General features: G+C 41.7%; 2 protein-coding genes across 4 annotated transcripts; one reads left to right on the top strand and one right to left on the bottom strand.

Annotated features, from left to right (window-relative positions):
• Positions 1-3,207: 3,207 nt before the first annotated feature.
• Positions 3,208-13,205, top strand: ARFGAP2 (ADP ribosylation factor GTPase activating protein 2). 2 transcript variants are annotated; one of them, XM_054066740.1, is made up of 17 exons: positions 3,208-3,364; positions 3,481-3,599; positions 4,603-4,675; positions 5,172-5,303; positions 5,395-5,475; positions 6,287-6,389; positions 7,016-7,072; positions 7,653-7,697; positions 8,818-8,870; positions 9,293-9,429; positions 10,080-10,211; positions 10,688-10,816; positions 10,898-11,026; positions 11,386-11,512; positions 11,626-11,716; positions 11,819-11,937; positions 12,359-13,205. In XM_054066740.1, the coding sequence occupies exons 1-17, from the start codon at positions 3,293-3,295 to the stop codon at positions 12,377-12,379; spliced, it is 1,620 nt and encodes a 539-aa protein (XP_053922715.1). In that variant the 5' UTR covers positions 3,208-3,292; the 3' UTR covers positions 12,380-13,205. The 2 variants fall into 2 exon arrangements, with proteins under 2 accessions (XP_053922715.1, XP_053922716.1); XM_054066741.1 differs by lacking the exon at positions 7,653-7,697 and having other exon boundaries at positions 12,359-13,174.
• A 378-nt stretch (positions 13,206-13,583) lies between these two features.
• On the bottom strand, positions 13,584-100,092 carry CSTPP1 (centriolar satellite-associated tubulin polyglutamylase complex regulator 1). Of its 2 annotated transcripts, XM_054066743.1 has the most exons (10): positions 99,960-100,008; positions 93,829-93,941; positions 88,064-88,166; positions 71,238-71,368; positions 30,061-30,145; positions 24,584-24,669; positions 22,092-22,287; positions 20,275-20,384; positions 15,754-15,817; positions 13,584-15,236 (listed from the first exon to the last, which is right to left on the bottom strand). In XM_054066743.1, the coding sequence occupies exons 3-10, from the start codon at positions 88,141-88,143 to the stop codon at positions 15,056-15,058; spliced, it is 933 nt and encodes a 310-aa protein (XP_053922718.1). In that variant the 5' UTR covers positions 88,144-88,166; positions 93,829-93,941; positions 99,960-100,008; the 3' UTR covers positions 13,584-15,055. The 2 variants fall into 2 exon arrangements, with proteins under 2 accessions (XP_053922718.1, XP_053922717.1); XM_054066742.1 differs by lacking the exon at positions 93,829-93,941 and having other exon boundaries at positions 99,960-100,092.
• Between the last annotated feature and the right edge of the window lie 12,631 nt (positions 100,093-112,723).

Raw genomic sequence — 112,723 nt, 5'->3', positions numbered from 1 at the left:
ATCCTCTACCCACAAACCCTGCTCATGGGTATGGGTGTGGGGGTGCGTGTGTTTTCATTTAAGCTCAGCCTGCATCTATTACTTCCTGTCTGAGCTAAACTGGAAGAGTGGTGGTCTCTAGCTATGCCTTGCTTATTGTGCCCTGTAGACTGGCTTACCAGCTGGGCCTCAGATGTGCCTTGCCTTGCCTTGCTTTGCCGCCATAGACGTGCCTGATGATCACTGGGCCCGATTGTGACCTGTAGATTGCTTTCCCAGCTTCACTTGCAGACTGCCTCCTCACCGTGTGCTTGCCTGGTTACCTCAGTTCTTGGCCAAACCTGGGCCTGCCCTGCTTGGATACTGTAGGGATGGACCACAGCTGATGAAGACCCAGGACTGCTGGCCTTGGGAATGCCTCTCCTGCAGCTCTCCTTCTCTGAGGGTGCAGCCAGCCCTTACCGCTCCTCGACACCAGCTCTTCTGGTATGACTGCCAGGACAGCTGCACTGTGAATGAGATCAGAGAACTCAACTGCTTTAAAAATAGCTGTGAGGAAAAAAAATATCAGTTACTTTTACCTGCGTGGATCCCCCCAACACTGTTGTGCCTATATGGTCATTCCTGGGATTACACAATTAAGGCAGCACCAAAAGAACAACAGACACTAGGAGCTACTTAAGACCAGACTACTGTCAATAATGAGCCCTGGCAGGCTGGATTAGGCTTCACAGTTCAGAAACTCGTCTTGGAGTAGCTCAAATCAGATGTGCCAGTTTGAAGCCTCTCATCTTACTGCAGGGCAACGTGCCACCCATATCAGGTCTCACCCTGACCATGTGGGCTGAGCTTTGCTGACTCCCAGAACACAAGATTTTATATCCCTGCTAAACCTTGCAGAGGTTTTCTACAGGCTTCCTCCCCCAACAACTAAATTGTTTTTAATTGAATCTCTATGTCTCAAGACTTTATGGATCTTACTAAGATCATGGGGTCCTAGGTTCTCATTGCAATGGATCCTACAATCTGCCTTGTGTAGCTGTGAAAAACAGAAATGAGTGAAAGAAAAGCCTTCATACTTAAAAAGGAAGTCATCTTGTCCAGACATTAGCACATTTAACAATTTCTTTTTATGACAAGCTGGTGCTACAGAGCGATCTCCTTCTAGAGGTAAGGAAATAGCAATCTATTCCATCCCAGTAATCCCACAGTACTGATTGGCTTTTGTTGTTGTTGCCCTTCTGAGATAGCTGTCGTTCTGCAGTCTTTTTTCCTTTTTCTTCTATAAAGCACAGAGCAGGTAACCTGCCACTGACTTTTAGTTCAAAGCACATCCACGTCTCTTCCTATTTTTCTTGAATTATAACTGAATGACTTTCTAGTCCATTCCCTCATGCCTCAAGACAGGTAATACAGCACTTTAAGGCCCTGACACCATCTTCCATCTGAACTTCTGACCTTGATGACTGCCTCATGCTGCATTGATTACTGCACAAGATTAGAGAGGTCTGCTTGGGAAGTCTCCAGCTAACTAAACAATTTCCAAGTCTGTTCGCTCCTGCTGGTGTACAAGGCCTGGTGTCCTGAGGTCCAGCTGCTGCAGCAGCCGGCACCTGTGAGCACTCACAGAATTGTAGAATCCTTACGGCTGGAAAAGACCTTTCAGATCATCCAGTCCCACAATCAGCCCAACACCACCGTGCCTGATAAACCATGTCCCGAAGTGCCACGTCTACATGTTTTTTGATTGAACGCCTCCGGGGAAGGAGACTCCACTGTTTCCCTGGGCAGCCTGTTCCAATGCTTCACCAATCCTTCAGTGAGAAATTTTTCCTGCTATCCAATCTAAACCTCCCCTGAGCTTTTCCTCAGGGAGCAGCTGACCAAGGACAGCTGCTGCCCATCGCTATTCCCCTGTTACAGCCATGTCTCTACCACGCAGCCCAGAGCAGGGCAGGGCCAGGAGGGCTCCCCAGGGGTGCTGCTGCCACAGGGCACGGCTGAGGGAGTGACGCCAAAAATGCCAGCAAATAAACTCTCTAAGACTCATTCTGGAGTTTTAGAAAATGAGCACACTTTATCTAGTCTGGGCAACACAAGACAGCGATCTCCATCCATCGTGTGCAGCCAGACAAGAGCTGGGACAGAACAGATTTCCCACTTAGATGCATGTGGATAAAATTTCCCAGAAATCTTATGTGTACGCTATTACTTTCCAAGGACTTATTTTAATGTTACGATGAACTTCAAGATAATCAAAATTCTTGCTAACTTGGAGCTGGCACCAGCTCTGCCTGACTTTGCATTTGAGAACAGGAGAGACGGCAAACAGAGGGGATTACAGGTGAAGACACGTCAGCTCAGCACAGACCACGCTGCACACAAGACGTTCTCATCTCCAAAGAGTGAACAGGCTCTGGAAAAACCGTGTCTGAAAGAAAACACGCTGGCAGAGGGACACTGACTCTCAAAAAACCCACAATTATTTAGATGAAACTTAACTCTACTTCAGCTCAAACCAAAGCTATTCCACTTTTTGTAACAGTAACCACTCCTTGTACCAAAAACGCGCGGAGCAGCCCGAGCTGGCTCGGGGACGACAACGTCCGCGTCTCGAATACCCAGCCCAGTTCGCAAGGCCCGGGAAGAAGCGATGGCGGCGAAGGGGGCACGACCTGGTGGCGTAGCGAGAAGGGGGAGTGGCGGGGCATGAGAGGAAGAAGGAGGAGCATAGATTGGGCGTGGTCTGATGATGGGGCAGGCATGGGCCGTAAAGAAGGGGCATGGCCTGACGGGAAAGTGGACGTGGTCGGTTTGGGGAATGGCCTAGAGATGGGGCTTGGCCTGGTGAGGGGGAGGACTGGGGCCGTGGCCTGATAGACGGGCATCGTCTGATAGGGCGTGGCGGGGGCTTGGCCTTATGAGAGGGCGTGGCCTAGGGAGGGCGTGTTTTGGTTGTGGGCGTGGCCTAGACACGGAGCTGCGTCCTGATTGGGAAGGCGTTATCGGATGGAGGAGTGGCCTGTCGAAGAGGCGTGGTCCGGCGAGGGAGGCGTGGCCTAGAGGAAGGGCGTGGCCTGATGAGGGGGAGAGGCCTGATAAGTGGGCGTGGCCTTGAGACGGAGCTGTGTCCTAATTGGGCGGGGATTGATGAGGGGGCGTGGTCTGGATGAAGGGCGTGGCCTGGAGACGGGGCTGTGTCCTGATTGGGCGGGGATTGTTGTTGAGGGCGTGTCCTGTTTCGGGGCGTGGCCCCGCGGCCCCGCGCCCACCCGGCACCCGTTGCCGCGGTGGCGCCTGGGAAGGAGAGAACATGGCGGCTGAGCCCAGCAAGGCGGAGATCCAGGCGCTCTTCAAGCGCCTCCGCGCGGCGCCGGCGAACAAGGTAGCGGGGCCGGGGGGGGCCGCGGGGAGGCGTCAGGGGCCGCTCCGGCCGCGGCAGTGGCGGAGGGGCCGTGGTGCCGCCGCCTGAGCCCGGCCGCGCCTCTGCCTCCGCTCCAGGCGTGCTTCGACTGCGGCGCTAAGAACCCGAGCTGGGCCAGCGTCACCTATGGAGTGTTCCTGTGCATCGACTGCTCCGGCGTCCACCGCTCCCTCGGAGTCCACCTCAGCTTCATCCGGTGCGCGGGGCCGCGGGGGAGGGATTTCGGTGCGATCGCCTCGGGGCCGGCGGCTCCCGGTCCTGCCCGGGCAGAGCCCTGGGAGCGCCGCCGTGGGGCGGGTCGATTTCGCTGACCTTGCAGAAACGCGATCTGTGCTCATGTGGAACCCGGGAGTGCCGCAGCAGCGACGTGGAAGGGTTCCTTGGGCGAGGAGGCCTCGCTGAGGAAGGCAAAAAGAGGAATCGTAGAAACAGAGAATAATTTGAGTTGGAAGGAACTTTAAAGATCTTCCAATTACAACCCCCGTGCCATGGGCAGGGGCACGTCCCACCAGATCAGGCTGCCCAAGGCCCCATCCAGCCTGGCCTTGAACACCTCTAGGGCAGGGGCTGTCACAGCTTCCCTGGGCAACCTGTGCCAGTGCCTCACCACTCTCATCGTGTAGAAAATTAATCTTTTCTTGTATCAGCCTGAGGGGGGGAAGATAAGTGTTGGATTTTCAGCCTATTTGTTCTTATTTTCAGTACTTGTAAAAGTTTGCATTTTAAGTGAGAGAACTGTGATCTTTATTTATTCAGAAATAAGCTGAGTAACTGGTATGAGGCATGTTGTGTCATGTTGCTTTATCCGCTTGTTTTCTCAGTTGCTTTGTCATGTGTTCTAGCTTAATCTGTGGGACAGGCCGAATAGGCGTCTCTCGTGTTGTGGTGAGATCACGTGTAGAATGAAAGTTGTTGGCTGTGCTTTCCTAGCTCAAGCTCTGTACTCTTACCAAGCAATACAACTGAGAGGTCCTCTAAACTTGGACTTTTATTTGGTGCAAAGCTCAAACTGTGTTGTTTTCCTCACTTTAAAAGTCCAAATTTATTTCGTAGGTGAGCAAAAAATTTACCAAGATGTTCTTTCCCCCTTTACCTCCTGTACTCTGGGACAGTAGTGGGATAACCGACCAGTCTAGTAGGACCTTATTTTTGCATTTGGCATGATTGTATGTTATTAATATTAATTGGTTCTCATGCAGGTCCACAGAGTTGGACTCTAACTGGAACTGGTTCCAGCTGAGGTGTATGCAAGTGGGCAGCAATGCCAATGCGGTGAGGAGCCTCTGTAGGCATTTTGCTTGCTTTCCTTCCTGCTAGTCTACATCCTGTTTCTTGTCTCTTTCCTCTGTGTGGCTTTCTGGGTACCAACCTCATCTGAAATGTTTAATGAGGGAAGGTGTTCATCAGGTGTGCCTGGAATTCAGACCGTGACCTTTGAATGCATTGCTTTCTGACGTGCAGATCTGTCATTTCCTTCTCATATAAATGAGAGGTATGGTCCTCTTAAACAAAAGGGGTTGGTAACACTGATCAGTTTGAAAGCTCATGTTTGGCATTGTGATGCAGAAGCATCCTCCTGTGGAGGACAGAGATGGTTTTCTTAGGCCTTTGGGACCTGGAGTGACACTTCTTGGAGAAAGCTGATCAATGAATGGCTGGTTCGTGCTGTGCGCCTAGTATATCATCCCCTGTCTTTGGGAAGCTGCCTTTTTTTGCTTGCTTGAGTATGATCTGGCAATCAGGAGACTAAATGTTCTTTTCTCTTCAGACTGCTTTCTTCCGCCAGCACGGCTGTACTACCACAGATGCCAATGCTAAGTATAATAGTCGAGCTGCCCAGATGTACAGGGAAAAGATCCGGCAGCTGGCAAGTGCTGCCATGGCCAAGTACGGCACTGATGTAAGTCTGAGCAGGTCTGTACTGTTAGATGTGTAGTGCTGGATGCTGGATCTTGTAGGATAACTCCTTTTTTCACCTCTTCTCTCTTCAGCTGCTTATAGATGGACTGAGTGGAGCCCCTGGGCACTCCCCTGACAAAAGTGATGCTGATTTCTTCATGGAGCACACACAGGTGAGAATTGGCTAAACCAGACAGCCTTAACAGCTCTCATGTAGCCAGCTGTTCAGCCCCACTTAGTCTGGAAGGACTCTCAAGTTGTATACGTATTCAGCAGTAACACGGAAGAACTAAGAATCAGGCATTAGCGTGGGACATTGTCATAGATCTGAACATTCCCTCATGGGGCCTGTAATATCCATGCCCTTTGTTTTTGAGACCATCTTTATCTTCAAGAAATAGTGAGAGCTACTCGCTACTCTCTGGAAAATGCTTTGTGTGCTGTGTTAGTGGATAGTCTCTTTATAGTTAAAGCAAGAACTGGCTGTTACTTTGAACTGCTGGATTGGTCAGCTTTTCAGCACATAGACCTTGGTGTGAAGTGGATTTGGGCAATTGTTTGCACAATGCTAGGTGGACTTTCTCAGGTGAATAGAGTAGTGTGAGAATTGGCTGTATGGCAATAAAAACAGTGGAAGCCAAGATTATTTTTTTTTCCAGGGGAAGCTCATTGACACTTGCAGATTTAAGCTCATCTCCTCAGCCTAAAAGGTCTTTCCAGTAGCCGACACTGATACTGCTGTTGAGTTATGCTGTCATTCCTCTTTGCCTTCCATTCACCTAGCTTCCCTTTTTTTCCTTTAATTTTTGCCCCTGCTAAGGCAATGCCAACTTGTCCAGATGTTCTCTTGCCTTCAATGAAGGCATAGTCTGGAGTTTGGAACACATTTCCTTTGGCCTAAAACTGAACATAGGTCACTAAACCTGAAGTAAATACAGGGTGGTTTGGTTCATTCATCTTCTGCCAATCACTATTTCCTTGCAGTCTTCCAGTGCCTGGGATGTAGCGGATGCCAGCCAGAATCCTGCACAGTCTTCCCTGGAGTTGGAAAAAGCAGCAAAATCATCAGAGGGCAATGAAGCATCAAGTGAGTTCCCTGCTGAATCATTTTCCCAAGAACCTGACTTCATTTCCAAGAGCTTGCACTTCTGTACCACAGTTGGAAGGGCTGAGCTTTTCCTTTGGTTCAAGCTTGAAGGAGCAGAAGCTCTGTGATATTTAGTTAAATGAGTGCAAAATTCTGTAAATGCTGCTGAGTTTGGAATGAGTTCTCTGCTGTTCCTGAAATGCACACAAAACTGCTAGGGGTTAGCTGCTCTGTTTCCCTGCTTCCAGACATAATTATCTGTTTAAATTTCTATCCCTCAAATTTAGTCGGTCTGGAAATGGTCTGCGTAAAGCAAAGAACTGTTTCTAGGATGAATGACAAGGAAAAACCAAGAATCTGGGAGCATAGCTGTAATTTGCAACAGCTTTGTGTATTCGCCTGCAGGGTGTGTGCTTTCAGTGTGTTAAGAATACTGCAGAGGGAATAACTTGCTCTGTGGAGACATAAAGTCATTGTGCTTGGGAATTGGGTGTTTCATACTGTAACTTAGCTTGTTTGGGGTGGAGGCAGAGGAGATTAAAGAGATGTAGTGGAACTGCAAGCACTCTGAAAAGGAGGTTGAGAATCTCTGTGCTGAATGTTCTCTTCTGGTTTTGGGCCCACAGATGCCAGCCAGGGTCCCTCTATTGACTTGTTGAGCACATCTCCTAAAGCTCCTCTAGGTAAGTAAGACTTTTCACTATCTCTCAAATCAGTCTTGCTCTTAAACCTACTGTATAAGTATATACTGTATAAGTTTAGCGGAGCTGGAAGTGATGAGCTAATTTCTGGAACATCTAAAGGACCTTATCTTCTTGTAGATCCATTACTGAGGATCTCCCTATACCCCAAAACCAAGCCACAGTTTACTGGATGTTTCTTCCTCCTTTGGATGATTGAGTTCAAAGCTGTTGAAAACAAGCTTTTGGGATGGCGTTTTTTGAGCTTAGGACAAAACTTAGCATTTGCATATCTAGAACTTGGCTGATCAAGGCCACGTGACTGTGTTTTTTTGGTTTGGCTTTTTTTTTTTTTTTCTTCCCCCAGAAGCTTTGGAGAGGCAAATTCAGTTTTAGTTTGAGTAATAAGGATTTGTGTCTGATTCTCTCCTACCACTTCTGTCCTGGCTGCTCAGAGAGCATCTACCTGGAACTTCTTTTGTTATTGGGAGTGTGCTCCTAGCCCACAGTGGGCTCATCCTGGGTGGAGAGTCTGTGTCCTCAAGCGTCTGTTGATTCCCCATGTTTTATGTCTTTTCCTCAGACATGTCCATGTATCTATCAACACAAGGGCCTGCTCCTGCCAGAGGTAACTGGCTAACAGCTGGCCTGTGCTGGCTGCTTTTGACAACTCTGCCTGCCACTTCTCTGATTCTGCCTTGAACTCTAGCTTTAGCTTCCTGTGCTTTGAGGGAGACAATGAGCCAAAGCTTACATGTACCATACTGGGATCTAAAACAGCTATTGCTTCTCTGGAAAGGGATCCTATAGTCATTTCTTATATTAATTCTGTCATTAATATTTCTGGACAGTAATATAAAATGCAAACAACCCCAAATGAAATTTAGGAATAGCTAGCTGAAAACAATCTTGGATAGTGTGAATGTTTTGAACCCCTCCATTTCAAAAACTTCAGGTAAGATTAGAAAAGATAAAAGAAAGGCTGTCAGGAATGATCTAAAGTATGGGTTGACAGAAGTTGTGTGGGTGTAGAAAATAAGGAGACACTTCTGTGGAAGAAAAGCCCAGCAAGGGTGATAAAAGACTTTGGATCTACATGTTGCAAGCTGGGGAAAATGTCCTGAGTAGTCCCTCTATTTGCTTTTTTCTTACACTTTTCCCCAGGCATCTGCTGCTTGGCTGTACCTTGGCTGGTTTTACGAGTGTGGCATGCTTCATGCCCTCAGTATGTCAGGTTCCTGGTGCAAGGTGTTGGGGAACCTGTTGCTTTTTGCAGCTCGCTGCAGTTCAGATCCATTTTGTCATGGGAAGGTTCATGTTAACTTGACTTTAGGGTTCTTGCTTCTTTGTCCCTAAGGCGTTGGTGAGGCACTGACCCTTCATATGACTCTAAAGCTACTTTTTCTTGGATTTATGTATGGAATAAATCTAGTCTATCTACCCTGATCCTTACTGGATAGGGTTACCAACTGCATGACATCTGGAGGAGCTATTTGAAGGTCTTAATTCACTTTAGTTTCCCCAGCGATGGACATGCTTCTCTAGGCCACCACCTTGCAATTGTGGAGTTTGTAAGTGCATCTTTCTTGGCTGGGTGAAGTGACCCAGGTTTCTGATGTGAAGCTGCATGGTGTGCCCTGGACTGCTCAGCAGCTGGACTGTGGTGGATGTTCATGTGGGTTGCCGACTAATTTTGGCTTCTTAAATTAATTAATTTCTGCTTATTTACTGCTTCCCTTCGTTTGCAGAACTGAAATCCTCCCTCATTGGAAAGAAGAAGCCAGGAGCTGCCAAGAAAGGGGTATGTCTGAGATCTTCTTTTATGGAGAGGAGGTAGATGTCTCATATTACTAATGTCCTTTCCCTGGCCCTTTCTGCCCTTAGCCAAGATGTGTACTGAGAGATCCATTTGGGAAAGGATAAGCTTTGATTATATCACTGCTTATTTTGAAAGATAGCTTGTATATTAATGGATAAAAACAATTAGGCTTTGGATCATTACTCATTATAGTCTGAAGTGTATGTGGCTGATCTCTTGGCATGGGCCACTGCTGCGTTAACACTTCAGCGAATGCTGCTGCAATCTGTAGTGGGTCTGTATCTTGTGACTGCACAGGGAGACTGAAGGCCTGAGCAGTGCAGCAAGGAGTAAGTTTCTGGTTTTCTTCTATAATGAACAATCTAGAGTGAAGAAACTGCAATTTTTTTGTTTCATTTTTCAAGTTGGGTGCAAAAAAAGGTCTTGGAGCCCAGAAAGTGAGCAGCCAGAGCTTCAGTGAGATTGAGCGGCAAGCCCAGGTGGCAGAGCAGCTGAGGGAGCAGCAGGCAGTGGAGTCCAGGAAACAAGCTGAGGAGTCCATGTAAGTGCCTGTTTGGGCTGAATACCTCACACATGTAAGGCAGAAGTAATGTGAGTTTAACGCTGTTCACCCTAGGACGACATAATGTGAGTATTGGAACATGCAGCGCAATAGGGTGAGCAGAAGCTATATGCCAATATAGTCTTTACAGCAGGGCACAAGTTACAGTGCCATATTTTATTCAAATTAGCACATTTGGAAGATGTTAAGGAGTAGATATGGAAGTATTTTGTGGTTTTGTTGACTTTTGGATAGGACTGAAAAAAGCAAAGGCTGAACTGGATTGGGCATTTAGTCTAGGGAGTGGTGGGGTAACACTGCTTACAGTCACGATTAGCAAGAGTTGAATCACCGTGGGAGTGAGGTGGGAAGATAAGCAATACCTTCTACACAGGGATTTTTCACAGAATCACACAATGACCTGAGTTGGAAGGGACCCACAAGGATAATTGAGTCCAACTCCTAACCCTGGATGGAACAGCCCCAGAATTTACACCACGTGTCTGACATGTCAACATGCTTTCGTAGAGCTGTTGTAGAAATAGGTGTTTTGATGGGTCGTCAAGGTTACTGTCCCACTTGTGCCTCCACAGTATGGACTGGGGGAGGAACAGTAATAAACTGGTACCCACCACAGATCTTTCCTTTAGAGTCACCTCAATGCGACTAGCTTACCAGGAACTGCAGCTTGATCGGAAGAAGGAAGAGAAGAAACTTCAGAACCTTGAAGGGAAGAAGCGTGAACAAGCAGAGAGGCTGGGCATGGGCTTGGTGTCCAGAAGGTACTTGGCTGTGAATGGCATAGGACAGACAGTTGCCTTGGAAGCACCCTGATCTGGAAAGGTTTCCTGAAGGCAGTAGCTTGCTGCTCTTGTCAGATAAGGAGCTGATTTAAACTGCTTATGCACTGGACTATGTCTGAAAATGCTTCAGGCCCCAGAAGGAACAAGTAGTCTGTTCAGAGGTTTTAGTTCTCATTTGAGCTTTTCCAAAGATGTGTGTAGCCTGTCAGTACCTAGCCCTAGAGCCCTGCTGCTTGACAGATACTCCCCTGCAGAATACTTCCCTTAAGAAGGTAGCTCAGGGTTTCTGAGGGAGCCAGAATAAGCTAGCGTAAAGGGGGGTGTCCTCCCACAGTTCTCTGTCAAGACTCGGGGCGCTTGCCCTGCATGTAAAGGCCAGATTCAGGTTTGAGGAAGACTGTAGGGGCTGGATACTGTCACACTCGTTGGCCCTGACTGCCTGTTTGTTTTGCTAGTTCTGTTTCACACTCAGTGATGTCTGAGATGCAAGTAATTGAGCAGGAGACACCAGTGGCTGCAAAATCTTCCAGATCCCAACTGGACTTGTTTGAAGATGCTGGAGGCTTCACGTCTGGACCTCCCAAGTAAGACTTGGCTTCAGTGTAGTCTTTGGCTTATTCCTGAATTAAGTATCTGGTCTAAATTACCTATTCTTTGGTACATAGGTACAAATATAGTCCCTTCTCGTTTGAAGATGCATTTGGCTCACGATGGGAAACGGACTCTTCATGGGGTATGGACAAAGAAGAGGAACCTGAGGTGACCATTTCCAGTATTCAGCCAGTTTCAGAGAGGTAAAGTGCCTGCCACTGCTACTGCACTTATCTTGTCTGTGGGACAAAGGGATAGGGCTAGAAGCTGTGGGGAAAGATGCTGCTGTATTATGATGGGAGCCTTGTGCTGCAGAAGATAACCTGCATGGACAAGCCCAGGAAAAAGAGCCTTCAGTGAAGGAGGATTGGGCACATCTTTGTCTGCTGTGTCCCTGTTTGGTACAGCCTTTATGGTCATCAAGTGGTGGCTGTCCTCAGTTGGGCAGCTAGCACTTGAGGATTTGTAGCTTTCCATGGATCAGATGGGGTCTGAGAGAGAAGTCTGCTCCTTTTCTGTGTTGGTGAGCTTAAGCTTAGAGGTCTCCTCTCTGTTTCCTCAGACCCACCAGTAGGCGGGAAACGGAGAACAGGACATCCGTTGTGGAATCTAATGAAGCTCGGCAGAAGTTTGCAGGGGCTAAAGCTATCTCATCAGATATGTTCTTCGGGCGGGAGGCAGATGCTGAGGTAGATGCATCCTGCAGTGCTTAAGCTGGTACAGCTCTGGCTTTATCTCCTCCTGTTTCTCAGGTCCTTTGTTCTCTTCCTTTATAACCATACTGTTTTGTTTTCTGCTGCAGTATGAAGCCAGATCCCGACTGCAGCAGCTCTCAGGCAGCAGCGCCATCAGTTCTGCAGACCTGTTTGGAGAGGCTGAGAATGCGCACTCAGGTTAGCACTCAGTGGGCTGGAGAAGAGGGTGAGACTGGAGAGGTGATTGGGGTGCTCTCTCGAGCTGGGAGACTCCAGCCTAACTCCTGCTGATTCTCATAGGTGGTGTGTCAATTGGAAATGTCCTGCCTGCCGCCGACATTGCACAGTTCAAGCAAGGAGTGAAATCAGTTGCTGGCAAGATGGCTGTCCTAGCCAATGGAGTGATGAACTCCCTCCAGGTGAGGTTACACTATGGAACTTTCAGACAGGCTATTGTTATGCTTAGGGATTTGCACCATAGCCTGTCTTCTACTGGAATTGTCTTCTCAAATTACATGGGAAGTCCCAGGCAGAGACCTGTCTTTTGTAGCCAATGACTACACTACAATAGCTCAGCAATTCCAGGTGGCCATTGAAAGCTACTTGGCCAGCCTTTTTCTCCTGCTAGACAAGGGACACCTCATTATGTCAGATATACCTTTTCCCACAAATCCCTGGCATAACTTAAGAAGTTATGGGCATTTTACTTCCTGCTTTTGCATGGTGTCCTGTCAAGGTAACCTCTGCATTCCAATCCCAAACACCCCAAGACCTTGTTACCTGTCTCTAGAGTTCGCATGAAGTGTTGCAGCGTGGTTTCTTGGTGTGTTTCCTCCCCAGGATCGTTATGGCTCATATTGATGACCCAGGGACTGCAATGCAAAGGGAAGCCAGCAGGAGGCACTGATGCCACCTTTTCCTGGAGTAAACTCTGCAGGATCGTCTTAGTTTGGGGTGGGTGGGGAGGGGAGAAGGTAAGCGAGGGTCAGGACATGGCTGAGCCCAGGATGCTTTCCAAATATTTCTGGATTCTACTCTATTAAAATTCAGTGTGCCCTCGTACCCACTGCTATCTACTAGCAAGTGGAGACAGGCCTTCTACAGGGTTAACCTCACTGCTGTAAAAGATATGACAGGAACTTTTGGGCTGCCCTCATCAGTGCTCCTGTCCTTCGCCCATACCTTAGCTCACGGAGTGACAGAGGAAAGGGGAATGCTGTTTTTCTGACCATCGTGTTACCTGGTTCCCACGGACATGACTGTTTTTTTGTTCTCCTCAGTGCTCCCAATCCATGGTGCTGTGGAGTCCACTGTATTTGCAGGGTTTGACTTTTACCATGGGATAATCCTTTTTACTGTATTGTAAACCAGCATATATGGATGCGAGAGGGAAAAAATCAAACAAAGCAAAGATTATTTTTTTAGCTTCTACTTATATCATCTGCAAAAAAGGCCCGGGTAAAGAAGTACTGTAAAGAGGTTTACTGGATCCCTGGTTATTTTGTTGCCTAGCTTTGGACTGAGGTCAAAGGTGTGAGCCTGACTTCACCATGGTATGAACTTCTGAAGTGCAGCAGTGAGTGAGGACTGTCATTTTAGTCTTGTTCAGCTTGGCTCTCGCGCCCAGATGGACAGCCCTCTTGGTTGTAACAAGATCATGTTTTTCTCTTCCTTGGACTATGCTCTTGAGGACTGGGTACTAACAAAAAGGAGGGAGGTGGGAGAAGAGCTGGTTACATGCAGAATACTAGCAAAAAGAGAAGCTGGGACTGTTTGCTCCAGAGTTTCTGCCAGCAGCCCCTGCAAATGGATTTGCCCTTCTGCTCAGCTGGCAGGGCTGAGTGCCTTGCAGGGCTGGGGTGTGAGTAGGCGTGTTCCCCTGCCCCGCTGCTGAATGTGGATGTTCTGCTGTTCTGGGGCGCTGGGCAGGGGCGGGAAGGTGGTCAGGGCCAGGGGTGGGGTGCCTGTGGCCTTGACCCCGCTGTCCTGGCATGGTTGCACCATAAGGACATGCGGTGGGGCTGGGACTCCAGGGCTGGCAGTGCTGCCCAGGGTAGCGGGGAATGGGGCCCGCTAGTACCACTCCCACAGGGCCATTGCTCTGCCAGTGCCCTGAGGAGCTGCCAGGCCACCCAGAAGAACCTGGACGCAGCAGTGGCCTTGAGCAGCTTGCTTTATTGCCAGGCTGTCACAGTCACTGATGGCTGGGAGAGAAAGTGCAGTTAGCAAGCACGTTAATAAATAAAATAACTTAAAATAAATAAATAACCCCTCACCCTGCTGCCCCAGGTGGGACTGTGTACAGACTCAGCAGCTGTTGTGGGATTAATGTAAAAATAGCTCCAGCATGGGTTGAATCCACTCAGCTTAAGGACACTGTAAGCTTTATAGGGTTAGCAGCTCTTGCTTGCCCATGCTACAGCATTTTATGGACAGCATGAGCAAGGAAGCTCCTAAAGAAACAAGAGAAACTAAAGTTCGCTAGGAAATGACTAGTCTTGTCAAGCTGGGGCACAGAAGCTGGACTAGACAAAGTGTTCAGGGCTGTGGAAGCCAAACTGCAGATTAACTGCCACTGATGCAAGAAGCTATTTCATTTTGTAGTTGTAAGGAAGGGCTACGCTGCGATGCCACAATGCCAATATTTACCAAAAAAAGCAGGACTCGTTTGATAACTGTTTCCTTCTCCTCTAGTGCTTCTGTTGCCCTCAAGCCCAGCAGCTGCTCTGTATGTTTGCAAGCCATGCCACCTTAGGCTGAGAAATATAAAGGTTTCTTTTCACTCTCCCCCAAAGATGGCTTCTCCAAATGACCTTAATGGGCTGTTGGAGGCAGTGGGAGGCCTCACAGAAGGAAACAGTACAGCAGAGGAGCAAGGCAACACCATGCAGTAATTAGTGCAATCTAGATTATTTGCTATATTTGCTTTGGCAAGTCTTGGACACATGGAGGAGGAAGCAGAGAAAAATAGCATGGCAATACCTACACCCTTCTTTTCTAGGAGCTTCGGGAATTTTTCTACCTTTGATCGTATGCAGGTGCAGCTTTACTGGGAATAATTATAATGGAGTATGAGCACAGAGCTGCCGCTGGCAGTTGAACCACTCTATTGTCTAGGCCAAGTCTGAACACAGATACACACCAAAACGCTGGCAAGCAGCCCGCATGAGCACTCCCACTGCTCCAGCACCTGCTGAACTGCCAGGGAGAGCCCCGGTGAGAGAATACCCGGCTATTTCCAAGTGGAGGCTGACCTAGCACCTGCAGGTTTGTCTTGCCTGCCAGTGGAGGGCAGTGTAACTACGCAGCTGGAAATAGCTTCTACAGAGGGGCTATTCCTACACGAATTTGGAGCTAGGAAAAATGTTCTTCCTGGGAAGAGATGGGTGGACCTGGTAATGGGGACTGGCACAGCTGCAGACACACTGGTGACATAGACAGAAGCATTGTCAGAGCAGATGCTTTGGGAGGAAGTGCTGTTCCTCCAGTGTGTTCTGGAGAAACCCAAGGTGGGAATTGTGCCCATCCTCGTAACCTTCAATTTTCAGAGGAGTCTGTCTCTTCATTGGAACCTTCACTCTCGGTATCCATTTTTCGCCGATGGTGTAGAGGTTTCCAGGGAGAGTTAACCCTTGGTGAGTTACGGACAGGCAAATTAGCTGTGTCCCCAGTGGAGCTGGTGGGACCGGAGATGGAAAGTCCTGAAACCTGAGCTACCCTGAAAGAGAAAAAGACAAGTGCTAGGCAGCCTAACTTGTCCTCTCCAACCTTCACCAGAGCAGTTTTGGAGTGAACCTGGGAGAAGGACTTACAACTAGCACAGGGATGGAAAGATGTTCATGGTACAGAGAAGGAACACCTTGCCCTAGTACCTACCAGACTTGCTGCGTGAATTATTCTTCCTGTTTAAACAGGTGTTTCTTGGGTGAGCCTGTGTCCTCCAGCACTCCTAGTTTACACCATCCAAACAAAATTTCTCTGTTCATTAGAGACTGCTGCTTCCTCTAGATCCCTGTTTGAGGAATACTTTTCCCCTCTGTTTCTGAAGCCCTTTCTAAGGAAAGGTTAGGTGCACCAAGGCACCCCAAAGAAAGAGGCCCTCTCTGCTCAGGCTGCTCTGTTAGCTCCTCTATTGTTTTATAGTAGAACAAAAGAATAGGGACAGTACTTCTGAAGTCTTAGTGTACTACCCTTAATCTGTTGCTTTACCTTCTACTTTAGGCAACCCCACTTACAATTTTTCAAGTTCCTGATCCATGGCAGGGTCCAGAAACAAGTCTCCTTTATCTGGCAAAGCCCCTGGAAAAAAATAAACAAAGGAAAGCAGAGTTAGGCTATTCATTTTTAAAGAAAAGCGCTCAAGGCATAGCTGCATACAGAATCTGCCCTGGAAGACAGAGAAGACTGTTCCTTAATTTTTTAAATTTTCTTAAATTGGAGAGAGATGAATTCAATGGGTGGACTGTTTGGTGGGTAAGGAATTCGTTGAATGGTCACATTCAGAGAGCAGTGGTCAACAGCTTGATGTCCACATGGAAAGCGTGACAAGTGGTGACATTCAGTGGGACCACTGCTGTTTAATATCTTCATCAATGATATAGACAGTGAGATTAAGTGCACCCTCAGCAAGTTTGCAAATGACTCCAAGCTGAGTGGTGCGGTTGCCACACTGGAAGGACGGGATGTCATTCAGAAGGACCTGGACAAGCTGGAGAAGTGGGCCTGTGAGAACCTCATGAGGTTCAACAAGGCCAAGTGCAAGGTCCTACGCCTGGGTCAGGGTAATTCATGGTTTCAATACAGGATGAGGGATGATGTGATTGAGAGCAGCCCTGCAGAGAAGGACTTTGGGTGCTGATCGATGAGAAGCTTGACATGAGCCGACAATGTGTGCTCGCAGCCCAGAAGGCCAACCGTATTCTGGGCTGCATCAAAAGCAGCGTGGCCAGCAGGTCGAGCAAACTGATTCTGCCCCTCTATTCCTCTCTAGCGAGACCTCATCTGGAGTATTGTGTCCAGTTCTGGAATCCTCAACATAAGAAGGATATGGAACTGCTGTAACATGTCCAGAGGAGGGCTACAAAGATGATCAGAGGGCTGGAGCACCTCCCATATGAGGACAGGCTGAGAGAGTTGAGATTGTTCAGCCTGGTGAAAAGGTGGCTCTGGGGAAATTTTACAGCGACCTTCCAGTACCTGAATGTGGCACACAAAATTGCTGGGGAAAGACTTTTTGGGCATGTAATGATAGGATGAGGGGGGATGGCTTTAAACTGGAAGGAGGAAGATTTAGATTAGACATTAGGAAGAATTTCTTTACCATGAGAGTGGTGAGGTGCTGGCACAGGTTGCCCAGGGTGGTTGTGGCTGCCCCATCCCTGGAGGTGTTCAAAGCCAGGTTGGATGGGCCCTTGGGCAGCCTGGTCTGGTGGGAGGTGTCCCTGCCCATGGCAGTGGGGTTGGAACTGGATGATCTTTAAGGTCCTTTCCAACCCAAACCATTACATGATTCCATTCACTAGGCAAAACTACTGACTGTCATAGACATGACAGCCTGTCAGCTTCAGGCCTCTGCTAATTGCCCTGTATAGTCACCAGTCCCAGATCCTATCAGAGCAATAGATATGTTGTTGTCTGTGCCACAACCTGACGCACATGCTGTACCACCCAGGAAGACCTACACTGCTGTGACACCTGCTTTTATTGTGGTGCACTGAGCTTGGGGATCAAAACACTCCACAGATATGAGACTACTGCCTTCCTTGCAGGTCAGGAAAGTCAGGCCTGACTCTGCATATTACAAGTGTTGCTTGCTGTTTGGGTGACAGCGTGAAGGGCGGAGCCAGTACTTGGGCACCCTCTCTCAGCAAAAGTCCGCATGTGCCTTTTCATGTTTGAAATCCTGTTCAGGATGACGGATATGGGTTTAGTTCAGGACTGGAACAGCTGGTTGATTATCCTTGTCATTCTCTGAAAGGACACTGGCACCTCAAGAAGAGCCCCAAAAGGAAGACCAGGCTTTTAGGAAACCTCTCCTTCCCGGATCTGTAACAAATTCCACCTTGTACAGGGCTGCTGGGTAGGTGATCAGTCAGCACAGAGATGACAGCGATTCCCTCCCACAGCCTAGATAGTGCCACTGCACACCAGCAAAAATACATTTGGTAATCCGTGCCAACAGTGCAGTGAGAAGTGCTCTTGTTTTTCAGAGGACCTGGGTGCTACACTCAGGGTCTTGGGGGAAGGTCTTTGTATTCCCTGTGGAGACACAAATCTGGATTCTGGCCCTGGCATCTTGAAGGATGGGCTGGAGAGCCTCACACAGGCAAGCTGGCAGAAGTCATAAAAAATACAACAATGAGTACCTAAAAATTAGAACCAGATTAGACTAGAACTCAACCTCCCCACTTCTTCCAGTTCTGGTCTTCCCTTCCTGCAAATGAACAGGAAAGCTTGGCACCGCAACACAGTGTCAAGAGGTACAGTGGAGTGCCAGTAGCCTGCTCTCTTTCATGGGCTCAACTAAAAGAATAAGCAGCTAAAGCTTAACTTGTTTCTGCATTTGCAGAACGTGCAATGAGGTCTGTAGGGCACAAGAATTACTTGGGAGAGTCAATAAAAGGATTCATGAATCAACATTGACACTAGAGTTAGGCTGCAAATTCCAGCCTGCCTGACAAACTCATCAGTGCTCCACCAGCCTGAATGAACCTCTCTAATCCCTACCCCAGCTCCTCAAGGCAGGATGCTGGCTTTGTGAGACCAGAGGGAAGGCAAGCATCCTGAGCAAAAGCTCCTTTGCCAGAAACTGCCCTCGCTGAAGGCCTTTGGGGAGCTTGTGATCCCCTACAGACCAAAGACTATTGAAATCACCCTTCAGGAGAGATTAAAAGACACCAGGAAAAGAATTCTCCTTTCCTTGCCAAGCTGCTAGCACCTGTCAGACTTGTGGCTGCTGCCCCTCCTCTGTGAGAGGCCTCCGTAGGAGGCTGGCAGAGGGCCAGGAGATGGGCCCACATTAATGGAAACGAAAACCCATACACTTTATAGATGGCACAATGGAAGCTGTGGACAGGATTTTTTTTTTCTTCTGCTCATCTGTTTCCTTTCTACTTGACTAGAAGTGGATTTCATAAAGCAAAGGAAAAAAAGAGATTTTGCTTGCTGCAACCCAGGCATCACCTTCCTCAGTGAATACACTGCTTCCTAAGCCTGTTTGCAGAGGGGATTGCAGGGCTGTATTTATGCACCTTTGATATATAATCTCCATGTTGCTGGGTAAGCAGCCCTGCCCCAGAGGAGAATTAGCAGCTTAAATGGTGTGCTGTAAGAAGGGGCTCAGCCAGGGAGGGGACACTTTTATCCTACGATGATACACACCTGTGCAAAAGAACAAGCCCTCAGGCAAAGAACACCTTTTCACTGTGGTTTCTCTTTGTAATATCAAGACTGGCAGATACTTAAGCCTAGAAGCAGAGGGCAAGAACAGATACTCAAAGACAGAGAAAGCCTACCGTTACTAGCCAGGTGAGTGTTTGGGCCTCCACACATTTAAACCTGGACACAGTCTTATCAAACACAAAAAGCCGTTTCTGTTCCCTTTTGCAAGAGAAAGTAGAGCACAAGCAAGGCATATGGGGGTGACATGGAATTGTGAGTCTGAATTTACATTCTCTCCTTTGCCTATGCAACACTTTGCTTCCTTCCTTTTGAACAATACTGACCAGCACAACGTGGTAACAAGCAATGAGATGCTGCTTGGTAATCACAGAATCATAGAATGGTTTGGGTTGGAAGGCACATTTAAGATCATGTAGTTCCAACCCCACTGCCATGGGCAGGTACCCCTCCCACTAGATCAGGCCGTCCCAACACCTCATCTAAACTGGCCTTGAACACCTCCAGGGATGGGGGCAGCCACAACCACCCTGGGCAACCTGTGCCAGTGCCTCACCACTCTCATGGTAAAGAAATTCTTCACGTTTAGTCTAAATCTGCCCCTCCCCAGTTTACAGCTATTGTCCCTAGTCCTATCACTACAAGCCTTTGTGAACAGGCCCTCCCCAGCTTTCTTGTAGCCCCCTTCAGGTACTGGAAGGTTGCTGTAAGATCTCTTCAGAGCCTTCTCTTCTCCAGGCTGAACAAGCCCAACTCTCTCAGCCTGTCCTCATATGGGAGGTGCTCCAGCCCTCTGACCATCCTTGTAGCCTCCTCTGGACCCATTCCAACAGTTCTATGTCCTTTAAAAATTGTTAAAAATTAAAATGTTAAAAATTACAGAACTGGACACAATACTCCAGATGAGGTCTCACAAGAGAGGAATAGAGGGGCAGAATCAGTTGCCTTGACCTGCTGGCAACGCTTCTTTTGATGCAGCCCAGGATACGGTTGGCCTTCTGGGCTGCAAGTGCAGCAGTCAACCATGTTACTTGTCTCCTGACTACCTCTGCCCAACCTTTGTCGCTAAACATGTTAAAATGACAGTTCTGCAAAAATGATCAGCTATTGAAGAGGTAGAACATTGCTATCTAGGACTGCATTTCATATCTAATTTTATCCTTGAAGAAGCTCCACAGCTTCAAGCAGACAGTAAGGCACAGTGTTATGTTTTAAAGATTAAGCCATCAACAAAAAGATGAAAAACTTTGCCTCTCTCTTCCTGACAGTGTAAAATCTGGGGCATAATTACAGAGGAAATTCCGCAGAAATGCAGAAAGACTAAAAATCTAGAGCTGCACCACTCACAGGAGTCTTACCTAGGGCTCTGTTGATCCCCTGATCCTTTGCAAGTGCCATAAGGAATCCATAGAAGGTCAGTCTCTGTGCACTACTCAACATTTCCTTCACAAGAGCAGAAGGTGGACAGCTAGGAAAAGAGAGACAAAGAGGTCATCTTGTCTTTTAAATGATTTTTTTTTTCCCCAAGACTCAGCTCAAACTACAGAAATAAACCTTTTTACCTGTTCCAACACTGTCAAGTTGCCCTAACTCACTTTAAAACAAATAGTTACCAGCTTGATTATTTAGCATCGCACCTGCTCCTCATTCGCTGAACGAGATTTTTGAGCTAGGATACATCCCTCAGAGCAGTCTTACCTGTGTATTCCAAGGACAGGGAGAAAAGCCTAGATTCACTCAGAGACATAGGTATCCCAACTCTTAGCATATTCTTTCAAAAATCAACTGGGAAGTCCTTTCTTTCAGAACATTTAGAACCTTCCTGAGGGTTGTTGTCACTCTTTTATCATTGATAGTCATCCAAAGGGCAGGAAAACCTTTCCAATGATAGCCTAAATATGTCAGAAAACAATATTTAGGTGGGGACTAAATTCACATGTCCCCTTCCTCTACATTCACCTTAATGCCTGCCTCTAACTTCTAAGCAATATCATCATAGTGATTCTTGCTCTTGCATAATGCTCCTTAAAGGATTTCATACAAAATAAAACTGCCTCATAAATTACAGAATGGTTTGGGTTGGAAGGGACCTTAAAGATCATCCAGTTCCAACCCCCCTGCCATGGGCAGGGACACCTCCCACCAGACCAGGCTGCTCAAACATCCACCCAACTTGGCCTTGAACACATCCAGAGATGAGGCATACATGGATCCACTTCCTCCATAAAGAGGTGTTGAATAGTTTGTGATGTAGCTGCACCCCTCTACAATGTGGGTGTAGGCTGATGATCCCTCAGGCAAAGGTGGTTACCAAAGCTTGTCTGAGTGTCAAGCTACTGTATGAAAGGCTGGGAATGGCTCCCCTTACACTGCTGCACAGAGCCTGACCTACCGGGTTCACAGTGTCCTTCCCATCTGAAGCTCTCAGGACACACAGGGAACATAGAGTTTTTGTTATTTAAAACAACATCTCCATGCTTAGCTATCTATACTACCAAACAGCAGTTCAGCAGTAATTTTGTGGATCACAAATTTGATTCAGGCACCTAAAGCAGGAATCGGATAGACCTGATGTCCCAAGTCTTTTTGTGGCTCTAGCCCATGGCCTTCTAGCAAGGCATACACTCACTACTTTCAAGAAACTACGAAGAAAGCGTCCAAAGCTATACAATAAGATCTGGTATTGCTCCATTCTCTGCTAAACTAAGGTAGTCTCGTGCCTAGGATCTGTAACTGGAGACCAGCTCCATCACAGGCTCAGGTACAGTCTAGCATTGTGATCTTGTCTGCGTACTAAGGCTTCATCCACTCCAGTGTGTCTTTCCTATGCTTCCCAAGCACCCAAGAACACACCTGCACTTGTTTATCTCCTCTAGTTAACTCATGATGGTAGATGGACCTCTCCTTGATGAAAGGGAGAATGTAGAAGTGAGAAAGCGACCCAAATCAATCCATTACTTCAAGAATCTGCTCAAATCCCATGTTTCTTAGGTCCATGAAATTGTTTCTTCTTTGCTTAAAGTGGTTCAGTTATCATCTCTCCCTTCATACTTCTCCAATGAGATCTATTTGGGAGTTACAGCTTGTTCAGACCTATATTTCTTTACAGCTCCAACCTTACAAAGCGTCTCTAAAGACACAAACTTCAAATCTGTGTTTTGGACTCCATTTGTACCTGTATTTTGATCTGTCACACAAGGACTCTAGGCACTGGTAGAAGAGAGATGCCTCTACTCCATCAAGTGGGCTGCAGTCACTTGGGGGTTGGCGCTGCCGATGCAGTCCAGAAGATGATGTTGGCACAATCACAGTATTTGGATTCTTACCAGCCAGTAGGTCTTGGTAAATGGTAGCCACACTTTCCAGGAACTCTGAAAAAAAACAGAAAGTAACTTAAAACTCAGGGCAATAACCAGCAAAGCATCCTCCTGATCTACCAGACCTGGGATTAAACTGTGTTGTACATAGCACCAAAGGAGATAAGCGCAACACTGTGGCACCCCGCATATTCACATCAGCTATTATCCAGGCACAAAGAGCCATATCCATATAAGTTTCTGGCTTTTTCCTCTCAGGATGCTTATGAGAAGCCACTCACTCTGGGATGATTCTTCTCAAGGCAACAGAGGCTAGCTAGCCCATGGATAAAATGGTGGAGCATGAAAGCTAACGTGAAACACAAAAGTAGTTTGCAAAGTCTAAAAAGTTTCCTTCTCCATCTCTTGTCACTGATTAAGAACTCATCCAAGTTGGGAACAAACTACATGGAACTGCAACAGAAAAGGGAGCAAGTTAGTCAGGGCTCCAGGCTGCATCCCAGCTTGTCTCTGTGCTGCTCCAAAGTAAATATAACATGAGATCTAGAGGAAGGGCCAGGGCAGGTCAGGGCTAGAGTTGGCAGAAAATCGCTCCCCAGGCTCCTCATACTACCCATTGTTTACTGCAAGAGTCTAATTTTAAACAAGCTTGTTTATGGATGTGGTCAGCAGTTTACAAATCTAGATTCCTCTTGGAGCAGTTTGCATGTGTGTGGGTTGGTGGGAGAGCGTATGACAGGCTGTGTGTGTGCATTGTGCCTGGGTGAACAGGACAGGGATGGGACGTTTGAGTGTGTGTACACAAGGGCAGCCTGGTGTAGACTCAAGGGGCATTTAAGCCCCAAGTGAATGGAAGTGTAATGCTGTGTGTGAGGTGGGTGGAGAGGAAAGGCAGGATATCAGTGGGCCCTGAGGCTGTGCTGAGGTTCTGCTGCTCTGTGGAAATATTTGTTATATCAAAGAAAAACTTGCCAAATGCATTTTCTGTCCCCAGCTAAGGCCTGGTTCTGCCCAAACCAAAAGCACCATTTTGAAATTGTTTTTTTTTTTTTGATTAGTTTTCATGGATAATGTGATATACACAGAGGAGTTACAGGGAAAGTATATACAGAGAAGTACTAAGAGATTTTTTTTTTTCTATTAGGCATAGCAGCTCACTCTTAACTGCTAGAAAGATGGGAATTAACAGGTTGGATCAGATCAGCAGGCCACCCAAGTCTCCTCTCTGACCACAGACTGTGCTCCACCACAGCTTCTAGCCACTGTCTCCTGGTATCCAAACCTGGCTCTTTTTTTTCTGGTCAAGGCCAATTGTGAGCTACGTCCATCAGAGGGAGCTATTTCAGTGTGAGTGGGCAGAAATCCGTGAGCTTTTCCTTCAGAAAGTGCTCTGTGCCTGAAGATGAGTAAGTGGCACCTCAGTACCCTCCAGTGATTTGGAGCATATCTAACTTCAATAAACGAAATGTTTCCCTCTATTTTCCCACTTAAGCAGTTCCCTGAATGAGATTTCCCTTTCCTTAACCACCTTTTAGGGAGGTTAGGACAAACAGGACAATGTATTTTAAAGCAGTCACCCTGTACAGAACAAGCACCTGTAAATGCTTATCCAAGTTTCTACTCCTTGTCTCCTGAACTACAATTCTAAAATACATGGGGATTTTTATAGATGTATATATGAGGGTGAGCATACGTAGAGATACACACACCAAAACTTCATGAGGCAGGTGGCAGACCTGTGCAACTCCTTGCCAAAAGGTGGTGTGAAGGTTACAAGTTAATGTGATTTCAAAAGGAGGCTGGAGAAGTTCTTGGGAGAGGAGTCCACCGGGGATTCCTAAACCCATGGCAACTATACCCAGTTCAGAAATGCTTTAAGCTGAAACCAACTGATAGTTGGGCAAGTATTAGGGGGAAGAACTGTATCCATTTGTCCCGTTCCTTTCCCTTTCAAGGTAACAGCTGGTTTGCTTTTCTTAACTTGTCTCCAGAGGGGACCAATACTTTAGAGGCAAAAATGCTGCATTAAGGAAAGGAAAAAAATCTGCCTAGTACATGTTAATTGTTAGGTAAAAATAAAGCTGAAAATTTATATCTCAAGGCTAAGGCAGATACATGTGTAAGTCATAACAGTTACAGGTACCTTGTTATTCACAAAAAATTGGAACCACCTTATGAAGCCTCCTAATCTCTTGGCATCAGTTATGCCTTTCATCAGCAGATTCCATTATCTATATATATTCTATGAAAACCCATATCCTTACAAGTGTCAAAAAAATGCAAGGACTGGGGAGCTATGAAGTTGTAATGCTGCCCTCATGGGTGGAGTCAGCAGCTTCCCAGCACTTACCTGAGTAGTAGAACTGAATCTGGAAAGCAAAGAGGAAATCAGAAAAAGACATCAGGCAATCCATAGCATCATCCATCAGCACAATCCTAGGATAAGATGAAAGAAACAGTTTAGCATCGACAAAAGAACCAAAGTCTGTAACCAGGAACCCCGGAGCTAGAGAAAGTGCAGCTAGGGAGCTATGTGCAATTGAGGATTGCTAGTGGCTTAGCGCAGTACAAGAGGTTAGGAGAGAGGAATAGGAACACTCACTGCTGCATGGATATGGACACCCTAATATCAAGTGAAAGCAGCTTAGGAACCTGCAGTGAGGAGAAGATCCTGAATGTCAATGCTATGAGACACTTCAGCTACAGCATGAGCAGAGCAGTGTGACACCGATGTCAAGCATTCAAAGCCTGGTGGACACAATGGAACAAACTGTCATAAAAAATGCAAGGCTGTCTCACATGGCTATAAAAGAGTAACTGTGCTACAGACGAGACAGTTAAATGAGTATTAAACTGGTGTAAGCAGAATGAGACTTACGCTATTCCTCTGCATATCAGAGTTCATCAGACTGAGATATTTTCAGATTCATAAGGATAACAACAGTTATTAATTCCCAATCTATACTCAAACAAATTCTACTTGACTACAGAGAAAGTAACACTGCACCAATAATCAGCTTTCTAATTACACAGTGTGAACATCTTAGCCTCCTTTCCCAATGCATGAATTGGTCCCTTTTTGTACCTATCAGGGCCATCATTTGACTATCAAAACGGCTTTCACAGAAAAGGAAGTCTACTTGGGCCAGGGAAAACGTCTCCTTTCTCTCTGCTAAGCCCTAGGTGCATGCAGGGAGCTACATGCATCCCCATTTTGAAGCATACTTCATGAATATGGAAAATATCAGCCACAGGTCATAAAGAGGAAGTGATAGCAGAGTCCAACTCCTCCTTTCAAGAAAAGTCTCTGGATTTGAGAATTAAGTTTGGGCAAAAACATTCATAAAAGTGAAAGGAAAACCAATGCTCTGGTCACTGCCACTACATAAGGATGAAAATGTCAGTCACTGAAGTGGGTAAAATCGAAAACCAGAAAGAAACACTTCTCTTTGATGGGAAAAAAACCAGAGTATTCATATGATGCTAAAGAAAGGTAATTGGTACTCCTTTTCAACTGTGTGCACGTCTACTGACCCTGTACAGGCAGCATCTAGCATATCATGTCATATGAGAAGTACTATCAGTTCACTACAGCCAAAGTACAGGTCATTTAGTAGGACCCTTTTGATCATGGAACCAAATGCAATCCACAGACCAACTCCTGCAGCATCGATGGTCTAAACACATTGCTGGAAAAACACTATTCTGTTTCATGTAAAAGACGCCAGGGAGATGTGTGGGAGGCTGACCTAGAAGAGTTACAGGATCTTGCAAGACTTCCCTGCCATTCAGACCAGTTCTCTTCACTGTGGCAAAATCAAACATGTAGAGCAGCTTGAATTAATTATCTCAAAGAAGAAAGACTGGGGCTAAGAGGATCCCCAGGAGAAAAGCCAGTATTTAAAACAAAACCCTTTGAAGATGTCAAAGTGCTTCTGATTTATTTATTATGTTCCAGAAGCCCCCTCCTGTCTAAAGAAGCAGTAGCTTCAGTTCTTAATTCTCACTAATAAGCATGTTACTGAGATTGTCCATGGCCACACCAAGGAAATGGCTTTGAAGCTGGCCAGCAGAGCATCTTCATCTCTTAGGTAATGCTGCTCAGGCACTGGTGTTTCCAACCACTATTTAAGCATTGAAAATGCAATGGGCCACATCGCTGATAAGCTGCACTCCCTCCTTTGAAATGATGGTCTGCCTCCCAGATACCCTCCAAGCACAAACTCTGAAGCTTTTCCCAGTGCATTTTCTCCATCCTCGAGATGCAGGAGAACCAAGAGTGGAAAGCTTTTTACATATTTGTTATGCAGAGAGACAATATTATATCACCTTCATGGCAATCAACTCATTTCACTTCTTGAATCTAAAGCTATGGTCAATAGCTGTGCTCTGCAGCACCAAGTCCCAGGCTCTTACTTAGAGGAGAGCATGAAGAAGTGGGCAGAGATCTGAGAATCTGCTGGACATTTCTTGCTGTTAGACAGCAATGAGCCTCTAAGGATAGCTGTACAGCACATATGTGACAGAGGAACATCTAAATAGAAGCAGGTGCATTCTGATGCTGGCTTACTGACTCCACTTGGCCCAGGAGTCTGCACTCCGGAAATACTGAGAAGTCTTTAAATCCAATACAATCATTTATGAGGAGATTGACTGCAGCTGGCTATTTCCCTACACAGCCAGCTGACTGAGCAGTCAGGGAAGCTGGGAGAGCATCACATACAACATATCTGCACCTTTTCCCTGATATATCTGGCAAAGAGCTATAGCCATGGATTGTAACCCAGACAGCAGGACTAAAACCGAGGATGAAATACGGAAGTTTGAACTGCAACTCAAAGGTCATCAGGTAGCTGATATTTCAAGGGATTCTTTATTCATTCTTTCTTGCCCAAATTAGACTTTAAGCACTCAGGGGCACAGACTAATTTACAAACTAGTAGTCAGAACTCAGTGAATAATAAAAATTTAAGAGAAACTTTGTAAAGGACTGAAGAAAGATTCCTACACTTGAGGGACTCCGGTAAAGGGCGTAGTGGTCTTTCAGGGTTCAAGCTGGTTTGGCTTGCAGGAAAGCCTTGCTACTGTGCCAGTGGGGAAACTTTATGATATACTAACTGTGTTTAAAATCTCAGAAACCCAGCCTAGACAGGATGTCCCCAGGACCAGGCAAGTTGAAAGGACTTTTATTTTTTACTGTTCTCTGCTAGTATTAAGGACTAACTGACAGTATCTGTCTTAAGGCAGGCTGGCTCAAGCAAGTCTTTGGGGACTTGGTTTGTTTACTAATACATGGAGGCAACAATCAGTGGAATATACAAAAAGGGCAAGATCTGCACTCTCAGGCAATCTTTTAGCAACAGGGGTACAGACTTGCAAGCCCCACTTCAATTACACTGATCAGTGCAACATGAGTTCCCGTAGTACACAGGAGCAGTGAACGACTCAGCTCTTGCTACTCAAATGCAGGCAGTAAATTCCTTGTGTTTCTATTAGAAAAGTCAGCGCTGAGGTACAGATCTTAAACCCATGGCATTAAACTAGAAGAATCCCTTCATTTTCTGTCCTTTTGCAATTTCACGATTCAGAAAGCCAAAAGGTGTCTCTGAAGAGCCAAGGTATAGCTATAAATTAAAATCTTCCACCTGCTAATGGCTATAACCCTTTGAACAAAAAAAGCACCAAGAAGTTTCACAGACACAGATAGTATGGCTCTTTTTTTGGTATGACTTCTGCATTTGTGTAGCGCCAAGAACAGAAAAACGGGGATCTCTGGTGTCATCTAAATAAAACCGATATTGTCGCAGCCTCTGTTCTTCTGCTCTGACATTTCCTGGTCTTACTCCCAGTGTTTGTTATCAGTGCATAGCAACAGCTCCTGGAGGAGTGGAGTGCACCATGCTGTGAGATCATCTCAGTCATGCAGCATTGAGACTACAACTACAACTGCTCTCTTTCCAGAATCACCAATAATTACACGGGTTCTGGCTGTATCAGTGAATGCTGTGGCTACTCTCTGTGCTACTTTATTTAATTCCTTTCCCAAGCAAATTAGCAACAAAACCGTTGGGAGTGTGCAGGTTGGCATGTGACATTCATGCTTTGCAAGGACTCATTCAACTGATGCTGGAAGACAGCCTGCAGAGTTCACCTTTCTAACTGGCCAACACCAAGCAGAACAATAGGAAGAGTATACAAGAAAACGGACAAGACAGCGAGCAACAGTTGGATGGGAAGAGAAAGATGTTTTAGAAACATGACAAGTTTTATTGGACTTGTTCAACTAGATTAGCTTGTAACAGAATAATAGCAATGTCTAAGTAAATCTCTAGCCAGCCAAAAGTAGGAGTGAGGTCATCCCCACCTGAGCCTGTGTGCCTCTGACAGAGATCTCATTTCTGTCCAACACCTGCTCCCAAAGCCAGCTTTTCTGTCTCTACGGCACATACACAACAGTGCAGCAGGGCCCTGAACGGGGCCTCTAGTTTACAACAGCCTTGTGGATTAAATTCTTTGACACAAACATCATAGCATGTGTAGATATGCTCTCCTTTCATGCACCATCACAAAGTCCTGCTAAGCTCAGCTGGAACCCTGTGAAATACACACCAGTGCAAGGGACTGGTGCTTGTGCACCTCCATGAAAGAAAGCAGCAGCTATGTCCCTGCTGCGGGCTTAACATTCTTTCTTAGTCTGGCGTTGGAGGCCAAAGAACTGTACTCTGTGGAGCCCAAAGGCCCACTGAGGAGACAGAGGGAAAAGTGGGCTCAACTTTTAGTTTTAATTGAATCAACACAGCTTTAACCACAGTTCAATCTGGATAACAGCACATAGGAGCCATGGAAGAATTCAGAGAATCAGCCAAGTGGAAGTAGTAGCAGATGGGTAACACTTCTCTATTTCATTTTCCTTTCTTAATATAATTTTCACGGGATTCTGATGCTAAAAAACCATAACAGAATGACAAATAGAAAATTAGGAGCTTTTAATTATTTAGGCCATTAACAACACGAGCAGCAGCTAATATCCTGATGATGTGCCTGGGTCCTGTTCCCAAACTTCATATCTAGGCCTGTGAAGAGAGTTAAATTTCCATGCCCCTTCTGCTGAGATGGCTAGGAATGACAGCATTTATTCAGTAACCTTGCTGTGATTATATATATGTGTGTGTATGCGCATGCACTCCTACTGAGATCTGAACTGACCTCCCACCCCAAAAGATGCATATACCTTACTGCATTTGCACTATGAGGTAGTTAATAATCAACTGCATGGAGTGGACTGCAACCAGCAAGCACTATCAGTAAAAAAAGTCTCATGTCACATTATCAGTTCCCTGAGCCATCTATCTCCTTTAGGCTTTGTCTAGATTAAAATAAATTTTCTAACAGATTAGCTACCATGTAGTGACGTATCATAAAACACTGGGAATTCTTCAGAGGTCAGTGCCTTTTAAACATGATCAGCCATAGGAAGCTGAGTCAAGGGGGAACACATTTTAAAGATGGTAAATGGTATTTGAATTAGAGTTTTAAATCACGTCAGTTAAAAAACACATTGGCTAACATTCTTTTATATGCAACTCATCTTCTGAACGTAGAGCCAACAGCAGCATTCTACACTGATATTTCAGCCTCTGTATACCCTAAATACACACTCTTTCTCATTGCTAGAAAAACACCTTGTTCTTAACCTCAAAACATGGTATCTCTTTTCCCCAAAATCTTAAATCTGCAAGTCCCTGTCCATACTTTTACCTGCAGATCTAGTTTCTAAGTCTGTGGTGTAGGACTGATCTTGCCTTAAAAGAGCGGATGAGGACCCACCTTGCTGCTTTCTGAGTGAGTTCCATGGGGAAATCAGGGCAGAGCAGCTGCAGAAGGCAGTGGTATTCCTGTGCTGTCAGCAAATCTGCAGGAAAAAAAGAGGTGAGAACATTGTAATTCTTTTACAGGCAGTTCCCTCTCCTTGCTTCCTCTAGGAAAAAAACCTCAGATTTCCTTATACTATCAATGCAATCAGACTGGGTACTAATGACAATGTAACTGCTCCCTTGATCTTCAGAGCTGGTCTCTTCAGATGGAGTTTCCAGTAAAGACCACCATAAAGAGGCCTGATAAAGGGGAAATACTATTGCAGAGGCTCCTGCAGAGAAACTGGTAACAGATAGTGATTCAGTGAGAAAAAGAAGTAACCAAAACAGAGCAGTTTCAATTGAGAACAACATTTGATTTGACTTGAATATAACAATGTGGAAAAAGGAATAATTTCTAAGTTGCTTAAATTTGCTGAAATTCATTGGCATGGTGACGTTCACCACAATACGCCTGAAAACCATCCACAGAACATCTGGCAGCAGTAACAAAGGCAAGCAAGGGTTTTGGGTTGTGTATGGAAGGCTACAGAGTATAAACCACAGACGTTATTACTTTGGCATTCGGTAAGGCAGCTGGATGGTCTCTCTTGGAATAATGTGTACAAATCTGGTCACTGTATTATAGGAAGCACAGTATGAAGATCCAAAAAACACAAGAAAACCAATCAAATGATTCATGTTTTAGAGAGCAGCTTTGTGAAAGCCTGGTTAAGAAAGTCCTCTGTGGTTCAGGAGAAGTCTAAAAGAGGTCACTCTTAAGGAGGCTTATAGGATCCCAAGGGAATGGAAACATACTGATGTGAAAAAGCTCTACATGATTGTATGTTCATAGTCCAAAAGGCTGTGGACTGGAGTTTAGGAGAAGACTAGCTGAACAACACCAATTTTGCAGTACTTCTATATACAGAAGAATGCAAAGTATGGAAGAAAGTGCCAGGGATGTAAGTAGAGCCAAGCAGTAACCAGGAAGGGGATCCAAAGGGCACAAGCATTAGGATGAAGGGTACAGTGCATTAGTTCTTTTGACACAGGCACATCTTAGCCTTCTTTAGGCTTGCATCCAAATAACTAACCTCGGCCCAGGTGATAGCCACAACTTCTCCAAGCCTGGCAGTCTGAGAAAAGCGAGAGAAATCCTATGCCTTTGTCAGATGTTTCAAGAGGCAGGTATGCAGTATTAAAGGAACATTTCACTATTACATCCAACCCAGCTAAATTCATATTTTCAATGCTGACTAAAGAAACACCGCAGGAGGACTATCACCAAAATCAAGTTTTTCTATATCTACATTATTAGCCAGGGAAGCAGAGGAGAGAGAGCTACTATTTTTCTCTTCAGTTCAGGAAACCCTATAGCTGAAAAACACTGTTGTCACACTCTTTGACATCCAGTATAGACAGCCTCTGGAGTACTGTACTTTGCACTGCTCTTGGGAGTTCTATTTAACAAAGCACCTTAGGTTTAGGGTCATGCTATGAAAAGGTGATTTTGCTCTGTCTGGAAAAGCCAACTCCACAGTCAGAAATCTGCTCTAACACAAGGAAGTCCCAGCCTGTGCAGAACTACAATACCATTGCAAGGATTTGTGCAACCTCTCCTATTGTAGGGATAAATACATCAGAATCTCTCTTCTTCCAAAATTTGAATGCTGAGATGAATTAAATTTCTGCGATTGCTCTGAAATTACAGATGCCTGGGAGAATAACGAGGGCACTGTAACTTTTTTGTATTGTCATTTTTTTACTAAAAAAAATCAGTCTGCTCTCTATTGCAGATACTCCCTTAGTCCTTCAGTCACCGCATTGCTGAGCTTAGATTAATGATGGTATCCAGTGGAATGGTGGGGTTTCCTCCTGCAGTGTTAGCTAATCAGTTCTTTGAATGTCATCAAGGAAAGTCACTAAGTTTTTGAATGTCACCAAGTTTTACATATAATTGCAAAAGGATATTATTGAAAAAGTTCCAGTTATCATGAGCAGGAAGATGCATATTTTTAGCTGAATTCTCAGTGCATTATTTCTCTTTCATGACACTATACAGAGGAAAGAACATTTTCTTCTCTGTTATTTTGTTACATCAACAGTCATTTATAGCAACAGAGACTTTTGTCCTAAGTTCTTAAGAAAACTATCTGATTGTCTAAGGTACACGCGAGTTTCATAAAATCACCTTCAACAAGCTCAGCACAGGAAGCAGGTTACTGGAAAATAGAGAAGCTGGGCATAAAAAGGCTCTTTTGAAATAGACACTTTCTCACTTCTTCACTACGAGAGTGGTGAGACACTGGCACAGGTTGCCCATGAAGGTTGTGGATGCCCCATCCCTGGAGGTGTTCAAGGCCAGGTTGGATGGGGCCTTGGGCAGCCTGGTGTGGTGGGAGGCATCCCTGCCCATGGCAGGGAGGTTGGAACAACATCATCTTTAAGATCCCTTGCAACTCAAATCATTCTATGATTCTATGATTCATAATAGAAGAGAACAGTATGGACCTCTTGCAACTACTCTTCGAGACTTTCTAAATCTAGCTTTCAATAATGCTGGCCATTAAAATTCTGATCTATGTCTAAAAAATCTACATGTTGGTCTAAAGGAGTCACTCCATTTGAAAGCTTTATACAATACTCAATTTTTTGTTTGCTTAAGTTCAAATTCCTGTTTATGTGTCCTCATACATTTGATAAGATACATCTCCATACTGTATCTTATTCAATCTATTTAACTGATAACTATATTTATTTAAAGTTACATCAGTTTATCTTACCTTCTACATCCCTCTCTACCTAGCCCAGTCATATCTGTTGCTCTGTTTTGACCCCCTTTAGATTGTCACAGTGTGGCATCCAGCAGCGTACAAAACATCCCTCACGCATTCAGAAAAGACAGGCTCTAGGAGGATAATCTGCTTGTTTTCATCAGTGAAGCTCTTTTTTATTAATTCTGAATATTAGCCCCCTCTTTTCTTCCCCTCAAGGTGAAGGACTTTAAGGGATTTCCTGGGAAAGTTGCACTTTGTGTGCAGTCCCTGCTAGACAAAAGCAACTTCAGAGAGTAACCGGGCCCTTTGCAAGCATTAGTTTTAAGGCATAAAGACCTCTCACCTGGTGGAAATAACATACTTTTAAAACTTTACACTGCCTTTTTCTCCTCCCTCTTCATACCAAGTCACAGCACCATCCTCACCCCTCCATCACAAATAACATAAAGCAAAAGCAGAAATCTGCCTCAAAAGATTTTGGGAAAGGGTGGCAGAGATCCTCCCCAACCAGCACATCAGAGTGTGATGTTCATTATCAAGAAAATTGAGTTAATTACAGTTTCAGTCTTTGACGAAATGGTCTAGTTAGATGGGAACTGCACACAAAGATGAAGTGGTACAGAGAAGTTTCTTCTTCTTTAAAGAAATAAGCCCTTTCCTTCTTATGCCTCGAGAGATGGCATCAAGTGAGTCACTGAAGTACACAGGCAGACTCTTTTAGGCCATAACACAACTCAGCCTGTAGACACCTCAGGTGCCTGACCGATAAATCATATCCATTTCTCAGACTACAGATCGGTACTTGTTACATAGGAATAGGGATCACCACAGACCCTGGAACGTGTCTACAGTTTGCTGTGATGACTGTTTCCTGTTTGCTACAGCAAGGTCAGTGAAGACCATGCAGAAAATTACATTTGCCCATGCACCATATTGTCTGCCAAGAGCTGCCTGGAATAAACAGGGCAGTTTTGGTGCATGACCACATTGCTCCTTCCTGTCTCCAGGCCACAGCTGAGTAAACAGTGTTCAATGTGGCATGATGAAGAAAAGAAAAAGAAGGATGGTACCAGTCAGAATGAGTGAAAACTTGAATCCACAACTGCTAGTTTCGTTGCTACCACAAATTACTGTATCTCAAGTTCCAGTTACAAATGAAGCAAATCACTGAGAGTTTAAAGCTGACCCCACAGCACAGGGCGGTGAGCTATATGCACTCTACTACGCTCTTGCAGTAGAACAATCTTGGACATACCAGGTGTTTGAGGATGGAGGGAGATTGCAATCCGCATGTTAACCATGTTCATTTACTGCTGAACATAACACTTCGCTCTTCTACTGCAAAGCAGCTAGTAACAAATTCCAAAGTGATTTTAAAACAGCAGTACACAAAGACAGAGCTGGAAGGCTTAATAAAATACAGAAAGCAAAGTGGTATGGCTAGAGTTATACAGGAAGTACTTTAACTGTTCAGTCATAATTTTTGCTGTATTGCTATTCAAACTCCTGCCCATCCTTTACTGCTGCTACGGTGCCACTAGCAAAATCCTGACTCTTCCCCACAGATCTCACTGTCTGTGAGTAGTTTATTGTCTTTTATTGCCTGAGGCAGACTCTTCCTTATGTTTCAGAGGCATAGTGGAGAAGGAAGTTTGTTCATGTGGTACCATCTTAGAAAACAAACACTGCTTTCTGGATAAAAATGGCCTACCTTTGAGAAAATGAAGGCCGCTGCTTCATATGTCCATGGCTTTTAAACATGTTGTTTTTACCAGCTTCATTTCTGGTTTGTATATGGCTGGCAAGATGGCACCTAACCCCAAGGGATTCAAACTCTAGGAATGCTAAATGATGCGTTTATGCTGCTGTCAGTGTTGTGAGCGAAGTGCAGACACACTGGAGCTACCTTTAAACTAGTTATCTTTCCTACCGACAGTAGCCTGGAGCTCAGTGAAGGCTGTAAAATCTACCCAGGAAGCCAATAAATATTTAGGACTTAGTCTGAATTGCTGTCATTGCCACTGATTCTAGGCTGCTTTCGGCACAAGAAGTACCTATCAATGAAGTAGCTACAAGAAGTAGCTTACAATGCTGTCACAATATGTGACAGTTATAAATTCACCCAAAGCAGTAGAATATTTTCCGCAGTTGGTGTATGAAATCTGCCCCCAGAAGTCACACCAGTAACTTCCCAGAAACACACGGATTGCCTTGATGAATATACATTCAAGTTCCTGATTCCCATCATATTTTATGTACAACCACTATCCAAGCAGGCTGGAGTCCTGGGAAATGCAGCCTTCCCCTTAGGATTATGGTAAGGGACATAATTTCCACAGGTTGCTTTTCTGCCACAGTTGTGAAGTCATTCAAGAGTCATAAAGTCATAGAGCTTTTAAATCAGTCTCCCGGAAATATAACAGAGAACAGCCTAACAAGCAATAATTTTTCATGTTGGGAGAGTCTTTCCTGGCCTTTAGTTTTTTTAAGTATCACATCCTTACGATACTCTCATAACCATGCAAGCTTGCAACTTTATAGAAAAGAACAAAGCCAAACAAAAGCCCCTAAAAATAAAAGTCTAGGTGTTCTCGTGGTGTCTACAGGACCTATGAGTTTACAAGAAAATGAATATAAACACAAATATTGATAATACTGCAACTTCACAACTCACATCTGGCTAATGGGCTACGCTTTGCACACGTCTTGTTCACAAGATAACTATAACCTAATTTCCTCCATATACGTAGTACTAATACCAAACAGACAACCAAGAATTCTAGCAAAATTAGCCATGTGTAGGACCTAAACAGCAATATACAGCTCTGTAAAAAACCCACTTCTTCCTCATAACACTTTCTACTACAAAAAATAAAAATAAAAAAAAAATCTGCCTTTTCAGTTAACCTTTTGTAAAATTTTGCACTGATTTTATGACCTATCAGGAAAGAGATATGTTCCTGTTACTTGTTTAAATAAGAATTTGGAACAAAATACAAACATTCAAGGCAGTTTCTTTAACTAATTCGCTTTTTCTACTGACAAGAAGAGATACAGGATAAACAGAAACCAGATCCAGAATGTCATTTGTCTAATTTTAAAAACTGTTTTTCATTATTTTTGAAACAAACAAAAAGCTAAACAGCAGGCCACATAATTAAATTATCTCCATAATTTGAGACAGAATATTAAAAACTAAACATTAAACTAAACAATAAATAATAAGCACTCACAACACTTTCCTCTTAAGTTGTACAAGCATGTTCATGTAAGACATACAGGAGGACTCAATCTGCTCATGAGGTGTACAGACAGCTCCCGCAATCATTAGAAAATAGTCTTAAGAGAGTCGGAAAATCATAAGAAAAGTGAGAAAGACCCACTTGTCACTTTCAAGCAACAGGAAACAAAGATTTCTGCCAGCTTACCTCAAAACCAACTTCATTTTTTAAAGGAAGTGTTTTCAAGTGAAGAGTTTAAAGAAGGTAATGATCAGATTTGTTTCATGGATCAACATAAGAATGTGTGCTTTACAGAGTCTTGGACATAAGTAGCTTTAAAAGGCTGCATTGCTTTGTACCAATGTGTGGCTCAATATCACTAGATACTAAAAAAAATGTTTTTCTTAAATAACTTTAAATAACTTCTTTAATAACTGGATGTGTTACCTCTGCCTTCCTGATGGTGAAGCTCAACATGCAGCTAAGCCAATCGAAAACCTTACTCGTGGTTGAGGGGCAGGTCTTGCTCCCCTCTCTGTTCTTTCCTTTCCCCTCCCTTGCTGTGGGACTCAGTTCCGAACAGCCCCTTGTACCATCACTGGCACTCTGCAGGCCCCTTCTTGAGAAAAATCAACTTTTTTTCTGGACTAGTGAATTGAACTGACTATCAGGAATATCTGATGAAAGCTCACACTAAGCAAGCTCTGGAAGAGAAAGGCCAGGTGCAATGAAGAGAGAAGGTGGTGGAGACATCTCAGCAGAGATCAACTGTTAGATAGGCTCAGGTAATTCTCTGCTTAAGATGTATTAATTCTTAAAATCCAGGATGTATGCAAGGCATTGTCATAGGATTAATGATCCTCCTAATTAAAAGTAGGTTCAGCTTCACTGGCTGGACTTGCATCATATGTGCTAAGGTGGTTAGCGAAAACAGTTATCAGGCACACTTTTAAGACAGAACTTTCAGCATCCTTACTATTCAAGCAGGCACACGAGTTCAGGTTATTCACAAACCACATTACCCTTTCACTGATACTGTTTAGGTCCTCCCAGAAAGGATCCCAGGGCATCTCCCAGAAAAGATCCCAGAAGATTTTGAGCCCAACACAACAGCAAAAGCAGATTGGGTAACTGAAGAATGCACAGAGTTGCCAGAGATTGGCTCTGGCAGGGGGTTCTTCCTGGATGGTACCTGCAGCACTGGCTGCACCTTGGATTGCCTCTCCTTGACCTCTGAGAACACTAGTAAAATCCTGCCAGATGCAAGGGTGCTGCTGCAGGAAAGCAGTCTTCAGAAACAAGATATTTTGCACTCTGCAAAAGGAGTATGGTTGCAAACAGCAGACTTGGGTGACTCTTATTGACAACAGGCAGAAAGACCCAGCTTATGATGTGAAAAGGCAAAGAGTAACAGTGATTTAACGAGATTTACTTGTAACAACATGTGTCAGACTCAGGACAAATATAGTGGAGGGCTAAGCAGACTAACCTAAAAAGATTTGTTGAGGGAGTGCTGCAAGAGAGGACAGTTAGAAGAGATTAGTACTGTCATTGAGCAGAAAGCTAGTTCTGAGACACTTGGGTAAGGAGGAAAAGATTCACCTGTCGTTGATGTGAAGAATGAATTCATTTGTTCTGGAGGGAATTGGAAGAATTCATATGAATGGTAAATTCACCGGGCTTATTATCATTAAGCTCCTGTAGCACCATATATGGAATAAGCTAAGGGTTTTTTAAAAAGGAAAATCCTCTAGATGGTGTGATTGTTTTTCTGCCCTTTGATCTTGGGCCTTTTTATCAATAAACCACTTGGAGACTAACAAACCCCCCCGGCATTTATACAGAACTGCTCCAATTCTATCTCCAAAACCCAGAATCATGCTGCTTATACAAACTTTAATCATCCTCTAGTCCCTTTCAAACTCCCCATAATTATCCTTCAGTATCAAACCTTTCATGTGGCAGCATTACTCCAGCTTTGAGCAAATATTACTCTGGGCAGGGTGAGCTGTGCCAAAGGTACAGTCCAAGGCTATCATCTGGTATTCTTATGTGGCTAGGATGGCACATCCACAAACTAAAAAATTTAAACATTCAGTAGAAACATTAAAAAAGGTCTTAGTTCTCATGGTTGTAAAGAAAACATTCCAATAGTGGAAGAGTTTAACTGATACAGTGTGGTATTCCTGAATTTACAGACACTATACCTAATGTAACACTAAAGACAATGTTAACTCTTATTTCTCATTTAAACTATAAAATAGGACTTTGATGAAGTTGGAGCTTAAAGAATTCAGAACTCCTGAAGTGCAAGAACAGTGAACAACAAGAAAAGAGAAGCAGCAACAACTTCTGCCAGTATTTCCAGAAGTAGAAAAAGAAGACAGAACATGACAAACAAAGAAGTCTGGTTTAAATTTTTCAGTATATTATTGACTACAGCAAGCAAATAATAGCTTAAACTTTATTTACTACATGAAAACCCAATTTTCTCTGTGTAGCTTTCTTTAACATTTGCAAAGATAATTCTGCACATATTCTGGAGCACATATAATCCTAAAGATATGCTCAGCAATTTGAGTATGATCCAAAAGGACATTTAGCCTTTCCAAAGGACATAGGCCTGAAGCAAACAAAGAGGCCAGTTTTGGGGACAACAATATGAAAATGTATGCCTTCCTCTCATGTTTTAGAGGCATTAAAAAAAGAAGTAAGAAATGTTAAGAATGTCCTAACATATGAACATAAGTATGATTATAAATATGCTGCATTTTCTTGGGAAAGCCTGTGGAACAGCGGAGATCACCCCCAGCAGTCCTCAGTCTGTACATTGCTACAAGGGAAATGACATCAGATAATTATAGGCACTTTAGTCTACCAAATGTAGGCAGAGCAAAACAAAAACAAAATGACACAAGACCTAGCTCTTAAGACAGATAAAAGTAGAAAAAAGGTATAATTTCAGAGTGAGAGTAATATATAACTGAAATGCTGTGACATTTGACATTCTTTGTATGTGTCAACTATAGAACTACTTTTTCCTTTCGCTGTAATGTCACTAAAGATGTAACCAGCACATCTTCCGAGCAATAGGTGAAAAAATAGATTTAGACTGCTTCTATCTTGTTCAACAGTTGATTTTTCCCCATTTTGAGGAGTTTTCAGTCACTCATTGAGAAAATAATCAGTCCAATGCCAGAGCTACTTGGTCTTGTAAACAATAAGGAGAAAACATTCCTGTTGAAGTTCCAACCATCTGGGGGGCAGACTGCTCAACCACTTGAAACGGGACCTACAGCAATCTTATTAGTGAAGTACAGGAATGCCGGCAAAGACTTCACTGGAGGGGACCATCAACATTTCCCCAAGTTCTCAAACAGCAGCAGTAATCTTTAGACAAGATGTGGATCAGCCTCCATTCAAGAAAACAAGTTGTCATTAAGCTTAAGATCTTCAAAACAACTAAAGAATTCATAGCTACACATCACGAGATGGGCAGAGTAAATGGGCAGGTGGTATACAGCTGCATCTTATGCAGCACAGGACCTTACATATAACCCCTCCTCCCTCAGATATGTACTAGCTCTAGCAACAATGGGACTAAGGCCAGGGAGAGGCACACAGTCTTCAGTTACAGCTTAGTATTTCCTTTCTGCCTTGGGAACCCCAGAAATATAGTTAGTTGGCAGACAGTTCATCTGTTATGCACGCAAGGCCAGGGACCAGAAGAAAGAGCTATGACATTGCCCTAAAAAGAAAAGGAGGTATAAGTTAAGAAGGACACGCAATGAACTATGGAAATGCTGAAGACTGTTATAGCAATCTCAGACCAAAGATCTCTTGGACTTCTAGATTCTTTCTAGCCTCACTTTTCCAGGAAACATCAGTGAAAGGTTCTAGTGAACCAGTTTCAGTGTAATCAGGTATTTTCAGAAAATACCTTGACTGTCCTACATTTTTCAGACTTCAAAGTGGCATGCAAAAGCATGAAGTGCAGCACTCAACAATTCTCTCAGGACAATGAAACAAAACAGAATTCCTCTTTTAACCACTGGTTTGTAAGAGGCTTTCAAGGAACCGTGCAGTTGCTACAAATACCCCATGGAACAGACACAAAACATTTCAGCATAATTTAGATAATGATCAAGGATAGCCTTGTGTGCCTCCTGTCCCTGCTCTGCATTGACTCTTAAAGAATCCACCACAAAGTTCTGAACAGATAAACTGCATATTCACTAACAGTAGGGACTCTGATACAGCTTCTCTGAATCGTGTCCACCATGACCCCAACCACAAAGGAGACAAGGTCAGGTTTGTGAAGAATGTAGAATCCCACATTACCATCAGTGACACCAGTATGCAATTACACAAAGCAGTCAGCTCACTGTGGCTGAAACCAGAGAAGCTGGTAGTGATCCACCAAGCACTGGATGGTCTGGCACATCTTTCTCTGTGTGCTTGTGTTTACCTGGAACAATTTGGCTACCCGATTTAAACATGAATCTTCCAATAACATAAAGCCATTCATAGTCTTGGCCATTCTTTAACTTTACTGCACAGTATACTGATTTATAGTTTTATCGACAGGCTATGCAGTATAATCCCAAGTACCCAGACTGTTGGCTAGTTTTCTCCAACTTTCTTTCAGAAACTATAATGCTGAGAAAAAAAACTCTGAAAGGAAAGAACTTTGTGCTTAGGAGCCTTCGAGTCAACAGTTAGAGCCTCTATTCATAAAAATAAGTACTACAGAATCTGGACTGCTTGGGCAGTATTGTTCAGTCACGTAAAATGCTCTCAAAGACACTGATACTTAAAGTCTTTTGTAAGTGTAAAAACTTAAGAAGAAAATGAACTTCAAACAAAACAAATCAATAAGAGAACTGGTTGGAAGAACGTAATCTGGTTAATGACAAGACTGAAGAAGTCATCATTAGTTATTTAGAAGGAAATGCAGTGGAGCATGTAAGCTCCACAGAGAATGTCTGGAGCCCATTACAATATCAATGAGCTAGTTTAATGATTATAAATGACCACCACTACAGAACTAGTCTGAATGCAGAACAGAATGAATGCACTAAGAGAAACCTGAAACAAGGCATCCAGCTACCCCTTTTAAGGGCATATTTTCTGCTAAACTTCTGTAACCACTGTTGATTTTAACTCTTACAATACTCCAGTGAGCTGTGTGTCCTAAAAAATAATAATTCTTAAAAAGATTGAGAAGGGGACAGAGAAGGGAATAAGTTTGTTTTCTCTGTGTTCCACACAGAGAACTACATGTTTACTAAGTATTTAACACAGATAATAATTTCTAAAAAGTGAAACAAAGCCATTTTCAGCATTCTTTAAGCTTCAGATAAGCAAGCTCTAAACTCTTCAGATTTCTACTAATCCTGAGAGTTTCTCATGAGCATCATGCATCTTCATCAAAGTTTAACCCAAATGCCACCTATTTTAGAACTAAATACACTTCCATGGACTATCTACCATGAACCACAGGCTAACAATATTTTGCTGGAGGAAAGTTCAGGCAAATGCTCTAAATCCTCTAGCATTATGCCCTCACACCGATGGCATGCATGTATTATGCTAATCAGGGAAATGTAAGAAACAAGACAAAAGAGCAACTCTTGTTGAGGAAAGAAAAAGGACACTTTCTTGTTGTTGCATAGGGCTTTCTAGAGAGGAAAAAAAAGGCCATCTACTGGAGAACAAACGCAGAGATGAATCCATGCTGTAATCTCAGCTTGTAGAAACTGAAAATAGACAGATAGAACAGTTTAGGTTGGAAAAAAACTCTAAGATCATTGAGTCCAACTGTAAACGTGACACTGCCAAGTTCACTGCTAAACCATGTCCCTAAATACCACATTTACCCTTCTTTTAAATACCTCCAGGCATGGTGACTCCACTTCCCTGGGCAGCTTGTTCCAGTGCTTGACAACCCTTTCAGGGAAGTATTTTTTTTCCTAATAACCAATCTAAACCTCCCCGGTACAACTTGAGGCTATTTACTCTTGTCCTATTGCTTGTTACTTGGGAGAAGAGACTGACACCCACCTCATCACAAGCTCCTTTCAAGTACTTGTAGAGAGCAATAAGGTCACCTCTCAGCCTCTTCTTCACCAGGCTAAACAACCCCAGTTCCCTCAGCCATTCCTTATAAGACTTGTGCTTCAGACCCTTCACTAGCTTTGTTGCCCTTCTTTGGCCTCCCCAGCACCAAGTACAGCAGGACGACCACTTCCCTAGTTCTGCTGGCCATGCTATTTCTGATACAAGCCAGGATGCTGTTGGCCTTCTTGCCCGCCTGGGCACAGTGCCTCATAATGAGGTCAGACTCTTTAGCATCTTTGTAAGGACCTTTACAGCAGGAGCAGTAAAAGGAATTATCACTTAACTGATTAGTGGTGGGATGATAGCTTAGCACAGTGAGCAAATTATTTTGATGAGATATGATATGCAAGTGATTTCTCTTATTGGAAGCATGATCAGTATTCACTGGAAACACCTGGATGGATTGCTGCTGTGATGTAGGCTATTTATAAGACAATGCAAAGAAGAAACAAAGCAAAACCTCTAAAAGATGTAGGACTGTCCTTACTTGGAATAAAATATGGCAGGAGCGCTAAAACCCCAAATACAGTTCCTGCTGACTAACTCATTTAATGACAACCGTGAGATGGTTCATCCATAGTGAGAAGCACTGTATTAACCTCTGCTAGCAGTTAGGACCTCAGCTAGGTTGTTCTAACACAACTGTACTCTTCGTGGTTTCAATTAGATTTTTTCATCTCCTATGCAACAATATCCTGACTGTTCAGAAAAAAAAAACCCCAAGCCATCGTGGAAATGCAAGTATGATAAACCCTTAGAGTGGGAGTCAAGATGAAAGCCGCACTTTAAGCATCTCCAGCCAGTGAAGACTAACAAAACACATGTTCCTTTTATTTGCTGCAACATTTGCCCTTCTTTTCTCATTCAATGTAGAGACTTATGGAGCAAGTCTGAAAATCAGATGGTGCAAATCATACAGCAATATAGCTTTAAGAAGTACTTAAATGTAATGTATTTCAGCATATGTCCTTGACTCAAAGGAAACGTGCAGAGCTTATAAGCTGAGGTCCTATTTGCTCCATGCAATTTTAAATGTTTCTTAATAATGCCCTGTTGGGAAAAAATTGCTTCTCGGCGTTTCTGGCAAAAGAACTGTACCTAAACTCACTAAATCAGATGTAGTTGCATTTTAGTAGTACTCTAAGTGAAGTGGATGGTAAAATAGGGATGCTATACAAATTCATTTTCCTCTCACTTTCACACCACATTTAAAGGTAACATCCATTCTCCCAGCTGTCTCTCACGTGAATTATCTCCTGTCTGGATCTGTTTCAGGCTTTGCTGTTCCAAGTTCCCACCTACATGCAGTACTAAGGGCTCTGAAAGTAGTAGTGCTACCTCTTAAAAATTCAAGATTAATTAAAATTATTAACATATAGGGAATTTCAAAGGAAAGCAGAAAATATCCCACCTACAAAAAAGTTCTGTGATGTTCTGCTGACAAATGCAAATTACAAGAAACAGCTCCTCAACGTAGAAGTGACTCTCTGGACTTGAGAACCTGGGTCCACGTGCCAGCTCCTGGAATCAGAAACTCTGACAGGAAGAACAGAACAGAATAGAATAGAATAGAATCGCTAGGTTGGAAAGAACCTACTGGATCATCGAGTCCAACCATTCCTAACAATCCCTAAACCATGCCACTGAGCACCTCATCCACCCGTCCTTTAAATACCTCCAGGGAAGGTGACTCAACCACCTGTTCCAGTGCCCAATGACCCTTTCCGTGAAAAATTTTTTCCTGATGTCCAGCCTGAACCTCCCCTGGTGGAGCTTGAGGCCATTCCCTCTTGTCCTGTCACCTGTCACTTGGGAGAAGAGGCCAGCACCCACCTCTCCACAACCTCCTTTCAGGTAGTTGTAGAGAGTAATAAGGTCTCCCCTCAGTCTCCTCTTCTCAAGGCTAAACAACTCCAGCTCTCTCAGCCACTCCTCATAAGACTTGTTCTCAAGCCCCTTCACCAGCTTCGCTGCTCTCCTCTGGACACGCTCCAGAGCCTCAACATCCTTCTTGTGGTGAGGGGCCCAGAACTGAACACAGTATTCGAGGTGCGACCTCACCAGTTCGGAGTACAGAGGGAGAATAACTTCCCTGGACCTGCTGGTCACACTGTTTCTGATACAAGCCAAGATGCCATTGGCCTTCTTGGCCACCTGGGCACACTGTTGGCTCATGTTCAGTCGGCTGTCAACCAACACACCCCGGTCCTTCTCTTCTGGGCAGCTTTCTAGCCAGACTTCTCCTAGTCTGTAGCATTGCATAAGGTTGTTGTGCCCCAAGTGCAGTACCCGACATTTGGCCTTGTAAAACCTCATGCAACTGGTCTCAGCCCATCGGTCAAGCCTGTTCAGATCCCTTTGCAGAGCCTCCCTACCCTCCATCAGATCCACGCTTCCACCCAGCTAAGTGTCATCTGCAAACTTGCTAAGGTGCACTCAATGCCTTCCAGGTCACTGATAAAGACATTGAACAGGGCTGGACCCAGTACTGAGCCCTGGGGAACCCCACTTGTAACTGGCCTCCAGCTGGAGTTAACTCCATTTACCACCACTCTCTGGGCCCGGCCATCCAACCAGTTTTCAACCCAGGAGAGTGTGCGCCTGTCCAGGCCAGAGGCTGACAGTTTCTGAAGCAGAATACTGTGAGAAACTGTGTCAAAGGCTTTACTGAAGTCCCAGAAGACTACATCCACAGCCTTTCCCTCATCCATTAGTTGAGTCACTTTGTCATTGAAGGTGATCAGGTTAGTTTGGCAAGACCTGCCTTTCGTGAACCTGTGTTGACTGGGCCTGATCACCTGGTTCTCTTGCATGTGCTTCATGATAGCACTCAAGATCACCTGTTCCATGACTTTCCCTGGCACTGAGGTCAGACTGACAGGCCTGTAGTTCCCTGGATCCTCCCTGCAACCCTTCTTCTAGATGGGTATAACATCAGCCGGCCTCCAGTCAAGTGGAACTTCCCCAGTCAGCCAGGACTGCTGGAAGATGATGGAAAGGGGTTTGAAAAGCACATCCGCCAGCTCCTTCAATACTCTTGGGTGGATTCCGTCCGGCCCCTTAGACTTGTGGGTGTCTACCTGGGCAAGTAAGTCTCTAACTGCCTCCTCTTGGATCATGGGAGCCTCATTCTGCTCCTCTAACTCCTGGGTTTGTACACAGAGGGAACAACTTTCCTTACTATTAAAAGACTGAGATGAGGCAAAGAAGGCATTAAGTACCTCAGTCTTGTCCTCATCCCCTGTCACTGTTGTTCCTTCTGCATTCAATAGGGACTGAATGTCCTCCCTAGTCCTACTTTTATTGTTAACGTATTTATAGAAAGGTTTTTTATTAGGGGCCTTGAGGATCCATGCTGGTAGAGAACAAATGAAGATGAAGTTGAAGGTTTCTAAATTATCTCTACTAAACGGGATATGTTTGGAAAGTCACTCTATATGACCTATTTATGAAGGGAAGAAACAAATCTTATGACTATTTACTTTTGCTCTTTCCTTTTAGGAGGATGTTTTCTGGGGTTTGGTACAGAATAAGCAGATGAATATTGCAAAGGGAAATACACTGAGAGCCTTTACGAGTACATCTCAGTTTCACTTGCAGCTTTGTATACACAGCTGTGACCAGAACAGACTGTGCTGAATGACAGACACTCAGTTCTGCACCCAGTGCCGCAGCACAAGGAAGATCATCAGTACCAGTTTTGCAGCTAATGGTTGAAATAAAAAAACCAATTAATTATTTGGGAATTTAATGAGCTTTTCTTCTGATCTCCTTTACTTTTTGAACTGCTGTCTGTCTCACACTATAGTCTTTCCATGAATACAATATAGATTTGGAAGCTTCTCAGTGCTAGACAGATTAGATTCTAATTTCAATATCTGAGTAAAAATATTAACTATCCTAGATGTTAAAAGAAAGCAATGAAAACACTTCCTATACACCTATTAGGGGGAAAAATAAAAAAGAAAACTATGCAACTGCTAGAAGTCTCTGGTATAGCAGGAATATATGGAGATGCAGGAGTGGAGTTTGTGGCTGCAATAATGTGCCTTCAGATGCTAAACAGGAATAAGGACAGAAGAGTTTTGATTAGATAAACCTTATGCTCTGTAAAATAAGTATAAATTATTCTTCTTCTTTCCAGTGTTGTAATTGTTGTAAGTGTGAATACTGTAAGTCATCAGCAACATAAACAAGATTGGTATTTAGTGATAATGATATATCAGCAAATGACCATATCTGACTTCAAAATGTCCGAAAGCTATAAGGAAAAAAATATTGAATGAAGGGGTAAAATCAAAGCAGGTGAAATAATATCTAAAATTACTAAGCAGAAAGATAAAAAATATATATGATTTTCTCAAAAAAGGTGTCAATGTTCAGCAGTCAGATTTGTCATAGATTAAACAGCTCTAGCTGTGAATAGGAAGTCTGGGATTTAGTCACAATTCCTCCCCTGCTTGGCAATACAGATGAAGAATACAGTGGTTTAGTTACTCATGTTTAAGGCACTTCATAACAGATTAAAAGTTGATATGTAACGTTATAAATAGAGATTTGCAATCCTTTTATGAACTTGGCTATCGTGGCCTGCAAGCATTAATGAGAATAGAAAACATGGCAATGAATGGACAATCTAGAGAATTGAATAGTTATAAAAGGCCAAATAATGATGATACTATACCTGAAAATCTGGGATAGCAGTACACTAGTAGACACTAGCACATTTCATAGAATCATAGAATGGTTTGGGTTGGAATGGACCTTAAAGATCATCCAGTTCCAACCCCCTGCCCTGGGCAGGGACACCTCCCACTAGATCAGGCTGCCCAAGGCGCCAACCAGCCTGGCCTTGAACACCTCCAGGGATGGGGCAGCCACAACTTCCCTGGGCAGCCTGTGCCAATGCCTCACCACCTTCACTGTGAAGAAATTCCTCATGTCTAGTCTAAATCTGCCCCTCTCCAATTTATAGCCATTGCCCTTAGTCCTATCACTACATGCCTTTATAAAAAGTCCCTCCCCAGCTTTCTTGTAGCCCCCTTCATTTGCATGTTTCAGGTAGAAAGAATGCCACCACTTTCCTATGCAGAGACAGAAACCAACCAACCAACCTACCTAAAAAACAACGCACCAGCACTCTCATTTCCCCAAAATGAGGTTAAGGTCCCTTGGAGAAATAAGATGATTACTTGTCAGGGAAAACTCAGTGATCTGTTATACAGAGTTGAATGAACATAGAGAAGTGAAATATAGAAGTGGCTGGAGGAACTCTGCATGATCCTCAGGTGGAAGGTGACAATATATTCTATAAACAACTCTACATATAAGATTTTCTTTAAACACTTCTCTCTAGGGAGACTTGGCAAACCTAGCACTGGTTTCATCCTCAGAGAGTATGGAAGTGCAGGAATTAAGTTTCAGTCAGACCAAGAAAAGGGTTCTAATTCGTGAAAGGGACTGCAAAATCAGGAACCCAGCATGCAATGAAAAAATCAGAATCATTCCATCCTGCATGAGGTCTGAGACTGAAGAATAACACCATTACACAAAGAAAGCTCAGCAGTTCAGCCAGTCTGGTAACTGTGACACTGTTTACTTGCTCTGTGCACCTGGTGATGCTGGTTGTGTGGCACACAACAAAGGTCTTCCCATTTCTTATGATGATGAATCGCAGCACTGTGAATGCACAGTTTTGCCTTTCTTGCTGTGAACGTTAGCTAGAGCTGAAGCAGAACCTATAAGGCAAAGCAACTTCTTTCCTCTCATTTACATAAGACAGGAACAGTCTTGTCCTCTTCACTTAAATTATGTTCCCCAGACTTTTTACTTTCAAAGCAGGTGGCCTTAGGTCACGAGAGACTCTTCTATCACAGAATGCCAAGGGAATTAGAGTATCTAGTGTACGCAGTGACCCAGAGATACACTACTGCTCAGCCAGTACAGAACATCCACAGGACAGTCATGCATTGTCAGCTACCCAAAGCTAGCTGGACCCTTCAGTTATGAGTCTCAAAATAATGTTGAATATTTTCCTCATTAATTTGGCTGGGCAGATTATCACTGAAAAGTCTAATTGTGCATTACCGCTAACTGAACAGATGAGAAAAAAAATGAACAGAAATCCAAATGAAGAGATCTGAGAGCGCTGTGCAGCAGGCACTAGTGTTCTAAACAAAATCTCTCTTTATTAAATCGGTTAATATTTAAATTTTTAAAATAGAAGAACACATGTGTTTCTATTTCTAGGGCTTTCCTTGTTTGTTCCAAGACAGATCATCCTGTGAAATTGGAACCCAACATCAGCTGTACTGACGGAAGGTCTTTAAGCGATAGTACATGATACCACATTTAACAGTGCTCCTGTGCCAGTCTGCATAATGAGTCGGGGATGAAAAGCAATCGTTTTCCTTCATGTACAGCTCAGTGAGGACAGTTCCAAGCCTACCACACAAAACTTCTTTAATAATGCAATCCAGTGCCTTTGATTTGAGGAACACACAAAAGAATAAACAACCTATTAATCTAAATTTTCTCATTTGCCTGAAAGTACAAAGCAGCAATGAACAAACTTCTTGGCTGCATTAAGTGTACTGAAATGCAAAACTAATTCTTTTCTCACCCTACAGTTACTCAGGAAAAAGGAGAGGGGAGAAGAGGGAAAGGAGAGAACAGGCAAGGGAAGTAAAAATGGTTTTAATATAAATTGCTCAGTCAAAACATAGGGAACAATGAATTCTGAAGGCAGCTTTCAAGTATTGCTGCATGAAGGCACTTTAAAACAAGTGGATATGCTTAGAAGATGAGTGCAAGAGATAGCATTACTTAGTAAAGAGCAAGAATCCTCAGGCTACCCAGCTCTTGATTGGTACTGTTAAGATGAAGGAACCACTGGTAGTAGCTTGATTAATGTTTTCAGTGGTTTTGTTTGTTTTGGGAAGCTTTGGCACAAAAAACAGGTGAACACTGTGATTAATGTTAGTCTCCTGACTGTCTGCAGTGGTGCACTTTGCTCTGTTATTCTAATATACTTGCAGTCAGCAGAGGTGCTTTCATTATCCATCCACAAATTTAACATCTGAAACAGAATTATTCTAGAAGCACTGTCAGTCTGACTCAGATGGAGCCTGCCACGTCCAAGCACTGTATGGTTGGAGGATACATTTAGGCATTTGGCTAAGCAGTTTTGGCAACAGTTTTTAGTTCCCCTACAGACTTTTTCACAGCTTCAGAAGGATAGAGAGATAGTAAAGTTGCTTGTCAAAGCAGCTTCACTACATCTAAGGTTTGGGAAAAACATGCATACTGGTTTTCTGTATGTATAGCAAATTATAATGGATACCAGAAAGTTAGGAGAAAGAAAAAAGCTACTTCATTGGCTGTAATATAAGTGGGCTTTTGGAAAATGGAAAAAAATTCTGACAACCTTGGGGTGATGAACAGAAGAACCTTAAACTGCTAAAAGGGTAGGACCATAGAGGAATTAAGATCTGTGGGTTAAGCATCCATAATATTTTTTGCATTGAAAATTCAGGAAGAGGCTCAAAATACCTGCAACCAGGGTATTTTCAGTAAAATGTTATTTGAGCCAATACAGTAGTAATCCTTCTCCTTTGGCTCCCACTCTTCAGTATGCAGTTAAGGCCAGACAAGGCAGATTTAGCAAGCTATTGATAGCTTATGCTACACTTGTAAACAAAAAATCTAAAGTTATATAAAAATTATTTTCTCAGAAAGATAAATTTTATGGTAGTAAGAGCAAGTTTAGCTTGGAAGGTCCTTTATATCACCATCAAGCAAAGCTGTAACACAAACATAAATTTTATACCAGGTCACCTATTGAAAAAGTCAGCCCTGTTCCCCTCCCTACCTTTCATTCTTATCTTCTCCACTATGCCAGCACAGCTGTCTGTACAGCCTCACTGTGAACAGGACAAAAAAACCTGATTAAACTGAAAAGTAACTTTTTTTTTTCCCCAGGTTATTTTTTTCATTTGGATCAGCTCTGTGCTGTCTTTACTACACAGCCAACTGCTTGTCCATAAAGAAAGGGAAGAAAATTAGGAGCAGAGAGGAGGCCAAGGACTGCTCCTTCCCTCACCAGTGCCAACCTAAAAGTGCTTTTCTAGCCACAGGCTAAGTTGTCTTCCTTGGGAAGAAGCAGTTACCTTGCAAGCCAGCTTGTAGAAGAGCTGGCCACAGGATTCCTGGTAAAAGTCTCTTTTTCCCTGGTGTCTGAATGCGATGCATCACCTTCTTCAGAATGCAATCCACAAAACGCCCCTACCTCCACAGCAAACAAAACAGAGTGGCAGGCAATATTTTACAAATGTTAGTACCTGTGAGTAGAAAAGGTGAATTAAATTGGTAATATTCCTGGTTAAAAAAAAAAAAAAAAAGCCAACACTAGTGAAAAAGCAGGAAATTAATCTCTCGGAGAGTAAGTTTAACTATCTCCTGCATCGAGCAATTTAAAATCATTAAGGAAATAGCTTGTGGTTATTAAAGCTAGAGAATTAAAGGGATATATAATTCTGAATTTATCTACTGATGAATCTCTTACAAGAATAAAAGCTTGAACTAAAGTTAGTGAACAAGTGCCAGGTGCCTCCAATTATATCCTCCAGTAGCCACCATCTGCAGAAATTTAGGGTCACCTTAATTAAGGACAAATGAATCTTTAACCAGTCACTTTGGTACTCAGCAAAGGTGTATGAGCCCCTGTTTTGTAGCATTCAGAGGGTGCATTTTAAATGGTTTTATTAAATAAGATAGGAACATCCCTTGCTCTGGGCAAAAAACTCATTAAATGCAGCTAGTTCCACCCTGTCTCTCTTATGCATTTGTATTTGACTTGGAAAGGTGCGTCTCCTTCAAAAGTGCCTTGTCTGCCTTAAGGTTTTCCAACCGAGTAAATTTTCTTTCCTAGTAATGGGAGTACCTACCCTTTTGAAGTTGTGGGTTTGGTGGTTTTTTTAAGTTACTCATGACTATCAGGTGATTGAAAGTGATAATTAATTTTAAAATTACGAGATTAGACTTCTCTGCAGAGAACAGGTTATTAATAGCTGGAGAGTTCAGAATTCTGAAAATCCACCCACTCTTAGACTGACATGCCAACATAAGGCATATTTTTCCTTTGCTCTGTTTCTATTGCTATTTAGATAGATCTACTATTGAACTTTATGAACAGCAAAGAGCATTACAATAAACCACTCTGACCTGAGTAAACTGAAAGACCTGCTTTTATATCTTCACAATTTAAAAATCTAAAAGGTAATAAAACAAAGGTGAGCAGAGATCAATCCATTTGTAGATAATAATCCTTTTAGAGACTTTCCAGCATTGCCTAAGCACTGAACTTTTCATCTTATGTTACAATTTCCTTTCTTAAAATTTTCCCTGTTTATGCCTTCAGATGTTTTGGAAGTCATGCAAAGAATATTAAAAGTCTTTGTCCAAGCTCTTACCTAATTTCATGCACAGGTTATAAAATGAACAAAGAGCAACTACCTGCTACAGATTTTGTTCAGTACATGAATAGGAAGGCAGTTAGTATTAATCAATTATTTCAGTAGCATGAGATCTTATTTATCTCAAAAAAACAAGGAAAGCCATTTAAACACAAGAGAGCAATACAGCATTATATTTGTATGGTCAAGTATTGTTAATATCACAAAATGCTAAAAGTAGAGAGATGCAGAAAACTTTATCTACTTCACGTCTGTATAAGTTATATCATAATTTCCTCCATTATGCCAATACTATTCTTAAGCATTATACTATTATGGCATTTTTCCTAGTTTCTTCATAACATCTATCATTCTTGCATACTTCATACAAATTTCATCTTTACAATGGTGCCAAACATCTTTACTGAGAGCTTTTTTATTGTACTTTATTTAGATGGAGTATCACACATATTCCTTTCCAAATGGTGCACAACCTACCCAAGAAATTCAGATAGTAGGAGAGATTTAGTTCTCTGCCAAACACTGACAATATTTTAACTGCCTTCTGGTATATTTCAGCTGGAATATTCAAGTAAAACTCATCTAGTATTAGCATAGATATCCTTCATATACTCTAAGGAGTAAAAAAGTAAATAGTACAATGTAAAAAAGAATCTACAGACAGCAATGAACTATTGTGGGAAGCCAAGAATTTGCAGAAAACTGGAAAGAGAAACAAAATGAAACAGGTAAAGCAGAAAGGGGGGCAAAAAGACCAAGATAATGATATGCATGTCAGGGGAAAACTGTAGTAATGATAGTCCTCTTGACATTTTGCTCTGCGGGGGAAAAAAATAACATAGTGTTCAGAAAAAGGGTGTGTTGTATTTAATATAATATACCATCCTTCTTTTTCTGCATAATCCGAAATGTTTTCCATTTCAGCGTTAATTTGGGAAGATGTCAGTAGTGGAGTGGTACTTAACACATTAAAAAATTAAAAGCAGACGTTCGTAATTTCTGTCATGATTTTGAAGAGGGTTGGCTGACAAGCTCTCAGCACTGCTGAGAGTTGATTTTCAAAGTCTGAAACACCTGGGAAATTTTATAGGACTGAAAAAAAAACCTCATTAGCATTTGAAAATGTTATGATCAGGGACTTATTCTGACTGAGCTACCCAACCAGAGCATGCAGTATACCAATGAGTGCAAGGATGGGGTTGAAATAAGTCCTAAAGTGCTGCCATCAGTTGAGATAACCTAGGCATCTTTACCATGTCCAGCTTGGTAGTAGTCCTGAACAAAACGTTCAAACACGAAATACTGGACTTCATCAGTCAATTACTAATAGCTATCAATCATGAAAGTATTTTTTTTTGTGAATTAAGTAATCTTTTCAAATGAGAACACAAGTCTAGATGTAAAAAAAAGCATCAAATACCAGTCAGGCTTTGAGAGATACTACATTTTATACTGAACAGTGCTGTGATTAAAAAACTTGAATTATTCAAAACAACCACCAAACACATCGACAGGAAAATAGTTATATCTCAAAATGAGGATGAGGAATCACCACTTAAGAAGGTGTATCTCTCATGGGATCTCCAAGAATACACCTTTAGTTCTACAGTCTGAAGCATTTTTTCAGTTAAGGGCCTAGATAGCAACAAGAATGAATTATAACATTTGTGAGCCATATGGAGAATAAGGAAACACTAAAAATTTTAAAGGAATGAATAGTAACATAGAAAATCCTCATTGACACAGTTGGCGGGCACCTAGTTTAGAGTATGCTTGTACATGAAACACTGTATCTAGAAACAGAGAAGTCAGAGGGCTCCACCTGGGTAAACAGTTTCTATGAAGACAAGTGGAAAGGAAGCTTACCACAACTGCTCAGAATAATGTAACCAAGAGAATAATACAGTCCTCAGATGAGTAAACACAGAAACCTCAAGTAGAGAGGCTGAGCTACCAGAATTTGACCAATCCAAAACACCCACAACTCAGGAATGATGGTGAGGATTGAAAAGGAGTCAGAAGTGCTGCAAGATTGACTGGGTGCTTATAGAAACGTGCCTTACAGAGAGAGGCTCAAGGTGATGATTTACTTGGCTTATCAAAAAGAAGGATAAGAAATTTACTTCAGCATATGATTCAAATACTTAAAAGAACACAATTTACATAAACTTTAAAAAAATTTTTTTAAGGTGAAGATAACCACATTGTTAAAGCCCGCCACAAGTTGAGGTTGTAGTGACATGTTCAGGGTTTTGATTTTACTAGCCCCTAATGATACTTTGCAGTTCAAAATCAAGTAAGTCTTAGTAAATTCTGACCTCCGACAAAACAAAAAATTATCAAATAAACATCCTTCCTCTCCTGTCAGGACAGTTTCTTTCTCACCTGGCCCTTCTATCATCCAAAGCAGTCTTCACAAGCAGTTGTCTCCTCAGCGGCTGCAGCATGGAGCCTCTACAAGGTCCACCCCACTGCATGCCTGTAGAATTACTACACAGTAGTCAGGCTTCCTGCCTGGGTGCTAAAGCATGTGTGAGCACACGGAAGGTGTCCGAGAGTAGGCTATTTCTAGCAGCCCTCCTTCCCATGAAAACTCAATACTTCATGGGGACTGGGCTGCAGGCCAGCCTAATTGCTCTGGCAGCACTGACAGCTGACTGCTTCCTCCTGCTATTTTTCCCAGGGGCCCTTCGGCCCCTTCAGGCTTACATGACTTAATCAAACCTGAATGCCCTTCTGGACAATATGCAAATTATTTTTCAGTCAGACAAAAGTGTTTTGGCTCAATATTGGTGTTACTAAGTGAAGTTTAATGATGTGCTATGCAGGTCAGACTACATGGCCTAACAGTACTTTCTGGCTATAAACTCAACAAGTGTATTACCCTCTAAAGGAGGCTTTAAAAAAAAGTATGAGTATATTGCATTGTATTATCTAATTAGACTGGGCCAAGTGTCAATACAAAGCAATATGACCTCTATTTCAGGGCCAGGTTTGTAAACACTGGGATTTTTGCACTTACAACCTGCTAGGTGGTTTGACGTGGGCCATGGTTGCAGAGCACTGCACTCTGCTCCCTGCCTCTCGTACAGCCTCAATGGTGCATTTCAATGTACTGTGCCAGCAGAAAACTACCTCAACCAGCAGAAGTACTGAATAGTTTTCTGCCAGCTTAGTGTACCGAGACAGATCAGCCCTAGGTGAGAGAAGCATCAGAGCTCCCATAAGAAGGATCTGAGAAGGTAGTGTCTCAGTACGTAGGTTATGCTGACGTGGAACTACAGCTTTAACAAAAGCACTAGTAAAGTCTTAGGTGCATTCAGAGAAGACAACAGCTTCAGTTCCCAGTTTATCTTGGGCATACAATCAGTGCAAGGTCTCTTTTTCTTGTTAAGCTCTTAGCACAAGAAACTGTATAACTAGGATATCCCTCTCTTAAACACTGAGCTGAACCTTTTTCCACTGTAAGGTAGAATAAACCAACTATTAATGTTTCATAGCTATGTGAAGGACAGTACACTGATTTTAAAAACATTTTAAAACTTATTGTTAAGAAAGATGAATTATGTTGCTTTCAAGGTATTGAGAGTACAATGTCTAAAAGAACAGGTTTCAACTTGCAGTATTCCATCTTGCCCTGGGCAACCAATTCACATCATGTGGTGGTAGTCTTGTATATTTTTTTTATATATATTAAGGATACAATGTGGGATCATAAAATGCACTGCAGCTCACAGCGCTTAGCTGCATATCGGACAATTCTACAGGACACACATATACTTTCTGGGCTCTCTTTCACCTGCTATGATCAACAGAAAAAAACAAGGACAGTAGAGGTGATGTTAAGATAAAGATAGTATCAGTTGTTCTAGTAACAATAAAGCTTCTGGGATAAAGTGGCAAGCATTTCCCCAGGTCCAGGGATCACTTCTTTTTAAACAATAATGGTATCTCTACCTTACCCAGCCAGCGAGATAGCCTGGTATACATTACTAGAATTTATAGTACATAGAACTACACATAATTTATTGTTTATTTACAACCATTCTTCTCACATGCTAATAAGTGACACCAGCTCTCCAGAGGGAGAATTTGCTTTTCTTGCCAATGCCCCCTTGGCAGAGTCTCCCCTTGAAACAGAATATTTCAGGGAGGAACTGAAGCCAACAAGAGGAATGTAAGGGAGGATAGTATGATACAAGAAGAATGCCTGCAATTTTGCAGAAGACCCAGCTGTCAGTTATTCAGATGTTTCAACTCACACACAGATATTAAGCTCTTCCATCAACAAAAGGTATAAACTTAGATATGCAGCTGCCAGAAAATGCCAGGTTAACAGGTGCTCCTCTGTGCTCTAACCTGCTTACACATTTATAACTGAAGATGCTTGCATTGAGAAATAATGCAATATACCATGCTTCCACCCATCCCCTCAGGCAAGGTAAATATCTCTACTACAAAACATTCACCTAGGCTAGACAAAACATACACAGATAACGTAGTTACCAGGCAGCTTCTTCAAAGTGACCTGTGACTCAGGTAAATCACGCTGGGGATGGGACTTTGCTTCTCAACAAGTTAGAACTAAAAATCATTCAGAATTTTGAAACTCTTTCAAAACCAATGAAGTCATGTGCCTCCCTCTTTCTGTCTTCCAAGCACCCATCAATCCATAATGGTGCTTTTGGACCTTTCCAAATCATCTGACAATACTTGGAAGCAAGGGAACTGTATGCTCTAATTTTATCAGAACATATCTGTTCAGTACTTCCAAAGAGCGAAAAAAAGCACATAAACAATCAAGTAAAAAAACACCCCAATTCAACTATCCTGATGTTTTAGTGGTCCCTAGCTTCTTTTGGCATCCAAACATGGAAGTCGCATGCTAACACTGTAAAAGAAGAGAACCAAAGGATTTCTTGTAGGAGTAAATTCCAGTCCAGGCTAAAAGCGCAGAACACAGTATCTCTCCTATATACTAGAGTGACTGAGAGAAAAAAATAGCTACACATGCAACAAATTTCAAACATTTAAAATATCAACTGCAGTGGAATCTGAGGGAGTTCAGTTAAAGCCCAAACTGAATTTTGCAAAAAATGATTTGATTGATTTCCAGCTCATCCCATTCTTCCAGTTGCATCTGACCCACTGACGATTTAAGAGAAGTATGTGTATGTACTGTTCATCTTCCGATGGTTTTACGAGAAAAGGGGGGGGGGGGGGGAGTGCAGCTTGTTCATATTGGTAGTGCACCCAAAATCCAGCCCATGAAGCACCACACAAGGACTTCTCCCCTCCCCTATTTTAGTAATTTTCATTCCAGCATTACGAATTAGTCAATAATATTTACTGCCATTCATGCCCAAGCTTCCTCACTTTCTGCTACACTCATCTTTATAATGAACAAGCTAATTATATTTTTGGCATTCATCAAAAGCTTCTTAATCTGGTCTGGTAGGCAGAGAGTAGTAGTAAACCAGAATTAGTTTTAATTCATAACTATGGATTAAAATAATTGTTAATATAATTGAATTGTATTGTTTAAATTATTAATTAGAATCACCTTTGCATTTTGCTGCCTGCTTTTACATTAAGGTACACAACCATCAGGACTAGACACAGGTATAGAATGTCATACTTCTTTTTTTTGTTTAAAAAAATTAGCCAAGAACTGCAAATGATTGTATTTACAATTCTAACAATAATGAGTTGAAGCACACAGATAGCACTCAGTAGAAATATAAGTACTTCATCAGGGAGATTTCAATTTTTACTCTGAAGGTGGAATAGTAATATTTATTTCTTTGGTATTAAACCTGACAATTTCTTACCTCTACCTAATCCTGTCACAGTTCACTGCTTTTTCAGTCTGCCAAACCAGCTGTTTGGGTGGGTTGTGTTATAAATCTGATAACTAAAGAGATCCAAGTTAAAAATAATCTTAAAAATAATTCAGCACAGTAGTGAAAGGACAGATGCAGTACAGTGTTCTGTTTCTATCTGTATAATCTCTCAGTTAGCAAAAGGAAAATAAATACTTGTGTAGAAAAAAAACAACAGCCTACATGCAGCTTTAGTTGCATTCAAAGTCCCAAAAAGTTCTGCACTGCATTTTCAATTACAGCAGATGAGAGCCAGTCTCAGAGGCTAAACCTAAGGTATTTTCCGAGCTGTTTTCATTTGCATTTCTCAGGGTTGCTGCTTTTACTTCTCTGGTTTTGTTTCTCCTCCAAATCATCACAGAAGGCAACTAGAATGCTAATTTTTCTTTAAGACTCAAGGAAAATAATATCTGCTACATCTGAATTTACCCTGATACTATTTCAAGTTCAAAGTTATCTTAACAAGGTTCCTGAAAAGCAGAAAAGTCACTCCTGGATACCTCAGTAAATTAAAAACTGTATTTTGAAGAAAACTCTCATGATATTTTATTTAAATTAGCTCTTCTGCAGAGATGCAAGTTACTTCATCCTGGATTTATTAATTTTTGTTTGCATTTCCTCAAAAAGCTAATATAGTCTGAAAACAAGATTTTAGAATAACTTCTGGCTATAACTTGATGTTCCACACAGACTAGGTTGTAAGGAATATGCTGGATTACACAGACAAATCCCTTAAGATTTAGACTCCTCTACAATTATTTACTAGTACACTCTGGTTTCAAATTGACCGTTGCTATGTAACTTTATGAGTTATGTAAATTCCTTTTGCTATGTTGCCTGCAAATGGTTTTACAAGTCAAATACATTATTTTCTAAGGAGAGTTAACTCAGTCATAAGCAAATATCCAGTGTTTTGAGTCTGCTTAAAATATTAGATTAACCTAACACATACCTAAGCCTCTTCTCAAAATACCTTAGAGCCATTACTTAAAAGTGATTGAATGCCGAGGTCTGTGCCTTGCAGAGTAATCATAAGCAAGTAAAAAGCAGAATTCTTCTCTATCTATACCCATGTTACATCAAAAATGCTCAAAAAAAAGACAATTAAGAAGACTGATTTGCTTGTATGTCACTTTAACAATCTGAGTTTTTGGTTTTAACATGTTCTATTTGTAACAATCAGAAACTGAATCATACAAATACCCATAAATTAAGTACCAGATGTATTCGGCCAATACCTAATGTTTTATTAAACATTTAGCAAATGCTCAAATGCAAGAGAGCAAGAAAATGCAAGAAAAACAGCAAGACAAGGCAACAAATTTTAACTATCTGGCTGAAATAAATTGTTCACCTCACCAGTGCTGAAACTATGCTACGTCTCAAAGAGTTCAAGATGCTTGTGTATATTGCGTGTGACAATCTTCTGAAACTAAGCCACAGCAAAGAGAGCTGCCACATTCATATTTCCTCTCTGCAGGTTTGGTTAGTTTTCACATTAATAGATATAGCTCTTGAAATCCAGTTGTAACTATCATAAAGTCTTTTCTTCCTTCCTCCTGAACTGATTTTAATTTCATCTAAAGAATCTTTAAAAGACAGAAATATTCCCATAGGAAAAAACTTCTAGTTCTGAATTGGGGAACGTGGGGTGAGGGAAGAAGAGAAGGAAGACTGATATTAAAGGTTTTTACATTTCAGATGCTTATACTGTTTTTTGTATTTACACTCTTTTTTGTGTATTTAAAGAAGAGTTAAATTATTTTAATAGAAAGAACCTGCAAGGAAGTTTATATGCATCTAAAATTAACTGCTTACCAGTAACAAAAAAAGTGAGAGTTCATTAAGGCTTTGATTCCATCAAATTTGATCTATACAGATATCTAAGTAGCCTCAGTTTTACCTACCCAGACAAAACTGGTACATCCAAAGATGACTTAATTTAATCCAACAGGTTGAACTCCAGGTTATAAATAGAAAAATGAAGGTACTGTGAGATTAAGCGATTTGCCCAAGACACAGATTAACAGGATCAGGATTCAGGAGTTGCCAGTTTTAATTTCTTTGCTTGTCCCACATTTGTTCCAGCAGAATAAATTCAACAAGCAAAGTGGAGAAGGGAGGAAAATGCTTACAACTTCCATTTGGCATCACCAACAATATGCCCAAACCCTATCCAGTATTGGCCTACAGATGCACTTTACATACACCTTAGCATGCCCATTATCAGAAATACTATTTGGAGTACACAAGGACTCACCTAATTTATTTTAAATCAGTGTAAGAGCTCATAAAATAAAGCTCCAGACTCTGTGTGTGCTTGCAAGGGTGTGTAGAAGGATGCTGCAGATACATCTCTTCTAACAGAGAAAGCCAAAAGAAATAATGAACAAAGTTGACAGTAGCTGTACTGCTTCTTAAAAAAACTGCTTCCCTTAGTGAACATGTTTAATTGCTGCATCTGCTAAAGCTGGCAGTATTTATTTCTGAGAAACAGAAAAATAACATTTTATTAGATAACTTTTCCTTTAAGATTAGTCCTGCAAAATGTCTTAGCTAGAATTCAAAGGAAATCCTTCAACAGATTACAAATTTTACTTCAGTGACTATTGATTTGGTTTTAAACTCCTCTAGTCTACTAACATTTAATATGGCATTCACTTTCCTTCACTTTGCTTAGGGGATACATTAGATACAAACGTTGTGGAAGATTTATAAGGGAAGAAAAGCATTATGGAATCAAAAACTTTTCTAAAAGCTTTATCCATGAGCATTACAGAATAGTGAGTGCCAAACTAAAATGAAATAACACAGCATCATCAGAAAGACACATTTCGCTAATGGTTTATGTAGTAATTTGGAAAACAGCACACGTTGGGAATGCAGAGCAGAAGGGTAATTTTTATGCTGCCTAACTGCAGGCACCAAACTTGGGTCTTCAATGAAAAGACCGCTCTATCTAAACGCTTAATATAATTAATACAGAGAAAGATTACCAGATACAGATTCACGACCAGGATCTCACCTGAACTGTTCAAAACTGCCCTATGGATCAGGCACTCTCTGTTGACAATCAAAGAAGCCTATGAAAACTAGATTTCTATTCTGGGCATCAAACTTGTATACTCATAGGACAAGGAGGCTTTTAAGCCTCTATTTCCAGACAAATAGCAAAGCATAACACAGCTAGATCAGATTCTAGGCTTCTGCATTTCGTTACTTAAACAAAAGAACTCAGAAGATGGCCCTTCATGGAACAGATGTGTTTAGAAAGTCTTTCACTAGACGTGCTATTCGTCTAGTATGTGGGACCTAAGCAGAGAGAACAGTATACTACTTTATAAGGTGGTCCCCTGAAGATCAGTGTGCTTGAACAATACTCTACTAGACAGTACTTTGAAGTTATGGAAAAACAGCAAAAGACTGCAACCTCTATATAAAAAGGAAATATTCTGAATTTAAAATGAGGGAAGATGAATAAAGAAGACACTCCAGCATATAAAGTAGCTTCTATTTTGAGCTCCTTCAAAAGGGAAAATCTCTTGCCAATTTTACATTAGAAGTGAGAAATTCCTATTAAACAGAGACTGGTTTTCTAAGTGATACAGCTACCAGCTAAATACCAGAAAGCTTATGAGCCAAGGTACTTTCAGAGAAGAAATACGTTACTAACGCACATACAGGAAATTACTTCCGTCTCCACCCTTCCTCAAAGAAGGAAAGACTGTTGTGCAAGAGGTACAGAGCATGTGGTTCCACAACAGAGATGATGAACATGATGACAAATACATTGGGGGAACGGCCTCAAGCTGTGCCAGGGGAGGTTCAGTCTAGGTATCACGAAACAATTTTTCACAGAAAGGGTCCCTGGGCCCTGGCAGAGGCTGCCCAGGGAGGTAGTTGAGTCACCATCCCTGAGGTATTTTAAAAGACAGGTAGACGAGGTGCTCAGGGACATGGTTCAGTGGCAGATAGGAATGGTTGGACTTGACAATCCAAGAGTCTTTTCCAACCTGGTGATTCCGTGATTCTATGACTAATCTGACTTCTATTTTGCTCTAAAGATTTTTGTCTAGAAAAGCAAGTAGTGAAGGGGGTTATAACATCAAACTTGAAAAGAACTAAATACATCCTATCCTGAATAAAACGATTACTCTCAAAGCTTTTAAAAAGAAAAAAGAGACAGGTTCTTAAAACCAATTTATCTAAGCAATATTGCCGTACGCTAACATATGTGCATTTGCCAACTCATCTCATGGTAAAAGAAGTACATACCTGTAAGTAAAATACAATTTTAGCACATAAAATTGAATTCATAATATCAAAAGGCCAGACAGCTTGATTTTTACCTCTGACTATGTGAACTTCAGCTATTCACTTCATTTCTCTGTCTCACTTTCTGCAAAGTGAAAATAGCACTGTCAAAATTCTTGAGAAGCTTCATTCCTCAACAGCTGTAAAATACCTGGAGATCCTCAGACAGCAGGTATAGAAAAGTACCATTATTAAAAACCATTCTGAAATCAAGATACCACTTTTGAGGTTCCATCCCTCACAGAAGAAAGCCACGAAACCCTTCTCAGTGCCTTAAGGACAGTTATACTCACTCAGTCATTTCAAGGGTATGATAAAAAGTTTCCAATCAGAGTAGACAGAAAAACTAAAACTCTTTCAGGAAGAAGCCACAATATTAATTGTTTGGTATCCTAATCATGTTGACTACTTCCTACTTTGCACTATAACTTTGCACAGCACAGCAATACCTCCACCACTGCTGGCAGAAATGAAGGAATATCTGTTAGCAGCATGGAGAGTGAGGATAAGAAACAGGAAATAAAGTCTTAAAAAAGCAGTGCAGAGATAGCTTTACAACAAAACCACTGAGAACTTGACTGACTTTCAGATAACGTATAAGTTGTTCTCGGAATTATAGAAAGGAAATACAACCAGAAGGTAGATGAGAACTTTGAATAAGCAAGATCCTAAATCCAGCAGAAAGAGTCAGGAGAAAAGTAGTAATAGATAACCAGACACCAGGGCTAGAAGGAAAACTATTTGAGAAACAGATAATCATGACAAACTCAGGATGAGGATAGTATAATCATAGAATCATAGAATCACTGGGTTGGAATGGACCTCCTGGATCATCAAGTCCAACCATTCCTAACAACCCCTAAACCATGCCCCTCAGCATCTCACCCACACAAAATAATTTTTAAAAAGGTCAAGTAAACAGCTGACTGGAGGAGGAGGTGAATATAGTTCAGAATGAAAGTTCCATCTTGAATTGCAACGCAACAAAGGTGGAAGGCCTGAAATTCCATTCAGGACAATATTGACTTTCTGAAGTCTCTCCTTCCTCTGTGAAAATAAACACTAGTAACACTTTGGAACCTGACATACTTACACTTTACAACAGAAAAAAATCCATTTCATTTCAAATATTTGGTTTCCTTTAGGATTATTATGTGCTCCATGTACTCTCCAGATTCCCCCGATACTACTGCTTTTTCTCTTAAACAACACCAGGTTATTTTCTCCATTACAAATAATATGCAAGCTCTACTGGGAAATTCATACCAGTTTATGAAATCAGCTAATGTAGATTTTGACTGTTTCTGGGACTAGACCTTAATGCAGGAAAACCTCAGAGAAGGCAAGATTTGACAAGCATCTCTGTGAGCACTAGAAGTAGCAAAGCCTCTACACTACAAATTTGTGAGGTTTTGAAATTGAAGTTTAGGAAGGTATGAACTTCTATGGAAGCATCTTCTGTGCCTGAAGCACTTCTAAGATCTTCATCTTTAAAAAAATCATTTCCTGGAATGTATCTGGCAAAAAGCAGGACCACAGCTCTGGATTTCAGGAGATCAAAATTCAGTCTCTTCCGAGAGATTGGAAGAATCCCATTGGATGAGAGAAAAAGGGGTCCAGAAAAGCTCCTTTATATTCAAGTATCTCCTCCTTCAAGCTCAAGAAAGGTCTGTTATGCCAATGAAGGTGATGAGATTTATGCTGGAATGAGGATAAATCCTGGATGAGGAAGTGCATGGATTGCAAATCACTCTCAGATCAGCTTATGAAGGAAGGTATCAGACCATGCATTACCAGAATCGCATCACTGCGACAACTGCAAAATGGGCCAAGCTTAATTTATACATACCACTGACTACGTTTCATAACTCATTTGCAGATTTGATGTTTTCCACAGTACCACCTTATTCCCATTTCACAAAGTAGTAGTGGCATATCAAAGTACTAATCATACATGCAGATCACTTCTACTGATATTCATCTAGGATTCTTGAAAGGGGCATTACAAAACATATAAACTAACAATCTTTTTAATCATAAACAACACCTTTACTCATGATCATACTGATTTAAACCAGAATTACAGATGTTTATTGAGGTAAGGTGACTATAAAGTGATGCAAGAACTTCTACACCTGAGCACAGCAGTACTGTTCAGCTAAACGAATTCAACATGAAACCTATAGTAAAACACGGACATACTGAATGGTGCTAAGGGCTCCAAATGAAGTGCAGAGCAGAGATTGAGTTTGTAGGCACCAACTATCTTGCCTAACAAGAAAAGGTTTGCTGGAAGAGTTCAGTAATATAGTTACAGAAATACAGCACCTCTTAGTCCTTTCAACACCACAGGGAAAACTCAGTTCCTCAAAATAAATAAATGGCACTGCTAAGCTTATTTTACCAGAATAACAGAATTTCAAGCTTTTGTGAGAATAACTAATAGGAGGAGTGGAAGAACAGGGGGCAAGATTGCGGTATTCACAAAACCTTCTAGATACACGTCAGGCCTGCTTGACCCTATGGAAGACATACACTCTAGAGTGAGAAGCACATTATGCAAACCAATGGGTTGCATTAGGAAAGCTAGGAAGTGAATCTGTGGTGACAGAAACTATGAATAACACCACCTCCAGAGATAAAAGCTATAAGAAGCAGCTGGGATGATAAAGACAAAAAGACAACTAGTTTATAGATTTTTTGTACAGCTGGGAAACAGTACTTTAAAAAAGATAGATATTTTAAAAGGTAGATATCTCTTCATTTACGACATCTCCTAGCACCTATGCTACTTCAAAGAATTAATCGCACATATGCAAAGCAGGGTCCTTGCTCTTCATTTCACACTGGACCATAACACACATTCTCTCTTCATAGAGCTCTTCCTCAGACTGCATCTACACTGCTCATAGTAGCTCAACACAGAGGTACTAGAGTTTATTCCACAGCAATAAGCTACATGGACACACTATAACAACACTCCGTATATGTTACCTGACCGGCTGAGGTAGATGAACTAGTCTCAGGCTTCTGTCAAAAAACATAGCTCTGCACCTTCCACGTCCCAAGCTAGTATCTTGACATAGTGTGGAATTGTACCATACAGAAATACCGTCCCTGAAGTTAGATTGTCTATATGAACATTGCATTACACAGCACAGACAAACACTTGAAGCCAACAGCACGGGGAGACTTATGTTTTATGGTTCACTGAGAAGGGACGAAGATAATTCTTTCCTCAGTTCACATCTCAGGGCAGGTTAAGAGCCAACGGTGGATTGAAAGCAGACGTGGGCTTCATAGAGACTCTTCTTTCCTTACAGCCTCTTTGTGGAAAGTCACAGTACAAGGAATCCAGAAAAAACACAATTTTCATTACCTTTCTCTACTTCCCTCTCTCTCTTTCAGCTTCTCTGCTGCTGAAGAGTAGACCAGAAACATAAAACATTCTAGTATACAGAATCCCAGACCAGATCACACAACTTGGAACTAATTTTATTCCAGGGAACTTCCCCACAATTTGGAATACAAATGCTTCAGGCCCATATTGGAACCTAAAAAAGTCTTAATTGAAAAAAATCCATTTCAGTTGGTTTGAGTAAGAATGCTGTCATAGGAATGGGAAACTTGCCAAAAGACTGCAAAACAGATGGTAATAATAATTACCAATTGAATTTTGGATAATTGCTTAGCAGAATGCAACAATGATGACTGTATGTAAGCTCATTTAAACGTTCCTCTCAACTGGGACAAAAAGTAAAGAACCTATTAATGTAATTTGCCAATGACAGAACCAGTGAAGGACTGTCAAAGACAAAAAAAGGCAGAAAAAGTTAGATAATAATCAGAAAACTTAGTGGTTTTCCAAGAGGGTGCATTTAGAGAGATATTAATGTAGAATACAAAGTTGAAAAAAAACATTTTGAAAGTAAGATGAGCTGGTACATGTTCAGAGTTATAGTCATGAAGGCAATACAATACTGGGGAGAAAAAACCCCACAAAACAGATTAGATAAGGAAGACTTCCAGCATACCACATTTAATTTCACAAACTGCACTGACCGAATGGTATGAACCGAATTCACAGAGAGGCTAGGTGAAGACTCATATGCTACTACTTCTACAAATGACTACTGCAATGCATTTTAGATGGATGTAGTGCAGGTATTTTAACTTATAATGCTTGTAGATATACCTCACCATCTCTAAAATGTAATCCTCTACTTATTTTTCATCAGCTTTAAGAAATCTTTTGGCCTGATATTCCAGAGTTATCAGTGGTTCCAGGCAGAGCTGTGTTGATAACTCATAAATAGCAACAGCTATAATGGTAGGGCAAAGGAACTGCAAAGTGAACAAAGGCTGGATGCCACTCATTTCAGCCAAGACTACTTCACTGCAGAATGAGCTTCCAGACAGCACTGTATTACAATCCATAGCCTAATTATCTTCAGGAAATTCTGCGAGACCACTGATTTATAAAAACTTTCCTGCAAGAACATGGCATAAAGATCTGATTTAGGTTTAATAACAAAAGGGAAAGGGCAGCAGACTGACACTTGCTGTGATCATCACTGCGTTCTATGCATCTCACTAAACAGAGTGAATGGAATGGAGACAGTCTAACAGCTTACAAAGAAGGGAGTGAAAAAAGAGGGAGGAATTTAATGTGTTACATGTGGAAACATTAGAATGTCATCAGCAAAGGAAGGGGTTTTGGAGCCTCAAGTAAATAATCTTGTCAGCAAAATGCATTAAAACAGAATCTTTCAAAACAGAGCTGGAAGAACAGTGGTCCTTCTAGCTCTTCTCAGACTCCAGGTTACACAAATCATATGGATAGGGCATTCTTTAATTTTTGTAAGGAATATAGCCTTCTGGGCAAACTCAAGAAGAACCAGTCAGAGAGACATTCCATCCTTCTCATTCCACGACAGAGATCGTGTGCCAGGTGGTGGTAAGCTCCAAAGGTAGGTAGACTTCCAATTTCCTCATTCAAGTGCGCAGAAGTAGAGGCAGACATTATACCATGTGATAGATGTGAAATAAACAAGGTAGGTTTATAAGAAGATTTGATTTCAGGATGAGCAGTAACAGAACTTTTTCATCTGAAGGGGAGGTAAGAGTCTGCAAAAAGCATCCTCAATGAGTACAGTCTAACATACTTTCTGCAGCAGTATTATGCTTCAGTGGTGTGTGCGTCTAAATAAAGTAACCATTACCCCTGAGTGGAAGAAAAGTATCCTGTATCTGGTATTGAACCACACCAAGGCTATACCCAAGGTATCAAAGAGCAGCTACTTTAGCTGGAAGCAATTTTAAATTGAGGGAAGAAGAAAAATAAAAAGGAAAGAATAAAGAGGAAAGCTGCTGAAAAGCACTAAAGAAAGCTGAGGCTCTAGAAAAAAGTGCCAATGGTCCTGACTGAGCTTTCTGTTCACTTCTCAATACATCAGGCCTGGAACAAGTTTCTCAGTGCAAAATTTCTCTAATTGGCTGGAAAGCATTTAAGGAAAAATCTTTTTAATTAAAACCAGAGAACCTACAAGACATGAAAGCCATGGGGGTTGGGAGAGGCATATGTTGACCTTATGAAGCTTCACAGCAGAACTCTGCAGGGGCTGTTTAAACTGAGAAAGCGCAGTTTTAATTAAAGAGTCCTGAGGAATAGACAATTCAAAAGAGCAGGTCAGCTAGATTCCAAGAGGTCAATTTAAGCATAAGCAAAGGGAAAACAAGACTTCTGGTCATTTTGCCTTCCTCTGGGAGAAATCCGTTACTAACCGAGCATCATGCTCTGTGCTTCTCTACACACAAGCTAGCTGTCCTCTAACTACCTCTATGGGTGTTGTGCGTCACTGGTAAGCATTTAAGTGAGGGAATAAATTTTGTGTAGTGCATCCCTGTTTCTTGACATGGGATCACACTCTAAAATAAACTTTTTTTCTTTTTTCTAATGTGTGTAAACCCAGATATGCTTATGCATACTTGAAAATAGAACTCTGCATCTTGCTAAGCTTCTAAAACCAGTGGGAAATCCTGCAAAAAATCAGATGCAGCATATCACCAAGAAGAAATCCTCTTTTTGTTAAAAAAACACAACAACTTTTTCTTTAGTTTTTGAAGTGTGTTATGTCACCATCGCATTTAGTGAAGCTAGTCATTTTTCCTTGCCATTTGGAGACAAAAGCAAAAATAAATCCAGTTACCTAAAAAAAGGAGTTATGCAGGGCAATGTAACTGGAACCCATCAAGTAGCAAGGCTAACAGGGAAAAGGTAACATAAAAGCTGCTGCATTTATCCACGAAGAACTACTGTTCAGTAATTCAAAAGGATAAAGAATTCAGTGGAAAAGTAATAGCTATAGCAATTTCCCAAGAAAGACGGTAATGTTAGTGCACTTCACTAACTGTGTATGTGGTTCTGCACATACACAGATTATTACATTTAAGTATTGCTTCTGTTCAGACAGATCGCTCTTATTGGTTTGGGGAAATTAATTTGATTTACTGCCAATCAAATCAGAGTATGATAATGAGAAATAAAACCAAACTTTAAGACACCTTCCCCGACTCCTCCCTTCTTTCCAGGTTCACCCTTATACCAAATTTCTCTAGCTCTCCCCGCCCCGTGCAGTGCATGGGGATGGGGAATGAATATTGCGGTCAGTTTATCACATGTTGTCTCTGCCACTCCCTCCTCCTCACTGTCTTCCTCTGCTCCAGTGTAGGGTCCCACCCATGGGAGACAGTACACAAGCTGCTCCAACACGGGTCCTTTCCACAGGGTGCAGTCCTTCAAGAATGGACTGCTCCCAGCATGGGTCCCCCATGGGGTCACAAATCCTGCCACAAAACCTGCTCCATTGTGGGCTTCTCTCTCTCCACGGGGTCACAGGTTCTGCAAGGAGCCTGCTCCAGCACAGGCTTTCCATGGGGTCACAGCCTCCTTCAGGCATCATAACACGATGCTGTAGCAACAAATTATCTGTAGATAGAGTCATGATTCCTTGCCAGTTTGTATAATTACTCCTTTTTATTGATATGTACATATGGTCCTGTCTTCCAATGCAGTGGTCATAAAGAAACAACTTAAAATTAATTTCTGGAATAATCCAATTAAAAGATGTACTACTAGCTATGCTTTTAAAGAAAGCTCTATGTTGAAAGTCTTATTTGCTTTGGGCATAATTTAGTCTGACTTTTTGTATCATTCAGAAACTCATTCTGTAGGTCAGAACACCAATGATCTCTCTTCTGGTTGCTGCTATTAGTTGTATAACATGACTCCTCCTCACATTCATCTAAACACAATGTATTTCAAGGAAAGAAACCCAGATCTAGTCTATGCCTGACTGTGGCAATGACCATGATTCACCCACTATGTTGCACAGGTTCAGCTTCTTAATAAATGGGTTTAGCTCTTAAGAAACAATGAATGTTCTGAATTCCCCTATCAACAAGAATAGCCGAAAAAATCCCACAGCAGATAAAACTGAAATGAATAAAATCAAAGTTCTAGTCTGCAACTGCTGCAAGTTCTTTAAAGTGATGCTTTTCTATCTCAAGTTAATGTATAATGAAAATGTATATAACTGTATAAATATACAGGTAAACATGCCATATTTGCTCAGACTAACAAGTACAGCCACCAAACTTTAAAGTCAGAAGAAAATATACACATAACTCTTTCAAGGCCACAACCAGAGCACAGTAACATCCTCCCGAGCTTTTGTTCCTACGTACCTCCTTCCCCTTCAAAGTATCTTGGTGATTATAATTTCTTCAGCAACTTTTTCCATATTCACATAAAGTTGCTGAAAGTAAAAGACAAGGGAGATACCATGCAGTGAAAACTTTGCTTCTTTCTAACAACTTCAGGTGCCCATCATCTGGCTGAATTGAGATGTTAGATAGATGAAGCCTGATGACAACTTGCACTGAAAGTACAGCAATGGGTACATGCCATCAAATAGCTTCTCTTCAATTTGTCCAATTTGTCATTTGTTCATCACTGACAGCTGCAGTTGTGGTGGATGACTTTGTCACTATCCTATGTAACTATCCAACAGAATATGCTCTAGGAGGCTTTACACTTTATTTTTCCTGATTGCAGCCTGGTCCCAAATCAGATATGCCCTCACTATATACAGGTTAGATAAGTACCGCACAATTTACCTGTAATCTTAAAAATATTATCCTTAAACTAATATAAATTATTTAGAATGCAATAAAGTACCTATCATTAGGAAGAAGGTGCTATAGACAGCACAGTCAGTCACTTCAGTAGCTAATTACAGATTTTGTCATGCTTAGCTATGATTGCCTAATTTCTAAGGATCTAAATGGCATGTATCAAAAGAGTCAAGTCATTATGCATAGTCTTGCAAACTCTGTGCATCATGAGCAGAAGTGCTGCAAGGCTTAGCCAGAAGGTGAGGTTTTATCCATATTTAAGAGGATTGTTCTAGCCTTCCCTGCAACAAGAACTGAGGCTGAATAGCCTGAAACAAGTGAGGCTTTTGGTTAAAAAAAACCACCAAAATTCATGTTTGTACAGCAACATTCAGTGTATTTGCTTAAAATACTAAATTAAAACTGTAACAAAACATAATTTTAGTTGCATGTAGTTACATGAGTTTATTTTGAACTCTGGCCAGTTCTGTAATACCTAATATGCAGAGTGCAGTATAAGAAGAGCTAGACAAGATAGTACAGTGCTGAGTAGTTATTTTAGCATTGTAGCTTTTTACTTGTAGGTAGAGTTGGAGAAGAGGTCACACAGTTGTCAGTGGCTCCCCTTCCACAGCCTCCAGGATCCTGCAACATCATCTAGATGCACCAGGACTAGCTCAGGCACAGTTCGGGTAGCAGCACTTACCACCCTACAGCCCAACACCACTGTGAACTCTGCCTCTTGTAGGGCTCCTGCTCAAAGCACTCAGTACATCCTAACCACCTTATAGTCTCACATCTACAACCCTCATGCTCTGTACCCTGTGTTCTAACTATCTCTGGTTCTGCTACTTTGCTCCTAATCTGGTGACCCACAATACATTTTTCTCCACACTCTATCCATGGCCGTGCACAGGTCCTCAAATGTCCTCCCTCTGATGTATTGTTGCTCGACATGCTGTTCTGCAATGGAAGCAGCACTGGCAACAAGGCGCTCCTACTACACTACTTTATGCCATAAACAGTTCTGAAATATTCCACAGACAACTGTGATGGTGTCTCCCCATTAACAATGTTAGAACATTAGAACATAGTGTGAAGTGTCAGTGTTTGTACTGCATTAATAGCCTGGCTAATAATATTAATGTCAAGGTAACAGGGTAGCAGCAGATGCTGGAATACTTGCCTCCATTTTTCCCCACTGTTCGGAAACACCTCCAGAAGGTCCGAAGAAAAGACACCCTGTTATGAGGGGTAGCTTGGACAAAGCTGAACTCACGGAACAAGATGTGTGTTCCTTGACGCACACTGTTAAAACTGTGGAGATAAAGTCAAAACAAGAGAATGTCAGAAAGTTGAACTGATGTAGGAATGTTCTTAGGCCAGCATGAACAGTAGCAAGAAAACCACTGGCAGTTACATTTTGTGAAACCAAATCTCCAAAGCTTATACCCATCTGTTCTCTAGAGAGAAGACTGCAAAAAACACACATGGGAACTTAATTATAGGAATTAGAGACCTGTGAAAGTAAAATTCATTCTAAAGAAACCCAGGAAGTGGTGTCCAAGAGACACTTATTTGAAGCCAATCCATTGGAAATGGCTAGCCAAGAGTAACTGCTGTTTATGTGACCAGAAGATGCCCTTTCTTTTAGTACCATTTGAACTTCACTGCTATTCTCATAGCAGTTTTCTGTGAAGCCGCAAAACAAAACAAAAATATCCTTTGTAAGAGAAGATTCAGAAGCCTCAACACTTAATTTCTACAGCACTGAAACTTTTCTATATTGGATGTATAAAATCTACTTCATTTGTCATGAAAAGCAGATTAACACTTAACTAAAGGACACTTTGCACTAGTGCATTTTGAAAAGAGTAACTAGTCATTATGATGGATAGTCAATTTTATATCCATATTCTTGTATTTTAGTACAGATTTCTCATATTAGAGTTGTAAGCACTTTAGCCTAACTACTAACTAAGGTAGAATTTGTGCATTTCATTCTGCATTGTGCATTTCATTCTGCATTGTGCAAATGGGACAAAGCTTTCAAACACTCCAGAGAGATCATTAAAAACATTCACTTGGGACAGGAGCTTAACTCTCCCACACAGCAGAGAATTAATGAAAAGATAGAAGTTTACTTTCATCACAGCAGAACCTCTCCATAGGTAGTATCTTGACAACAGACAAAATCCATCAGTCAATATGAACCCTCTCAGTTTGCAATTCTAAATCACCTGTTTAAATATAAGCAGTTTAAATCACTTTATCCTTCATAGTATATAGAAAACAGTCTCATATTTGAAAGAGAACTACACCAGTAGTTAAGCAAAATTAAAACTCTATATAACAACTTGGGAAGGGGGGGAGTGAGTGTAGGGGGCGTAGAAAGAAGCCAATTCAATTTTTCAGAAAAGAATCACAATTTCTGCATTTTAATGTCCTGGTTCTCAAAGGCATGTGAGTAAATGGACTCTTTTGTCATGCGTTGAAAGCTAGGTGCAGAACACTGCTTCTAGCTCTCCTACTCAGAAGGAAATGCATCTCAAAATAAGTATGATCACCTTATGATTCAGAAACATTCATGATTCTTTAATCCTAGAATTAGGAATACTCTTTTTGTAAATATTATGGACAAATCTATTATTTCATGTTTAAGAAACTTTACTCAACACCAGCGCTGTACAAACCACAGAAAAGCACAGCCATTGTCCCAAGAGATTAAAGTAAATAAATAAATCATGTGCCTGATTAAAATACACCAGAATTACAGGAAAGGGCTCCCATGACTATAATTGTAAGTAAAGAGTATTCATTACAAAGCGCCACAGCTCACTGCCTTAGAGTGAACGAGTTCAGAGTAACTTGCATAAAGTCCCACAAGATGCCTGTGATAAAGCTGAAAATCTTCTCATCCCAAACCACAGCCTATAAGACTTTTTTCATTTTTCGATCTGCAATGTTTTGCTGATGGCTTGACAGGTCGATGGAGAAAAGAAGGCTATCAATGAAAAAATAAGAAACCTGGTGTAATAGGACAAGGCAACTTTCAAGAAGATGACACATGTGAGGGTAACGTTTGAGAGAGAAGATGAAGGCACCATGATAGAAGTAAATACATCAAATTATGCTGCTCAGAACAACTACAGCACATGCAATGTTTGGAAGCAGATCCTGGCACAACTGTAATGGAAATGTCCAGACATGAAGCTAACATACTATTAATTCACAGTCACAGCAGACAGCCCTACTATATTAATCCTTAGTTCTGGTAAGAGAAAACTCAAGTCACTTGCATTTTCAGTATGAGATGGCTCTAAATCTAATAGGCAGAAGGGTATGATATCATTTGTTGCTGCTTAGTCAGTTAAAAGAGTGGGTGGATACATTGGAACATCAGCACACCTGGAAGTGTTGACAGCCAAGTGCCGCCAGCTAGCTGAGTAAAAGAGGTACAATATTTCTTTCATTCCTCTTTTCTTGCAATAAGATTTGTTTAACTATACAATGGAAGATTTACAATTACCCAGAGGGGAATTTGGCGTGAATGTGGCAATTCGTAGCGGCTGCAGGCAAATCCTTCTGGAGGAAAGAAATTGTGACAACCCAAAGCTGCAGGTATTTCAACAGCATGTAGGGAATAAGACCAACATCCTAACTATGATTTTTATATACATGCAACAGATGCCTTTTCCAGTGCCTTTTGAATGCAAAAATAAAACAACCTGCAGACTCAGTGGAATGGCTTAAGTAAGCAAGATATCAACAACAAAACAACAAACTAAGCTCAAATATTCTCAGCAAGTTTAACAGCTGCTGAGATCCTTCCCTTAAGATTGCTCAGTCTTAATTCTTATCTGCCCTGCTCTCGCTGAATAACTTATACCCTTAGCAAAGTCAGATAGCCAGAGCATAGTGGTGCATTTTCAGGAGAAAGACTTGGGAACAAACTAGAGCACCTCAACAAGCTATTAGTTTGTCCTCAGTCACTCAGAAATGGGTTTGTGAACCTAGGTGCAGAAACTGAGAATATAATTTTCCACTTCTCTGGTTAACTTCTCTCCCCTTTTAGGCATTTAGTGCAGCCATCTGCAAGACATTCCTTCAAGAAGGAAGCATTCAGCAACTATGCCAAGCTCTTTCAACAACTCTCCAAGCCTCCTGTTGCAAACCTAATGGTTGCCCCAGCCCTCTACATTACCAGTAAACAGAGCAGGCAAATTAGAACATTAATAAAAGTTACTAATGATGTGATATTATTTGTCTTGCTGAAACTGAGACTAGAAATTGAACTGAATGTTCCTTACTTAACACCAGTTCACTGCAAACACTCATATTTCACACAAGAATTGTTACATAATGGATACTCCATTAACAAAAGACAGTTGGATACTCCATTAACAAAATAGCTCCTCTCATTTACTTCTGAGAATATTCTGGAGAAAGACGAGAGAAAAATAAAGCAAGGTCCTCACTCAATAGTAAGATATAAAGAAACTTTTGCAGTAGGGACTTAATTTGCTTACTTTTTAACTTCTTTCCTTAACACGCCCCAGAACAGCCAAACCACAGAACGGAGTCTCTTCCAGTGCCACTACTGAGAAACCTTGCAGCATACCCAGTCTACACACGTGTGATGGCACGTGCGTGTGTGAGGAAGAAAAAGAAGTTTTGGGAGAAGACTGTGATAAACAGCCCCATCTCTCAGAAATGGCTATGCTAGGAACTCTAGTACTCAGGTGCTGCTTCCCTGAACAGTGCAGCTTTCAGTAAGGCTTTGTCTTCTGTGTAATTACATTTCGGCAATTTGCCAGAGTTCAGAAACTTTCAAGCACTCTTTTCAAACCTTTGGACTTCTAAATAGATTGTAAAAGTCCCAGGATGCTATGGCAACATCCCAATTGAAACCCACCACAGTAGTTAGCCTCTGCCTGCTGAACTCAGGCAAAGCCAAATATACACAATGCAGAGGGAGCCCCAAGTCCTCGAGAAGGACAGAAGAGCTTGCCAGGACCCTGCTGTCCCCCTGGCAGGTGCCACCTTTGCTTAGCATGCGAAGAGCTGAATGAGTTCATAGGACCCCTTCACTACTAAATGGAAAACAACGAATGAAGACCGGAGGAGCACTGTTCTTCAACTTACAGCATTACTGCCTGCATGTTCCATCAAGAGCATGATGAAGGAAGAAAAACTCAATTTGAAGGCTTATGCTGCTTCTTTAGCATGAACAATTTCCATCCCCCACACACACAACTACTTTTCTTCCCAGGTACAGAGGTGTATAAGTCATTAAAACAGAATTGTTTTAAGCGAAAACAAGGTTGTCTCAAATGTGAAACTGCCATCAGAGGCTATGTCTAGACTGACTAAAATATCTGTAGAAAGAAACTGTGCAGAGAACTTGATGTTAAAATTATGGATATCTCAAGGTTCGTTCTTTTCTTGAAATGTACTCTGGATCAGTTCTAGTCCGGTCCCATGGGCTGAATGCTCATTTGCAGTTGGAACACATCTTCCAGTTTAGTTCCATCTGAAAGGAACCCAGATCGTGGGCTCCAAGACTGCTTCCTGGAGTGAACCAAAGCACAATAAGTAGGGATAATCAGGAGTATTAGGATTAGGAGACTACCGGTACAATGGGTAACAAAGAACTCGCTCTATCAATAGAAAATACTGAAATTTAAAAGGTTTTAAAACCCAGACAATAACTCATCCACACACAAAGCGTCCCCAAGTGACCAATTGCGCTTACCCCAAGGCTATGCTCTGAAAGTGAGGTTCACCTTGCCTGGAACAAGGTCTGAGAGGGAACACTTAAAAGTGTAGGAACAATTGGGAAAAAAAAACAAACTACCCAGTTTTATTGCTGTGATGAATAAATTACTGTGGCGCCAAAGTGGTTTAATTAAAGATCATTCGATTCTTCACCTATTGGTTTAAGTGTATTACACTACTTGCAATATTCAGACCCATGACTGGATGATTTTTTTTAGTTCTCTATCTTGGAAGGTAGCATAGGACCATACGCATCCCCGTTGTATCAAGTGTTTTTTAAAATGTCACTATTAGTAAAACCTGGGGCAATGAAGTCAGCCTCACGGAAATCACCATCTCCCACTAATGAAATTAGCAGTGCTTTTTAGGCACTTCCTCTGAAATGTGTTACCAGAGTAAGAGGAAACAGATGCTGAAAGTTATTCCTGATGACTGGCTTTAAGGAAAAATCCTTTTTTAACAACCAGGCAGATAGGAAATCATTAACACTCTCAACATTTTGGCCAGACTGGACGATGTAACACTACAAACACAGAGACTGGATTTTTTGAGATCCTTTGTCTCTCTTACCCAAGTTTATTTCAGCTGAAGGGTGTGGAGAGAGGGAAAAGAATAACAGATTTTAATGATTTGTGTTCAGGCTTCTTGGTATAGGTTCAGGAATCTGTACTCATGGCAGAGTTAATACAGGTGGTACAGAGATTATCACAAGTACTGTTTGAAAGAAAATGAACCACAGCACCTGTGACACAGCTCAGAGCAGGTAGCGAACAAATTTTCTTATGTTGCTTTGTAGCAAATGAAACCCTCCGAGACCAGTCTACAGATTCTGGAGAAGGAAAGGATTAAAGGAGTTGCTGTGCTTTCTCTTTATTACCCGGAATCCCTTTATCTTTTTTAGAATGCCCCTCCCTTGATATTTCCTACACTAGGTCAGTAATTTAACACCTTGAAGCTTTCAAATTAAAAAGCTAAAAAAGCTAAAATGACTTTATTGTGTTGAATTATTAGCCCAGGATTTAAGGAAAGGAAAAAAAAAAAAAAAGAAAGAAAGAAGGGAACGGATTGAGGGGAGAGCAATCTCTAAAACCAGAGGCCTTTTGATCAGAGCAGCATCCTGCAGTTTGCAGTAACTCAAGCTGGCCATTGTTATATAGAAGGAATTAAGGACTCCCCCTGCCAGGCAAGGCCCTATTAAATCACAATAGCTGTTTGAAAAGGGTAAGCAAGCTGATATGGATATAATAGGCCACATATTGGGGCCCTTTTCTACTCTGAAATAAAGCTGCTGCTTAGAGTTATGAGCTGGGAAACCCAGTATTCGGGAAGATGGGAAAGGTACAATTCAAAGGAAGATGATAAACAGTCCTGCAGAAGTCCTCCCAAGGTGCTTAAGGGAAAAGTAAGGAAGCCTTAGGAGATAAGCGTCAATCACCCAGGACTAACTCTTTCAGTCTGATCAGATGCTATTTCAGACCATATGGTGTTTCAGCGTGTCTGGGAAGGTCTTGCTAGTATAAACAGAGGTTTAGTTTTTACAGTAGAACACACAGCATATTTTGCATCACAGAGACAGCTGCATGAATACCATTATAACTAGTTTTACGGAGATGACTGCAAGTTTCTACCCAGCTTCCCTCAAAAACTCTTGCCCTTTTCCCCCCAAACCTAAAAAGGAAGTGGAATAAAAATCATCCAGAATTATAACTACACAAAGAAACTGCTCACTCTCCAGCTAATATATTTACTATTTCTTCAAAGTAGTCCAACTAGAGAAACTGCGGCAAGAACAAAATTCCTTATTGAACTGCTCTATAGCATTCTGTATCATAGAATCATAGAATAGTTTGGATTGGAAGGGACCTTAAAGATCATCCTGTTGCAATCCCCCTGCCATGGCTAGGGACATCTCCCACTAGATCAGCCTACCCAAGGCCCCATCCAACCTGGCCTTAAACACCACCAGGGATGGGGCAGCCACAACTTCCCTGGGCAACCTGTTCCAGTGCTTCACCGCCCCCCTCATCATCAAGAAATTCCTTCTTATGTCTAGTCTAAATCTGCCCCTCTTCAGTTTATACCCATTGCCCCTAGTCCTATCACTACAGGCCTTTGCAAAAAGTTCCTCCCCAGCTCTCTTGTAGGCCCCCTTCAGGTACTGGAAGGTAGCTGTAAGGTCTCCTTAAAGCCTTCTCTTCTCCAGGCTGAACAACCCCAACTCTCTCAGCCTGTCCTTGTATGGAAGGTGTTCCAGCCCTCTGATCATCTTTGAAGCCCTCCTCTGGACCCATTCCAACAGTTCCATATCCTTCTTACGTTGAGGATCCCAGAACTGGACACAGTACTCCAGATGATGTCTCACTACAGAGGAACAGAGGGGTAGAACTACCTCCCTTGACCTGCTGGCCACACTTCTTTTGATGCAGCCAAGGATACGGTTGGCCTTCTGGGCTGCAACTGCACGTTGCTGGCTCATATCGAGCTGTATGCTGAGAGTATGAGAGATTCAAGACTTCAATCAGCTTTATCTATCATACAGCCATACTCTCCACTCTTTGGCTTCCTTTATTAACCAACAGGTGTATTTTTGCCTCCCTGTCACACTGAGGAACTAATTCACTAGCTGTGAGATGTTACAAGAACCATGCAGTGAACCTGTGGCAAACGTGAGAAGATGGCACAAAGAAGAGAAACTCTATTAAAAATACAAGCAACACAAGACAGTGTTCAGGCTTCTTCTAGTCTAACAGCTCTGGAAGTAGCTATGGAAGTGACATTGGTGGGAGATGGATTTTGATACCGAAATGTCAATGTTCAAAAATGGAGGAGCATGAATTCAAAAATTATTGAAGAACTGCACCCATCTTGTACTGCTGAGATCAAAGCGTAATGCCAAGTGAAAACAAAATGGCTTCTCATAAAGCTGAGGCCAAAGTATAAGCATGGGCCTGCTTGCTCTGTTCTGTATGTAGTCTCCTGTATCTCTTATTGTTGGGCATTTCCATGGTTTATAAATCAGACTTTTAATTTTTTCTAAAGGTAGCAGCACAATCATGTCACAACTGATGATTCAGGAGCTACTGAAATTTAACTTAATGACTGTTCCAAAGAGACTGAATATTGGTGCCATGCATGCAGCTCCAATATTTGCTCTTTTCAGTCTTGGTTAGACTACAGAATTTCAGAAGAAAAAGAATATACAACTAATAATCTCTCACCTATTCAGTTGCCTTGGCAAGAACTGTAGCACATCAAAGACTGAGCAGCTTCCAATATTTCCATCATGGCAACAAATGAACCCTGCCAAAATTCCTTTATACAGACGAAGCTTCATCATTTGACATTAATGCTAACTCTGCATTTACAGACCGCCCAGCTAAACCACTTTGTGCTCACCACAACTGCTTGGCTACAGTGTTGACCAGCTACAATTTCTCTACTTTATTTGAAGATACCCAGGAGGATTAATCTTGCAGGACACGAGGTTACTGCAAGTCTCTAATGCTAACGTTTTCAGCGATCTGTCCGGTATCAATGCTGCACAGCATACAAAGTGGCAGGTTCTCTGAAGACATCCACATTTCTAGAAAATAAGGGTTTTTTTTAAGAAAAGGAAGACAAACCAAATTAAGAAAATGCATTTTGGACACAAGCTACAAGACTTTCAGAGGTTTGCTATTCATTGGGATGCAGAGATAGTCAAAGGATTTTATCCTGTAAAGGATAAGGAATCCTATTATGGGATCTTATCACATCCCATGGCTGCAGGCATTTGCTTATTTTCACAGCTTTGGCATATCCAGTATAGGAGAAATTTTACATTTGTTGGCCGTGTCCACATTGGAATACACGTATTCTTAGCAAAGCAATTAAAAATTTTCTACGACATCACAAAATTGTGCAGCCTAAGAATACAAACTAAAGTGTTCTTCCAACTTCCACTGCTTTATTCCAATTTAACATAAAGTCTTATAAGCTTTGATAGATGGAAGCCAAGAACTCCTCTGATATTGATCTCCTATAAACATATAGCAGCCTAGACTCACACCAAAATACTTCATTAAAAACAGAACTAAAGCATGTCACTAACAGAGAGAAAGGTACATTAAGTGTTCAACGGTGGTTCTCTTACAGCTTGAGATATCAAAAAACTCTATTGGAGGAAAAGGTATGTTCAAAAAAATTCCTAACTGAAAATTATAAAACTATGCCTTGTAATTCTTAAAAAATAAAAATAAAAAATATAATAAGGGGAAAACCACTAATGGGTACCAAGCTTCCTATGTTACTGTGTTTCTCCAAAGCTGCTATTCTCTACTGCATTTCTATTGAATTCCAGGTGGCAACTTCACATTACTGAAATGGTTTTCTTCGGAACATTTACAGAAGCTGCAGGAAATCCAATCCTTACAGCACGTGACCAAGCATAAAGAGAGATCACTGTTTTATATACATACTGCAAAAGAGTGTAAATAGTCCCACTACATCACTTGTGGATATATCACTGTTTATCTTTCTCATTTTTTCCTATATATTCCAACACCATGACTCAGCAAGCACAGCTGAGTTGTTTTCCAGAACAATGGAGAAAGATGCTTGTCAAACAGTGATCTCAGCACTGAATATCTATTTGCATCATGGTGACCTCCACTACAGACCTCTCCTCAGTGGAAGACACACAATATAAGATTGCCACAGTTCACCAATTTTGACTCTTCGTCCCTTTCACTTCTGCAAGGATACAAACTAAAACAGAGCAGAGATTTGTGATCAGAAATGCAAGAACAGGGATAAGGCAGGAACAACACAATACCACAGATATTAAAAAAGTACACTGATGGAGAAAATGAAATTAAACAAAAGACCCTGTGGCAACCCTAAAAGGATATGATGAACAGTATGAAATACTCAACTGATGAAATGGGTTATGGCAAAATAACCACAAAGAGCACACATTCAGCAGGCTCCTTGAAGATTTTTCTTAGAACTGCAGTGATTTGCACATCTATTCTGCTGTACTGCCAAATGCAGACAGCAGAACAGACTGGGGAGTAGGGAAACTGTATCACAAATGCATATAACCACAAAAATTACTTCTCTATCACCTTCTAATCAAGATCAGAGAGATCAATTTTCAGGAAACCCTATGCTTTTGTCTTTTTTCCCCTCTCTCCCTAAATTATCCAGGTTTGTTTCAAGAACAAATTTCCACATTTGACGTCTGTCATGAAAGTCTGATTTTAACTTCCAGCTGGGATCACGAATACATCTCCAAATTTGTACTAACAACTATGATGAAAAGCAATTAAAAATAGGAACCATAAATAGAATTATGCTGGAGTAATGAACTAAAACTAGAGATAGGATAGCACATTCAACTCTAGCCCAGAGTAACAGCATAAACACAGTAAACTCAGATACATATGGTCCTAAGCCTTGTATCATTTGCCAGGTTTCTGGACTTCAGCTTCTGGAAAATTTTAAACACTTGGTTTTCAGTGTTATTATCTATCAACACTGCATATACGCCACTGGCTTCAGCCATCATTAAAGCAAGATCAACTTCATGGCAAATGTGGCACATTTCAATATTCAAGGCTGTAAGAAGGAATAAAATATACCAAACTACATAAGGTTACATAAGGCAGTCAGTCCACTTCTGCTACAACTATTCTGACAAAGACCGCAAGTAAAGATGTAATTCCCATGTTGTAAGGGAATAGAAAAGAAGTGGGCAGAGATTGCACTGCTACACCAGTGAAAACATAGTAGAAGCATCATAATCTGACCACACTGTATAGAAAAGTTGTGATTGCCTCTCTTCAAATAGCAAGAGCACAGCGCAGCTCAAGTCAGTGTATAAGTGAAAGGTTATCTACGGACAACTACCTGTGATGACAAGATGCTGATACCAAGTGTGTACATTCATACGCTCCAGCAAGTTCTTTAGATTTTTCTGTCGCCAAAGCAATATAAGTTTCCTGAGCAGAGTATTTATCATACACAGCATCAGCGATAAACAGCATCTTCCATGTTCAATTCTATGTTACTCCCTTGACTAGAGCCTTCTGAGATTGTTCTGCTTACCAAAAAGCCTCTTTACCTTCCTACAGCCCCATATTTCTTTGTGAGCATTTGGATTCATCTAATATCCACTCACCTGCAAGATTCTCGAGTATGTGGGAAGAAAACACTAAATTTTCTAATACATGGGCACCATGTACAAACTACAGTGGGAATCAGTGTGTTATTTCCATTAATATCTGCATTTTTTTCCCAAATCACTATACTTGTCAGGCTACTGCTTGTTGCAATGTTTGTAACAAAGAAACAACTCCGGGAAATTCAATAATTCACAGATTTTGCCTGTCAGACAGAGATACCAATACTCTTTTAGCTGTCAAGCAATTCTATAATAAAAACATCACACTTCAAGTGGCAGGTTCTGGACAAAATTCACATAATTTTAATCACAAATAAACCAAGTTATCTGCAACCTCCAAATCTTCTATAGCTCTCATACAAAACGCATACCTCATGCAGAGCAGACAGGGACTATCGAAATCCCAGTTATAATATGGGTTGGAGAAACTTAATTACAAGGAAGAGACTTTGCCATTCTGACAAATGGCAAATTGTAGTGGTGAGACTACAAAGCAACAAATGGACTTCAACAGAGCAGCTTTGTGTTCATTAGCAACATCCTAAGTAGAGAAATATGCAACTACTACAAGTGCCCCAGAAATATTTACCAAGAAATTCAGTCTGGCAAATCCATCTACACAGTGGAGAGAAAGACTTTGAAAATGCCCCTCTCATAGCAACTTATTCACACTAGCTGCAAAATCTACTCCTTAGAGCTTCTGGCACAAGTGCTAAGTCTCAGTGCATATATTCATTCTCTTTGCACTGATAACTGAAGTGCGAAGCAGAGGCAGACAGCACTCATGCAGTGCCTTAGGGATCAAGGAATCCCAAGCAACAGCCTGTCAGGAACCATCAAGCACATTATCCCAGCTGAGATTTTCAGCCCAAAGGGGCTTCACAGCTAGGTCATCGACAGCAGCAGCTTCATACCGATCACATGGCTCAGTGCAGTCTTGCGTTGAGCGTCATAATTTTGCCTTTTTCTCTCCAGAAGAGAAGACGGGGAGGAATCCCAAGAGCATTTGAAGAACATGGGAATTTTTTATTATTTTTTGTTTTGCAATTGCTCATACGATTATACCAGAAGAATATCAACATTTTCTGTTAAAACCTCCAAGTATTGTTACTTCCCAATGGCTACTGAGTTGCTCAAAGCCAATACACACAGAACTAACACTTAAAAAACCCAACAACCAACTCCCCTCCCCCAAACAGTCTTACAGAGAAATTCTAATTAACAGCTCCATCTCTCAGAAAGGGAATCTGGCACAACCTGTCAAAGCCCTAAGGACTTTCTCTTTGCTATTTTTGCTGCTTATACTACAATTGTACAAAGCATGGAGACAACCTCCCACAATGCTAGATGCTGTAAAGTACATGCAGTACAATATGATTTCTGTCTTGAAGAGCTTACACTATCCTTGCAAACAAGATGGAACAAGTTACTGTGAAAAGCAGAAAGATGCAGAGCAGATGACAGCAAGATGATGACAATGATACGACCTACATATACAGAGACAAAAAAAATAAAAATTGATGGATCTAAGCTAGCTCCAAGAATTTCTGCTCTTTATAAGCAGATAATTCAGCTTATTGCCAGTTGCCAATTAAGGTTGTCTACAGTGAGTGGCTTATTTCTCATGGGCATCCCATCTGTCCCATTCCTGGCCCTTCCCCCTCTGTTTTCCCCTCCAGGGTACTGAGACCATTTTAAAGAGAAGGACATCATTTACTCTGCAGATTTATCTAGGTAATGTATAGTAGTACAGGGCTGAACAAGGCAAAAGTTTTTCTGATACCAAACTCTGTATCACTGCTATTGCCATAGAAAGCCGAGAGAGCACTATCATATTTGTCCCTAAGGAATGCATTAAACAAATTGTTCAAGCCAATCCAGACAGAGAGAAAATGAGCTATTTCATTGCTAGCAGTTGATACTTCTCACCACGATAACATCTTCCTATCCAAGGATCTCAAACTATATAGCACCGGCAGTCCTGTTACTCTGAAGAAAGCAAATGTTCTTTTGTGTAAAACAGGCATCTACACAGTGCAGACCTGAACTGCAAGGCACACAACAGACTGACTAAAAGCAGTATCCAACCCCCCCAAACACACATACCACAAACACCTTCTTCAATAAATATTATCAAACTGTCACACAAGATACAGCAGGGGCACATCAAGTTAGAGCCAGCAGAAATATCCCTTATAGAAAAAGTGGGGTTTGGACATAAGTAAGCAGAGCCCAACAGAAATAGTGATGCATGTGCAAGGTAAAAACAGGATGTCTTTTTCAATCATGCTCCAGCTGTCAGGTGGTCAGGGAGACATGTCACCAAAAACAAAAGAAAAAAGTGCTTTGTGAGAAGAACACAGACAAAAAAAAATGCCTTTTCCTGTTTACTTGTGTTTGGTTTATCAAACAAACTGTAAAAATGATAAGAAAAAGTGTTTCCTATCTGAGGTAAGTTATAACTTTGAGCTTTCCGAAGAGTCTTGAACAGAGCAGCACATCTACTCGCCAACTGGAAATGAAAGTTTCAAGCAAAGGGTTAGCCCAGAAGAAAAGCAAAAATTACTAGTACGAAGCCACTTGGTCAAATTTTTTTTTGCTGCTGGAAAACCATAGAGTCCCTTTAAGATCCCCAAAAATATAGTGGGATGATATGTACATTCCCTTTGTGTGATCAAACGCATTAGCATGGGGGCCCTGGTTTTCTTCAGTACAGGAAAGATCAAGAGAACAGGATGATAAATAATGAATAGGAGGAACATGTCCCTTTAAGATACGTTGGCACAGAAGTTAAGGCTGGAAGAAGTAGTAAAGCAGCATTAGTGTGTAATTACACAGAGGGTTTTCAAGAATCTGCATTTCGTGGAGATTAAAAAACAGACCAGAGATTTCTTGGGTTTGTAATGAAAAAATACCACTAGCATTTCAGCATATCTATAAAATCAAGCCTAGTTCTAAGAGAGGCATAATTTTACTCATTTAACCAAAAGATGTGGATTAATTGGCAGAAGGGTGATTGATCCCTATTCCTTTGAGAGTCAGCAGCAGGTCAGATGAAGGTAGCCTCAAGGAGCTCCCAAGATTGAAAGCAGATGTCCACATAATGGGGATAAATGAACAATGGAATAAAGTAGGAGAAAAAACATCCATGAACACTAAAAATATTCTGGAAAGACAACTGCAGAGATGAAGGCCAGCCCCCTGCAAACAGCAACCCTAGTGCTAGGCTGTGGATAGCAGTAGAATACATACCCAGCGCAGGACCTGGCCCTTGGCTTTGATAAACCTCATACAATCTACCTGGGCCCATCATTCCAGCCTGCCCAGACCCCTCTGTAGAGCCTTCCTTCCCTCAAGCAGATCAAATGAAATTTCACTCAGGTTAGCTAAACCCCAACAAAATTTTCTTAATTACCCATAAAAATTGTTGCTGTAACTCTCACAAAGATTTGAACCGTGTGTTCAAGGCTCAGAGGAGATCTTATAGTGACCTTCCAGTACCTGAAGGGGGCCTACAGGAAAGCTGCAGAGGGGCTATTCATGAAGGCCTGTGGGGATAGGATCAGGAGGAATGGATATAAACTGGAGAGGGGCAGATTTAGACTAGACGTTAGGAAGAATTTCTTCACTATGAGGGTGGTGAGGCACTGGAACAGGTTGCCCAGGGAAGTTGTGGATGCCACGTGCCTGGAGATGTTCAAGGCCAGGTTGGATGGGGCCTTGGGCAGCCTGATCTAGTGAGATGTCCCTGCCCATGGCAGGAGGGTTGGTACTGGATGATCTTTAAGTCCCTTCCAACCCTAACTATTCCATGATTCTATGAAAAAGGCACGGTAGAAGTTCACATTTACTTTGGAAATAAATGGGAAGACATGATCTCCAGCACCTGAGTCAGTCAGAGGATCGTGCTATATGGTGACTGTTTTGCTTGCTGTAATGATCTTGACCTACTACTTATTATTAGGCAGAATAGGAATAGGAAATGAAAAGGTGTATTTTTATCATGTTATGATGAAGAAATACTATTGAGAAGCAAAGTGAGCAGTTTCAAAAAGCTTGGAAGACCTTTCTGCTCACCACTTAATTTTTTAAGTATATATGATCAGAAGTTTAGAAAACGCCCTGAGGTGCTGGCTTAAAAGCAGGTGCAAACCAAATCCCATCGGTAAAGATGTCTGAATGACGATGTCAGCTGGGTATTTCAGAGCCATCTTGCCTTCAACCCTGGTAAAGAAATCCTGTTGGTGGGTGGAGGCCATTGTTAGTCATGTTTGTTATCTTTCTTAAGCTCTTGTTTACTGACTTATTTGTTCAGCTGACTAATCTCAGTATTGCTGTCCGTGGAAACTCACCTATATGAAGTGGAGCATCGTGACTGCCAGTCGTGTCAAGTGCACAGGTTGTACGTTCATTTGTCCCCAATACCTAATCTAACTGATTAATTCTCTGCATCCCTCACTTAACAGTGACCATTGCAACTTGCTCTGAACATGGAAATACACTCTTCATTAGTTTGTACAGTAAATAGTTTAATTCCTGTACTACGCATTTTTTAACTTTGGTAGTCTACGAAGATGGAACGCATTTTGAGAGTTTAAGCTACTCTATAAATGACGAAAAATATCAATCTCCGTGTAAACTGATGTAGTCCCAACTATTATCTGCTTCTAAAACAGATTTCTGAGATGTTCTAAAGTCAGTATTCATTCTAGTTACACTAAGCTACAGAGAGAGGTTAACAGTAAAAACAAACATCCTTGATATGCTATTTGATTCTTCTAATAAAATTGCCTTTATGCCGTATTGCATGGGTCTCCGAGAATTTGCAATATGGATGATACATGAGAAGTGAAAATTGGAAGTACTTTGTTGAGAGCAAAAAAGACACATTTTCTTATTACAGTGCTATCTACCTAAAAGATCTGTAATATCAGATGTAGCAAGATGGCCCATATCTTACTTCCTCTGTCAAGCTGGTCAAAGCTATATGGCTCTTCTACTGCTTGTTACCCCACCTCAAAAAAAAACTTTAAGAATTTCCCCTCAAAGTTGCTGCAGTACTCATCCTAGTTGCTCATTTACTAGTGAGTATCTCAGTTGTCTACAAGTTGAAATTGTGCATAGGGCAAGACAATATAATGCAAGTTATCCAATCAGTCAAACCAGCAAGTTGGAGCTTACTTGGAGATTAGATAGACATTGATGTGCAGCAAAAAAATAAAACAAAAAAACCCAAACCAAAACACCACCAAAAACCTGAAATGTTTATCAACTGAGAAAGCAAGCTACTCCTACATTTTGAGATCCTCTTCCACTGCTGTGGTATAGAGATTGTTATGAAACACTGCATACTTACTTGCCTCAGAAAAGGATAAACAGGAAAGGAAGTAAGCAAGTGAAGATTTTCAAATGGCCATCAAAAGACAGAAACCACTGAAAGCACACATATTACCAACAGATCTTTAATGAAGGTCCCTGGAAGACTTTTAGACATTGTGCAAGACATCATCAAGCTGACAAAACAGAGCAGCTGGCTGAGTCAACAACAACACTGAAGACCAGCACACAGCCTTTCCCCCAGAAAAAGTCTTTCCCAATTAGTAGGAAGAGAGTATCTGTGCTAATTATTATGCTCATTATGTAAGGACTTATACAGGTAAGGGCAGAAGAGGTGTTCTATTAAAGCATTTAACAGGACAACAATCATGCAAGGAGACAAAACAGTTCAAATTCATACTCGCAAAAAGGAAGAATGAGTGCTGCTAGAACCAGAGGCAGTCTTTGCTTTTGATACTAATAGCCCTGATTAAGGCAGGCAGAATTTGGTTTCCTATATGCTTTTAAAAGCTCCATTCCCCAAAGTGAATGCTTCACATGAATGTTTGTAATAGAAGCGGTACTGAACTGTACAAAACCCACGCAGGTTTCCAAAACATGCTCAGGCAGTCTTTGGCTAACCCAGTGAAATCCAGCATTCATAACATAATCAGCATGTGCCCAGCTCCATTCTCCATGTACCCTGCCTGTTTCCAAAAGCCCCCCTCAGGCTGGCAGCATCCTGATGTACTTACTATTCAGTGAAGAACCTGGCAATGCCATACTGACTAATATCTTCTCTGTTCTCCAGCAGCTGGCTCACTGCATCCTCCATGTACGTGAGGACGTGTCTTTGAGCTGCAAATAAAAGACAGTAAGAGACAAAAATTAGAATACAAGGGGCCTGTAAAGCCCAGAGCCAGACCAGCCTGGTTGTGTGCCTTACACAACAAGCATTTGCTCCCTCACTTGGAGAGCAGAGGTTTCATTCTCCTAGATACGAATAGTAAAATTCCTGACTTAAAACATGCTTTATTTCCTGGCCACACAGAGTTAGTCATTAACAGAGCCGACCCTTTTATAAAATCCCCTGTGATTCTGGAAGTGAAGGAAGAAGCGAAGGAAAACATTGGAAACATTTCTGGAAAATGTTTACTCAAGAGAAGCTCCTGATCTCTGTTCTGAGTCATAGCCAGTTTTCCTGTACAGATTGTCAATGTCACAGCAATGGGGCCCTCCCCTACTTACCAAAGCCAAGTAGCTTTAAGGTTGTTCTGTAAAGTCTTTTTCCTAAAATGTGCACCTAAGGGTGTAAATAAAAGTACATCTGTTTCCACGCAAGCATCAGTGAATGTTCTTGGAGTGGCAGGTGGGGAACAGATCTCAATGCCAAGAGAGATTTCTGTTGCTCAACAGTCAATCTCAAACAACACCCTAAACCAAACACAGGGAAATTTGAGAAATGATGGATCTGTCAGTACCCAACCACCAAATGCCACTCACCCACAAGACTCCTGGGTAATGACAGTTTGGTACAACACAAATAACTTTGCTGCTTCTACAGGGGGCAGACTATACAAATTAAGCATTCGCCAGGAAGGAGGAAGCAGCACAGATTTGCCACTGAGCCCCTTTGATGTTTTTGGCTAGAAACTGAGTTGGAGCAACAAAGAGCCGAGTCTGGGGTGATGCGCCAGCTACCAAGCAGTACACTTTTCAAATCTACAAGTTCAACAATAGAGAAGACAAGTCACAACGAACCCAGGAAAATCATCTCTAACCTGGAAAGCACACAAACCCTGTTCCCAGAGCACACACCTCTATCTAAACACGTATGCTACTGCACCTTTGCAAGTAGTGTCGTGTCCTAAAAAGAGCAGGAGAAAACCCTCAGGGGACATAGGAAAGGCAAAGGCTGTTCTTGCTCCTCACCAATCTGCTCCAGACTTGGCAGCATCCTCCCCTCACCAATAACTGGCCAACCTCAGGCCCACATCAATATTCTTCAAACCATTTTAATTTGTGCTTAATATCCTGGTAAGCATCAAGCCTGTGCCACTTGATTCACAGCATGGAAGCCCCTTTCATCTTAGTGTGGGGCAGGTGGACTTCAAGAGAGGTCTGGAAATGATTATTCCCAGTGGATACAGTGATTAAAAGTATGTACGAACACTGATTGCTATCAGGGGATTTCTCTGCCTAGAACACTTTTCAGGACAATGGTAAAATTGATTAAGCACACTCTGGAAAATACCTTGCAGCTGATAGCAAAATGGTGAGCCAAAAGTTCAAAGATATTATCTGGCACTAAAACATACAGGGTGAAGCTTTATTTAATTATTTTAATGCAAAGGAATAAATTTAATTTATGTGAGTGATTAAAGAAAGAGCTCTGCGCACCTGTGTCCCCTGAGGGAGGAATGAGTTGTGCAGCACAGTCATGGACTCAATATACCAGCAACTGTGTAACTTTATTTCAGCCCATCCTTCCTCCCTCCCTCTTCATTATGCAGCCCGTCTTATACTCAGAAATCATCTTCCCAGGCCCCTTTCGAGCTGTGAGTGGTACCAGAATAAGCTAGGAAACAGGACTAGCAGACTGGCTCCTGCTCAACTCAGCCTGCAATAAACTTCTGCTCAACTACAAAGCCATTCTCAAAACTTTACAGGAAAGCACACACTCGTTTCATAGAACAGCCCCTATCAATGAAACATATTTTTGTTATTTTGCTCCTTTAGACTCATTAACTTCCCTGCTAAACACCTATGGGAATAGACAGGCATGGTCCCACAGTGCTAGTCCCATGGCTGACCTCTAATACCTTTGAGTTTACTCCTTGCAAATAAACTAACTTTCAACACAGAATCAGTCACACTTAAAAAGGTACACAAAAATATATAGGTCACTGTTGAATATAGTTGCTGGTATACAGGTTATGTCCATTAGGCCTTTTCTTGTATGGCCTAAGGAACCTGGCAAAGAACCTCTCTCCATATTTCCCACAAGGTAGGTAGAGGCGAGGGGGTATGAAATTGGTGAGCAGAGAAGCTGAAAGAAATTAGCGCTTGCAATCACTTTGAGAAGTCTTTTTCTTTGGCTCTTTGGCTGCTGTGCCGTCTTCCAGGTAGCACAGTTCACACTGCCACACCAAATTCCAGGTCTGGCTTCCTGTTCACTAGCTGCCCAGTTCCATGGAACAGTATAAGCAGAATGCTTTATAACCCAACAAGCTCTACCTTATATAGAAAAGCCATAGAATAAAATTTAATTCACAAACAGCTTCTAGCAGGCCAGACAGGCAAAATGAAGTGCCAGGAGTCTGGTTATAGGGAAAAAAAAGGGAAAAAAAAAAAAAAAGGAACGCACCAAGTAGCATGTAATGTTATTTTGGCCACTCATTTTATTTGTTGGTCTGCTCTCGATATTGAAAAAGGAAAATGGGAAAAAAAGGTCAGAGAAGACAGGTCCATCTGACCTGGGAGACGGAGAATACTTTATGTGGCAGCCTGAGGCAACACAACTTCAAAATGAAATTAAGGAAAAAAAGGAAGAAAAAAGGGGGGAGGGGGGAAGGAAGAAAAAAGGGAAGACAAAAAGGAAGAAAAAGGGGAAGACAAAAAGGAAGAAAAAAGGGAAAAAGGAAGAAGAAAGGAGGGAATAAAGGAAGAAAAAGGGGAGGGAATAAAGGAAGAAAAAGGGTAAAAAGGAAGAAAAAAGAGGGGAAGGAAGAAAAAGGGAGGAAGGAAGAAAAAAGGGGAGGGAAAGGAAGAAAAAAGGGGAGGGAAAGGAAGAAAAAAGGGGAGGGAAAGGAAGAAAAAAGGGGAGGGAAAGGAAGAAAAAAAAAAGGGGAGGGAAAGGAAGAAAAAAGGGGAGGGAAAGTAAGAAAAAAGGGGAGGGAAAGGAAGAAAAAGGGGGAGGAAAAGGAAGAAAAAGGGGGGAGGAAAAGGAAGAAAAAGGGGGAGGGAAAGGAAGAAAAAGGGGGAGGGAAAGGAAGAAAAAGGGGGAGGGAAAGGAAGAAAAAGGGGGAGAAAAAGGAAGAAAAAGGGGGAGGGAAAGGAAGAAAAAGGGGGAGGGAAAGGAAGAAAAAGGGGGAGGGAAAGGAAGAAAAAGGGGGAGGGAAAGGAAGAAAAAGGGGGAGGGAAAGGAAGAAAAAGGGGGAGGGAAAGGAAGAAAAAGGGGGAGGGAAAGGAAGAAAAAGGGGGAGGGAAAGGAAGAAAAAGGGGGAGGGAAAGTAAGAAAAAGGGGGAGGGAAAGGAAGAAAAAGGGGGAGGGAAAGGAAGAAAAAGGGGGAGGGAAAGGAAGAAAAAGGGGGAGGGAAAGGAAGAAAAAGGGGGAGGGAAAGGAAGAAAAAGGGGGAGGGAAAGGAAGAAAAAGGGGGAGGGAAAGGAAGAAAAAGGGGGAGGGAAAGTAAGAAAAAGGGGGAGGGAAAGGAAGAAAAAGGGGGAGGGAAAGGAAGAAAAAAGGGGAGGGAAAGGAAGAAAAAAGGGGAGGGAAAGAAAGAAAAAAGGAGAGGGAAAGGAAGAAAAAAGGGGAGGGAAAGGAAGAAAAAAGGGGAGGGAAAGGAAGAAAAAAGGGGAGGGAAAGGAAGAAAAAAGGGGAGGGAAAGGAAGAAAAAAGGGGAGGGAAAGGAAGAAAAAAGGGGAGGGAAAGGAAGAAAAAAGGGGAGGGAAAGGAAGAAAAAAGGGGAGGGAAAGGAAGAAAAAAGGGGAGGGAAAGGAAGAAAAAAGGGGAGGGAAAGGAAGAAAAAAGGGGAGGGAAAGGAAGAAAAAAGGGGAGGGAAAGGAAGAAAAAAGGGGAGGGAAAGGAAGAAAAAAGGGGAGGGAAAGGAAGAAAGGGGAAAAAAGGAGGAGAGAAAACCATAGAATAAAATTTGATTTGCAGACAGGTTCTAGCAGGGCAGAGAAGCCAATTAAAGTGCCAGGAGTCTGGTTAGAGCAACATTGTAGTTCCACAATTTATACAAATGGTGCTTTCCATAACAAAACTTGAACCATACTGGGACATTAACTCTTTAGGCAAGCAGAGTTAAAAATCCTGTGCAAAACAAATGAGACAATCCATACATTTTAATAGTTTTTGAAAACTCAGGGAGATAACAGTGTACTGGTATCTATATCCATACTTCTCATAGTATTGCAAAGTAAGCCTCAAAAATAAGGTAGCAAGTCCAAATCAGGATGCAAAGCCCAAATACTCATGTAAGTGTGCTATTACAACTTGCTATGTCTATTAATTTTCTCCCTGACAGAATTTCAGCACAGTGCAGCTTCCAGACAGGAGGTATTACAACAGGTTATGATCCTCAGCATTTATTTGTTTATGGCTTATTGCAACAAAGGCTCTCCTCCCGCCTCCTGCAACACTTTCCAGTGCTACCCATAATTGCTAAACTCTTCCCCGAAATCCCATGCAATGACCCCAAACAGTCAGTAAGTGTGCCTGCCACACTCATTTGGTAGGTGCTACTCTTTGCCGTCAAGTTTAAGAACTACCATGCAGCTTTCAGCGAAGGATCTGACAGAATGAGTTCACAGAGGAGTCTTTGGGCACCCATGAGCTCATGTTAGGCAAATAACTTTTCAAAGAACATCTTAATCCTTAAACCATTGGCAGTGATGTCACACTTACTTAAAGCCTCTGCCCCATCAGTAGCAATACACACAGTACAGCTCCTCCAAAGCTGGCTATTGCAGCATTTGGGAGAACAGCCTCTGATGTTAAACTTATCACCACAGTCTCATTCTCACACCCCACCATCACCCACACACCCAACGTTTAAAATGAATTTTGGGATTAATGCACTTTTCGCTCAGAACCAAATTCAGATCTGAACAGTGGCTGTTCAAGTCAAGCAAGGCCAGACCAAGTCATAGAAATCTCCTACAGCTTACAAGTAAAAGCCAAAACGAGGATTACATCCACAGTCAATCCACAAATTCTGCAGATTTCACTACAATAGGTTAGACAATCACAACTAATTTAATTTAGCCATCGTTTTGCTTGTGTATTTAAACTCGTAAAAATAGTCTTTTTATAAGCCACTGAATGACTTGTTTCAATCTTCTTATGAGAACAATCCACTAATTCATAGGTTTGATTATAAATATTGTAAGAGCAAGCATTTATAATTGAAAAATCTTGAAGGAAAAGGAAAATTTAATGCAAATAATACCCCTGCATGAAACAAAATATATGCACTGAAACTCTCAAAGCCAAAAATTCAAGAAGGAAGGAAATACATACAATCTTTAAGTAGTGCTATTGTATATATTTTTATTATCAGCAGTGCTCAGGAACACTGGAAGTGTCACTGTACTATCAGTGTCAGTTATACCTACTTCAGCACATACTGGCACACAATCTTGTTAACCATACTGGTTTTGCATATCAGTTTCCCTTTTTTATGACTTAGATGCATCTCCCTAATGCTACACTGATAAGAAGCTTTTCTTTCCAAGAAGTTTGCCTTTTCCAAAGGCAGAGGAGAAAAACTGAGGATGAGTACACCAGCACACTTACCAAGAAGCAATATTGCCTGTCATACTTGAAAGGTACAGCAAACATGGGATGGTCAGGAGGTGCAATAAAATACTGTAGATGCTGCAAAAGGAAAATAAAGTGTGCCGAATGACCTGAAAAAAGAGTATGATTGGAATGAATTGGTATCGGATGGTAAAACACATATCGCATAACCTATTTAAAGAAGCAGCAGAACAGAGCCCTAGAGCAGAGGTTTAAGCCTCTATTTACCAAATTACTATCAAATCAGCTAGCTACATTATTGCTCAACTCTTCATGAGGGATGACTTCTGGAATATGAGCTGTCTACCAAAACAATTTGTACTGTATACACACAAGAAGGCATTTTTTTTTATGGCTGGTTCATTCCTGGCATGACTGAATATGTTGAAAAATCAGTAGTTATAATTCCTGGATAATAAGACCATCTTTTTTTAAGTATTTGCCACCTCCTCAACTGAAGTGCTGAAAACACACACTATTTAATGCAATTAACATTATGGTTCATCAGTTATAAGAAGCTCAAGAGCATAACGAGCTTTTATATATTTGGAATACTTCTGGCATTTTTTTAAATGTCTGAGAGCATATAATACCCTTTCAGAATTTATTCTAAATTGGAGCTTAACTAAGGACACTACTGTATTATGGACATTGGAAAGGCACCTCTGTAGTAATATACAATCAATTTCATGCAAATATTACCAAAATAATAATAAAGCAAGAGGGAATTACTAAGGATACAAACTGCAAGAACAAAATCATGTAAAGTCTGGAAGTTTTTCCAGCATTAATAGTCTTTCAAGATGCTCTCTTTAATCTTTCCAGATATTATCAGGGATTTAATCTTTTCAGATATTGCTAAGGAATGGTCTAAGCAAGATAAGTATGTAAACAAGACAATGAACCTAAAAGCTAAACCGCTGTACAGCTTAAGTTCCTTCAAGCTTTGCACAGCTTCACAGTGAAATTTCCTATTAACCCTCAAAAATACATGGGCTTTTCTTGAAGGATAGAACATATAATGAAGTACAAGTAGACCTTGTCATACCAGAGCTAACACTATGATATGAGACAAGCACTGCTACTCAGCAAGACACGCTAAGTGGCCACTCAGCACAACTACATCGTGTTTTCTATGTTCACAGTTTCAAAGCCACTTTCAACAAAAAAATTAAGATATATTTCAGTTTATAATTTGATCTGGACGATAACTGAAAATTTGTTTCAAACAACTAATCAGCATTAATCACAAACCACGACATTGTACTCTTTTAGCCAGTGCTCCTGAGGCTGCATACAGACTGACTGAATTGTCCTAGCCCTGGAGCAGACCACTTCCTGCAAGATGCTGTACAGCTGCCAGAAATTATCACCTCACAAATGCTAAATTGTTGAGATATCTTTTTTAAAAAATATATATATATTCTGAATTCATGCACTGTATTATTAACATTGTGGAAGTAATCGTCATCTTAGCTTGTTATTAAGTGGCCTAATGGTTCCCTACCCACTCATACTCAATCGCAGAGGGTCTGTGTACTCTCCAGTTCTGCAAATCTGCCTAAACCACCATCAGATTTCACCCATTACCCCTCAAGCTAAGGTGGAAGTCTGCAGTGCAATGGCAAGTTTGAGGATAAGATCTCCATCTTTTAGAGAAAGTACCAGACTGAGTCTAAGGAGATTCAAACACACCTAATATTTCTTTGAGCAAACTCTTACACATCCATGGGGAAGTAATTTATCTTCCACATTTAGTTATCCAATTTGCATGACAAAGAAAGAAATAAAATTTGGGGGAAAAAAAAAAAAGGCATTCTCTTCTGTTTTTAGCCTAGAAGCTCTTCCAGCCAAAGTGCATTACAGAAGCTTATCAAATATCTAGACTGACACTGGGTGTCAGCCGAGGTGTCTGGGTAACAGCGTAACCTATACATTGATTATGCTGTTAGAGAAAACAATTGCACTTTGACTTTCCAACTCAATATTCCTTAAGACTGTTCAGAAGAAGAGTAAACCCCAGGTGAGGTTCTCTGCTGGGGGCGACTCAGTTATGTAAAAGCACTAATACCATGGCTGTTCTTTCTAATCATGAAGCCCAAGACTACTTATGAAAGAAATAACGAAACATGTTTCTGGCACTTCATAGCCCCATGCTTTACTGATAAGGCACTTCTCAAAGAGTATTTGCATTCTTATATGTCTTACACTGGCAAAGGAAGAAAAGAAAGCATGTTGGAGTCAGGGAGTAGAGGGAAAGAGAATCTAGATAAAAATAAAAAGTTCAGAAATTTGCAATAACCTACTGCTTTTTCTCCATAATGGGAAAGGGGGGAGAAAATACATTTTGAAGCTTCAGGAGACAGCTGCAGAACAATACACCAAGAGCTCCACTGCCTGCTATAAATAACTGAGCAATCACCAGTTATTAAACCATAATGAGGAAGGCATGGAAAAGTGTCTCAAACAGGCCTCATTTTGCCTACTGTAGTTCCAGCCTCATCCATCAAATGAGCAACACATTTTCATCACTATGCCCAGACACTAAATGTAGTTTATTCAGTGAAAATGCGGTTTTAAATGTCCTGCTTGTTACAACATCTTCACCATAGCCTTCATGCCAACTACGCGCAGGCCTCTTTTCCCTTCCTACTCACTGATTTTCAGTCATCTGCATTCTTCTACCTACTCTCTCACAATCATTGTGGCATAAGACATGTTCTGGAAAATAAAAGTCAGGACAATTCTGCTGTACCAAAACTTTGCAATTATTTTTCATCTTAAGTGAATGACTAACTGTCTCCTTGTTCACTTCTAATGCCATTTGACCCGGGAGACCGAGAGAATACTTTATGTGGCAGCCTAGGGCAACACAACTTCAAAATGAAATTAAGGAAAAAATGGGGGGAAAAAAAAATGGGGCAAAAAAAATGGGGGGGAAAAAACATGGGGGGGGAAAAAACATGGGGGGGGGAAAAACATGGGGGGGGGAAAAACATGGGGGGGGAAAAATGGGGGAAGAAAAACAGGGGAAGCATGTAATGTTATATTGGCCGATCATTTTATTTGTTGGTCTGTTCTTGAAATTGAAAAAGGAAAAGGGGAAAAAAAGGTCAGGGAAGACAGTGCCATCTGACCTGAGAGACTGAGAGAATACTTTACCTGGCAGCCTGGGGCAATACAACTTCAAAATGAAATCACAGAAAGTGAAACTTAACACAATTGCTTACAACCCCACATCAGACAACTACAAACAAGACTTTGAAGCATACAATAGAACAAATCCAAGGCACAGTGATTTCAGAATGCCTGGTCAATGTACAAAATATAAAAGCATCTTATAGCAGTGTGTGTGGAGGTGTGTTTATTTGGGGGGGATAGTTGGGTTTTGGGGGCGGGAGAGGTTGTTTGCTTGGTTTAAACAAATTTTCTGCTGCTAATACACAACATAAGATGTGTGAGCAGTTTGGTAATTTACAAAGTCTCACAAGCACAAAACAGTGCTATTGGTTGCATTTACAGATAACTACAATTTCATCATACAGCATACATTATTTCCCCTCTAACAGACAACAGATACTGCAACTTAAACAGAAAGACATTTTAAGTGATCAACAGAATAGGCTCCTATACAACTTATTGCTCAACCTGACTTGTTCATAGCTGTCTTTTTCTGACCTCAATGCCAAAATAATTTAGGTTTTACAAAATGAAAAGGGAATGGTAGATCAGCATGTGGAATGGAGATAAAAAGGAAGCTCAATTTAAGTAAGTTAGTAAAGCTGCTTGCACCTAACAATTATGCACATCTTAGAAGTCTTATTTCTCAACTTCAGACGTGAAACAGAAATATGGTTTATTCTTACACTTTAAGAATTTTTTAGTCTGCTTCCTAGATTGTTTTGAGGGTAGAAGTTCCACACAACTAAAAGTTAAGCACTTATTTCATTAAAAACGATTAATGAACCTAAAACCAAGGTGGCTCCTTAAAAAAGAAATTTTGCAAGTTTCAGCCTAGAGCATCTCTGTGTAAAAGTTACCAGTGTTTCTATTTAAAGCATAGATTGAAAATCCTGACATAGCATGACAGAGTAGTACAAAAGCCAAAGGGTGTATCTACATGCCACACTGCGATATTGTTCTCAAATACCTGAACCAGCTCCAGAACTAAAACTGGCAATAAGAACTTCAGCAAAGCACATCTGCTGAGAATGACCCCAAACAGAGCACTAAAACTCTTATTGCTGCCTTGAGTTTCTGTAACACAGAACAGCATTGCAGTTATGTAGGTATGCACAAAGTACTCAGCCAGCAACCCAGCAGCAAAAGTACAAGGAGTTTCTAAGCTAAGAGGAACTGGACCACTTCTTTGCTTAAATACTTCATCTCTCTACTGCTGTCATGGCTGTGAAAGAACACGTAGTCAGATTCCTCCTCACAGGCACTACTGCTATGCTAAACAAAGCTTTTTCAGTCTCCCCAATGTAAGACAGGTTGTCTATTTAATGGAAGATAGCAATGTTTCTCTAGTCTTGTTCCATTTTGATTTACTAGAGACAGTGAAATCATGGTGGAACAAGTAGCACAAATCGATCCATGCCATTTATGACCTTTCCTTGTACAGGAAAGCCACAGTAAATTATGTATACCTTTATAAAACTTATTACCAAACACTCTCTTGGGCCTACAAGGTAATGGCTGAAGAGTTTCACTTAAAAATACTGTCTTGAACACATTCCAAATACTTACTCCTTGTAATTCATCTCCTCTTTAGCAATTAAATGAAGTCATAATGACTTTAGTCCATCCTATTTATTTTTATTTGACACATCAACACTGAATGACTTTGCTCCTTAGTTTCCTGGAACATCAAGAAGTAACAAACTGTCGGAGCCAGGATGTAGCCTTTAAGGGAGTGCCCACTTTTTAAGTTGAAAGATTTCCATTCCACATGGGAGACATTACCAACATTGCCTTATTGCAGAAGAAAAACTGACATCGAAACCTTCTTACAACAGAACCTCTTCCAGTATTGGGAAATGAGCATAAAATAAGGCTGCTAACATACATCTTGCGAGCAAAATAGGTTGGTACTGGGCTAAACTGAGGGTGGGGAGGCTCTGGCACAGGTTGCCATGGGAAGTTGTGGATGCCCCATGCCTGGAAGTGTTCAAGGCCAGCTTGGATGAGCAGCTTGGTCTGGTGGGAGGTGTTCCTGCCCACAGCAGGGGGTTGTAACTGGGTAGGCTTCAAGGTCCCTTCCAACTCAAACCCTTCTACATTCCCCTAGTTGGTCAGGCTAGGCAGCCTGATCTAGAGGGAGGTGTCCCTGCCCATTGCAGAGGAGGTGGAACTGAATAATCTTTAAGGTCCCTTCCAACCCAAACCATTCTATGATTCTTTGATCATAGAACCACTAGTTTGGAAAACACCTCTTAGATCATTGAGTCCAACCATTCCTATCTGCCACTAAACCATGTCCCTGAGCACCTCGTCTACCCATCTTTTAAATACCTCCAGGGATGGGGACTCAACCACGTCCCTGGGCAGCCTCTGCCGGTGCCCGATGACCCCTTCCATGAAAAATTTTTCCTGATATCCAGTATGAATTTCCCGTAGTGCAGCTTGATACCATTCCCTCTTGTCCTATCACCTGTCACTTGGTGGCCAGCACCCTCCTCTCTGCAATCTCCTTTCAGGTAGTCGTAGAGAGTAATAAGGTCTCCCCTCAGTCTCCTCTTCTCAAGGCTAAACAACCCTGGCTCTCTCAGCTGCTCCTGGTAACACTTGTTCTCCAGCCCCTTCACCAGCTTCGTTGCTCTTCTCTAGACACACTCCAGAGCCTCAACATCCTTCTTGTGGTGAGGGGCCCAGAACTGAACACAGTACTCAAGGTGCGGTCTCACCAGTGCCGAGTACAGAGGGAGAATAACCTCCCTGGACCTGCTGGTCACGCCATTTCTGATACAAGCCAAGATGCCATTGGCCTTCTTGGCCACCTGGGCACACTGCTGGCTCATGTTCAAAAGACGGGATGAAACGAGGCTGCCGCTTGCACAGCGCCGAGAAGGGGGCGGCTCCCGTCCCACGGACACGGATCCCCCGGCCCCCCCGGCCCCGCTCCTCACCCAGGTACTCGGTGCCCGGCAGCGAGAGCCGCTCGGCGCTCAGCATCCTCCGGCCGCCGCTCCCGCCCGGCTTCCGCCCGTTTCCAAGGCGCCCGACGCTCCCGGCTGGGAACACGCCCCGCGCCGCCGCGTTCCGCGCACCGACCGGCCGCGCCCCCGCACGGCCGAGTGCGAAGAGGGTGCGGGGGGCACCGGCCACATCGAGCTAAGCGGCGAGGCTGGCACTCCAGAAGGACGGGGGGGGGTCATCCAGAGGGACCTGGATTGGCTGGAGAACTGGGCCTGTGTGAACCTCATGAGGTTCGACGAGGCCGAGTGCGAGGTCCTACCTGGGGACTCTGAAAATCCTGGGAAATAAACTCCCCAAGGCTCGTTTTTGAACTTTAGAAAGCAAGCACGCTTCCTCAGGCCTGGGCAACACGAGGGAGCGATCTCCATCCCTCGTGTGCAGCAGGACAAGAGCTTGGACAGAATGGATTTCACACTTAGATACACGTGGATAAACATTCCCAGAAATCTTATGCATTTGCTATTACTTTCCAAAGACTGATTTTAATGTTCTTATGAACTTCACAACAGTCAAAACTCTTGCTAATTTGGAGGTGGCTTCAGCTGTGCCTGACCTTGCATTTGAGATCGAGAAAGGCTCCATACAGAGGGGAGTCCGGGAGACACATCTGTTCAGCACAGACCACGCTGCACACAACACATTCTCATCTCCAAAGAATGAACAGTATCTAGAAAAAGACTGAAAGAACACACGCTGGCAGGGGGACACTGTCTAACTTTGAAAAGAATACAATTACTTAGATGAAACTTAACTCCGCTTTATCTTAAGTCTACTTTAGCTTAAATCAAAACTATTCCACTTTTTGTAAAGTAACCACTTCTTGTATCACTGGCTCAGGGCAATCAGAGGTTGTAGTACAGGATGAGGGATGACGTGATTGAGAGCAGCCCTATGGAGAAGGACACAAGCCGGCAATGTGCACTCACAGCCCAGAAGGCCAAGCATATCTTGGGCTACATCAAAAGAAGTGTGGCCAGCAGGTCAAGGAAGGGGATTTTTCCCCCTCTACTCCTCTCTTGTGAGATCCCACCTGAAGTATTGTGTCCAGTTATGGAATCCCCAACAGAAGAAAGATATGGAACTGTTGGAATGAGTCCAAAGGAGGGCCATGAAGATGATCAGAGGGCTGGAGCACCTTTGCTATGACAACAGGCTGAGAGAGTCGGAAGTTCTCTTCTCCAGTTCAGCCTGGAGAAGAGAAGGCTCTAAGGAGACCTTCTAGTGACCTTCCAGTATCTGAAGTGAGCCTACAAAATTGCTGGGGAGGCACTTTGTGCAGGAGCCTGTAGTGATAGGAGTGGGAGTGCCTTTAAATTGGAAGGGCGAAGATTTAGATTAGACATTAGGAAGAAATTCTTCATGATGAGAGTGCTAAGCCACAGGTTGCCCAGGAAAGTTGTGGATGCCCCCTCACTGGGAGTGTTCAAGGCCAGGTTGGATGGAGCTTTGAGCAGCCTGGTCCAGTGGGAGGTGTCCCTGACTGTGGCAGGGTGGTTGGAACTGGATGATCTTTGAGGTCCCTTCCAACCCAAACCATTCTATGATTTTATGATTCTATGACACGGCAGCCTGACCCTGAGGAAAGAGCCGTGGGCAACAGGGTGGGTTGTTTGTAAGGAGTGGGCAGCAGGCAATGTACCAGGTACATGGCAGAGGGATGAGAGCTAGGAAAGCTGAGGAGCAAAAATGGCACAAGATACATGTGTTAGATTTAGGTTGGAAATCAGAAGGTGCCTAATGTTAGGGACTGCCAGGGCTACAGCCATGATAGAATAGAATAATTTGGTTGGAAGAGACCTTTGAGATCCTTGAGTCCAACCATACCAGCCCACCACTAAACAATATCGCTGAGCATCTTGTCTACACGTGTTTTAAATACCTCCAGGGATGGTGACTCAACCACTTCCCTGGGCAGCCTCTTCCAGTGTCCAATAACCCTTTCAGTTAGGAAATTTTTCCTAATATCCAATCTAAACCTTCCCTGGTACAACTTGCAGTCATTTCCTCTCATCCTGTTGATTGTTATGTGGGAGGAGAGACTAACACCCACCTCACCACAACCTCCTTTCAGGTAGTTTTAGATAGTGATAAGGTCTCTACCTCGTGTCCTCTAAGTTAAACAACCTCAGTTCCCTCAGCCATTCCTCGTAAGACTTGTGCTCCAGACCCTTCATCAGCTTTGTTGCCCTTCTCTGGATGTGCTCCATCACCTCAATGTTTTCTTTGTACTGAAGGGCCCAAAACTGAACACAGTATTTAAGGTGCAGCCCTACCCGTTCTGAGTACAGCGGAAGGATGACTTCCCTGGTCCTGCTGGCCACACTAATTCTGATACAATCCAGGATGCTCTTGGCTTTCTTGGCCACCTGGGCACATTGCTGGCTCATATTCAGCCAGCTGTCAACCAACATCCCCAGATAATGGATAGACTCTGGTTTGAAAGTGAAAGATAACAAGTTAATGAAGGGTGCTGCGCAGCCCCCTTATCTCAGGGAACAGGGACTGAACACGGTGACCAAGGAAATCCTTTGCAGCTTTGTTTTTCTGTCCATAACATTCCTCTGCCATTTTTTCGCAATGCTTGTGCTCTGGAAAGGGAAGCAAGCATCAGTATCATCCCTAGTCCCCATGACAGTAAAAAGCAGCAGAAAAGTCCTGAGCCAACAGGGCTCTTCCTGCCCTTGTCTGGGAGTTTATCTGAGAATGGACCTTGTTCTGGGGATGTAGGAGAGGCAGAGCTCTTTGCATGGCTGGAAGCAGCCCTGCTGGGCTTGTCTTCCCCAGAACCTGATGGGACTGAAGTTTACAAATTCCTTCACAGTTTCTTGCATCACAGTCAGAAAAATCCCAGTCCAGGATGTAAACCTAAGAGTTGAAAAAATTAAAAAAAAAAAAAGGACTGGAAGTGTTTTTGTCTTTACTGACAAATGCAAAAGATCAGAAATTAAATAAACCACTTGTGTGTGCAAATAACTTGCCTTTATTCCACTGGAGGACAGAGTCAAGGGTAACTGTTGACAACTCAACTCTACAGTCAAAGGACAGCTACAGTTAAAAAGCGCAAGGAAGGTTAGGCCTTAGGTGTTCATATCCCCCCCTTAAATTGCGTGAACCACTCCACTGTCTTTGGTTTGTTCTGCCTTTAAAAGGATATGGCTTAGGTAAAAAGATTTCAAAGGTGGGCAGAGAGAATAATTTAAGAAGACAATGAGACACTCCAGTGTGAAGAATGATGGAAAAAGTGCAATATGGTCTTAAAGAGGATAGGGGTAACATATAGAATGACGTTATCTGAAATTATTTGTGCTACCCTAAAAACTTGTATTTATTCACTTTTGCAGTTTGTGCATTTGGTTATGGGAAATTTTTTGTAACAGACAATTAGGTCGTAGAATACATTGATACAAGATATTTTTGAGGCCAGGAATTCAGCAGAACTTAGAAAGGAAGTAGATATTTTCAAGCAGAATGAGAAAACATTGGATTACGTTGTTACGTATAAAAGCATAGGGAAAAAAGAGAGCACAGTATCTGCAGGAATATGAACTATCCTAATTCACAATGAAGCCACTTATGTGACTAATGGGGGTTTGGAAAATATTTTCCTAGCATGATGTCTATTCCGTAACTGCTCGCCTTAGGGTTTCTGGCACTTTTCAGTGGGGTATCTGGTTCTAGGCCACTGTTGGAGAGGAGAAATGAAATCTGATAGACCCCCTGTGTCATGAGGTTTAAGAGCACAGTTGCTGCATTTTTAAAACTAGCATCAAGAACTTTGTTTTCACAAGTAATCCTTTAATATCAGCCCAGCAGTTTCACTGGTGTCCAAAAGCCAAATCTAAAAGCCCTTCTCTCCCATACTGCTGGTCAGCTGAGCTGGCAGGAGCCTTCCACAGGTTGTGCACTGTTTATTTTTTAGGTTTTTTAAAGCCATTTTTGTAAACCACAATTTATCCTTGATCAATATTTGGAACACTCATTTACAAGAGGCCTTTAATGTCCAGTTTTAAATACTACATCCTAATATTTCTGGTTTTCATTCTCTTTGGGATCATTTCCTTGTTACTATTTGGTCTTTATGGGTTGGACTTAGTTATTGCCTTTAAACCTGCTAAAGGGATCCTTTTGGACACTGAGCCCATTTGTGGTTCTTGGAAAAAAGGGGAAAAAAAGAAAAAAGGAAAAAAAGGAAAAAAGAGGAAAAAAGGAAAAAAAAGAAAAAAGGTAATGCACCAAGTAGTATGTAATATAATATTATTTTGGCCACTCATTTTATTTGTTGGTCTGTTCATGATATTGAAAACAAAAAGGGGAAAAACATTCAGGGAAGACAGTGCCATCTGACCTGGGAGACTGAGAGAATACTTTATGTGACAGCCTGGGGCAACACAACTTCAAAATGAAATTAAGGAAAAAAGGAAAAAGGGGGAGGGGAAAAAGGAAAAAAAGAAAAGAAAATGGAAGAAAGTGAAAAAATGGGAAAAAAAGGAAAAAAGAAAAAAAGGAAAAAAAGAAAAAAAAAAAGAAAATAGTGTTTCTGTTTTCAGACACTGAGCCCATTTGTGGTTGTAATAATGATAAGTTTCAGTAGTAGTGGTGCCTGACTGTTAATGAGTAAAAGAAAACTGTTTAAAAACAAGATGTCCTTTCTGGAGCCATTTATAGACTGCCTTGTTTACTATTATTTTTCTCTGGGCTTGCCAGAGACAGGATTAGGTGATATAACAGGTCAGCTGCAGCACTCACCTGTGCTCTTACACTCCTGACCTGAAAAGGGAAAAATGCTGCCAGGCTGGCCAGGGGTATTGAGTTTGTTTTCTCGTATTGATTTTAGAACCCTAGACAGGTGCATTTTAATAAATTGAGAAAGCTTTTCTGGGTCACTGGAAAACATCTGCAAGTTTAAGAACTGCCCCAAGAAGTGCTAATCTAAGAGGGGATCAATATTCTTTTGGTCCCAGCTGGAAGAATGAGGGTGAAAAAAACTATTTTTCTCTGTCACAAGCACTTGGAATATACTTTTAGCGTTGCCATCTACCCTGGGAATCACAGTGGTCCTTACATCTCTTAAATTGCTGAGTTTTGTCTACTGGGTACATGTAGGAATCCAAATCAGTCATTTGAGAAAGATCAGTTGAACTACATTGATACATTGATACATTTTGTGCACAACCTGTTTCAGAGTTAAAATAACTTTGATTTTATTTCTCCTAATTCACTTCTAGGTGTGGTGTATGTGGTCTTTCAGGAATCATACCTTTAGATAAATTGGGCTGATTTACAGTCCGTACAAGAGCCATATGACTACAAGTTGGAAAATAGTCAGAGGTGTAATTTTTGTCCTGAAATAAACTTTTTTATTATCTTATGATGCATGGACTGAAAGACTTCTTTTGATGTCAGTTTTATAAGTGTTTCTCAACAATTTACCTTAATTCAGATTTCTGTTTTCCTCCATTCCCATGTACTTTTCCCCGGTATGTTAATTGCTTAGTTTACCCTTTGCTTGTTTTCTGTTCACCTTCCTATATGACCTATCAATGTCGAGCTGAAATATTTTCCTTTTAATAACCAAAGTTCTCCTGAGAAAGTTTCTCTTTCAGGGAGAATATTATATAAAATAATAAACGGGACAGATACCAAGCAACAAATTCCAGAGGAAATGACTGAGTCAATTTGTCTTGCTTCTATTATTTTTTGTTGGAATGAATTATTTTATTTGCTTAGAATTTTAACAATTATTGCTAAAATAGTTACAATAAAGCCTAGACATATTGGAAGAAACTTAACTTTTCTGGTTTTTTTTTTTTTCCTTCAGGTGACAGTTGGAAATGCTGTTGTTTTAAGCATTACAACTACAATGTACAGATAACTAGACTGTGGGTAGTCTTCAGTCCTGTACCACGTGACTTCTATGAAGTTAATGCAAGCTAGTTTCACAAGAAACACTAGGAAACTGTCTCCAGCCTTCCTTGTTCATCCTTTGAGCGTCCAAAGCCTTGTCCTATCTTAAAACAATTAGCGAAGAGGCTATCTTCTGTAGGAATTGGCTTTCTGGGGTTTGGAGGTGCTTTGGTGTGCTTCCCACACATTTGCCAGCTGAGCTTTAACTAGTACAGGAGAACTAAGAAACTCGTGGGTGGGTTAACGAAATATGTTTATTTTAAGATACCAAAAAAGCTCAAATCGTACTGAGAGGAGAAAAACATTGAGTTAAACAATGGTTAGTCTTTATTGATAATCTATTCTTTTGGGCAGCATAGCAGAGATAAATCTTGAGGAGGAATGAAGAAGGAATGGAGAATAAGAGCTTTGCGTGCAATTACTTGTATAAATTATGGGAAATCTTGTAAATGAAATTAGGATTCTATTACGCAAGACATTTTAAAAATCAATGGTGCTGAAGCTGGCTGATTAATTTATGAGTCAGCTGCAAACCCTAAAAAGCCTCCCATTGAATTTCAGATTGAATAATTATTTTTATGAATTATGACCAAACTCTTTAATCACATGCACTAAAAATAAGGTTATCTTAAATGCAAAGGTCAGCCAAAATCAGAATAAAATAATGTGATGAAATCTGTGTTTTCATATTGTTGATTCCTCAGGAGACATTTACAGAGAAAGATCCAGTACTTCTAGTGCTTATCTTAATCTGAGCCTTCTCAAGCTGAATGAACTTTATCTGGTTCACATGCAGCACAGTGGTTTTGCACAAGTAAACCAATTATTTTTCTCTAATGCAGTATTAATACTAGTTGACCTCTTCAGGTAAAACCTAGGCAAACAGGTAGAACTTATATTGTTCTTTAAGATCAATGGACTTCAGAAAAATAAGAGCCACAAGTTTCTCCCTCCTAAGAATCCTAAGAAGACGAAGTGTGGAAACAACTGTGTGATCTGATGTAATTTTGTAGTCTCTCTATGTTAATGGACTTTTCACCTGAGGATTTAAGTCTAATAAAATTCCCAAATCCTTGTATTTTAAATATAAGTTGTGAAGATAAGAAACCCTCAAAATGTTCTATTCCTCAATCATATGAGTACTTCTAAATTCTGGATGATCTGCTTATGAGGAGAGGGAATATTATTACGACAGGGTTTGTGTCTTATGGAGGACACGTCTTCATTTTAAAATCAAGGGCAGCTAAAGTTATATGATATATTCCTGGCACATATTAAATGAACTGTCCAAATTCTGGTAGGTTTTGAGTGTAGGATTAGCAAGCAAAGTTGGCTTTTCTGTAACATCAAACTGTTGAAAGACTCTCCTTCAGGTTTTGTTCCCATTATCTCATCAGGAAGGAAAGGACAACATCTTTAAAAGTGCTTAAGTACTAAGCCAGTGACCCTTCTCAGCTGGAACACTGCCCCACTAATGATACGGAGAAGAAAACCAGCCATTTCTGGCAGAGTTTGCAGAATCTCTCATGCCAAACAAAAAACTCTAAAATGCATGATAAAAATAAATATCGCAATGAAATCCTGGCACAGGAAATGTTTCTGGCAGCCAAGGCTTAGCTCATTCTACGGGGTAACCCAAGAAGTTCTACAATTTTCATTCTTCATTCCTAATCACCGAATGTTCCCTGCAAACATAAGCTGCCAGGCTGTGTTATCTGTTAGACCAGGTGTCTGTGAGAGAAAAGTAGAAATAAATGGCGCTGTGTGTGTGCAAAACAGTATGCAAATCTATGTGGGAGGGAGCTGTTGCTTCTTGGGCTGAAGAGACTCTGATGGCTATACTGGCCAGCTCTTATGGGAAAGACAGATAACTTTCTCTGCGCAGTACAGAGATTTAGCACATTCAAGATACTTTGAAAGTATTTTGTCTTATAATGTCTACAGGGAAAAGCAAATGATGGAAGCAAGGGAAAAAAATCAAAATAAATAGGAGATCACAAGTTCATTAAAATTGTGAAATTCTTACAAAATAATCCTTAGTTCTGCTTGTTAGTCACACAAAAGAGAACCTGTGTATTTATTAGGAATGTTGTGAGAGAGCACTGCAAAACCCTGCAACTATGCAGAGGCTCACTATTTTTTTTTTGAGTGAAAGCGCATATCAGTATCCGAGTCCCAGTCATTCACTCTGTAATGTAAGAGGACAAAGTGATGAATGTTCTTTATCTTCTGCTACATAATATTCAAACTGTTTTCAAGAGTAACATCTTCGTGGAGTCACTAGAAAAGAAGATAGAGACCAGAAGATGATATAGTGGTTTGAGTATTTAGGAAGAGAAGTTGAGGAGTAGTGGATGGGAAATGGAAAAGGTAGTATGTAAATCTCTTACTGGAAGAGAAAATAACCTAGGGGAGACTGAAACAGCAAATGCAGATCATGGCAATTAATTCTAAATAGAACAAAGAGAACATGGAACATTTTCCAGAATGTAGAAGCAAATGAAGATACTAAGTATTATCTAAAGAACATATTTAATTTTCTCTTTTGATTTATCAACTTTATAATGCTAGTTTCTAAGCTAGTTTCTAAAACTCAACAAAATAGATTGACAGTTCTGTATTTGAAACTGATAATATTAGAACATAATAATAAAATAATGTTAGAATGTAAGAAAGTAAGTTAGATAGGAAAGCAAACTTCCAGCTTTTCAAGGAGTTAGTCAGTAGGATCCCCTGGGAAACTTTCCACAGGGACAAGGGAACAGAACAAATATTTAAGAATGCTTTCCATTGAGTGCAAGAGTTCTCTGTCCCCAGGTGTAACAAATCAGGAAAAGGAAGTGAGACACTGGCATGGCTGAGTTGAGACCTGCCAGTCAAACTAAGGGGCAAGAAGGAAATGCACGGGCAGTGGAAGCAGGAACAGGTATCCTAGGAAGAGTATTGGGACACTGTCTGGTTGTGTAGGGGTGGGACCAAGGCGCGACTGGAACTGAACTTGGCAAGGGATGCAAACAATAATAAGAAGGGCTTCTACAGGTATGTCATCCAGAACAGGAAGGTCAAAGAAAGTGTACAGCACCCCCGCCCCTCAATGAACACAACAGGCAAACTCCTAACGATGAATGAGGAGAAGACTTAGGTACTCAAAAACTTTTTTTCCTCAGTCTTCTCTGACAGCCTCCCTTCTGACATCTCTTGAGTGGACGGACTGCGAGGCAGAGACTGGGGAAGCAAAGTCCCTCACACTGTAGGAGTAGATCAGGTTCATGACCATCTGAGGAACATGAATATACCTAAGTCTAGATGACCCGATGAGAAGCATCCCAGAGTCCTGAGGGAACTGGCTGATGTGGTTGCCAAGCCACTCTCCAGGATATTTGAAAAGTCATGGCAGTCAGGTGAAGTCCCTGGTGACTGGAAAATGGGAAGCAGTCCTGAGGAAAAGGACTTGGGGGTGCTGATTGATGAGAAGCTTAACGTGAGCCAGCAATGTGTGCTCACAGCCCAGAGGTCAACTGTAGCCTGGGCTGCATCAAAAGAAGTGTGGCCAGCAGGTCGAGGGAGGTGATTCTGCCTACTCTGTTCTGGTGAGATCCCACCTGGAGTTACTGCATCCATCACTGTAGCTCTCAGCACAAGAAAGATACAGACATGTTGGAGATGGTCCAGAGGAGGGCCACAAAAATGATTGGGGATGGAACACCTTTCCTATGAAGAAAGGCTGAGGGAGTTGAGGTTGTTCAGCCTGGAGAAGAGAAGGCTCTGGGGACACCTTATTCTGGCCTTTCAGTACTTAAAGGGGACTTATAAGAATGATTAGGACAAACTTTTTAGCAGAGTCTGTTGTGATAGGACATGAGGTAATGGTTTTAAACTAAAAAAGGGCAGTTAGATTAGATAGAAGGAAGAAATTTTTTACAGTGAAGGTGGTGAGACACTGGCACAGGTTGCCCAGAGAGGTAGTAGACTTTGTGACTGAAGTCTGTTTCTGATATTTACTAAGCATACTTGGTGTGCTCGAAGTTGTGTGAAAGAGAAACCTGCAGTCTCTGTGACAAAGTTTTCATTGTGCACTAAAAACATGGGTTTGTGCTTGCTGAAGTCACAAATAAAGTTTCCATCAGCTCTGCTAGAATGAAGCAAAAAATGGAAATGTAATACATGAAACCACATTACTTTGAACTATCAGAATGCTAACATTACGTTAATATGCCTAAGTATCCTAAAAACCTAAAACTGCAATGACATGGACACAAGTGTGTGTTGCTAGGAGGGAGATTGGATGTGTGTGCAGATGTGTGGGTGGCTGATCTCAGACTCATGTGGAGGGTGTGTGCAACTCTGGATCGTGCTCCCACCTGTGCCTTTAGTCAAGTCTCATTTAGGCTTGGTAAGAAGCAATTAATTTGTTCCCTCATTCACGTTTATCAAGAGCTAATAGGGGAGAGGTGTTAAGAGGCGTCTCTGATTCAGCCACCTGATAGGAAAGCAGATGGTTGGCATGCCTTGTCTCTTATCGGAAAGACTCAAGGGTTATATCTTGTGCATGCTGGCAGTACTTGCCTAACCCATCGTGCTAGTAAAGTATTAAGGACTGAATCATCGTCAAGAAAGAAAACACTGTTTATCTGTCTGTCTAAATTTTTGCATGTCACTTATCTCCATAGTGGCAGGGATTCTGCAAACAAGAAAGGTTTCTGATCTGAGGGGGAATATGTGTCTTTCACATTTATGACTACTTGTTTCTCTTACTGGCCCATTTCATGTATATTAGTTTTTAGAGAAAGGAAAATTCATCCCATCGGGGATATTTCAGGTACCAAGGCGTAAGGTCACCTTTCTTTCTGATCGTGTGATTGATTTCTGTCACTAACTTTTTATCTAAATACAGAGACTATTGATGACAAACTACATTAATAGCATGGAGTCAAAGAAAGACACGGATCTTCAGTTCTTTGGAAAATGCTTCTCTACATAGTCAAAAGTTAGTTTAGGAGCCACATCTTGCTGCTTATCCATTTGAGTGTGTTTGGAGAAGAAAGGTGTTTAGGCATCTGTCTTTGAACTGAGTTCTTCTACTGCTAGCTTTCAAAATAACATTTTCCTTTTCATGCTCTTCCTCTTTTCTCTTCTTTTTTTCTGTGCCAGAGTCAAGATATTAAGCTGTGCCGTTCCTAAGGCTAGGCCACAGGCTACCTTTGCAATGCAGACATTGTGCAAGGCCTGGATAATTGCCATTTCACTGGAGGGAGGAGTCTCATCAGGAACAGAAGAGGGTGTATTTGCATTATTTTTACATAGAAGATGTAAGGCAGCCGGCAAAAGAAGGAGAAGAACCAGCTTGCAAGACATTCAGGAAAAGCTACCATCTCAAATGAAACATGAAGACAGGTTTGGTTTTGCTCCCCCTCACCTAATCTGAGAGTCAATTTACTTAGTGTTTTTGTTGTTTGTTTTTCCAGAGTGGAAGGCTGAACAGCCTGGCAGGTTGGCTTTGGTCACACCTTCCAGACACACACAAAAAAGAGGAGATTCAGAAGAATTTGCATGTTGGTCATAAAATTAAAAAGGGCCTTTCGCAAGATTATTCATATCTCAGTTTCTGAATGTAGCCATATACTGTAATCTCTAGTTTGCTCTTTTGCACTGCAAAGGGGAATTAATGGTCATCCATGAGATGATCACAAAATTGCCCAAAATGAATGTGCTATTGGGATGCTTAGAAGGCAGCACGTAAATGAAAGGTGAAGAAAATGAAGAAATACATAAGCTCTGACTTGTTAAACTGAATTGTATTTTGTTGTAAATTAAACAATTACAGTAACACTGCAGAAGATGGCAAATGGATTACTGTCTTCTTGAGTAAGTCAGCGGGCAGTAATTTGAGAAACACTATAAGGAACAATACTGACAGGATTTGAAAGTTTATGACACCTATGAGAATATCTGGGTATAGTAGTGCCATTGCTTAGAAAACTTCAGGAAAAGTAGCAAGGGAAAAAAGTGATAGCATAAAATATAAATCAATGCTAAAATTTCACTTAATGCATTTAGCACAGAGACCATAATTTACAAAACTAGGTCACCAGCTGCAAAAGCTGTAGGACCTTCAGCTCTTTGGAAAATTAAACTGCTTCTTTACATGTCCAAAAATTAATTTAGACACACAACTGTTTAACTGCGTCTTCCTATATACGAGTAAAATCTTTTAACTTACCCAGCATTCCAGGCTATGACCTCTTAAGTTCATAGGTGGCACTGAAGAGGAAATCAATGCGGGTGATCTAGCAGTGGAACGATGATAAAAGGGCCATTGGAAAATACTCTAGTCTAATACAATGGAGCCTGTGATTTTATCTTGAATCTAGAACTCTGTTGGGAACAACTTGCTATTTTCCTGGGTTTTCTGTTTAGTAAGTAGAGCTAGGGTAGAGTAATACAGAATTTGATCAGCCCAAGTGAAGAGTTTGTAACAATCGTTCCAGTTAGAATGTTCTGACTTAAATCCACCTGGAACCTGGGTTTGGAAGAAGACCCAAAAATCACCTAGTCCAGCCTGCACTGCACGAAGGCTGGTACCAGCATGTTTATCAAACTTTGTTCTTAAAAAATTCAAGTGGAAGAGATTCTACAGTCTCCCTAGATGGTCTGCTCCAGTGTTAAAAAAATCCTTAGTTGGAATGCTGATCAGCAAAATCTTTTAAACATTGCTTGTCACAAATCAATTTGACTCTTTCATGTCTTTCTACTGGAGCCACAGAGGATAGCGGATCAACATCTTTCTAAT

This window comes from Cuculus canorus, chromosome 5, assembly GCF_017976375.1.
Source record: "Cuculus canorus isolate bCucCan1 chromosome 5, bCucCan1.pri, whole genome shotgun sequence".
Taxonomy (NCBI): domain Eukaryota; kingdom Metazoa; phylum Chordata; class Aves; order Cuculiformes; family Cuculidae; genus Cuculus; species Cuculus canorus.
The sequence above is the reverse complement of the archived record's forward strand: the minus strand, read 5'-3'. Positions and strand labels throughout refer to the sequence as shown.

Coding starts and splice junctions, on each gene's coding strand:
- CSTPP1 (XM_054066742.1), bottom strand. CDS start 100,005: ATGCTGAGCGCCGAGCGGCTCTCGCTGCCGGGCACCGAGTACCTGG. Junction 30,146..71,237: donor AACAGTGGGGAAAAATGGAG/GCAAGTATTCCA, acceptor TTTTTCCTGCAG/ATTTGCTGACAGCACAGGAA. Junction 22,288..24,583: donor GATTCAGTTCTACTACTCAG/GTAAGTGCTGGG, acceptor GTTTTTTTTCAG/AGTTCCTGGAAAGTGTGGCT.
- ARFGAP2 (XM_054066740.1), top strand. CDS start 3,293: ATGGCGGCTGAGCCCAGCAAGGCGGAGATCCAGGCGCTCTTCAAGCGC. Junction 10,817..10,897: donor TTCACGTCTGGACCTCCCAA/GTAAGACTTGGC, acceptor TTTGGTACATAG/GTACAAATATAGTCCCTTCT. Junction 11,027..11,385: donor ATTCAGCCAGTTTCAGAGAG/GTAAAGTGCCTG, acceptor CTGTTTCCTCAG/ACCCACCAGTAGGCGGGAAA.